Below are 144,179 nucleotides of genomic sequence, written 5' to 3' on the forward strand. Positions count from 1 at the left end.
GAGAACATATCCAGAGGAAGACTAGGATAATGAGGAGTCACTCGGTGGAACGTGTTGTTTTGCCGATTCTCATTCTTTAGGGAACAACACTTCATTTTTCCTTAGGGAATCATCTCTCCCATCCCCACTCTTAGCCCATGCTGGGCCTTAAAATCAGCCAGAGCAATAGGCATATAATCCAGGCATGTCCCGTCACAGTTTTATCCTCTGGGCAAAAGCGACTGATTAGTTTTGAGGCTCATGATCACCAAATCAGGTCAGGACTTCAGTTGGAACTATTAGGAAAATGTGCACTTTCTGTTTGGCTTGCTGCATTGACGGGACGTAAGTCTGGGGTTACTAGAGGACAGTGTGGCCATGAAGCCAGTGGAGAAAATATCACAGATGGAGAGAGACAGGTTCCTGATGTCATTAATGAGAACCTTAGTCCAATCGTTCCTGAAGCCAACATGAACTTTTCAGTTATTTGAATTTACAAATGTTCTTTACCTAGTTTAACTTCAGTTTCTGCCATTTGCCGCCATAAGATTTCTACCTAATTCAACCTTAAAACATGTCTTATGAGATACGAGTAAAGGAACTGTTAATTTTGAAATTGAAATGGCACATGGACATCATGACTGCTCTCCTTAAACTCTCAAAAACCATTTCATTGACATCAAGAACAAGGTAAAGATGCTCTGCACACGAGCATTATTTTTCATTTTGGGGGAGGTTTTATAAAATACAATAAGACAAGAAAAATAAATGATTGCTGAACTATTGTAAAAGAAGAGAAAATTTTTTTATCTTTGCTGATACGATTATAAATATAGAAAGTCTAAGAGTCTACACACAAAAACCATTTTAGCAGCAGTTAGCTCAGGGCTAATCTTCCTCAAAAAAAACAAAAACATTTTAATTTGATAAGTGGCTGGATGTAATATAAATACACAAAAATCAATACATTTCTGAATTGAGCACTCAGAAATAAAAATGGGAAAAACATATTCATAAACATGATAAAAGCTAGGAAATATTTAGAAATGCATTAAACACAAAGATATGGGAATTAAATGAAGAAATCTATAAAATTGTATTTAAGAATATGAATGTAGATACAGTAAGTGGGAAGATAAATGTCCATGGATGGCATGACAACGTATTAAAATATCAACTATTTGAAAATTATCATATTAATTCAATATGATTTCAATTTGGGTACCAAACTTTTGTCAATTTTATAAAATGATGGTAATTTTCATTTGGAGAACTAATTTCCCCAAATAACCAAAAATACAATAAAGAAGAATAGTGAGGAATGACATGCCTTGAAGGTATTACAACATATAATGAAATTATCATAATAAAAAGAATGCAGTATTAACATAAATAAATAAATAGATGGGGGGGTGAACCTTGAGATAAATTGCATTATAGATGACAATTGTAAATAATGAAAAATGCCAGTAACCAAAGCATACTTTTATTTAACAAATAGTGTTGGCACAACTGCCTTTTATCTGGGAAAAAAATGAAATCTGTTACTTTATGCTGTATATTAAATTTTAGATAGATTAAAAATCTAAATGTAAAGAAAAAATAATATAGTTAAATCCTATGTTATAATTTTAAATGATATGCATCTCTCTAGATATTTAAACCACACAAAACAGCTCTAAAATTCTCTCCTCGTACTTTCTCTTGTCCTCAGTCTTATCCCAGCCCTCTGGTAGAAGAGGACGGGTATAAAGCAATCAGTCACACAACAAATTAAGGATTCTCCTGAGAACCTAGGAAGGTATCAGGGTAGAATGTTACCACCACCAATGTCTGCAGAGAATTGCTATAAACAACAATTAGAAAGCATTTTCATCCCAAATCTTATCTGGTCTCGGATCACATTTCTTTTTTGGTTCTCAGCAAGGAAAGAATTTCCTGTATCATTATTTTTACTGATTATCTCCTGCTCCATCTTATCTACAAATATACCATTTTTTATAAGGAGGAAGAACAAATCAACTAAAGCAACTACTCTTCTTACTAAGGTGACACACCATTGCTGTTCCAATACATACTCCTGGGAGAGTCTGGGAAAAATGGAGGTGGAAGCATCAGAAGAGAGTAAGAAAACTCACACTTATTGTTCACCTACTGCATGCAAAATATTTTTGACATCTCATCCAAACCACAAGCAGAGTAAGTATGTCATTCTTCCTGTCTCATAAATAAGGAGACTAAGGCTCAGCAAGGTAAAATAATTTGCTCAAGGTCATTGTGATAACTTTCTTGATGAAGCTTCCTGACTGTTCTCTCCTTTCAGGACTCTTGATTTCTCTTTGAGAAACTATCTACCCACATTCTGAGTCCTTGTGCATCCAGGGATGCGCACATGGCTGAGGCAGAGCCAATCACTGTGTTTCCCTCCCTGGACACAGAGATTGGTTCAGAGATAGGCACAAGACCCAGCAAATGCTACCTTTGAACTCTGCATATACATAGACTGATAAATTCCTCTATTTACTTAAACCACTTTACATTGGGCTGCTGTCCCTGGTATGGAAAATGTCTTGATTAACCGAGTCACCATAGAGCTAAGAAATGATAAAGCCAAGATATAAACGTCTTTCTTCTTGACTCCAAAGGTCATGATCTTTCTACAAGGCCCTGTTTCCTGGTAAAACACTCTTAGCTGGAGGAAAATAGTATAATTCACTCAAGAATCTGCTGTGATACCTGACACGTCCTCAGCCTGCTGTGAACTCTACACTCTCTTTGATTAGTGAAGAACATTCTGGGAAATTTAATGTAAATGAGATTTCAATTGTCCTGAAAAAAGACAGTGAAGTCCAGTTCCCAAGGATTTGGCTTTATTCAACAGGTGCATGGTCCTGAAGCAAAAGAACATGTTAACATGGAAAGAACAATGGGCTCTGAGTCAAAAGAAAAGAAAGAGAATTCTGCTTCCACCATTCAGCTATGCAATTTGAGTCAAGAGGGTGTACTTTTCTGAACTTTAATTTTTTCTCTTCCTCCTGGCAGAGCTTTTGTGAGACGAAAATAAGATCTTGGCTATTAAAGTACTTTTATTTATTTTTTTAATTGCAAAGGGCTCTAATGTAATATTGTTAAATGTTGCTGGGGTATCTGGGTACAGCTTAGAGTTCCAGTGCCATTATTACAACAGATAATCACCAAGTATTTAGACCCAGCCTTAAAAACAAATAACATATTTAAAGAAACGAATATTGGTTAAAAAATAAATAAGTAGGATCAACTTAATTGCATTTACTAATAGAAGAAATTCGCTCAAAGGCAGTCTTAGAAAGATAAAAATGGTGACTAGAAAATAAACACTGTATATCATGTTCTCTTTACAATATCGTACGAAATGGTAAGCTATGTAGATAACATAAGATAAAATGGGTAAATAGAATAAGTTATAATAAGATTGAAAAAATAAATCTAAAAGATTAAAAATACCAAACAAGACTACATAGAACAGAAAGAAAAATATGATAAGGTAATAATAGGAAAAAGTAAGATATCATACAGCTAACGGAGTTGAATAACGTACTAAGAGGAGCAGAAGGACTCAAAGCCAGGCAGCTCACTGGATCTGCTGGCGGTTACCGCGTGGACGGTGTGTGACAGGTACTGGGGGTTTTATGTCCCGTATCCCATCTATCCTACCAATAGCACTGCAAACCCAGGATCAACATTCCTATTTCACAAAGAGGGAAGGTGAGGCCCGGAGTGACTAAAAGATGTGCCTGAGGTGTCACAGTGCGTGGAAGTGCAGCTTCGACGGGAACGCCGGTGTTGGGGTTTCTAGAGCAGACTGGCTTCCTTCCACGCGACCCCTGAAACAGCTGGGGCTCCCCCTCAGAGTTTCCCCAGGGCTGGTGTTTGTCATGGGTGTCACTGGGATTTCAAGAGAGGACTGATATCCTTAGGGCATGAGGTAGTCTCGCAAGAGCCAGGGATCCACCACCCATCCTTTCAGTTACAGCCCCATTTCCCCCCACCGGAACCATGTCTTGGACACGCGCAGCCCCTGTGCAGCTGGCGTGGAGTGCCCAGGCCCGGCCTCAGCCAATCAGCTTATCGCATTCCCTTCACAACAGCGAGTGTTCCAGGGAGAGCAGACGGCTGAAGCCGGCCAATCAGAGCCAGGGGTCTCAGATGGCAGGGCTTCCATTTGAGCTTAGGTTGTCACTCGCATCCCACCCCATCCTGCGTATATGGTCGGGACTTCAACCGACAATATGAAGAATCACAACGGTGAGAGCCATCCACCCCACAAGGGGGAGCACCTGCCTGGGAATGGGCCACATAGGGTGCAAGATGCAGCCAGGCAGTGGAGAAAGAACCACCGTTCTGCTGGCACTGCTTTACCCTCAGTCACGCCAACGCGAAGGCAAAATGCTCCCCGCACCTTACAAGCGCTTGAGCTGGCGAGCCCGGGGATTCCTTCCTCACAGCCTAACATTTACAGAGACATCCCCTTGAAGCCTTAAATCGCTGTGTGAGAAACCATGAAGGAAGCCAAGAACAATTCTCACGCTTCAAAGCCCTAAGATGCTGACTCTCTGGGACCATGGATGTCACTGTCAGACCACCAAGGCACGAACTAGGAGCCGCTGGCATATCTCAGACTACTTGGATGCTTGCTTTGAGGACTAGATATTTTAATTATGTGGCTAAGAAGAACACGGGTTCCCTTTTGTGTTGGGTTTCACTAGAAAGCGTCAGATAAACCTGGATTCAGACATTAGCTTTGTCACATACTAGAGACACGAGCCTTGGGAAGTTAGTGGTTCTGCCCTACTGCTGTGTCTTGGTACATAATATTCCCTCTACCTGGCACACGCTTCCACCCCTCTTCCACCTCCCCTGTTTGCCTGGCTGAGCCCTGGTCATCATCCAGATCTCAGCTTACACATCACTTCCTCCAGGAAGCCCTCCTTAACTTCTCACCCTAAGGTCTAAATGAAGTTTGCCTTTTCCAGGTTCCCAGAGAACCTCCATTTTCTTCTTGTCCCAGCACTTGTTTCAGTATTATAATCATCAAAAATAATCATAAATATCTAGTTCCCCCACCGGAATAGAAGCTTCCTGAGGGCAGGGAGTGTACTATAGGATTCACGATCTAAGCCCCGTCGTGAACTAGCAGGGTGCAAAAGTTTTACTGAATGAGCAAGTATCTCAGTCTTTCCATTTCCTCCTCTGTGTAATGGACATCACTGTAGCCAGCCTCACAGGACTGCTTGGAGATTTAATTCAGTATGTAGATAGCCCAGCACACACCTGGCACACAGTAGGTGCTGAATAAATGTTAATTCCCTTCTACTTCGTTTACCCTTTCCAAGAAATGTGCGTGTTAAGGACTCATTCTTTGCTCATCAATAACTTGATCTCCCTGAGTGCCATTAATAAAACTAATAAAATCCTCACTATTTCCTCAAAAGACCAAGGCAACTCAGGGGTTGTCAATCTCAGCTTGACAGTAATTCCTGGGTCACACTCACCGTGGAAAGCTCTTTTTCTCTCAGTAGCTGTCAACATGGAATAAAGTGATTAAAAGTGTTAAAAATCATATATAATCAATGGCGCCAATATAAAACTTAATGCCCCTAATATTTCCTCAGAGTTGCTACCTTTTCATTAATTGAAGCAAGAAATGTTCCACTTAGTTAAAATAGCTACTTAGTATCCTGCTCATAAACACATCTGCAGCCCAAGTTCACTGGTTCAGTGGGTTTAAATTAGTTGGTATCAATGTTATTGATGATACGAGGATTCAGAGCGCATGCTGAGGTTGTGAGGAGGGTGATGCTCTGGGCTTCCATATTCTCCGCAGGCACAGACTTGGGGCTCTGCTGGGGTGTGCTGGCGAGCTGACCGCAGGGTCTTATAACAAAAGCTACAAGGACCACCACCACAGGCCACCTGATGGAGACCCTGGCATCACAGTGGATCCTTTGCTGCAATGAATGGACACTGATCCTGCTGTGTGCCTGAGGGAGAACAACACTGTTATTGAACATCTATCTTATATACGAGGCAAGGCAGAGCCCAGTGGTTAAAGGCACTGACTCCAGAGTCAGGCAGCTTTGGGTTTCAATCTGGCTCTGCCACTCCCTACACATCCTTGGGCACAGCACTTAATCTCGCTGAGCTGCTGTCTTTATCTGCAAAATGGAGATAGTAACAGCACCTGAGTCCTGAGGTTATTGTGAGGATGAAGTCCACCTGTCACTTAGCACAGCGCCAGGCACATGCCAAAGGTTAGATATTCTCCTTTTCCTAATACATGTGTGATGTCATTTCATCTTCACACTGGTCCTATTAGATACGCATTATTATCCCACTAGAAGGTTCACTGGATTAAGAGCCAAAACATCTGGGTTCAAAAGTTTTTTAGACTGGCCAAATCCAGACCACTGACACCACCAAATGCAAGTGAGGATGAGGAGCAGCAGGAACTCTTGTTCATTGCTGGTGGGAATGCAAAATGGTCCAGCCACTGTGGAAGACAGTTTGGCGGCTGCTCACAAAACTAAGCATACTCTTACCAAGGACCCACCAAGTGTGCTCCTTGGTATTTACGCAAAGGAGCTGAAAACTTATGTCCACACAAAAACCCACACGTGGATGTTTACAGTGGCTTTATTCATAACTGCTGAAACCTGCAGGCAATCAAGATGTCGTTCCACAGGTGAATGGATAAATAAGCTGTGGGACATCCAGACAATGGAATATTATTCTGTGCTGAAAAGAAATGAGGTATTAAGTCATGAAAAGACATGGAGGAAGCTTAAATGCATATTACTAAGTGAAAGGAGCCAATCTGAAAAGGCTACATACTGTATAATTCCAACTATATGACATTCTGGAAAAGGGAACACTACTGAAACAGTAATAAGATGCGTGTTCCACAGGGTTGGGGGACCGGGAGAGAAACAGGCAGAGTATAGAGATTTTTTAGAGCAGTGAAACTATTCTGTATGATACTACGATGGTGGGTATATGTCTTTAGAAATGTGTCCAAACAAATTTATGTTGTACACAGAATGTACGACACCAAGAGTGAACACTAATGTATACTCTGGACTTCTGATGATTAAAAAACAAACCTGTCCCAGAGATAAAGTAGCTGTGTCACCTTAGCTCATGCATTCAATCTCTCCCAAAGTCACGTTCTTATCCATAAAATGGGAATAAATAACCCAGGTGAGGTCACTATGAGTTTAACTGAGGTCATGCCTTAGAAAGGGTAAGGGGACCAACAGGTCACTGTTAGACCCAAAATAAAAGGCACCCACAGTTCCATGGGGCCTCAGCTTGGGGAGGGCACCTGTTTCAGGAGGCACAGCCTGGGGCTGGGAGACCTGGAGGCAGGCACAGAGCCAGCGCTGATGGGAGGAAGCTGGAGTTGTTTACATTCCTAATTACAGGAACCAAGGCTTCAGCACAGCGAGGTGTCATTCCAACAGACAAGGTTGATAGGATGTGAACGGGCCTAGCTGCCACCACTCTGCTCGCGGATGACAGGCGTGGAGACGAAGTCAGATGAATTAGCCTGCAGCCTGGCCGTGCTGGTCAACTTCAGCTGTTTGGAGGCACAGATTAAAATTCAGTCTTGCAAATTCTATGTTTCTCCCAAAACCTCCTCGTGGTTGCCTTAGGTCTGTTCCCCAGAAAGGGGCCGCCAGGGGGAGCAGTGTGCAAGTCAGACATTTGGCCAGTGGCCTCAAATGCGGTCCCCTTTCCCCCTCCAATGGTGAAGTTCAGGAAGGAGGAATGTACTAAGAGCACCAGCTTCAGAGTCCAAACCTGCCTCGTGCAAGGTGTGTGAACTGCCGCCAATCATTTAACCATTTTGGAATTCAATTTCCTCATCTGTAATATGGGAATAGTCCTTTTAGGGTTGCTGTGAGGATAAAGCACTTACAGGCACATAGGAATCTAGCTCAATAAATATTAGTGAAAATTATTAGCAGTATTGCTTTAATGGGCTACCGGGGCAAGTTCTGAGTCCAGGCATCCATCAATTTGTAGTCCGCGCCATACCAGCCGGCAGCCGCTTTAACTAGACCGATTAACAACCTGTTTCTGATCAATGATTTATGGCTTATGTTTCCCTGTTAATGAAATGTAATTGCCAAGCCCGAGATGTAACGCGGCGGCAAAACAAACCAGCATCTGAAAATTACATCCCGGGTCCCATAAGTAAAGCGGCAGCAACATGCCGGAATGCCTTATGATCAGAGGGAGCGTCACCAGGCCTGGCCTTCGAGGCGCTTGTTCTGTTTGAAGGTGGAAGAGGTACTCCTTGCCAGTGTATTCTTCTCCGTAAAAATTAACGCTGTAACAGGACGCCAAATGGCTTCAGCTAATGTGCTTTTGAATGAGGACTAAATTTTATTCATAAGCATCAGTGTCAGGACTAAAATAACATTTTTATGGACACTGCAAGCATAAACAGCAGTGCTGACTGAAACAGGACTGCCGCTGAATTGACTTCTTTCGCTCCACGTGGCTGCTCAGACAGCAGGGGACTGGGAACCAGAGACCCTGGCTGTGGGTCTCTCTTCTGGTCTCTCCTGTTTTGTGACATTGGGGGCAAATTGACTAAAAACGAAAATGAAAACAAAGCACTCCCCCTAACCTTCAGCCTCATCGTCTGTAAAGTGGGGTAATAATACAACTGACCTCCCAGAGATATTGTGAATATTAAGCTCATTTATTCATTCATCCATAATGCCAGTTTCCAGGCTTGGTTCTGGGCACACGGAAGTAATCAAAACAGAAACAAGTGCTTGTGTGGAACTTACATCCCAGTGGGAGAAGACAGACACTAGGAAATGAATAATTACGTTGGATGCCACGTTAGGGAGAGGTAACTGTTACTGAGAAAAATTAACTGAAAGAAGGAGACTGGGGATGCTAACGGGCGGTGGAGGATGCAGGCAATTTTCAATAGAGTGGTCAAGAAGGTCATACTGAGAAGGTGACATTTAAACAACCTGGTGGGTCTACATACATCAGGACTTGAGCACAGAGCCAGACTCACACAGTAAATATCCAATAGATGGTAGGTATTGCCGTTCCCAGGAGAATGGTATGAAAATACATATATGAGAGAGCTTTCAAAACGGCAGAGCTGTATAATCCAGATCAGTGGGTTAATGTGTCTGAATGACTGAGTAGACTTCTGACACCCCATCCTGCAATCAAGAGCGACCCTAAGATGGATGCCGTGGGCAGGAAAAGCTGTGTTTGACCCCAGGAAGGCCGGAGGGTCCTGGGTCATGTGTTGAACAACAGGCGGCCTCCTACCTCCTACAGCGTCCACATGTGGTGGGCGCTCAGCTGTTGGCCCAGAGACTGAACGAGGCCAAGGGGTGTGGAGAGACAAGGAGGGGCCTTGGGTTCCCCAAGAGCTACCTGAATTCCTAAGGGCTTTTATGGATGGAGGAGGTTGCTACCGTGTCATTTTAGCCCTTGAATTTCTAGAGATTCCTAGAGTTAAACATCCTGGATTGTGATTTCCCCTGTTGGAATCAGAAGACCAACATTCAAATCTGGGCTTTGAATCTTCTTAACTGTGTGATATTGAAAGATGTCACTTATCCTAAAACGTGCATGGTGAGAGTAGCTCATGAGTCACAAAACCAGTACAGGGTAGAAGTGGGACCTAAAGGCAAGTGTTTCTGACTAAAAACCCCACATTGACATGGATTTGAGATGGTGGGAGCACAGCTCTGTTAGGACAAGGTAAGACTCCACACGATTCAGCCCTGCCTTAGCTATCTAACTGTCTTTCCCCCCAACAAAGAGCTTTCTGATAAGAGGAGGGCCATGTCTCTGGATTCAGAGCACATTACACGTGTTACTTACCTTCATCTGAAAGGGGGGAGTCAAACTAACCTCATGTCACTGAGGGAAATAAAAATAATATGTTTATCGAATATTAATGTGACAGACACAATGCTAAGCACTCTCTGGGCATCATTGGCTTTAATTCATTTTTTTTTTTTTTTGAGGAAGATTAGCCCTGAGCTAACTGCTTCCAATCCTCCTCTTTTTTGCTGAGGAAGCCTGGCCCTGAGCTAATATCCTTGCCCAGCTTCCTCAACTTTATACATGGGACGCCTACCACAGCATGGCTTGCCAAGCTGTGCCATGTCCGCACCTGCCATCCGAACTGGCGAAGCCCGGGCCACCGAGAAGCAGAAGGTGCGCACTTAACCACTGTGCCACTGGGCCGGCCCCCACTGGCTTTAATTCTTACAGCGAGGTGGTACTATTATTCCCATTTTTCAGAACAGGAGACTGAGCCCTGCAACGTGAAGATTTTGCCCAACATCGCACAGCCTGAAAAGGACGATGAAACTCAAGCATCCACCTCCAGAGACTGTGTGATGACTCTCGACTATCCATAGACCTTCGAGGAGCTCGATCACTTGTGGGCACACAGCAGGGACCTAATCAAGAGACACTAGCCCTAACCTTTCTCTGAGGGCAAACCCTCTCCTCAGTGCCCCTGCACACTGATCCTCTTCCCACAGCTAGGTCTTTGCGAAGAAGGGGCTCCCTGCCTGAAATACCTTTCCTGTTTCTCTCCTCACCACAATACCCTCCATGTTTATCAAGGCCAAAGGGAAGATCTACTTCCTCCAGGAAGCCCACAGGGATCACAACAGGACAAATGGGTTAATCTGAAACTCCAAATATTCTATCTGTACTGAAAGTATGTTTTTTGTTTTATTGCCTGCCTATGCCATTAATCACTCCTTCTGGAAGTAACCTCCAATTTTCTTTTGAGGGAGCCAGCACATCCAAATTATCAGTCCAGGTGACTTATCTGAAGCTCAACTCCAACCCCAGGCTCCAAGAATGAGATACCACCCAACCTGGGCCAACTACCGTACCTCAGGATGTTTGTTAAACCTATGTTGGGAAATAGACACAATTTTTATTCTGGGGTGGACAAGCTGGTAGGGTGTAGACCCTGGAGATGCCTGTGCCCATCTTTTCCCTTACCGAGGAGAGACTGGTTAAGAATCAAGAATAAAACAAAAGGAGATATATACCCAATGGCATTATTTGAACTCCTTGATCCAGCCATATCTGAATCAGTTAAGTGTTCCAATACATGTATTCTTTTCTCCTGAAGCCATTTTGAGTTGAGTTTCTACCACTTGCAACTAAAAGACTCTTAATGCACACACATTCTTCAACATTTTAGCCCTGCAGACTCACCCTTTCGTAATTTTCTATTACAAAGAATGTATTCTATTACCCCAGAGATCTTATAGGCTCCTTAAGGACAGCAGCAGATTCCTTTTCTAAGGGACCAAGAACTTATAAGAGAGTTCAGGGTACTTTGTGCCTGATCACGTTAATTAAAATAACCTGTTTAGCACCTATGGCACTATGCACAGAGATGGGGATATAAAGTCAGGTTCTAATACTGATTCTACACTTTACTAACTGGGTGACCTTGGCAAAGTCCTTTCAGCCATCTAAGTCTCAGTGTCCTCATATAAACTGGAGAAAATGATAATGTCCAGGACTTTGGGTGTAAAAGTGAAGTGATCAGACTCATTTCTTGAGAAAGGCAAGCAGTTTCTCCCTCTCCCTTCCCTTTTCCTTGGTCCCCAAGTCTGTCTGTATCCACACAGGAAAATGTACCTACTGTTCCAGGCAAGTGAACGAGTGGGAATGAATCTGCCAGCAGACATGTCAGCTCTGCTTGGAAACACAATGGAGGCCTGCTGGACTGGCTCACGTCGCACAAGAGGAAAAGCACCATCACCCCCTCCCACAAGGGGTCCTGCGAGAGTTCAAGGGCATGATGCTTAGGGAACCCCTCTGGAAACTGCCAATCACTATATGGATGTGCCTCAGAGAATCAGGGAATTAAAGGGAATAAGCTTTCTGTAGGTCGGCAAGGGGCTACGGATCCTTCTCAAAGGTCAAAGGAACCCAAGTACACACTCTTCTTCACTGGCCCAGTAAAGTGCCATAAAATGCCAAAAAGTTCATGGGGTGCATTCTAAGTGTTGGAAACGACACTAAACATTTAATACATGTTTCTAACCATCACAATTTATTCAAAAGACATGCACTGAGTCCTGGCTAGATGCGCCTCACCGGGGGGAGGAGGCTAAAGAAATGGCCCCAGGAAGCTCAGACTAGAGCAGGAGGCTGTACACAACTGCACCAAGAGAGGCCGTCCGGGGTCCTGAGTGACGCCCCAGGTAGCAGACGCCATCAGTCCCTGTCCACACTCCGGGACACACTAGCCGTACCAGTGGCTGAAGGGAGGTGGTATACAAATAGCCAAGCTCCCTCGCCGCTTGGGTGGGATCACCTTGAAGATCAAGTTCTCCATTGGCTCCCAGAGCTCCCAGTGGGATGATGAACCCACGGCGGCAACCTACCCATTATTAGATGCCCTCCCCGGCCGCGCGCCCCTATCGCTGTCTCCTGGAAACACTTTCTGAATATACTCTCTGCACTTAAGTTGTTGTCTCAGGGTCAGCCACTGGGACAACACGAAGTAAGACATCCGGTGAGGTAAGAATCACCCTGCCTGCTTCATAGATGAGGGAACTGAGGCTCAAGGTCACACGCACGCTTCCCCCACTCTCTCTAGTTGCATGCTGGGGTTCACATGGAGCTTCATGCACACTCGGCAAACCCCGGGGGCAGCTCTGACGGGAGGATCTTTCCTGGCATTCTCCACCATCGACTCCAGTGTTGGCACACTGCCCATGTCGCTACCACAGATGAAACCAAGTAGCAGCAAGGGGTGAATAATACACTTGCCTCATCTTTATTAATATGTATTGAGGTCCATTGAGTGCCAAGTGCTGACCCACGCCGTGCAATAAATATTAACTCAGGACAATGACACGGATCATTACCTCCGAAATGAAGGCGGATATTATCCCCAGATCCCATAGCTCGGAGGAAGCAACTCAAGGGGGTTATAAGAACACAGTTTAAAAAGAAAGAGAGCCGGAAAGCCAGAGTCTTCCCAAGTGTCTTCAGTGTCTTCCCAGGCTCTCCCAGGGCATATCACCAGCCTTGTCCTTCCTCTGCAGTCCCAGCCGCACCCGACTTCTGGGTCATTCTTGAGCGGCCTCGTTTCCACCAACAGTGAGCCTTTGGAACTAGCTTGCTGCTATGGCAGGCAGCCTCTAAGAGCCCCAGTCATCCACGCCTCCTGGTGCTCATGCCCTCATGCCGCGTGGAATCCCCTGGCCTTGGGTGTAGACTCCACCCTCTGACTCATTTCTGGCAGAACACGGCAGACGTGATGAGATGTCACCTCTGAGATGAGGATGTGAAACTCTCACTTCCCTCTTGCTGGCACTGTGGCTCTTTCACTCATTCACTCTAAGGAAAGCCACACTGAGAGCTGCCCTGGGGAGGTGTTCCTGTGGCCAGGAACTGAGGGCAACCCTCCAGCCAACAACCAGCGAAGAACTGAGGCTCTCGGCCCAACAGCCTGCGTGGAACGGAATCCCACCAACAACCATGGCAGTGAGCTTGAAAGTGGCCCCTCCCCATCTCGAGCCTGAGATGACCACAGCCCCAGCTGGACCCAGAACGCAGCCTGCAGACTCTGAGATGGAGGACTCGGGTAAGTTGTGCCTGGATTTCTGACCCAGAGAAACTGTGAGCTAATTCATACACGCTGTTTTAAGAAATTTTAGGATAATTATTACATAGCAACAGATAACTAATATAGATGCTTCTCATAATCTTCAGTGTCATCCCACCTGACATGGCCAGGCGAACAGTGCCACATCTAATGCTGTTACCAGTTCTACTTCTCCCAGTTTCACTTCCATTAACACTACAATGCCTGGTGCCCAGGAAGTGCTCAAGAAGTACTGGATGCCACCTGTCTTAGTCTGTTTGGGCTGCTCTAACAACATAGCACAGACTGGCTGGCTCATAGCCAACACAAGTTTATTTCACAGAGTCCTGGAGGCTGGAAGTCCAGGATCAGGGTGTCACCATGCTCAAGTGAGGGCTCTCTTCCAGACTGCAGACTTCTTGTTGTGTCCTCACGGGGCAGAGGGGTGAGGAGTCCTCTCAGGCTTCTTCCTAGGGGCATGAATCCCATTCATGAGGGCTCCACCCCCATGACTTCATCACATCCCAAAGGCCCCACCTCTTAATACCATCACCTTAGGGCTTATGGTTTCAACATATGAATTTTCAGGAGACACAAACATTCAGACCTTGGCCCTACCATCATCAACACCATCATTATCATCAACATCATCATCATCACCGTTGTTACTTAACAATCATTACTGTGAAGAAGCTTCTGTGTATTACGGGTAACAAGCCCTTTACCTACATTATCATATTTAAACCTCACATCTGATCTTTTCAAGATGCAAATCTGACCCCCGACTCCGATGCCCCCATGTTGGCTAAAACATCTTTTTGATTTTCCAGTTGTCTTATGATGTACATCGAAATCCCTGACTCGTTCTAGGCATCCTTCCACTCTCCCTGTGTCAGGCCGCTGGCTTGAGTTCCTCCAAAGCCCCTTGCTTCCTCCTGCCTCAGGCTCCCTACACCTGCTGCCCTGTGTGCAGTGCCCCCTCCCTCCCTGTGCCTCCTGTCTCATGAATTCCACCTCTGAGGTCTCTGCTCCAGCTCTCAGCTCCGCGTGGCTTCAGCTGACGCCTGCCCACCCCAGGTTAAAAGGCCTGTGACAGACTCTCACAAGCCCTATACATCTCTTTACAGCATCTTTCCCAGAGCTGATTTTCTTTATTTGTTGATTCTTTGATGAATTTCTATCTCCCTCCCTGGACCCTGAACCCCATGAGGGTGGAAACTATAGGTGCCTTCTTCCTTGAACACTGTAAATGCCTTGTTGGTGTGCCATTTTTCTCCAGCCCTTTCAATAGGGCTGCACAAAGTAGGCACTCAATAGGTACTGAATGAATGAGGCAACCATATTTTAAAAATGAGGAAGCTCAGAGAGCTTAAGTAACTTACTCCAGATCACAATGCTGATAAATGGCAAAGCCAGACTTGGACTCAAGCAGTGGAAGAGTTAGGATCTTTATGTAACCCTTGCACATAAAAGCACTGCATTCCTCAGGCCTAAAATGTCCCTTTTCTTGATAAACTGGAAGCCACAGAAAGGAGTCTTCCTGGACTCACCTTAAACACCTGATTCTTGAAATGTCCCAAACTGCAGAATGTAAGTATCTATTTGCCCTGAGCTTACTTACCCTTGGGTCATCTTTTCTGTGAACTCAGAATGGTTAACTTCTCCAGACTTTAGACTATCTTTTCTGGAAACTGACAACAATGACCTAATCTTAGTAGCACTACCGTCCCTGTTTCCCACCCTCCCTCCTCATGAACACATAACATCTCTGATAACTGCCAGGAGTCTAGTGTGATGTGAAATCAGGCTTTCTCCCCTGCTACAGTGGGGAGAAAGGTTTCTCTTCTCTCACTGTTTTCTGTCAATCTCACTCTAGCACAGTGGTTCTCAAAATGTGGTACCGGACTAGCAACACCTGTGTTACCTGGGAACGTGTTAGAAATGCAAGTCCTTGGGCCCCATTCCATGCACTGCATTGGAAACTCAGCAGGATGGACCCAGCCATCTGTGTTTTAACAAGCTCTCTAGGTGATTCTGGTACATGCTGGAGTTTGAGAACCACTGACTGACAGCCAGACTGTGTGATTCACCCTATACACTTTGCCTCCCCAAGAAAAGCTTTTCAACAGAAAGTGAGTGAAGTTGGAGCTTCGAGAAAGAAATGAGGCATTAGGCTTAGGATTTGTGGCTCACTCTCAGAGCAGAGAATAAAACCAAGATGATGGGTAAAATTTATGAAAACGACATGAAGGAATGAAAACGGAGAACTATGCCTTAGCAAATGGAGCTTCTAAGAGGAAAGGAAGAAACAAATGGACACCTAAAGAATAGCCAGAGAGTACGAGGAGAAACAGAAGAGTTGTGTCTTATTATGGAAGCTCCGGGAGAAATGAACTTGAAGTAGGAGGACCCGCTTCCTCCCCAGGCTCCACTTCCACCATGACCAATTTGGCGATCTCAGGCCAACAGCTTCGTGTCTCTGGAACATTTTCCACGCTCCGCCATTTCCCTGAAATCACTCTCTGCAGAACTACAAGCATGCATCTCAACACTGGACCTCCAGTCTTGGTACATCTCCCATTCTCCTTGAACTTCCTATCTCCCCCAACCACTGCTACTCTAGCTTCTTTGAGACTCTTCCTTCACATTGTCCCAGGTCACCTGTACTGAGTGACTCTTAAGTGCCGGGCACTTAAGTAGGTATTTTCACGTGTGTCATCTCATCGAATTCCCACAGCTACCATGCCATGTAAGCACGAGATATTCATTTTGTAAACAAGCAGACTGAAGCAGAGAACATTCAAGTGACTGCCCAGTTTTGTAGAACTGGTCATTGGTGGCCCAGGAACGTAAACCCAGTAGCCTAATTTGAGCCAACACTCCTCACCGCTACATTCCACCTCCACAGTATGAAGCCTACACTGCGCTAAGACCCTCTACCCCGAGATTAAGAGTCTCCCCCTCAATTGATGAGGCTGGGAGTTCAGTTAGCAGAATTTACCTGGTACACCTTGCCACCTTGGCCCAAAGCTGAACTGCTGTTCCAGTTCTCTATGAAACATGCTGTGTGTCTCACTAGGATCCTGAGTCACTGTAGGCTGAAGATAACAGAAGCCATGCCACCCCCAGGCCCCCATGTCATCCTTTAATGAACCTCCAGCCCTGAAAGCACCATCTGTGTGAGTCTGTTCCTCCGGATTTCCAGAAACCTGACTCACAGGCTGGTGAATCCTGTGTGTTACACAGTATGTACGTCCCACTTTCATTCATTCAGTCAACACGCTTTGACGGAGCCCTGACTACATATATACCAGACTCTGCTGCGGACTGGGCAGTCAGAGCTGACTAAGAGTCTCTGCTCTCCAGGGACTGTGGCATCCACCACGAATTATAACACACACAGGTGACTGTGGCCAGAAAAACAGTAAAAGGTTGTTTAGAGAGCTCATAAAAGGGAGTGATTACCTGAGGGAGCAGAGGAAGGCTGCTGAAGGAGGCAGAAAAGGAGAGAGGAGGATTCAAGGCACAGGATGTGCATTATGAACACACGTGCACTGCGTGCAAACTGCCGGTTGAGCCTCGCCCTGCAGGTCTGACATGCTTCATCCCATTCATTTTGCACAAAATCCTGGGATGGAGGTCCTGTTATCATCCTCTTTCTACAGCTGAGATGAAGCCAACGGTCACGTAAAGCAGGGAGAGCAGTCCCACCTCTTTCTGAAACCTGGACATGCTTAGGGAAGGGTGGAAAGGTTGGTGAGGCTGGAGCACAGGGGGCTATGGTGGAAAGAGAGCCTAAAGAAGGAAGCTGGGCTGATGGTGAAAGGACTGCAACAGCAGCCTCATCGTCCTGTCCTTCCCTCTCCCTTCCTCTGCGCATTTTTCTTCTAGCACTTACCATCACGCAACGCAGTACATATTTCATCGTTTACTGGTATCATTGACCTCCCTCCACTTGAATGGAGCTCCGTGAGGGCAGGGTTCTTGCCTGTTTCCTTCACTCTTGTATCCTCAGTGCCTAGAACAGTGCCTGCTACCCAGCTGGTGCTCAATAAATATTTGTGGAATAAAGAAGAGATGGTTGCAGACTAACAACTAGGACTTTCAGGTGGACACAGGTTTCTAAATGGAGACTGAAAGCTTTAAACAGAAGGGCCATGATCGATTTTATTTTAATAAGAGAGCTGTGGCTGGGGAGGCATTTGCCTCCAGAAAGTAAAGCCAGACACCTGTTTGTGACAAGGGAATGGTGGCTGAGGCAACAGAGTCAAGGTGACCCCATGCAGGCTGCCAGATGTTCCTCCAAATCAAGGCCTTATCAGCACACATGGTCTGACTTTTTTCTGGGGGTTTTGGAAGGCAGAGGGATGGCTATTTGTCAAAGAACACCAGGAAATTGGGAACCCAGCTGGGTGAGTGAAGAGCACAGAACACAATGAAAGTGGGTTACCCTCAGTTCATCTCCCCTAACATCCTCCTCCAGCCTCAGCTGTGTCCTGGGCCAAGCAGGATGGTCCTTATTCTTCTAGCAAAGCTTTCCAGAAGGTGGGGTGTGTAGGCACAAACGAGGGCCACTGGGGAGACGGATGGAAACCCCGTGCATGTGTGTGGAAATATACAAACACATGCTGGTGTGCACTCATGTACATTCTTCTAAATTCCCAGGGGAACATGACTGCAGCTGTTGATGAGGTGATGATACCAAGGGTCATTTGTTGAGCACTAACTGTGTGCCACGGCCAGGCTGAGCACGTTCCATTTATGAGACAGGCGTCATTATCATTATCCCCATTTTGTTAATAAGGGATTGAGGCTCCAAGACCGGGCACTTACTACATGGAGAACCAAGACTGGGAGCTGAGCTGTCCTGCACAGACTGCCTCCCCGTGGGGGCTTGGCCCCTTCATTTCAGTCTTTAATGAAAAGCCTCACTGTCACCTGTAGGATGAGGTGGCAGAGGAAGCCTGTGGACTCTGTGCCCTCCATACAGCAACTCTGGACAGACCACAGGTGAAAGCCCTCTGCTGCATGGGCCCCTGCTCTGGCATTTACCAGGCTCCCTCTGTGGGCCTGGGGTGTGCTCATGGAACAGAGCTTCTCTGCCCTGTCATCTGCGAACAATCGCCACCACAGTGCCACCCTTAACACTCCACTACAGGGGCTGGCAAACTACAGTCCACAGGCCAAATCCAGCCACTTCCTGTCTGTGTCAATAAAGTTTTATTGGAACACAGCCAGACCGATTCATTTCTGTATCATCCATGGCTGCTTACAGGCTACAATAGCAGAGCTGAGTAATTGCTATGAGACTGTATGGCCAGCAAAGCCTAAGATAGTTACTATTTGGCCCTTTACAGACGAATTTGCCAATCTGTAATCTACTGGATAGTCCTTAGGCTGGTTGAAGACAAGGAACCAATATTTTTGAGTACCTACTTTTTGCTATGTCTTTAAAAACTCCTAAGAGAGTTTTTATTTCTTTTACCCAAAGCAAAAGTAACAATCCTATTCTGATAAAATTCCATGTTGAAAATTCAAATTAAAAAAACTGATATTGTGTATATATATACATATATGAGTGTGCGTTTATATGAAATTACTTATCATGTGAATTTTCACCATCCGGAGATAAACATTGTTAACATTTTGTTGGACACCATTCCAGACACACATAGACACATGTATATGTGTGTATAGATTTACATGTATGTGTGTATATATATTTTTTAAATAAATAAGATCATGCTATACATGCTCTTTGTTAACCTGCTTTTTGCATCGAACAATATATTACAGAACTCTTTCCATGTGAATGAATATAGATATAAATAGGCTAAATGAAAACAGAAGAAAGAAGCAAGATAGAAGCAAAATTCAATAAACTTTTCTTTTCATAGAAGAATGATAGTGCCATTAATCTCATATATTCATTTAGCAAGTATTTATTGAGTGGTTCCTACATGCCAGGCTGGGAACACAATGGAGAGAAATACACCTTGAGCCTCTGTCCACTTGTCTTATAGTCCAATGTGGGATACAGACATTTATCCCAATAATCCCATAATTACATCAGTTGCATGATGAAGATGCATAGCGTGCTATGTATGATTAATAATCTAGCCTGAGGAAGCGATCTAAGCTCAAGTGTGAAGTATGGGGAGGTGAATTGAGTATGTGTTTTTTTTTATTTTACTGCTCTGACATCCTGGGGCCTTGCTGATGCTGGAAGGGACTGCCCCTCCAGGGGTCAGCTAATTCCTAGAGTTAGCAAATGACTCACCCTGGAGCACATCTTTCATATGCAAACCAACATGGGCCCCCCCAGCCCCCCACTACCTCTTACATGCCCAGCCACTATCCCTCTGCCCTAATGACTCGAAAGCCAGGTACCAGACAACCAGGGACAGTCCTGCCGAAAGGATTCAAACTAGCCAATCCCAAACTTGCTAAGCTTGCCTACCCCGCCTGCCTCATTCCTTCCTCCCTGTGCAATCCACAAGAAAGGCTCTCACCCACATTTTCCCCTCGCTCCTTCTGCTTCCTGACCCACACTGATGTTGCTCTGTGTGGCCCTCCGCGGTGTGCCCTGCCTCCTGTTTCTAGGGATCTGTGAGGATAAAAACTTCTTCCTTCATGACAGTCATTTCTATGTCTGTGGGTCTTACCAAACCTGATTAAAATAAATCCCGGGTACATTTTAAAGCAGCAGGGGTCTGTCAGGTGGGTATGCGCAAAAATGGGGAGCTATCGTGGGATGGCAGATGGTTCAGGGATGCCTGAAACTTGGTGGTTGGTTCTGACCATTCCACTGAACTTCTGTTGCCAGGATCCACAGGAGATGGTCACCATGCTGGGTACAAAGAGCATCCAGCAGTGGCTGGCTTCGTGGAACCACTGTTTAATACACTGTGATAAATGGTGTAGTCAGGAAGTACGCGGTGTTCATAGTGCAAAAAGAGGGGGACTTGATCCTGCCTCACAGGAGAAAAAGAGTATCAGAGAAAGTCTCCCAGACAAAATGACACCCACATGGAGTTCCAAAAGGTACAGAAAAGTTACCCAGGAGAAGCAGGAAAAGGTGAGGACGGGTGTGTCCCAGGACAAGAGCAGACAGCATGACGTGTTAGGGAATTAGTGGGCAAAGTGCACAGGCGGAGTGACATGGATGAAGCTGGAGAGGACACAGGGCCTGGAACATCACACCTGTGGTTTAGACTTCATCCTGGAGACAACCTAGAGCCACTGAAGTCTTAGGCAAGGAGCAACAAGTCTGATTTTTGTTTTAGAAACACCTGCTGTGTGGAGAACGGATCAGAGAAGGGCAAGACAGCAGAGAGGAAGACCAGGAAGGAGGCAGGTGGGATGGTCCAAGGGAGAGTTAATGGCGCCTGAAGTGGCAGCAATGGAAACGGAATGGAGGAAGCAGATTCAAGAGAGTGGCTGGAGAGAGGATGAGGGTCAAGGACGACATGGGGTTATGATCTGCACCTCTGGAAGGTGGTACCACCGTCCACCGAGGAACGAGCCACAGAAGAGAGGAAGCCAGTCGCAGGTGAGGAGAGGGGAAGTGCCAAGTTCAGTTTCAGAGTCTTACAGGACATCCAAAAAGACATACCCCACGGAAAGCTGCAAGCAGGATCCAGAGCTTAAGAAAGACGGCAAGTCGGAGACCTCATTTAGACACAGTTGTACACTCTCTTCATCACTATCATTTGGTACATATGTCTCCAGGTCCTGAAGTATCTCATTCAAAACTTCTTCCGGGCTTTGTCTGAGCCTTGCTGTGGTTTTTTCTGCCTTTTTTCTACATTTTCTGTTTCTAATCCTGAGGAAGTCAGTCATGCAAGACATAATGAGAATGCTGAGACTTGCCTGTGTTGATCTGAATTTTGGCACAAGATTCATAAAGAGAATAGTGACTTTTATGCTCAGATGAGGAAACTGAGGTTTCGCCAGGTCAGAACCACCCACTGGACCAAGAAAAGACATGAGATGTGAGCTATATATATGTGTGTGTATATAATATACAGATCTTCTTTGACTTATAATGGAGTTAACATTTTGACAAACCCATCATAAGTTGAAAATATCATAAGTTCAAAATGCATTTAATACATCTAACCTACCGAACACCATAGCTTAGCCTAGCCTGCCTTGAATGTGCTCAGAACACTTACATTAGCCTATGGTTGGGCAAAATCATCTAACACAAAGACTGTTTTATAATAAAGTCTTGAATATCTCCTGCAATTTGTTGTGAGTATCTCAGTCTTCGCCCCGGGATCACATGCATCATACTGTCTACAGCTAGCTTGGGAAAAGATCAAATTTCAAAATTCCAAGTATGGTTTCAACTGAATATGTGTCATTTTTGCACCATTGTAAAGTTGATCAACTGTAAGTTGAACCATTGTAAGTCAGGGGACCATCTGTATATATATTTATTTATTATAAGGAATTGGCTCACATGGCTACGGAGGCTGAGAGCCCTAAGACCTGCAGTCTGAAGACCTGCGACCCAGGAGAGCTGATAGTGTAAGTTCAATGCAAGTCCAAAGGCAAGACAGGACCAGCATCCCAGCTGGAAGACTGACAGGCAGAGAGGGAAAATTCTCTCTCCCTCTGCCATTTGTTCTATTCCTGCCTTCAATGGACTGGATGAGGCCCACCCACAATTAGGGAGGGCAATCTTCTTTCCTGACTTTATCAATCAATATGTTAATCTCATCCTGAAACTCCCCCACAGACACACCCACAATAATGTTTAGCCAAATATCTAGGCACCCCATGATCCAGTCAAGTTGACATGTAAACTTAACCATCACTGAGGGGAACTACGGCCCCAGGCCAAATCTAGTGGCCATCTAGTATTTCTCAACACTCAACACAAAATTGCCTTTACGTATCTCCTAGGTAATTGGTTGCTGCCTGTCTGTCCTTTCCAACCAGGCTGTGAGGTCCAGTACGTCAAACACCCTGTCAGTCTTGCTCACCAAGTGTCCAGGCCACCGAACACGCACCGACCAGAGGAAAGGAAGGACTTGTCCCAAAGTCAACTCTCCAGACTTTCTGTGCAAGGAGGGAACGAACGGAGCACCCTCCAGCCTCACGCTTTCTTTTCCAGACTTTCAAGTGTGGGGCACATACCTGTGCTCACAACGCTCCCCGGACAGCCCCCACTGCACCCCTAACAGGTAGACTCCTGCACAGTCAAGGGCTTTGGAAAGCACTGGCCTCTGCACACAAATATTACGTGGCCCTCGACAGGCCACTTCCCCTGATCCGGCCTGAGCTTCAGGCCCACAACAGGCTTCGTGAAAACCCCAACGGAACGTAGCCTCGAAAAGAGGGAGACCCGCACTCCTCAGAACGCCTCGAGACCAGTGTCCTTATCGACTTCGCGTCTGTCCTGCCAAGAAGCCAAGACCACGGGTGGCGCTTCAGCGCCCGACTCCCGGGCACCGCATGCCCAGGCTGGCCCCGTGGCCAGCACACACCGCCCGTCCCACGAACGCCTGAAGCGCACGAAGAGTCCCCCTCGCTCCCGGCGCCGCACAGCTGTCCCGCGACCTGACGGGCACCTCTCGGCGCACAAGCCTGTTCCTCAGGTACACGCTCGCCTCCCACCAGCCCCCAGGCCCACGCCCCCCAGGTACCTCTCTCAGACGGAATCCTCTTCGCAGGCGCCCTGGTCGTCCGTGTCCGGCGAGCAGGAAGAGCGGGAGCTGAAGGAGGGCCTCCTCAGGCTAGCGGCCGTGGCTGTGGAGGGCCCGGGCTGCTGTGCCCAGCGGGGACACGGAGCGGCGTCCACGGACGCCGGGGGAACGGACGAGCCCGGCCCGGGAGAGAGCAGCACAGCGCGGCCGGACTCCGCCGGGCTCGGCTCTGGGCAGGCAGGCGCGGCTCGCCGACGCCTCCCACGCCTCCCAGGACGGCGGCCCAACAGCCGCGCGCTCCTCTCCTCTCCTCGCGCGCGCGCGCGCGCGCCGCCGCCCAGACGCTGCCCGGCCGTTGCCCCGCCCCCCCCGCTCCGGCGGTAGACTGCGGACAGCGACGGGGACACCCTCCTGGGAGAACTCCTGCGGCCCCGCCCACACGCTTCGGACCTTCGCGCAGCGGGAAGGTGCGCTGACAGGGACGCAGGGTCCCCGCTATGCTCGCTCTCGGGGGAACTGCAGCCTCCTCCCTCGGCTTTCACTTGAATGTCAGACCCGAAACCATGCAACGTCTACAAGAAAACATAGGCAGTGTGCTCTTTGACATCAGTCTTAGCAGCCTATTTTCAAGTACCACGTCTGACTGGGCAATGGAAACAAAATGCAAAATGAACAAATGGGACTACATCAAAGTCCAAGAAAATCCTCTGCAGCGCCAAGGAGACCATCCACAAAACCAAAACACAACCTAACAACTGGGAGAAGATTCTGGCAAACCGTATATCGGATAAGGGGTTAATATCCAAAACACAGAAAGAACTCATACATCTCAACAGCAAAAAGAATCAACAACCCAGTTAAAAAGGCGGGCAAAAGATCTGAGCAGTGATTTCTCCAAAGAAGGTATCCGGATGGCCAACAGGCATATGGAAAGGGACTCAACATCATTAGCGATCAGAGAAATGCAAATCACAACTACAGGGAGATGTCACCTTCCTCTGGTCAGAATGGCTCTAATTGACAAGACAAGAGACAAGGGTCGGAGAGGATGTGCAGAGAAGGGAACTCTCCTGCACTGCCGGTGGGAGGGCAGACTGGTGCAGCCACTATGGAAAGCAGGATGGAGTATCCTCAGAAAACTAAGAATACATCTACCATATGTAGGATCCAGCTAGCCCACTGCTGGCTATTCATCCAAAGAACTTGAGAACACCAATGCAGAAAGACACATGCACCCCTAGGTTCACTGCAGCATTATTCACAACAGCCAAAACTTGGAAGCAACCGAGGTGCCCATCAAGGGAAGAATGGATAAAGAAGACGTGGTATGTATACACAATGGAATGCCACTCGGCCCTAAGAAATGATGAGATCCGGCCATTTGTGACAACGTGGATGGACCTTGAGGGTATTATGTGAAGTGAAATACATGAGAGGGAGAAAGTCAAACACCGTGTGATCTCACTCATAAGGAGAAGATTAAAAACAACGACAAACGCACACAGAGCAAAGGAGATTGGATTGGTGGTTACCATAGGGGGAGGGGGGAGGGGAGAGAGCCAAAGGGGTGATGAGGCTCACATGTGAGGTGACGGACTATCATTAGTTTTCGGGTGGTGAACACGATGTAATCTACACAGAATTCAAAATATATTACAACGTACATCTGAAAGCTATATCATCTTAGGATCGACTGTTACTGCAATAAAATAAAATAAAATAAAATAAAATAAAATAAAATGAAATAAAATTAAAAATTGTAGGAGCCTCAAGAGGCTAACAGGCTTTTGAAAAGTTATTCCAGGGATTTTCATGGCTTAGCTCAGGGCGGCAGACACCAGCCTGAGACACAGCTGTGACACAGACAGTAACTTCAACTAAACTATATTCCAACTGGAGGGAAATCAAAACTACTGTCATCATAATTGATTGAAGGCTTCACTTTGTGCCAGATCCTGTGCCGACTGCCTTGCACCAACTGTCTCATTTCATCCTCACATCCAAAAGGTAGGTTACCGTTATTCTCCCCATTGTCAAGGTGAGGAGGCGGAAGCAGAAAGATGGCAATCTGCCTGGAATTCACAGAAGGATTCTCTAGGTAATGACCTGACTTTTGGACAAGATTGCAAGGATTAACACATTACAGTGGAGATGCAGATCCCAGTATCACAGAACGTGAAACACACCGAGTCCTGCCAAATGGATTAAAACACTAACTATGGATCCTCACAATCTCTTGGCCTGTTTTCTCAGATGAGGGAAAACCCAGCGTGAAAAACCGTTGAGGAGATGTCTGCAGAGGAGGACTACGTCTGGTCTTTAAAGCCGGGAACTATCCCAGTAGATTCTGAGTCAGTGGGTCCAGAGTAGGCCTTGAGCGTCTCTGTTCTTTTCCAAAGCCCCACAGGCTACACTTCCGTGCCCTTGGAGTTGGGAAGTACAGTCATGCCCTACATCGGGACGTTTCAGTCAACAACGGGGGTCCCATCAGATTAGTCCCATATGGCCTAGGTGTGTAGGAGGCCCTGCCATCCAGGTTGAGGAACTCTGTGGTGTTTGCACAGTCTCGAGATTGCCTGACCATGACACACTCCTCAGAACTTATCCCCACCGTTAAGCAAAGCATGACTATACTGCCTTGGATTCTCCGCGGTCCCAGACCCTGCACTGTTTAGATGACTGCACACGCAGAGGGCACCTCGTCTGAGGCAGAGAGCAGCTGGAATCACAAAAGCTCTCGACAGAGAGTCAAGGAAAGGCGTGCTCTGCTTACACGACTCTCTACTTTTCCCTGGGTCTGAACCCTTTCATAGCTAATCTGCTTTTTTTAACCGAGCAGCTTTGCCAAAAAAAAAAAAAAAAAAAAATGTTACCAACAAACACTAAACAAACCAATATAAAGAATACATATTAAATAAGCCTAACCCTACTATACTACTGGCTTTTATTTCCCTGGGATAATTTGGACAGCATTAGGTGGTTTTACTAAGAGCAGCCTCGTCGAGGGAGATTATTTCTAATTCCACAGTGCTGCAGATGCGGTCAGTAGCAACTGCAAGCTGCAAAGGAAACAAAACAAAGTTGGGTGTAATCCATTCAAGTTCACACGTTTCACCAGGGACAGCCTCCAAGCCTTTCATACTTAGGTATGCATTTACCCATTTCTTTAATCAACCACTACTAACGCCTACTAAAGGCCAGACACTGCTCTAAGTACTCTACGGATATGAAATATCCTCTCACCTTTACACTCACCTATGGAGTGTGTATGATAACCATCCCCGTTTTACAGATCAGGAAACTGACACACAGAATGGCACAGTAACTTGCCCAAGTTCACACAGCCCGTAGGTGGCAGAGCCAGGACCCATTTGACAGAGTCTGGCTCCAGAGGCCACGTTCTGAATCACCACGCTTAGTCTCCAAAAACCTAGAGAAAGCGCCAGCCTCAATGGAAAAGTTTTGTCTTCCCCACCCTACAGTCCCTACGCGGCGGCCCCAGTCTCCAGGGCATTCTTTCAGCTCCTCTGACAGGCCATCCTCCTCCCTTGCCCTGTCCCAACACTCTCCCGCACAAGTCCTCCTTGTCTTTTAGGCCTCTGCTCTCAGCTTCAACATCACTGCCTAAGTCACAAAGTCTAACAGTAAAATGCCGTATTTCTCAACACTCAACACGAAAGTGCCTTTACGTATCTCCTAGGTAATTGGTTGCTGCCTGTCTGTCCTTTCCAACCAGGCTGTGAGGTCCAGTACGTCAAACACCCTGTCAGTCTTGCTCACCAAGTGTCCAGGCCACCGAACACGCACCGACCAGAGGAAAGGAAGGACTTGTCCCAAAGTCAACTCTCCAGACTTTCTGTGCAAGGAGGGAACGAACGGAGCACCCTCCAGCCTCACGCTTTCTTTTCCAGACTTTCAAGTGTGGGGCACATACCTGTGCTCACAACGCTCCCCGGACAGCCCCCACTGCACCCCTAACAGGTAGACTTCTGCACAGTCAAGGGCTTTGGAAAGCACTGGCCTCTGCACACAAATATTACGTGGCCCTCGACAGGCCACTTCCCCTGAACCGGCCTGAGCTTCAGGCCCACAACAGGCTTCGTGAAAACCCCAACGGAACGTAGCCTCGAAAAGAGGGAGACCCGCACTCCTCAGAACGCCTCGAGACCAGCGTCCTTATCGACTTCGCGTCTGTCCTTCCAAGAAGCCGAGACCACGGGTGGCGCTTCAGCGCCCGACTCCCGGGCACCGCACGCCCAGGCTGGCCCCGTGCCCGGCACACACCGCCCGTTCCACGAACGCCTCAAGCGCACGAAGAGACCCCCCTCGCTCCCCGCGCCGCACAGCTGTCCCGCGACCTGACGGGCACCTCTCGGCGCACAAGCCTATTCCTCGGGGACACGCTCGCCTCCCACCAGCCCCCAGGCCCACGCCCCCCAGGTACCTCTCTCAGGTGGAATCCTCTTCGCAGGCGCCCTGGTCCTCCGTGTCCGGCGAGCAGGAAGAGCGGGAGCTGAAGGACGGCCTCCTCAGGCTAGCGGCCGTGGCTGTGGAGGGCCCGGGCTGCTGTGCCCAGCGGGGACGCGGAGCGGCGTCCACGGACGCCGGGGGAACGGACGAGCCCGGCCCGGGAGAGAGCAGCACAGCGCGGCCGGACTCCGCCGGGCTCGGCTCTGGGCAGGCAGGCGCGGCTCGCCGACGCCTCCCACGCCTCCCAGGACGGCGGCCCAGCAGCCGCGCGCTCCTCTCCTCTCCTCTCCTCGCGCGCGCGCGCGCCGCCGCCCAGAGGCTGCCCGGCCGTCGCCCCGCCCCCCCCCTCCGGCGGTGGACTGCGGACAGCGACGGGGACACCCTCCTGGGAGAACTCCTGCGGCCCCGCCCACACGCTTCGGACCTTCGCGCAGCGGGAAGGTGCGCTGACAGGGACGCAGGGTCCCCGCTACGCTCGCTCTCGGGGAACTGCAGCCTCCTCCCTCGGCTTTCACTTGAATGTCAGACCCGAAACCATGCAACGTCTACAAGCAAACATAGGCAGTGTGCTCTTTGACATCAGTCTTAGCAGCCTATTTTCAAGTACCACGTCTGACTGGGCAAGGGAAACAAAATACAAAATGAACAAACGGGACTACATCAAAGTCAAAAAACATCCTCTGCACCGCAAAGGAAACCATCCACAAAACCAAAACACAACCTAACAACTGGGAGAAGATTCTTGCAAACCGTATATCGGATAAGGGGTTAATATCCAAAACACAGAAAGAACTCATACATCTCAACAGCAAAAAAAATCAACAACCCAATTGAAAAGGCGGGCAAAAGATCTGAGCAGTGATTTCTCCAAAGAAGGTATACGGATGGCCAACAGGCATATGGAAAGGGACTCAACATCCTTAGCGATCAGAGAAATGCAAATCACAACTACAAGGAGATGTCACCTTACTCTGGTCAGAATGGCTCTAATTAACAAGACAAGAGACAAGTGTCGGAGAGGATGTGCAGAGAAGGGAACTCTCCTGCACTGCTGGTGGGAGGGCAGACTGGTGCAGCCACTATGGAAAGCAGGATGGAGTATCCTCAGAAAACTAAGAACACATCTACCATATGTATGATCCAGCTAGCCCACTGCTGGCTATTCATCCAAAGAACTTGAAAACACCAATGCAGAAAGACACATGCACCCCTGGGTTCACTGCAGCATTATTCACAACAGCCAAAACTTGGAAGCAACCTAGGTGCCCATCAAGGGAAGAATGGATAAAGAAGATGTGGTATGTATACACAATGGAATGCCACTCGGCCCTAAGAAATGATGAGATCCGCCCATTTGTGACAACTTCGATGGACCTTGAGGGTATTATGTGAAGTGAAATAAATCAGAGGGACAAAGTCAAACACCGTGTGATCTCACTCATAAGGAGAAGATAAAAACAACGACAAACGCGCACAGAGCAAAGGAGATTGCATTGGTGGTTACCATAGGGGGAGGGGGGAGGGGAGAGAGCCAAAGGGGCGATGAGGCTCACATGTGAGGTGACGGACTATCATTAGTTTTCGGGTGGTGAACACGATGTAATCTACACAGAATTCAAAATATATTACAACGTACATCTGAAAGCTATATCATCTTAGGATCCACTGTTACTGCAATAAAATAAAATAAAATAAAATAAAATAAAAAAGTGTAGGAGCCTCAAGAGGCTAACAGGCTTTTGAAAAGTTATTCCAGGGAATTTTATGGCTTAGCTCAGGGCGGCAGACACCAGCCTGAGACACAGCTGTGACACAGCCACTAACTTCAACTCAACTATATTCCGACTGGAGGGAAATCAAAACTACTGTCATCATAATTGATTGAAGGCTGCACTTTGTGCCAGATCCTGTGCCGACTGCTTTGCACCAACTGTCTCATTTAATCCTCACATCCAAAAGGTAGGTTACCGTTATTCTCCCCATTGTCAAGGTGAGGAGGCGGAAGCAGAAAGATGGCAATCTGCCTGGAATTCACAGAAGGATTCTCTAGGTAATGACATGACTTTTGGACAAGATTTCAAGGTTTAACACATTACAGTGCAGATGCAGATCCCAGTATCACAGAACGTGAAAAACACTGAGTCCCGCCAAATGTATTAAAACACTAACTATGGAGCCTCACAATCTCTTGGCCTGTTTTCTCAGATGAGGGAAAGCCCAGCGTGAAAAACCGTTGATGGCATGTCTGCAGAGGCGGACTACGTCTGGTCTTTAAAGCCGGGAACTATCCCAGTAGATTCTGAGTCAGTGGGTCCAGAGTAGGCCTTGAGCGTCTCTGTTCTTTTCCAAAGCCCCACAGGCTACACTTCCGTGCCCTTGGAGTTGGGAAGTACAGTCATGCCCTACATCGGGACGTTTCAGTCAACAACGGGGGTCCCATCAGATTAGTCCCACATGGCCTAGGTGTGTAGGAGGCTCTGCCATCCAGGTTTAGGAACTCCGTGGTGTCGGCACAGTCTCGAGATTGCCTGACCATGACACACTCCTCAGAACTTATCCCCACCGTTAAGCAAAGCATGACTATACTGCCTTGGATTCTCCACGGTCCCAGACCCTGCACTGTTTAGATGACTGCACACGCAGAGGGCACCTCGTCTGAGGCAGAGAGCAGCTGGAATCACAAAAGCTCTCGACAGAGAGTCAAGGAAAGGCGTGCTCTGCTTACACGACTCTCTACTTTTCCCTGGGTCTGAACCCTTTCATAGCAAATCTGCTTTTTTTAACCGAGCAGCTTTGCCAAAAAAAAAAAAAAAAAAAAAAAAAAGGTTACCAACAAACACTAAACAAACCAATATAAAGAATACATATTAAATAAGCCTAACCCTACTATACTACTGGCTTTTATTTCCCTGGGATAATTTGGACAGCATTAGGTGGTTTTACTAAGAGCAGCCTCGTCGAGGGAGATTATTTCTAATTCCACAGTGCTGCAGATGCGGTCAGTAGCAACTGCAAGCTGCAAAGGAAACAAAACAAAGTTGGGTGTAATCCATTCAAGTTCACACGTTTCACCAGGGACAGCCTCCAAGCCTTTCATACTTAGGTATGCATTTACCCATTTCTTTAATCAACCACTACTAACGCCTACTAAAGGCCAGACACTGCTCTAAGTACTCTACGGATATGAAATATCCTCTCACCTTTACACTCACCTATGGAGTGTGTATGATAACCATCCCCGTTTTACAGATCAGGAAACTGACACACAGAATGGCACAGTAACTTGCCCAAGTTCACACAGCCCGTAGGTGGCAGAGCCAGGACCCATTTGACAGAGTCTGGCTCCAGAGGCCACGTTCTGAATCACCACGCTTAGTCTCCAAAAACCTAGAGAAAGCGCCAGCCTCAATGGAAAAGTTTTGTCTTCCCCACCCTACAGTCCCTACGCGGCGGCCCCAGTCTCCAGGGCATTCTTTCAGCTCCTCTGACAGGCCATCCTCCTCCCTTGCCCTGTCCCAACACTCTCCCGCACAAGTCCTCCTTGTCTTTTAGGCCTCTGCTCTCAGCTTCAACATCACTGCCTAAGTCACAAAGTCTAACAGTAAAATGCCGTATTTCTCAACACTCAACACGAAAGTGCCTTTACGTATCTCCTAGGTAATTGGTTGCTGCCTGTCTGTCCTTTCCAACCAGGCTGTGAGGTCCAGTACGTCAAACACCCTGTCAGTCTTGCTCACCAAGTGTCCAGGCCACCGAACACGCACCGACCAGAGGAAAGGAAGGACTTGTCCCAAAGTCAACTCTCCAGACTTTCTGTGCAAGGAGGGAACGAACGGAGCACCCTCCAGCCTCACGCTTTCTTTTCCAGACTTTCAAGTGTGGGGCACATACCTGTGCTCACAACGCTCCCCGGACAGCCCCCACTGCACCCCTAACAGGTAGACTTCTGCACAGTCAAGGGCTTTGGAAAGCACTGGCCTCTGCACACAAATATTACGTGGCCCTCGACAGGCCACTTCCCCTGAACCGGCCTGAGCTTCAGGCCCACAACAGGCTTCGTGAAAACCCCAACGGAACGTAGCCTCGAAAAGAGGGAGACCCGCACTCCTCAGAACGCCTCGAGACCAGCGTCCTTATCGACTTCGCGTCTGTCCTTCCAAGAAGCCGAGACCACGGGTGGCGCTTCAGCGCCCGACTCCCGGGCACCGCACGCCCAGGCTGGCCCCGTGCCCGGCACACACCGCCCGTTCCACGAACGCCTCAAGCGCACGAAGAGACCCCCCTCGCTCCCCGCGCCGCACAGCTGTCCCGCGACCTGACGGGCACCTCTTGGCGCACAAGCCTATTCCTCGGGGACACGCTCGCCTCCCACCAGCCCCCAGGCCCACGCCCCCCAGGTACCTCTCTCAGATGGAATCCTCTTCGCAGGCGCCCTGGTCCTCCGTGTCCGGCGAGCAGGAAGAGCGGGAGCTGAAGGACGGCCTCCTCAGGCTAGCGGCCGTGGCTGTGGAGGGCCCGGGCTGCTGTGCCCAGCGGGGACGCGGAGCGGCGTCCACGGACGCCGGGGGAACGGACGAGCCCGGCCCGGGAGAGAGCAGCACAGCGCGGCCGGACTCCGCCGGGCTCGGCTCTGGGCAGGCAGGCGCGGCTCGCCGACGCCTCCCACGCCTCCCAGGACGGCGGCCCAGCAGCCGCGCGCTCCTCTCCTCTCCTCTCCTCGCGCGCGCGCGCGCCGCCGCCCAGAGGCTGCCCGGCCGTTGCCCCGCCCCCCCCCCTCCGGCGGTGGACTGCGGACAGCGACGGGGACACCCTCCTGGGAGAACTCCTGCGGCCCCGCCCACACGCTTCGGACCTTCGCGCAGCGGGAAGGTGCGCTGACAGGGACGCAGGGTCCCCGCTACGCTCGCTCTCGGGGAACTGCAGCCTCCTCCCTCGGCTTTCACTTGAATGTCAGACCCGAAACCATGCAACGTCTACAAGCAAACATAGGCAGTGTGCTCTTTGACATCAGTCTTAGCAGCCTATTTTCAAGTACCACGTCTGACTGGGCAAGGGAAGCAAAATACAAAATGAACAAACGGGACTACATCAAAGTCAAAAAACATCCTCTGCACCGCAAAGGAAACCATCCACAAAACCAAAACACAACCTAACAACTGGGAGAAGATTCTTGCAAACCGTATATCGGATAAGGGGTTAATATCCAAAACACAGAAAGAACTCATACATCTCAACAGCAAAAAAAATCAACAACCCAATTGAAAAGGCGGGCAAAAGATCTGAGCAGTGATTTCTCCAAAGAAGGTATACGGATGGCCAACAGGCATATGGAAAGGGACTCAACATCCTTAGCGATCAGAGAAATGCAAATCACAACTACAAGGAGATGTCACCTTACTCTGGTCAGAATGGCTCTAATTAACAAGACAAGAGACAAGTGTCGGAGAGGATGTGCAGAGAAGGGAACTCTCCTGCACTGCTGGTGGGAGGGCAGACTGGTGCAGCCACTATGGAAAGCAGGATGGAGTATCCTCAGAAAACTAAGAACACATCTACCATATGTATGATCCAGCTAGCCCACTGCTGGCTATTCATCCAAAGAACTTGAAAACACCAATGCAGAAAGACACATGCACCCCTGGGTTCACTGCAGCATTATTCACAACAGCCAAAACTTGGAAGCAACCTAGGTGCCCATCAAGGGAAGAATGGATAAAGAAGATGTGGTATGTATACACAATGGAATGCCACTCGGCCCTAAGAAATGATGAGATCCGCCCATTTGTGACAACTTCGATGGACCTTGAGGGTATTATGTGAAGTGAAATAAATCAGAGGGACAAAGTCAAACACCGTGTGATCTCACTCATAAGGAGAAGATAAAAACAACGACAAACGCGCACAGAGCAAAGGAGATTGCATTGGTGGTTACCATAGGGGGAGGGGGGAGGGGAGAGAGCCAAAGGGGCGATGAGGCTCACATGTGAGGTGACGGACTATCATTAGTTTTCGGGTGGTGAACACGATGTAATCTACACAGAATTCAAAATATATTACAACGTACATCTGAAAGCTATATCATCTTAGGATCCACTGTTACTGCAATAAAATAAAATAAAATAAAATAAAATAAAAAAGTGTAGGAGCCTCAAGAGGCTAACAGGCTTTTGAAAAGTTATTCCAGGGAATTTTATGGCTTAGCTCAGGGCGGCAGACACCAGCCTGAGACACAGCTGTGACACAGCCACTAACTTCAACTCAACTATATTCCGACTGGAGGGAAATCAAAACTACTGTCATCATAATTGATTGAAGGCTGCACTTTGTGCCAGATCCTGTGCCGACTGCTTTGCACCAACTGTCTCATTTAATCCTCACATCCAAAAGGTAGGTTACCGTTATTCTCCCCATTGTCAAGGTGAGGAGGCGGAAGCAGAAAGATGGCAATCTGCCTGGAATTCACAGAAGGATTCTCTAGGTAATGACATGACTTTTGGACAAGATTTCAAGGTTTAACACATTACAGTGCAGATGCAGATCCCAGTATCACAGAACGTGAAAAACACTGAGTCCCGCCAAATGCATTAAAACACTAACTATGGAGCCTCACAATCTCTTGGCCTGTTTTCTCAGATGAGGGAAAGCCCAGCGTGAAAAACCGTTGATGGCATGTCTGCAGAGGCGGACTACGTCTGGTCTTTAAAGCCGGGAACTATCCCAGTAGATTCTGAGTCAGTGGGTCCAGAGTAGGCCTTGAGCGTCTCTGTTCTTTTCCAAAGCCCCACAGGCTACACTTCCGTGCCCTTGGAGTTGGGAAGTACAGTCATGCCCTACATCGGGACGTTTCAGTCAACAACGGGGGTCCCATCAGATTAGTCCCACATGGCCTAGGTGTGTAGGAGGCTCTGCCATCCAGGTTTAGGAACTCCGTGGTGTCGGCACAGTCTCGAGATTGCCTGACCATGACACACTCCTCAGAACTTATCCCCACCGTTAAGCAAAGCATGACTATACTGCCTTGGATTCTCCACGGTCCCAGACCCTGCACTGTTTAGATGACTGCACACGCAGAGGGCACCTCGTCTGAGGCAGAGAGCAGCTGGAATCACAAAAGCTCTCGACAGAGAGTCAAGGAAAGGCGTGCTCTGCTTACACGACTCTCTACTTTTCCCTGGGTCTGAACCCTTTCATAGCAAATCTGCTTTTTTTAACCGAGCAGCTTTGCCAAAAAAAAAAAAAAGGTTACCAACAAACACTAAACAAACCAATATAAAGAATACATATTAAATAAGCCTAACCCTACTATACTACTGGCTTTTATTTCCCTGGGATAATTTGGACAGCATTAGGTGGTGTTACTAAGAGCAGCCTCGTCGAGGGAGATTATTTCTAATTCCACAGTGCTGCAGATGCGGTCAGTAGCAACTGCAAGCTGCAAAGGAAACAAAACAAAGTTGGGTGTAATCCATTCAAGTTCACACGTTTCACCAGGGACAGCCTCCAAGCCTTTCATACTTAGGTATGCATTTACCCATTTCTTTAATCAACCACTACTAACGCCTACTAAAGGCCAGACACTGCTCTAAGTACTCTACGGATATGAAATATCCTCTCACCTTTACACTCACCTATGGAGTGTGTATGATAACCATCCCCGTTTTACAGATCAGGAAACTGACACACAGAATGGCACAGTAACTTGCCCAAGTTCACACAGCCCGTAGGTGGCAGAGCCAGGACCCATTTGACAGAGTCTGGCTCCAGAGGCCACGTTCTGAATCACCACGCTTAGTCTCCAAAAACCTAGAGAAAGCGCCAGCCTCAATGGAAAAGTTTTGTCTTCCCCACCCTACAGTCCCTACGCGGCGGCCCCAGTCTCCAGGGCATTCTTTCAGCTCCTCTGACAGGCCATCCTCCTCCCTTGCCCTGTCCCAACACTCTCCCGCACAAGTCCTCCTTGTCTTTTAGGCCTCTGCTCTCAGCTTCAACATCACTGCCTAAGTCACAAAGTCTAACAGTAAAATGCCGTATTTCTCAACACTCAACACGAAAGTGCCTTTACGTATCTCCTAGGTAATTGGTTGCTGCCTGTCTGTCCTTTCCAACCAGGCTGTGAGGTCCAGTACGTCAAACACCCTGTCAGTCTTGCTCACCAAGTGTCCAGGCCACCGAACACGCACCGACCAGAGGAAAGGAAGGACTTGTCCCAAAGTCAACTCTCCAGACTTTCTGTGCAAGGAGGGAACGAACGGAGCACCCTCCAGCCTCACGCTTTCTTTTCCAGACTTTCAAGTGTGGGGCACATACCTGTGCTCACAACGCTCCCCGGACAGCCCCCACTGCACCCCTAACAGGTAGACTTCTGCACAGTCAAGGGCTTTGGAAAGCACTGGCCTCTGCACACAAATATTACGTGGCCCTCGACAGGCCACTTCCCCTGAACCGGCCTGAGCTTCAGGCCCACAACAGGCTTCGTGAAAACCCCAACGGAACGTAGCCTCGAAAAGAGGGAGACCCGCACTCCTCAGAACGCCTCGAGACCAGCGTCCTTATCGACTTCGCGTCTGTCCTTCCAAGAAGCCGAGACCACGGGTGGCGCTTCAGCGCCCGACTCCCGGGCACCGCACGCCCAGGCTGGCCCCGTGCCCGGCACACACCGCCCGTTCCACGAACGCCTCAAGCGCACGAAGAGACCCCCCTCGCTCCCCGTGCCGCACAGCTGTCCCGCGACCTGACGGGCACCTCTCGGCGCACAAGCCTATTCCTCGGGGACACGCTCGCCTCCCACCAGCCCCCAGGCCCACGCCCCCCAGGTACCTCTCTCAGGTGGAATCCTCTTCGCAGGCGCCCTGGTCCTCCGTGTCCGGCGAGCAGGAAGAGCGGGAGCTGAAGGACGGCCTCCTCAGGCTAGCGGCCGTGGCTGTGGAGGGCCCGGGCTGCTGTGCCCAGCGGGGACGCGGAGCGGCGTCCACGGACGCCGGGGGAACGGACGAGCCCGGCCCGGGAGAGAGCAGCACAGCGCGGCCGGACTCCGCCGGGCTCGGCTCTGGGCAGGCAGGCGCGGCTCGCCGACGCCTCCCACGCCTCCCAGGACGGCGGCCCAGCAGCCGCGCGCTCCTCTCCTCTCCTCTCCTCGCGCGCGCGCGCCGCCGCCCAGACGCTGCCCGGCCGTTGCCCCGCCCCCCCCCCTCCGGCGGTGGACTGCGGACAGCGACGGGGACACCCTCCTGGGAGAACTCCTGCGGCCCCGCCCACACGCTTCGGACCTTCGCGCAGCGGGAAGGTGCGCTGACAGGGACGCAGGGTCCCCGCTACGCTCGCTCTCGGGGAACTGCAGCCTCCTCCCTCGGCTTTCACTTGAATGTCAGACCCGAAACCATGCAACGTCTACAAGCAAACATAGGCAGTGTGCTCTTTGACATCAGTCTTAGCAGCCTATTTTCAAGTACCACGTCTGACTGGGCAAGGGAAACAAAATACAAAATGAACAAACGGGACTACATCAAAGTCAAAAAACATCCTCTGCACCGCAAAGGAAACCATCCACAAAACCAAAACACAACCTAACAACTGGGAGAAGATTCTTGCAAACCGTATATCGGATAAGGGGTTAATATCCAAAACACAGAAAGAACTCATACATCTCAACAGCAAAAAAAATCAACAACCCAATTGAAAAGGCGGGCAAAAGATCTGAGCAGTGATTTCTCCAAAGAAGGTATACGGATGGCCAACAGGCATATGGAAAGGGACTCAACATCCTTAGCGATCAGAGAAATGCAAATCACAACTACAAGGAGATGTCACCTTACTCTGGTCAGAATGGCTCTAATTAACAAGACAAGAGACAAGTGTCGGAGAGGATGTGCAGAGAAGGGAACTCTCCTGCACTGCTGGTGGGAGGGCAGACTGGTGCAGCCACTATGGAAAGCAGGATGGAGTATCCTCAGAAAACTAAGAACACATCTACCATATGTATGATCCAGCTAGCCCACTGCTGGCTATTCATCCAAAGAACTTGAAAACACCAATGCAGAAAGACACATGCACCCCTGGGTTCACTGCAGCATTATTCACAACAGCCAAAACTTGGAAGCAACCTAGGTGCCCATCAAGGGAAGAATGGATAAAGAAGATGTGGTATGTATACACAATGGAATGCCACTCGGCCCTAAGAAATGATGAGATCCGCCCATTTGTGACAACTTCGATGGACCTTGAGGGTATTATGTGAAGTGAAATAAATCAGAGGGACAAAGTCAAACACCGTGTGATCTCACTCATAAGGAGAAGATAAAAACAACGACAAACGCGCACAGAGCAAAGGAGATTGCATTGGTGGTTACCATAGGGGGAGGGGGGAGGGGAGAGAGCCAAAGGGGCGATGAGGCTCACATGTGAGGTGACGGACTATCATTAGTTTTCGGGTGGTGAACACGATGTAATCTACACAGAATTCAAAATATATTACAACGTACATCTGAAAGCTATATCATCTTAGGATCCACTGTTACTGCAATAAAATAAAATAAAATAAAATAAAATAAAAAAGTGTAGGAGCCTCAAGAGGCTAACAGGCTTTTGAAAAGTTATTCCAGGGAATTTTATGGCTTAGCTCAGGGCGGCAGACACCAGCCTGAGACACAGCTGTGACACAGCCACTAACTTCAACTCAACTATATTCCGACTGGAGGGAAATCAAAACTACTGTCATCATAATTGATTGAAGGCTGCACTTTGTGCCAGATCCTGTGCCGACTGCTTTGCACCAACTGTCTCATTTAATCCTCACATCCAAAAGGTAGGTTACCGTTATTCTCCCCATTGTCAAGGTGAGGAGGCGGAAGCAGAAAGATGGCAATCTGCCTGGAATTCACAGAAGGATTCTCTAGGTAATGACATGACTTTTGGACAAGATTTCAAGGTTTAACACATTACAGTGCAGATGCAGATCCCAGTATCACAGAACGTGAAAAACACTGAGTCCCGCCAAATGCATTAAAACACTAACTATGGAGCCTCACAATCTCTTGGCCTGTTTTCTCAGATGAGGGAAAGCCCAGCGTGAAAAACCGTTGATGGCATGTCTGCAGAGGCGGACTACGTCTGGTCTTTAAAGCCGGGAACTATCCCAGTAGATTCTGAGTCAGTGGGTCCAGAGTAGGCCTTGAGCGTCTCTGTTCTTTTCCAAAGCCCCACAGGCTACACTTCCGTGCCCTTGGAGTTGGGAAGTACAGTCATGCCCTACATCGGGACGTTTCAGTCAACAACGGGGGTCCCATCAGATTAGTCCCACATGGCCTAGGTGTGTAGGAGGCTCTGCCATCCAGGTTTAGGAACTCCGTGGTGTCGGCACAGTCTCGAGATTGCCTGACCATGACACACTCCTCAGAACTTATCCCCACCGTTAAGCAAAGCATGACTATACTGCCTTGGATTCTCCACGGTCCCAGACCCTGCACTGTTTAGATGACTGCACACGCAGAGGGCACCTCGTCTGAGGCAGAGAGCAGCTGGAATCACAAAAGCTCTCGACAGAGAGTCAAGGAAAGGCGTGCTCTGCTTACACGACTCTCTACTTTTCCCTGGGTCTGAACCCTTTCATAGCTAATCTGCTTTTTTTAACCGAGCAGCTTTGCCAAAAAAAAAAAAAAAAAGGTTACCAACAAACACTAAACAAACCAATATAAAGAATACATATTAAATAAGCCTAACCCTACTATACTACTGGCTTTTATTTCCCTGGGATAATTTGGACAGCATTAGGTGGTTTTACTAAGAGCAGCCACGTCGAGGGAGATTATTTCTAATTCCACAGTGCTGCAGATGCGGTCAGTAGCAACTGCAAGCTGCAAAGGAAACAAAACAAAGTTGGGTGTAATCCATTCAAGTTCACACGTTTCACCAGGGACAGCCTCCAAGCCTTTCATACTTAGGTATGCATTTACCCATTTCTTTAATCAACCACTACTAACGCCTACTAAAGGCCAGACACTGCTCTAAGTACTCTACGGATATGAAATATCCTCTCACCTTTACACTCACCTATGGAGTGTGTATGATAACCATCCCCGTTTTACAGATCAGGAAACTGACACACAGAATGGCACAGTAACTTGCCCAAGTTCACACAGCCCGTAGGTGGCAGAGCCAGGACCCATTTGACAGAGTCTGGCTCCAGAGGCCACGTTCTGAATCACCACGCTTAGTCTCCAAAAACCTAGAGAAAGCGCCAGCCTCAATGGAAAAGTTTTGTCTTCCCCACCCTACAGTCCCTACGCGGCGGCCCCAGTCTCCAGGGCATTCTTTCAGCTCCTCTGACAGGCCATCCTCCTCCCTTGCCCTGTCCCAACACTCTCCCGCACAAGTCCTCCTTGTCTTTTAGGCCTCTGCTCTCAGCTTCAACATCACTGCCTAAGTCACAAAGTCTAACAGTAAAATGCCGTATTTCTCAACACTCAACACGAAAGTGCCTTTACGTATCTCCTAGGTAATTGGTTGCTGCCTGTCTGTCCTTTCCAACCAGGCTGTGAGGTCCAGTACGTCAAACACCCTGTCAGTCTTGCTCACCAAGTGTCCAGGCCACCGAACACGCACCGACCAGAGGAAAGGAAGGACTTGTCCCAAAGTCAACTCTCCAGACTTTCTGTGCAAGGAGGGAACGAACGGAGCACCCTCCAGCCTCACGCTTTCTTTTCCAGACTTTCAAGTGTGGGGCACATACCTGTGCTCACAACGCTCCCCGGACAGCCCCCACTGCACCCCTAACAGGTAGACTTCTGCACAGTCAAGGGCTTTGGAAAGCACTGGCCTCTGCACACAAATATTACGTGGCCCTCGACAGGCCACTTCCCCTGAACCGGCCTGAGCTTCAGGCCCACAACAGGCTTCGTGAAAACCCCAACGGAACGTAGCCTCGAAAAGAGGGAGACCCGCACTCCTCAGAACGCCTCGAGACCAGCGTCCTTATCGACTTCGCGTCTGTCCTTCCAAGAAGCCGAGACCACGGGTGGCGCTTCAGCGCCCGACTCCCGGGCACCGCACGCCCAGGCTGGCCCCGTGCCCGGCACACACCGCCCGTTCCACGAACGCCTCAAGCGCACGAAGAGACCCCCCTCGCTCCCCGTGCCGCACAGCTGTCCCGCGACCTGACGGGCACCTCTCGGCGCACAAGCCTATTCCTCGGGGACACGCTCGCCTCCCACCAGCCCCCAGGCCCACGCCCCCCAGGTACCTCTCTCAGGTGGAATCCTCTTCGCAGGCGCCCTGGTCCTCCGTGTCCGGCGAGCAGGAAGAGCGGGAGCTGAAGGACGGCCTCCTCAGGCTAGCGGCCGTGGCTGTGGAGGGCCCGGGCTGCTGTGCCCAGCGGGGACGCGGAGCGGCGTCCACGGACGCCGGGGGAACGGACGAGCCCGGCCCGGGAGAGAGCAGCACAGCGCGGCCGGACTCCGCCGGGCTCGGCTCTGGGCAGGCAGGCGCGGCTCGCCGACGCCTCCCACGCCTCCCAGGACGGCGGCCCAGCAGCCGCGCGCTCCTCTCCTCTCCTCTCCTCGCGCGCGCGCGCGCCGCCGCCCAGACGCTGCCCGGCCGTTGCCCCGCCCCCCCCCCTCCGGCGGTGGACTGCGGACAGCGACGGGGACACCCTCCTGGGAGAACTCCTGCGGCCCCGCCCACACGCTTCGGACCTTCGCGCAGCGGGAAGGTGCGCTGACAGGGACGCAGGGTCCCCGCTACGCTCGCTCTCGGGGAACTGCAGCCTCCTCCCTCGGCTTTCACTTGAATGTCAGACCCGAAACCATGCAACGTCTACAAGCAAACATAGGCAGTGTGCTCTTTGACATCAGTCTTAGCAGCCTATTTTCAAGTACCACGTCTGACTGGGCAAGGGAAACAAAATACAAAATGAACAAACGGGACTACATCAAAGTCAAAAAACATCCTCTGCACCGCAAAGGAAACCATCCACAAAACCAAAACACAACCTAACAACTGGGAGAAGATTCTTGCAAACCGTATATCGGATAAGGGGTTAATATCCAAAACACAGAAAGAACTCATACATCTCAACAGCAAAAAAAATCAACAACCCAATTGAAAAGGCGGGCAAAAGATCTGAGCAGTGATTTCTCCAAAGAAGGTATACGGATGGCCAACAGGCATATGGAAAGGGACTCAACATCCTTAGCGATCAGAGAAATGCAAATCACAACTACAAGGAGATGTCACCTTACTCTGGTCAGAATGGCTCTAATTAACAAGACAAGAGACAAGTGTCGGAGAGGATGTGCAGAGAAGGGAACTCTCCTGCACTGCTGGTGGGAGGGCAGACTGGTGCAGCCACTATGGAAAGCAGTCTGGAGTATCCTCAGAAAACTAAGAACACATCTACCATATGTATGATCCAGCTAGCCCACTGCTGGCTATTCATCCAAAGAACTTGAAAACACCAATGCAGAAAGACACATGCACCCCTGGGTTCACTGCAGCATTATTCACAACAGCCAAAACTTGGAAGCAACCTAGGTGCCCATCAAGGGAAGAATGGATAAAGAAGATGTGGTATGTATACACAATGGAATGCCACTCGGCCCTAAGAAATGATGAGATCCGCCCATTTGTGACAACTTCGATGGACCTTGAGGGTATTATGTGAAGTGAAATAAATCAGAGGGACAAAGTCAAACACCGTGTGATCTCACTCATAAGGAGAAGATAAAAACAACGACAAACGCGCACAGAGCAAAGGAGATTGCATTGGTGGTTACCATAGGGGGAGGGGGGAGGGGAGAGAGCCAAAGGGGCGATGAGGCTCACATGTGAGGTGACGGACTATCATTAGTTTTCGGGTGGTGAACACGATGTAATCTACACAGAATTCAAAATATATTACAACGTACATCTGAAAGCTATATCATCTTAGGATCCACTGTTACTGCAATAAAATAAAATAAAATAAAATAAAATAAAAAAGTGTAGGAGCCTCAAGAGGCTAACAGGCTTTTGAAAAGTTATTCCAGGGAATTTTATGGCTTAGCTCAGGGCGGCAGACACCAGCCTGAGACACAGCTGTGACACAGCCACTAACTTCAACTCAACTATATTCCGACTGGAGGGAAATCAAAACTACTGTCATCATAATTGATTGAAGGCTGCACTTTGTGCCAGATCCTGTGCCGACTGCTTTGCACCAACTGTCTCATTTAATCCTCACATCCAAAAGGTAGGTTACCGTTATTCTCCCCATTGTCAAGGTGAGGAGGCGGAAGCAGAAAGATGGCAATCTGCCTGGAATTCACAGAAGGATTCTCTAGGTAATGACATGACTTTTGGACAAGATTTCAAGGTTTAACACATTACAGTGCAGATGCAGATCCCAGTATCACAGAACGTGAAAAACACTGAGTCCCGCCAAATGTATTAAAACACTAACTATGGAGCCTCACAATCTCTTGGCCTGTTTTCTCAGATGAGGGAAAGCCCAGCGTGAAAAACCGTTGATGGCATGTCTGCAGAGGCGGACTACGTCTGGTCTTTAAAGCCGGGAACTATCCCAGTAGATTCTGAGTCAGTGGGTCCAGAGTAGGCCTTGAGCGTCCCTGTTCTTTTCCAAAGCCCCACAGGCTACACTTCCGTGCCCTTGGAGTTGGGAAGTACAGTCATGCCCTACATCGGGACGTTTCAGTCAACAACGGGGGTCCCATCAGATTAGTCCCACATGGCCTAGGTGTGTAGGAGGCTCTGCCATCCAGGTTTAGGAACTCCGTGGTGTCGGCACAGTCTCGAGATTGCCTGACCATGACACACTCCTCAGAACTTATCCCCACCGTTAAGCAAAGCATGACTATACTGCCTTGGATTCTCCACGGTCCCAGACCCTGCACTGTTTAGATGACTGCACACGCAGAGGGCACCTCGTCTGAGGCAGAGAGCAGCTGGAATCACAAAAGCTCTCGACAGAGAGTCAAGGAAAGGCGTGCTCTGCTTACACGACTCTCTACTTTTCCCTGGGTCTGAACCCTTTCATAGCTAATCTGCTTTTTTTAACCGAGCAGCTTTGCCAAAAAAAAAAAAAAAAAAAAAAAAAGGTTACCAACAAACACTAAACAAACCAATATAAAGAATACATATTAAATAAGCCTAACCCTACTATACTACTGGCTTTTATTTCCCTGGGATAATTTGGACAGCATTAGGTGGTTTTACTAAGAGCAGCCTCGTCGAGGGAGATTATTTCTAATTCCACAGTGCTGCAGATGCGGTCAGTAGCAACTGCAAGCTGCAAAGGAAACAAAACAAAGTTGGGTGTAATCCATTCAAGTTCACACGTTTCACCAGGGACAGCCTCCAAGCCTTTCATACTTAGGTATGCATTTACCCATTTCTTTAATCAACCACTACTAACGCCTACTAAAGGCCAGACACTGCTCTAAGTACTCTACGGATATGAAATATCCTCTCACCTTTACACTCACCTATGGAGTGTGTATGATAACCATCCCCGTTTTACAGATCAGGAAACTGACACACAGAATGGCACAGTAACTTGCCCAAGTTCACACAGCCCGTAGGTGGCAGAGCCAGGACCCATTTGACAGAGTCTGGCTCCAGAGGCCACGTTCTGAATCACCACGCTTAGTCTCCAAAAACCTAGAGAAAGCGCCAGCCTCAATGGAAAAGTTTTGTCTTCCCCACCCTACAGTCCCTACGCGGCGGCCCCAGTCTCCAGGGCATTCTTTCAGCTCCTCTGACAGGCCATCCTCCTCCCTTGCCCTGTCCCAACACTCTCCCGCACAAGTCCTCCTTGTCTTTTAGGCCTCTGCTCTCAGCTTCAACATCACTGCCTAAGTCACAAAGTCTAACAGTAAAATGCCGTATTTCTCAACACTCAACACGAAAGTGCCTTTACGTATCTCCTAGGTAATTGGTTGCTGCCTGTCTGTCCTTTCCAACCAGGCTGTGAGGTCCAGTACGTCAAACACCCTGTCAGTCTTGCTCACCAAGTGTCCAGGCCACCGAACACGCACCGACCAGAGGAAAGGAAGGACTTGTCCCAAAGTCAACTCTCCAGACTTTCTGTGCAAGGAGGGAACGAACGGAGCACCCTCCAGCCTCACGCTTTCTTTTCCAGACTTTCAAGTGTGGGGCACATACCTGTGCTCACAACGCTCCCCGGACAGCCCCCACTGCACCCCTAACAGGTAGACTTCTGCACAGTCAAGGGCTTTGGAAAGCACTGGCCTCTGCACACAAATATTACGTGGCCCTCGACAGGCCACTTCCCCTGAACCGGCCTGAGCTTCAGGCCCACAACAGGCTTCGTGAAAACCCCAACGGAACGTAGCCTCGAAAAGAGGGAGACCCGCACTCCTCAGAACGCCTCGAGACCAGCGTCCTTATCGACTTCGCGTCTGTCCTTCCAAGAAACCGAGACCACGGGTGGCGCTTCAGCGCCCGACTCCCGGGCACCGCACGCCCAGGCTGGCCCCGTGCCCGGCACACACCGCCCGTTCCACGAACGCCTCAAGCGCACGAAGAGACCCCCCTCGCTCCCCGCGCCGCACAGCTGTCCCGCGACCTGACGGGCACCTCTCGGCGCACAAGCCTATTCCTCGGGGACACGCTCGCCTCCCACCAGCCCCCAGGCCCACGCCCCCCAGGTACCTCTCTCAGATGGAATCCTCTTCGCAGGCGCCCTGGTCCTCCGTGTCCGGCGAGCAGGAAGAGCGGGAGCTGAAGGACGGCCTCCTCAGGCTAGCGGCCGTGGCTGTGGAGGGCCCGGGCTGCTGTGCCCAGCGGGGACGCGGAGCGGCGTCCACGGACGCCGGGGGAACGGACGAGCCCGGCCCGGGAGAGAGCAGCACAGCGCGGCCGGACTCCGCCGGGCTCGGCTCTGGGCAGGCAGGCGCGGCTCGCCGACGCCTCCCACGCCTCCCAGGACGGCGGCCCAGCAGCCGCGCGCTCCTCTCCTCTCCTCTCCTCGCGCGCGCGCGCGCCGCCGCCCAGACGCTGCCCGGCCGTTGCCCCGCCCCCCCCCCTCCGGCGGTGGACTGCGGACAGCGACGGGGACACCCTCCTGGGAGAACTCCTGCGGCCCCGCCCACACGCTTCGGACCTTCGCGCAGCGGGAAGGTGCGCTGACAGGGACGCAGGGTCCCCGCTACGCTCGCTCTCGGGGAACTGCAGCCTCCTCCCTCGGCTTTCACTTGAATGTCAGACCCGAAACCATGCAACGTCTACAAGCAAACATAGGCAGTGTGCTCTTTGACATCAGTCTTAGCAGCCTATTTTCAAGTACCACGTCTGACTGGGCAAGGGAAACAAAATACAAAATGAACAAACGGGACTACATCAAAGTCAAAAAACATCCTCTGCACCGCAAAGGAAACCATCCACAAAACCAAAACACAACCTAACAACTGGGAGAAGATTCTTGCAAACCGTATATCGGATAAGGGGTTAATATCCAAAACACAGAAAGAACTCATACATCTCAACAGCAAAAAAAATCAACAACCCAATTGAAAAGGCGGGCAAAAGATCTGAGCAGTGATTTCTCCAAAGAAGGTATACGGATGGCCAACAGGCATATGGAAAGGGACTCAACATCCTTAGCGATCAGAGAAATGCAAATCACAACTACAAGGAGATGTCACCTTACTCTGGTCAGAATGGCTCTAATTAACAAGACAAGAGACAAGTGTCGGAGAGGATGTGCAGAGAAGGGAACTCTCCTGCACTGCTGGTGGGAGGGCAGACTGGTGCAGCCACTATGGAAAGCAGGATGGAGTATCCTCAGAAAACTAAGAACACATCTACCATATGTATGATCCAGCTAGCCCACTGCTGGCTATTCATCCAAAGAACTTGAAAACACCAATGCAGAAAGACACATGCACCCCTGGGTTCACTGCAGCATTATTCACAACAGCCAAAACTTGGAAGCAACCTAGGTGCCCATCAAGGGAAGAATGGATAAAGAAGATGTGGTATGTATACACAATGGAATGCCACTCGGCCCTAAGAAATGATGAGATCCGCCCATTTGTGACAACTTCGATGGACCTTGAGGGTATTATGTGAAGTGAAATAAATCAGAGGGACAAAGTCAAACACCGTGTGATCTCACTCATAAGGAGAAGATAAAAACAACGACAAACGCGCACAGAGCAAAGGAGATTGCATTGGTGGTTACCATAGGGGGAGGGGGGAGGGGAGAGAGCCAAAGGGGCGATGAGGCTCACATGTGAGGTGACGGACTATCATTAGTTTTCGGGTGGTGAACACGATGTAATCTACACAGAATTCAAAATATATTACAACGTACATCTGAAAGCTATATCATCTTAGGATCCACTGTTACTGCAATAAAATAAAATAAAATAAAATAAAATAAAAAAGTGTAGGAGCCTCAAGAGGCTAACAGGCTTTTGAAAAGTTATTCCAGGGAATTTTATGGCTTAGCTCAGGGCGGCAGACACCAGCCTGAGACACAGCTGTGACACAGCCACTAACTTCAACTCAACTATATTCCGACTGGAGGGAAATCAAAACTACTGTCATCATAATTGATTGAAGGCTGCACTTTGTGCCAGATCCTGTGCCGACTGCTTTGCACCAACTGTCTCATTTAATCCTCACATCCAAAAGGTAGGTTACCGTTATTCTCCCCATTGTCAAGGTGAGGAGGCGGAAGCAGAAAGATGGCAATCTGCCTGGAATTCACAGAAGGATTCTCTAGGTAATGACATGACTTTTGGACAAGATTTCAAGGTTTAACACATTACAGTGCAGATGCAGATCCCAGTATCACAGAACGTGAAAAACACTGAGTCCCGCCAAATGCATTAAAACACTAACTATGGAGCCTCACAATCTCTTGGCCTGTTTTCTCAGATGAGGGAAAGCCCAGCGTGAAAAACCGTTGATGGCATGTCTGCAGAGGCGGACTACGTCTGGTCTTTAAAGCCGGGAACTATCCCAGTAGATTCTGAGTCAGTGGGTCCAGAGTAGGCCTTGAGCGTCTCTGTTCTTTTCCAAAGCCCCACAGGCTACACTTCCGTGCCCTTGGAGTTGGGAAGTACAGTCATGCCCTACATCGGGACGTTTCAGTCAACAACGGGGGTCCCATCAGATTAGTCCCACATGGCCTAGGTGTGTAGGAGGCTCTGCCATCCAGGTTTAGGAACTCCGTGGTGTCGGCACAGTCTCGAGATTGCCTGACCATGACACACTCCTCAGAACTTATCCCCACCGTTAAGCAAAGCATGACTATACTGCCTTGGATTCTCCACGGTCCCAGACCCTGCACTGTTTAGATGACTGCACACGCAGAGGGCACCTCGTCTGAGGCAGAGAGCAGCTGGAATCACAAAAGCTCTCGACAGAGAGTCAAGGAAAGGCGTGCTCTGCTTACACGACTCTCTACTTTTCCCTGGGTCTGAACCCTTTCATAGCTAATCTGCTTTTTTTAACCGAGCAGCTTTGCCAAAAAAAAAAAAAAAAAGGTTACCAACAAACACTAAACAAACCAATATAAAGAATACATATTAAATAAGCCTAACCCTACTATACTACTGGCTTTTATTTCCCTGGGATAATTTGGACAGCATTAGGTGGTTTTACTAAGAGCAGCCACGTCGAGGGAGATTATTTCTAATTCCACAGTGCTGCAGATGCGGTCAGTAGCAACTGCAAGCTGCAAAGGAAACAAAACAAAGTTGGGTGTAATCCATTCAAGTTCACACGTTTCACCAGGGACAGCCTCCAAGCCTTTCATACTTAGGTATGCATTTACCCATTTCTTTAATCAACCACTACTAACGCCTACTAAAGGCCAGACACTGCTCTAAGTACTCTACGGATATGAAATATCCTCTCACCTTTACACTCACCTATGGAGTGTGTATGATAACCATCCCCGTTTTACAGATCAGGAAACTGACACACAGAATGGCACAGTAACTTGCCCAAGTTCACACAGCCCGTAGGTGGCAGAGCCAGGACCCATTTGACAGAGTCTGGCTCCAGAGGCCACGTTCTGAATCACCACGCTTAGTCTCCAAAAACCTAGAGAAAGCGCCAGCCTCAATGGAAAAGTTTTGTCTTCCCCACCCTACAGTCCCTACGCGGCGGCCCCAGTCTCCAGGGCATTCTTTCAGCTCCTCTGACAGGCCATCCTCCTCCCTTGCCCTGTCCCAACACTCTCCCGCACAAGTCCTCCTTGTCTTTTAGGCCTCTGCTCTCAGCTTCAACATCACTGCCTAAGTCACAAAGTCTAACAGTAAAATGCCGTATTTCTCAACACTCAACACGAAAGTGCCTTTACGTATCTCCTAGGTAATTGGTTGCTGCCTGTCTGTCCTTTCCAACCAGGCTGTGAGGTCCAGTACGTCAAACACCCTGTCAGTCTTGCTCACCAAGTGTCCAGGCCACCGAACACGCACCGACCAGAGGAAAGGAAGGACTTGTCCCAAAGTCAACTCTCCAGACTTTCTGTGCAAGGAGGGAACGAACGGAGCACCCTCCAGCCTCACGCTTTCTTTTCCAGACTTTCAAGTGTGGGGCACATACCTGTGCTCACAACGCTCCCCGGACAGCCCCCACTGCACCCCTAACAGGTAGACTTCTGCACAGTCAAGGGCTTTGGAAAGCACTGGCCTCTGCACACAAATATTACGTGGCCCTCGACAGGCCACTTCCCCTGAACCGGCCTGAGCTTCAGGCCCACAACAGGCTTCGTGAAAACCCCAACGGAACGTAGCCTCGAAAAGAGGGAGACCCGCACTCCTCAGAACGCCTCGAGACCAGCGTCCTTATCGACTTCGCGTCTGTCCTTCCAAGAAGCCGAGACCACGGGTGGCGCTTCAGCGCCCGACTCCCGGGCACCGCACGCCCAGGCTGGCCCCGTGCCCGGCACACACCGCCCGTTCCACGAACGCCTCAAGCGCACGAAGAGACCCCCCTCGCTCCCCGCGCCGCACAGCTGTCCCGCGACCTGACGGGCACCTCTTGGCGCACAAGCCTATTCCTCGGGGACACGCTCGCCTCCCACCAGCCCCCAGGCCCACGCCCCCCAGGTACCTCTCTCAGGTGGAATCCTCTTCGCAGGCGCCCTGGTCCTCCGTGTCCGGCGAGCAGGAAGAGCGGGAGCTGAAGGACGGCCTCCTCAGGCTAGCGGCCGTGGCTGTGGAGGGCCCGGGCTGCTGTGCCCAGCGGGGACGCGGAGCGGCGTCCACGGACGCCGGGGGAACGGACGAGCCCGGCCCGGGAGAGAGCAGCACAGCGCGGCCGGACTCCGCCGGGCTCGGCTCTGGGCAGGCAGGCGCGGCTCGCCGACGCCTCCCACGCCTCCCAGGACGGCGGCCCAGCAGCCGCGCGCTCCTCTCCTCTCCTCTCCTCGCGCGCGCGCGCGCCGCCGCCCAGACGCTGCCCGGCCGTTGCCCCGCCCCCCCCCCTCCGGCGGTGGACTGCGGACAGCGACGGGGACACCCTCCTGGGAGAACTCCTGCGGCCCCGCCCACACGCTTCGGACCTTCGCGCAGCGGGAAGGTGCGCTGACAGGGACGCAGGGTCCCCGCTACGCTCGCTCTCGGGGAACTGCAGCCTCCTCCCTCGGCTTTCACTTGAATGTCAGACCCGAAACCATGCAACGTCTACAAGCAAACATAGGCAGTGTGCTCTTTGACATCAGTCTTAGCAGCCTATTTTCAAGTACCACGTCTGACTGGGCAAGGGAAACAAAATACAAAATGAACAAACGGGACTACATCAAAGTCAAAAAACATCCTCTGCACCGCAAAGGAAACCATCCACAAAACCAAAACACAACCTAACAACTGGGAGAAGATTCTTGCAAACCGTATATCGGATAAGGGGTTAATATCCAAAACACAGAAAGAACTCATACATCTCAACAGCAAAAAAAATCAACAACCCAATTGAAAAGGCGGGCAAAAGATCTGAGCAGTGATTTCTCCAAAGAAGGTATACGGATGGCCAACAGGCATATGGAAAGGGACTCAACATCCTTAGCGATCAGAGAAATGCAAATCACAACTACAAGGAGATGTCACCTTACTCTGGTCAGAATGGCTCTAATTAACAAGACAAGAGACAAGTGTCGGAGAGGATGTGCAGAGAAGGGAACTCTCCTGCACTGCTGGTGGGAGGGCAGACTGGTGCAGCCACTATGGAAAGCAGGATGGAGTATCCTCAGAAAACTAAGAACACATCTACCATATGTATGATCCAGCTAGCCCACTGCTGGCTATTCATCCAAAGAACTTGAAAACACCAATGCAGAAAGACACATGCACCCCTGGGTTCACTGCAGCATTATTCACAACAGCCAAAACTTGGAAGCAACCTAGGTGCCCATCAAGGGAAGAATGGATAAAGAAGATGTGGTATGTATACACAATGGAATGCCACTCGGCCCTAAGAAATGATGAGATCCGCCCATTTGTGACAACTTCGATGGACCTTGAGGGTATTATGTGAAGTGAAATAAATCAGAGGGACAAAGTCAAACACCGTGTGATCTCACTCATAAGGAGAAGATAAAAACAACGACAAACGCGCACAGAGCAAAGGAGATTGCATTGGTGGTTACCATAGGGGGAGGGGGGAGGGGAGAGAGCCAAAGGGGCGATGAGGCTCACATGTGAGGTGACGGACTATCATTAGTTTTCGGGTGGTGAACACGATGTAATCTACACAGAATTCAAAATATATTACAACGTACATCTGAAAGCTATATCATCTTAGGATCCACTGTTACTGCAATAAAATAAAATAAAATAAAATAAAATAAAAAAGTGTAGGAGCCTCAAGAGGCTAACAGGCTTTTGAAAAGTTATTCCAGGGAATTTTATGGCTTAGCTCAGGGCGGCAGACACCAGCCTGAGACACAGCTGTGACACAGCCACTAACTTCAACTCAACTATATTCCGACTGGAGGGAAATCAAAACTACTGTCATCATAATTGATTGAAGGCTGCACTTTGTGCCAGATCCTGTGCCGACTGCTTTGCACCAACTGTCTCATTTAATCCTCACATCCAAAAGGTAGGTTACCGTTATTCTCCCCATTGTCAAGGTGAGGAGGCGGAAGCAGAAAGATGGCAATCTGCCTGGAATTCACAGAAGGATTCTCTAGGTAATGACATGACTTTTGGACAAGATTTCAAGGTTTAACACATTACAGTGCAGATGCAGATCCCAGTATCACAGAACGTGAAAAACACTGAGTCCCGCCAAATGTATTAAAACACTAACTATGGAGCCTCACAATCTCTTGGCCTGTTTTCTCAGATGAGGGAAAGCCCAGCGTGAAAAACCGTTGATGGCATGTCTGCAGAGGCGGACTACGTCTGGTCTTTAAAGCCGGGAACTATCCCAGTAGATTCTGAGTCAGTGGGTCCAGAGTAGGCCTTGAGCGTCCCTGTTCTTTTCCAAAGCCCCACAGGCTACACTTCCGTGCCCTTGGAGTTGGGAAGTACAGTCATGCCCTACATCGGGACGTTTCAGTCAACAACGGGGGTCCCATCAGATTAGTCCCACATGGCCTAGGTGTGTAGGAGGCTCTGCCATCCAGGTTTAGGAACTCCGTGGTGTCGGCACAGTCTCGAGATTGCCTGACCATGACACACTCCTCAGAACTTATCCCCACCGTTAAGCAAAGCATGACTATACTGCCTTGGATTCTCCACGGTCCCAGACCCTGCACTGTTTAGATGACTGCACACGCAGAGGGCACCTCGTCTGAGGCAGAGAGCAGCTGGAATCACAAAAGCTCTCGACAGAGAGTCAAGGAAAGGCGTGCTCTGCTTACACGACTCTCTACTTTTCCCTGGGTCTGAACCCTTTCATAGCTAATCTGCTTTTTTTAACCGAGCAGCTTTGCCAAAAAAAAAAAAAAAAAAAAAAAGGTTACCAACAAACACTAAACAAACCAATATAAAGAATACATATTAAATAAGCCTAACCCTACTATACTACTGGCTTTTATTTCCCTGGGATAATTTGGACAGCATTAGGTGGTTTTACTAAGAGCAGCCTCGTCGAGGGAGATTATTTCTAATTCCACAGTGCTGCAGATGCGGTCAGTAGCAACTGCAAGCTGCAAAGGAAACAAAACAAAGTTGGGTGTAATCCATTCAAGTTCACACGTTTCACCAGGGACAGCCTCCAAGCCTTTCATACTTAGGTATGCATTTACCCATTTCTTTAATCAACCACTACTAACGCCTACTAAAGGCCAGACACTGCTCTAAGTACTCTACGGATATGAAATATCCTCTCACCTTTACACTCACCTATGGAGTGTGTATGATAACCATCCCCGTTTTACAGATCAGGAAACTGACACACAGAATGGCACAGTAACTTGCCCAAGTTCACACAGCCCGTAGGTGGCAGAGCCAGGACCCATTTGACAGAGTCTGGCTCCAGAGGCCACGTTCTGAATCACCACGCTTAGTCTCCAAAAACCTAGAGAAAGCGCCAGCCTCAATGGAAAAGTTTTGTCTTCCCCACCCTACAGTCCCTACGCGGCGGCCCCAGTCTCCAGGGCATTCTTTCAGCTCCTCTGACAGGCCATCCTCCTCCCTTGCCCTGTCCCAACACTCTCCCGCACAAGTCCTCCTTGTCTTTTAGGCCTCTGCTCTCAGCTTCAACATCACTGCCTAAGTCACAAAGTCTAACAGTAAAATGCCGTATTTCTCAACACTCAACACGAAAGTGCCTTTACGTATCTCCTAGGTAATTGGTTGCTGCCTGTCTGTCCTTTCCAACCAGGCTGTGAGGTCCAGTACGTCAAACACCCTGTCAGTCTTGCTCACCAAGTGTCCAGGCCACCGAACACGCACCGACCAGAGGAAAGGAAGGACTTGTCCCAAAGTCAACTCTCCAGACTTTCTGTGCAAGGAGGGAACGAACGGAGCACCCTCCAGCCTCACGCTTTCTTTTCCAGACTTTCAAGTGTGGGGCACATACCTGTGCTCACAACGCTCCCCGGACAGCCCCCACTGCACCCCTAACAGGTAGACTTCTGCACAGTCAAGGGCTTTGGAAAGCACTGGCCTCTGCACACAAATATTACGTGGCCCTCGACAGGCCACTTCCCCTGAACCGGCCTGAGCTTCAGGCCCACAACAGGCTTCGTGAAAACCCCAACGGAACGTAGCCTCGAAAAGAGGGAGACCCGCACTCCTCAGAACGCCTCGAGACCAGCGTCCTTATCGACTTCGCGTCTGTCCTTCCAAGAAACCGAGACCACGGGTGGCGCTTCAGCGCCCGACTCCCGGGCACCGCACGCCCAGGCTGGCCCCGTGCCCGGCACACACCGCCCGTTCCACGAACGCCTCAAGCGCACGAAGAGACCCCCCTCGCTCCCCGCGCCGCACAGCTGTCCCGCGACCTGACGGGCACCTCTTGGCGCACAAGCCTATTCCTCGGGGACACGCTCGCCTCCCACCAGCCCCCAGGCCCACGCCCCCCAGGTACCTCTCTCAGATGGAATCCTCTTCGCAGGCGCCCTGGTCCTCCGTGTCCGGCGAGCAGGAAGAGCGGGAGCTGAAGGACGGCCTCCTCAGGCTAGCGGCCGTGGCTGTGGAGGGCCCGGGCTGCTGTGCCCAGCGGGGACGCGGAGCGGCGTCCACGGACGCCGGGGGAACGGACGAGCCCGGCCCGGGAGAGAGCAGCACAGCGCGGCCGGACTCCGCCGGGCTCGGCTCTGGGCAGGCAGGCGCGGCTCGCCGACGCCTCCCACGCCTCCCAGGACGGCGGCCCAGCAGCCGCGCGCTCCTCTCCTCTCCTCTCCTCGCGCGCGCGCGCGCCGCCGCCCAGACGCTGCCCGGCCGTTGCCCCGCCCCCCCCCCTCCGGCGGTGGACTGCGGACAGCGACGGGGACACCCTCCTGGGAGAACTCCTGCGGCCCCGCCCACACGCTTCGGACCTTCGCGCAGCGGGAAGGTGCGCTGACAGGGACGCAGGGTCCCCGCTACGCTCGCTCTCGGGGAACTGCAGCCTCCTCCCTCGGCTTTCACTTGAATGTCAGACCCGAAACCATGCAACGTCTACAAGCAAACATAGGCAGTGTGCTCTTTGACATCAGTCTTAGCAGCCTATTTTCAAGTACCACGTCTGACTGGGCAAGGGAAACAAAATACAAAATGAACAAACGGGACTACATCAAAGTCAAAAAACATCCTCTGCACCGCAAAGGAAACCATCCACAAAACCAAAACACAACCTAACAACTGGGAGAAGATTCTTGCAAACCGTATATCGGATAAGGGGTTAATATCCAAAACACAGAAAGAACTCATACATCTCAACAGCAAAAAAAATCAACAACCCAATTGAAAAGGCGGGCAAAAGATCTGAGCAGTGATTTCTCCAAAGAAGGTATACGGATGGCCAACAGGCATATGGAAAGGGACTCAACATCCTTAGCGATCAGAGAAATGCAAATCACAACTACAAGGAGATGTCACCTTACTCTGGTCAGAATGGCTCTAATTAACAAGACAAGAGACAAGTGTCGGAGAGGATGTGCAGAGAAGGGAACTCTCCTGCACTGCTGGTGGGAGGGCAGACTGGTGCAGCCACTATGGAAAGCAGGATGGAGTATCCTCAGAAAACTAAGAACACATCTACCATATGTATGATCCAGCTAGCCCACTGCTGGCTATTCATCCAAAGAACTTGAAAACACCAATGCAGAAAGACACATGCACCCCTGGGTTCACTGCAGCATTATTCACAACAGCCAAAACTTGGAAGCAACCTAGGTGCCCATCAAGGGAAGAATGGATAAAGAAGATGTGGTATGTATACACAATGGAATGCCACTCGGCCCTAAGAAATGATGAGATCCGCCCATTTGTGACAACTTCGATGGACCTTGAGGGTATTATGTGAAGTGAAATAAATCAGAGGGACAAAGTCAAACACCGTGTGATCTCACTCATAAGGAGAAGATAAAAACAACGACAAACGCGCACAGAGCAAAGGAGATTGCATTGGTGGTTACCATAGGGGGAGGGGGGAGGGGAGAGAGCCAAAGGGGCGATGAGGCTCACATGTGAGGTGACGGACTATCATTAGTTTTCGGGTGGTGAACACGATGTAATCTACACAGAATTCAAAATATATTACAACGTACATCTGAAAGCTATATCATCTTAGGATCCACTGTTACTGCAATAAAATAAAATAAAATAAAATAAAAAAGTGTAGGAGCCTCAAGAGGCTAACAGGCTTTTGAAAAGTTATTCCAGGGAATTTTATGGCTTAGCTCAGGGCGGCAGACACCAGCCTGAGACACAGCTGTGACACAGCCACTAACTTCAACTCAACTATATTCCGACTGGAGGGAAATCAAAACTACTGTCATCATAATTGATTGAAGGCTGCACTTTGTGCCAGATCCTGTGCCGACTGCTTTGCACCAACTGTCTCATTTAATCCTCACATCCAAAAGGTAGGTTACCGTTATTCTCCCCATTGTCAAGGTGAGGAGGCGGAAGCAGAAAGATGGCAATCTGCCTGGAATTCACAGAAGGATTCTCTAGGTAATGACATGACTTTTGGACAAGATTTCAAGGTTTAACACATTACAGTGCAGATGCAGATCCCAGTATCACAGAACGTGAAAAACACTGAGTCCCGCCAAATGTATTAAAACACTAACTATGGAGCCTCACAATCTCTTGGCCTGTTTTCTCAGATGAGGGAAAGCCCAGCGTGAAAAACCGTTGATGAGATGTCTGCAGAGGCGGACTACGTCTGGTCTTTAAAGCCGGGAACTATCCCAGTAGATTCTGAGTCAGTGGGTCCAGAGTAGGCCTTGAGCGTCTCTGTTCTTTTCCAAAGCCCCACAGGCTACACTTCCGTGCCCTTGGAGTTGGGAAGTACAGTCATGCCCTACATCGGGACGTTTCAGTCAACAACGGGGGTCCCATCAGATTAGTCCCACATGGCCTAGGTGTGTAGGAGGCTCTGCCATCCAGGTTTAGGAACTCCGTGGTGTCGGCACAGTCTCGAGATTGCCTGACCATGACACACTCCTCAGAACTTATCCCCACCGTTAAGCAAAGCATGACTATACTGCCTTGGATTCTCCACGGTCCCAGACCCTGCACTGTTTAGATGACTGCACACGCAGAGGGCACCTCGTCTGAGGCAGAGAGCAGCTGGAATCACAAAAGCTCTCGACAGAGAGTCAAGGAAAGGCGTGCTCTGCTTACACGACTCTCTACTTTTCCCTGGGTCTGAACCCTTTCATAGCTAATCTGCTTTTTTTAACCGAGCAGCTTTGCCAAAAAAAAAAAAAAAAAAAAAAAGGTTACCAACAAACACTAAACAAACCAATATAAAGAATACATATTAAATAAGCCTAACCCTACTATACTACTGGCTTTTATTTCCCTGGGATAATTTGGACAGCATTAGGTGGTTTTACTAAGAGCAGCCTCGTCGAGGGAGATTATTTCTAATTCCACAGTGCTGCAGATGCGGTCAGTAGCAACTGCAAGCTGCAAAGGAAACAAAACAAAGTTGGGTGTAATCCATTCAAGTTCACACGTTTCACCAGGGACAGCCTCCAAGCCTTTCATACTTAGGTATGCATTTACCCATTTCTTTAATCAACCACTACTAACGCCTACTAAAGGCCAGACACTGCTCTAAGTACTCTACGGATATGAAATATCCTCTCACCTTTACACTCACCTATGGAGTGTGTATGATAACCATCCCCGTTTTACAGATCAGGAAACTGACACACAGAATGGCACAGTAACTTGCCCAAGTTCACACAGCCCGTAGGTGGCAGAGCCAGGACCCATTTGACAGAGTCTGGCTCCAGAGGCCACGTTCTGAATCACCACGCTTAGTCTCCAAAAACCTAGAGAAAGCGCCAGCCTCAATGGAAAAGTTTTGTCTTCCCCACCCTACAGTCCCTACGCGGCGGCCCCAGTCTCCAGGGCATTCTTTCAGCTCCTCTGACAGGCCATCCTCCTCCCTTGCCCTGTCCCAACACTCTCCCGCACAAGTCCTCCTTGTCTTTTAGGCCTCTGCTCTCAGCTTCAACATCACTGCCTAAGTCACAAAGTCTAACAGTAAAATGCCGTATTTCTCAACACTCAACACGAAAGTGCCTTTACGTATCTCCTAGGTAATTGGTTGCTGCCTGTCTGTCCTTTCCAACCAGGCTGTGAGGTCCAGTACGTCAAACACCCTGTCAGTCTTGCTCACCAAGTGTCCAGGCCACCGAACACGCACCGACCAGAGGAAAGGAAGGACTTGTCCCAAAGTCAACTCTCCAGACTTTCTGTGCAAGGAGGGAACGAACGGAGCACCCTCCAGCCTCACGCTTTCTTTTCCAGACTTTCAAGTGTGGGGCACATACCTGTGCTCACAACGCTCCCCGGACAGCCCCCACTGCACCCCTAACAGGTAGACTTCTGCACAGTCAAGGGCTTTGGAAAGCACTGGCCTCTGCACACAAATATTACGTGGCCCTCGACAGGCCACTTCCCCTGAACCGGCCTGAGCTTCAGGCCCACAACAGGCTTCGTGAAAACCCCAACGGAACGTAGCCTCGAAAAGAGGGAGACCCGCACTCCTCAGAACGCCTCGAGACCAGCGTCCTTATCGACTTCGCGTCTGTCCTTCCAAGAAACCGAGACCACGGGTGGCGCTTCAGCGCCCGACTCCCGGGCACCGCACGCCCAGGCTGGCCCCGTGCCCGGCACACACCGCCCGTTCCACGAACGCCTCAAGCGCACGAAGAGACCCCCCTCGCTCCCCGCGCCGCACAGCTGTCCCGCGACCTGACGGGCACCTCTCGGCGCACAAGCCTATTCCTCAGGGACACGCTCGCCTCCCACCAGCCCCCAGGCCCACGCCCCCCAGGTACCTCTCTCAGGTGGAATCCTCTTCGCAGGCGCCCTGGTCCTCCGTGTCCGGCGAGCAGGAAGAGCGGGAGCTGAAGGACGGCCTCCTCAGGCTAGCGGCCGTGGCTGTGGAGGGCCCGGGCTGCTGTGCCCAGCGGGGACGCGGAGCGGCGTCCACGGACGCCGGGGGAACGGACGAGCCCGGCCCGGGAGAGAGCAGCACAGCGCGGCCGGACTCCGCCGGGCTCGGCTCTGGGCAGGCAGGCGCGGCTCGCCGACGCCTCCCACGCCTCCCAGGACGGCGGCCCAGCAGCCGCGCGCTCCTCTCCTCTCCTCTCCTCGCGCGCGCGCGCCGCCGCCCAGACGCTGCCCGGCCGTTGCCCCGCCCCCCCCCTCCGGCGGTGGACTGCGGACAGCGACGGGGACACCCTCCTGGGAGAACTCCTGCGGCCCCGCCCACACGCTTCGGACCTTCGCGCAGCGGGAAGGTGCGCTGACAGGGACGCAGGGTCCCCGCTACGCTCGCTCTCGGGGAACTGCAGCCTCCTCCCTCGGCTTTCACTTGAATGTCAGACCCGAAACCATGCAACGTCTACAAGCAAACATAGGCAGTGTGCTCTTTGACATCAGTCTTAGCAGCCTATTTTCAAGTACCACGTCTGACTGGGCAAGGGAAACAAAATACAAAATGAACAAACGGGACTACATCAAAGTCAAAAAACATCCTCTGCACCGCAAAGGAAACCATCCACAAAACCAAAACACAACCTAACAACTGGGAGAAGATTCTTGCAAACCGTATATCGGATAAGGGGTTAATATCCAAAACACAGAAAGAACTCATACATCTCAACAGCAAAAAAAATCAACAACCCAATTGAAAAGGCGGGCAAAAGATCTGAGCAGTGATTTCTCCAAAGAAGGTATACGGATGGCCAACAGGCATATGGAAAGGGACTCAACATCCTTAGCGATCAGAGAAATGCAAATCACAACTACAAGGAGATGTCACCTTACTCTGGTCAGAATGGCTCTAATTAACAAGACAAGAGACAAGTGTCGGAGAGGATGTGCAGAGAAGGGAACTCTCCTGCACTGCTGGTGGGAGGGCAGACTGGTGCAGCCACTATGGAAAGCAGGATGGAGTATCCTCAGAAAACTAAGAACACATCTACCATATGTATGATCCAGCTAGCCCACTGCTGGCTATTCATCCAAAGAACTTGAAAACACCAATGCAGAAAGACACATGCACCCCTGGGTTCACTGCAGCATTATTCACAACAGCCAAAACTTGGAAGCAACCTAGGTGCCCATCAAGGGAAGAATGGATAAAGAAGATGTGGTATGTATACACAATGGAATGCCACTCGGCCCTAAGAAATGATGAGATCCGCCCATTTGTGACAACTTCGATGGACCTTGAGGGTATTATGTGAAGTGAAATAAATCAGAGGGACAAAGTCAAACACCGTGTGATCTCACTCATAAGGAGAAGATAAAAACAACGACAAACGCGCACAGAGCAAAGGAGATTGCATTGGTGGTTACCATAGGGGGAGGGGGGAGGGGAGAGAGCCAAAGGGGCGATGAGGCTCACATGTGAGGTGACGGACTATCATTAGTTTTCGGGTGGTGAACACGATGTAATCTACACAGAATTCAAAATATATTACAACGTACATCTGAAAGCTATATCATCTTAGGATCCACTGTTACTGCAATAAAATAAAATAAAATAAAATAAAATAAAATGAAATAAAATTAAAAATTGTAGGAGCCTCAAGAGGCTAACAGGCTTTTGAAAAGTTATTCCAGGGAATTTTATGGCTTAGCTCAGGGCGGCAGACACCAGCCTGAGACACAGCTGTGACACAGCCACTAACTTCAACTCAACTATATTCCGACTGGAGGGAAATCAAAACTACTGTCATCATAATTGATTGAAGGCTGCACTTTGTGCCAGATCCTGTGCCGACTGCTTTGCACCAACTGTCTCATTTAATCCTCACATCCAAAAGGTAGGTTACCGTTATTCTCCCCATTGTCAAGGTGAGGAGGCGGAAGCAGAAAGATGGCAATCTGCCTGGAATTCACAGAAGGATTCTCTAGGTAATGACATGACTTTTGGACAAGATTTCAAGGTTTAACACATTACAGTGCAGATGCAGATCCCAGTATCACAGAACGTGAAAAACACTGAGTCCCGCCAAATGTATTAAAACACTAACTATGGAGCCTCACAATCTCTTGGCCTGTTTTCTCAGATGAGGGAAAGCCCAGCGTGAAAAACCGTTGATGGCATGTCTGCAGAGGCGGACTACGTCTGGTCTTTAAAGCCGGGAACTATCCCAGTAGATTCTGAGTCAGTGGGTCCAGAGTAGGCCTTGAGCGTCTCTGTTCTTTTCCAAAGCCCCACAGGCTACACTTCCGTGCCCTTGGAGTTGGGAAGTACAGTCATGCCCTACATCGGGACGTTTCAGTCAACAACGGGGGTCCCATCAGATTAGTCCCACATGGCCTAGGTGTGTAGGAGGCTCTGCCATCCAGGTTTAGGAACTCCGTGGTGTCGGCACAGTCTCGAGATTGCCTGACCATGACACACTCCTCAGAACTTATCCCCACCGTTAAGCAAAGCATGACTATACTGCCTTGGATTCTCCACGGTCCCAGACCCTGCACTGTTTAGATGACTGCACACGCAGAGGGCACCTCGTCTGAGGCAGAGAGCAGCTGGAATCACAAAAGCTCTCGACAGAGAGTCAAGGAAAGGCGTGCTCTGCTTACACGACTCTCTACTTTTCCCTGGGTCTGAACCCTTTCATAGCTAATCTGCTTTTTTTAACCGAGCAGCTTTGCCAAAAAAAAAAAAAAGGTTACCAACAAACACTAAACAAACCAATATAAAGAATACATATTAAATAAGCCTAACCCTACTATACTACTGGCTTTTATTTCCCTGGGATAATTTGGACAGCATTAGGTGGTGTTACTAAGAGCAGCCTCGTCGAGGGAGATTATTTCTAATTCCACAGTGCTGCAGATGCGGTCAGTAGCAACTGCAAGCTGCAAAGGAAACAAAACAAAGTTGGGTGTAATCCATTCAAGTTCACACGTTTCACCAGGGACAGCCTCCAAGCCTTTCATACTTAGGTATGCATTTACCCATTTCTTTAATCAACCACTACTAACGCCTACTAAAGGCCAGACACTGCTCTAAGTACTCTACGGATATGAAATATCCTCTCACCTTTACACTCACCTATGGAGTGTGTATGATAACCATCCCCGTTTTACAGATCAGGAAACTGACACACAGAATGGCACAGTAACTTGCCCAAGTTCACACAGCCCGTAGGTGGCAGAGCCAGGACCCATTTGACAGAGTCTGGCTCCAGAGGCCACGTTCTGAATCACCACGCTTAGTCTCCAAAAACCTAGAGAAAGCGCCAGCCTCAATGGAAAAGTTTTGTCTTCCCCACCCTACAGTCCCTACGCGGCGGCCCCAGTCTCCAGGGCATTCTTTCAGCTCCTCTGACAGGCCATCCTCCTCCCTTGCCCTGTCCCAACACTCTCCCGCACAAGTCCTCCTTGTCTTTTAGGCCTCTGCTCTCAGCTTCAACATCACTGCCTAAGTCACAAAGTCTAACAGTAAAATGCCGTATTTCTCAACACTCAACACGAAAGTGCCTTTACGTATCTCCTAGGTAATTGGTTGCTGCCTGTCTGTCCTTTCCAACCAGGCTGTGAGGTCCAGTACGTCAAACACCCTGTCAGTCTTGCTCACCAAGTGTCCAGGCCACCGAACACGCACCGACCAGAGGAAAGGAAGGACTTGTCCCAAAGTCAACTCTCCAGACTTTCTGTGCAAGGAGGGAACGAACGGAGCACCCTCCAGCCTCACGCTTTCTTTTCCAGACTTTCAAGTGTGGGGCACATACCTGTGCTCACAACGCTCCCCGGACAGCCCCCACTGCACCCCTAACAGGTAGACTTCTGCACAGTCAAGGGCTTTGGAAAGCACTGGCCTCTGCACACAAATATTACGTGGCCCTCGACAGGCCACTTCCCCTGAACCGGCCTGAGCTTCAGGCCCACAACAGGCTTCGTGAAAACCCCAACGGAACGTAGCCTCGAAAAGAGGGAGACCCGCACTCCTCAGAACGCCTCGAGACCAGCGTCCTTATCGACTTCGCGTCTGTCCTTCCAAGAAGCCGAGACCACGGGTGGCGCTTCAGCGCCCGACTCCCAGGCACCGCACGCCCAGGCTGGCCCCGTGCCCGGCACACACCGCCCGTTCCACGAACGCCTCAAGCGCACGAAGAGACCCCCCTCGCTCCCCGCGCCGCACAGCTGTCCCGCGACCTGACGGGCACCTCTCGGGGCACAAGCCTATTCCTCGGGGACACGCTCGCCTCCCACCAGCCCCCAGGCCCACGCCCCCCAGGTACCTCTCTCAGGTGGAATCCTCTTCGCAGGCGCCCTGGTCCTCCGTGTCCGGCGAGCAGGAAGAGCGGGAGCTGAAGGACGGCCTCCTCAGGCTAGCGGCCGTGGCTGTGGAGGGCCCGGGCTGCTGTGCCCAGCGGGGACGCGGAGCGGCGTCCACGGACGCCGGGGGAACGGACGAGCCCGGCCCGGGAGAGAGCAGCACAGCGCGGCCGGACTCCGCCGGGCTCGGCTCTGGGCAGGCAGGCGCGGCTCGCCGACGCCTCCCACGCCTCCCAGGACGGCGGCCCAGCAGCCGCGCGCTCCTCTCCTCTCCTCTCCTCGCGCGCGCGCGCGCCGCCGCCCAGACGCTGCCCGGCCGTTGCCCCGCCCCCCCCCCCTCCGGCGGTGGACTGCGGACAGCGACGGGGACACCCTCCTGGGAGAACTCCTGCGGCCCCGCCCACACGCTTCGGACCTTCGCGCAGCGGGAAGGTGCGCTGACAGGGACGCAGGGTCCCCGCTACGCTCGCTCTCGGGGAACTGCAGCCTCCTCCCTCGGCTTTCACTTGAATGTCAGACCCGAAACCATGCAACGTCTACAAGCAAACATAGGCAGTGTGCTCTTTGACATCAGTCTTAGCAGCCTATTTTCAAGTACCACGTCTGACTGGGCAAGGGAAACAAAATACAAAATGAACAAACGGGACTACATCAAAGTCAAAAAACATCCTCTGCACCGCAAAGGAAACCATCCACAAAACCAAAACACAACCTAACAACTGGGAGAAGATTCTTGCAAACCGTATATCGGATAAGGGGTTAATATCCAAAACACAGAAAGAACTCATACATCTCAACAGCAAAAAAAATCAACAACCCAATTGAAAAGGCGGGCAAAAGATCTGAGCAGTGATTTCTCCAAAGAAGGTATACGGATGGCCAACAGGCATATGGAAAGGGACTCAACATCCTTAGCGATCAGAGAAATGCAAATCACAACTACAAGGAGATGTCACCTTACTCTGGTCAGAATGGCTCTAATTAACAAGACAAGAGACAAGTGTCGGAGAGGATGTGCAGAGAAGGGAACTCTCCTGCACTGCTGGTGGGAGGGCAGACTGGTGCAGCCACTATGGAAAGCAGGATGGAGTATCCTCAGAAAACTAAGAACACATCTACCATATGTATGATCCAGCTAGCCCACTGCTGGCTATTCATCCAAAGAACTTGAAAACACCAATGCAGAAAGACACATGCACCCCTGGGTTCACTGCAGCATTATTCACAACAGCCAAAACTTGGAAGCAACCTAGGTGCCCATCAAGGGAAGAATGGATAAAGAAGATGTGGTATGTATACACAATGGAATGCCACTCGGCCCTAAGAAATGATGAGATCCGCCCATTTGTGACAACTTCGATGGACCTTGAGGGTATTATGTGAAGTGAAATAAATCAGAGGGACAAAGTCAAACACCGTGTGATCTCACTCATAAGGAGAAGATAAAAACAACGACAAACGCGCACAGAGCAAAGGAGATTGCATTGGTGGTTACCATAGGGGGAGGGGGGAGGGGAGAGAGCCAAAGGGGCGATGAGGCTCACATGTGAGGTGACGGACTATCATTAGTTTTCGGGTGGTGAACACGATGTAATCTACACAGAATTCAAAATATATTACAACGTACATCTGAAAGCTATATCATCTTAGGATCCACTGTTACTGCAATAAAATAAAATAAAATAAAATAAAATAAAAAAGTGTAGGAGCCTCAAGAGGCTAACAGGCTTTTGAAAAGTTATTCCAGGGAATTTTATGGCTTAGCTCAGGGCGGCAGACACCAGCCTGAGACACAGCTGTGACACAGCCACTAACTTCAACTCAACTATATTCCGACTGGAGGGAAATCAAAACTACTGTCATCATAATTGATTGAAGGCTGCACTTTGTGCCAGATCCTGTGCCGACTGCTTTGCACCAACTGTCTCATTTAATCCTCACATCCAAAAGGTAGGTTACCGTTATTCTCCCCATTGTCAAGGTGAGGAGGCGGAAGCAGAAAGATGGCAATCTGCCTGGAATTCACAGAAGGATTCTCTAGGTAATGACATGACTTTTGGACAAGATTTCAAGGTTTAACACATTACAGTGCAGATGCAGATCCCAGTATCACAGAACGTGAAAAACACTGAGTCCCGCCAAATGTATTAAAACACTAACTATGGAGCCTCACAATCTCTTGGCCTGTTTTCTCAGATGAGGGAAAGCCCAGCGTGAAAAACCGTTGATGGCATGTCTGCAGAGGCGGACTACGTCTGGTCTTTAAAGCCGGGAACTATCCCAGTAGATTCTGAGTCAGTGGGTCCAGAGTAGGCCTTGAGCGTCTCTGTTCTTTTCCAAAGCCCCACAGGCTACACTTCCGTGCCCTTGGAGTTGGGAAGTACAGTCATGCCCTACATCGGGACGTTTCAGTCAACAACGGGGGTCCCATCAGATTAGTCCCACATGGCCTAGGTGTGTAGGAGGCTCTGCCATCCAGGTTTAGGAACTCCGTGGTGTCGGCACAGTCTCGAGATTGCCTGACCATGACACACTCCTCAGAACTTATCCCCACCGTTAAGCAAAGCATGACTATACTGCCTTGGATTCTCCACGGTCCCAGACCCTGCACTGTTTAGATGACTGCACACGCAGAGGGCACCTCGTCTGAGGCAGAGAGCAGCTGGAATCACAAAAGCTCTCGACAGAGAGTCAAGGAAAGGCGTGCTCTGCTTACACGACTCTCTACTTTTCCCTGGGTCTGAACCCTTTCATAGCTAATCTGCTTTTTTTAACCGAGCAGCTTTGCCAAAAAAAAAAAAAAGGTTACCAACAAACACTAAACAAACCAATATAAAGAATACATATTAAATAAGCCTAACCCTACTATACTACTGGCTTTTATTTCCCTGGGATAATTTGGACAGCATTAGGTGGTGTTACTAAGAGCAGCCTCGTCGAGGGAGATTATTTCTAATTCCACAGTGCTGCAGATGCGGTCAGTAGCAACTGCAAGCTGCAAAGGAAACAAAACAAAGTTGGGTGTAATCCATTCAAGTTCACACGTTTCACCAGGGACAGCCTCCAAGCCTTTCATACTTAGGTATGCATTTACCCATTTCTTTAATCAACCACTACTAACGCCTACTAAAGGCCAGACACTGCTCTAAGTACTCTACGGATATGAAATATCCTCTCACCTTTACACTCACCTATGGAGTGTGTATGATAACCATCCCCGTTTTACAGATCAGGAAACTGACACACAGAATGGCACAGTAACTTGCCCAAGTTCACACAGCCCGTAGGTGGCAGAGCCAGGACCCATTTGACAGAGTCTGGCTCCAGAGGCCACGTTCTGAATCACCACGCTTAGTCTCCAAAAACCTAGAGAAAGCGCCAGCCTCAATGGAAAAGTTTTGTCTTCCCCACCCTACAGTCCCTACGCGGCGGCCCCAGTCTCCAGGGCATTCTTTCAGCTCCTCTGACAGGCCATCCTCCTCCCTTGCCCTGTCCCAACACTCTCCCGCACAAGTCCTCCTTGTCTTTTAGGCCTCTGCTCTCAGCTTCAACATCACTGCCTAAGTCACAAAGTCTAACAGTAAAATGCCGTATTTCTCAACACTCAACACGAAAGTGCCTTTACGTATCTCCTAGGTAATTGGTTGCTGCCTGTCTGTCCTTTCCAACCAGGCTGTGAGGTCCAGTACGTCAAACACCCTGTCAGTCTTGCTCACCAAGTGTCCAGGCCACCGAACACGCACCGACCAGAGGAAAGGAAGGACTTGTCCCAAAGTCAACTCTCCAGACTTTCTGTGCAAGGAGGGAACGAACGGAGCACCCTCCAGCCTCACGCTTTCTTTTCCAGACTTTCAAGTGTGGGGCACATACCTGTGCTCACAACGCTCCCCGGACAGCCCCCACTGCACCCCTAACAGGTAGACTTCTGCACAGTCAAGGGCTTTGGAAAGCACTGGCCTCTGCACACAAATATTACGTGGCCCTCGACAGGCCACTTCCCCTGAACCGGCCTGAGCTTCAGGCCCACAACAGGCTTCGTGAAAACCCCAACGGAACGTAGCCTCGAAAAGAGGGAGACCCGCACTCCTCAGAACGCCTCGAGACCAGCGTCCTTATCGACTTCGCGTCTGTCCTTCCAAGAAGCCGAGACCACGGGTGGCGCTTCAGCGCCCGACTCCCGGGCACCGCACGCCCAGGCTGGCCCCGTGCCCGGCACACACCGCCCGTTCCACGAACGCCTCAAGCGCACGAAGAGACCCCCCTCGCTCCCCGCGCCGCACAGCTGTCCCGCGACCTGACGGGCACCTCTCGGCGCACAAGCCTATTCCTCGGGGACACGCTCGCCTCCCACCAGCCCCCAGGCCCACGCCCCCCAGGTACCTCTCTCAGATGGAATCCTCTTCGCAGGCGCCCTGGTCCTCCGTGTCCGGCGAGCAGGAAGAGCGGGAGCTGAAGGACGGCCTCCTCAGGCTAGCGGCCGTGGCTGTGGAGGGCCCGGGCTGCTGTGCCCAGCGGGGACGCGGAGCGGCGTCCACGGACGCCGGGGGAACGGACGAGCCCGGCCCGGGAGAGAGCAGCACAGCGCGGCCGGACTCCGCCGGGCTCGGCTCTGGGCAGGCAGGCGCGGCTCGCCGACGCCTCCCACGCCTCCCAGGACGGCGGCCCAGCAGCCGCGCGCTCCTCTCCTCTCCTCTCCTCGCGCGCGCGCGCGCCGCCGCCCAGACGCTGCCCGGCCGTTGCCCCGCCCCCCCCCCTCCGGCGGTGGACTGCGGACAGCGACGGGGACACCCTCCTGGGAGAACTCCTGCGGCCCCGCCCACACGCTTCGGACCTTCGCGCAGCGGGAAGGTGCGCTGACAGGGACGCAGGGTCCCCGCTACGCTCGCTCTCGGGGAACTGCAGCCTCCTCCCTCGGCTTTCACTTGAATGTCAGACCCGAAACCATGCAACGTCTACAAGCAAACATAGGCAGTGTGCTCTTTGACATCAGTCTTAGCAGCCTATTTTCAAGTACCACGTCTGACTGGGCAAGGGAAACAAAATACAAAATGAACAAACGGGACTACATCAAAGTCAAAAAACATCCTCTGCACCGCAAAGGAAACCATCCACAAAACCAAAACACAACCTAACAACTGGGAGAAGATTCTTGCAAACCGTATATCGGATAAGGGGTTAATATCCAAAACACAGAAAGAACTCATACATCTCAACAGCAAAAAAAATCAACAACCCAATTGAAAAGGCGGGCAAAAGATCTGAGCAGTGATTTCTCCAAAGAAGGTATACGGATGGCCAACAGGCATATGGAAAGGGACTCAACATCCTTAGCGATCAGAGAAATGCAAATCACAACTACAAGGAGATGTCACCTTACTCTGGTCAGAATGGCTCTAATTAACAAGACAAGAGACAAGTGTCGGAGAGGATGTGCAGAGAAGGGAACTCTCCTGCACTGCTGGTGGGAGGGCAGACTGGTGCAGCCACTATGGAAAGCAGGATGGAGTATCCTCAGAAAACTAAGAACACATCTACCATATGTATGATCCAGCTAGCCCACTGCTGGCTATTCATCCAAAGAACTTGAAAACACCAATGCAGAAAGACACATGCACCCCTAGGTTCACTGCAGCATTATTCACAACAGCCAAAACTTGGAAGCAACCTAGGTGCCCATCAAGGGAAGAATGGATAAAGAAGATGTGGTATGTATACACAATGGAATGCCACTCGGCCCTAAGAAATGATGAGATCCGCCCATTTGTGACAACTTCGATGGACCTTGAGGGTATTATGTGAAGTGAAATAAATCAGAGGGACAAAGTCAAACACCGTGTGATCTCACTCATAAGGAGAAGATAAAAACAACGACAAACGCGCACAGAGCAAAGGAGATTGCATTGGTGGTTACCATAGGGGGAGGGGGGAGGGGAGAGAGCCAAAGGGGCGATGAGGCTCACATGTGAGGTGACGGACTATCATTAGTTTTCGGGTGGTGAACACGATGTAATCTACACAGAATTCAAAATATATTACAACGTACATCTGAAAGCTATATCATCTTAGGATCCACTGTTACTGCAATAAAATAAAATAAAATAAAATAAAAAAGTGTAGGAGCCTCAAGAGGCTAACAGGCTTTTGAAAAGTTATTCCAGGGAATTTTATGGCTTAGCTCAGGGCGGCAGACACCAGCCTGAGACACAGCTGTGACACAGCCACTAACTTCAACTCAACTATATTCCGACTGGAGGGAAATCAAAACTACTGTCATCATAATTGATTGAAGGCTGCACTTTGTGCCAGATCCTGTGCCGACTGCTTTGCACCAACTGTCTCATTTAATCCTCACATCCAAAAGGTAGGTTACCGTTATTCTCCCCATTGTCAAGGTGAGGAGGCGGAAGCAGAAAGATGGCAATCTGCCTGGAATTCACAGAAGGATTCTCTAGGTAATGACATGACTTTTGGACAAGATTTCAAGGTTTAACACATTACAGTGCAGATGCAGATCCCAGTATCACAGAACGTGAAAAACACTGAGTCCCGCCAAATGTATTAAAACACTAACTATGGAGCCTCACAATCTCTTGGCCTGTTTTCTCAGATGAGGGAAAGCCCAGCGTGAAAAACCGTTGATGGCATGTCTGCAGAGGCGGACTACGTCTGGTCTTTAAAGCCGGGAACTATCCCAGTAGATTCTGAGTCAGTGGGTCCAGAGTAGGCCTTGAGCGTCTCTGTTCTTTTCCAAAGCCCCACAGGCTACACTTCCGTGCCCTTGGAGTTGGGAAGTACAGTCATGCCCTACATCGGGACGTTTCAGTCAACAACGGGGGTCCCATCAGATTAGTCCCACATGGCCTAGGTGTGTAGGAGGCTCTGCCATCCAGGTTTAGGAACTCCGTGGTGTCGGCACAGTCTCGAGATTGCCTGACCATGACACACTCCTCAGAACTTATCCCCACCGTTAAGCAAAGCATGACTATACTGCCTTGGATTCTCCACGGTCCCAGACCCTGCACTGTTTAGATGACTGCACACGCAGAGGGCACCTCGTCTGAGGCAGAGAGCAGCTGGAATCACAAAAGCTCTCGACAGAGAGTCAAGGAAAGGCGTGCTCTGCTTACACGACTCTCTACTTTTCCCTGGGTCTGAACCCTTTCATAGCTAATCTGCTTTTTTTAACCGAGCAGCTTTGCCAAAAAAAAAAAAAAAAAAAAAAAAAGGTTACCAACAAACACTAAACAAACCAATATAAAGAATACATATTAAATAAGCCTAACCCTACTATACTACTGGCTTTTATTTCCCTGGGATAATTTGGACAGCATTAGGTGGTTTTACTAAGAGCAGCCTCGTCGAGGGAGATTATTTCTAATTCCACAGTGCTGCAGATGCGGTCAGTAGCAACTGCAAGCTGCAAAGGAAACAAAACAAAGTTGGGTGTAATCCATTCAAGTTCACACGTTTCACCAGGGACAGCCTCCAAGCCTTTCATACTTAGGTATGCATTTACCCATTTCTTTAATCAACCACTACTAACGCCTACTAAAGGCCAGACACTGCTCTAAGTACTCTACGGATATGAAATATCCTCTCACCTTTACACTCACCTATGGAGTGTGTATGATAACCATCCCCGTTTTACAGATCAGGAAACTGACACACAGAATGGCACAGTAACTTGCCCAAGTTCACACAGCCCGTAGGTGGCAGAGCCAGGACCCATTTGACAGAGTCTGGCTCCAGAGGCCACGTTCTGAATCACCACGCTTAGTCTCCAAAAACCTAGAGAAAGCGCCAGCCTCAATGGAAAAGTTTTGTCTTCCCCACCCTACAGTCCCTACGCGGCGGCCCCAGTCTCCAGGGCATTCTTTCAGCTCCTCTGACAGGCCATCCTCCTCCCTTGCCCTGTCCCAACACTCTCCCGCACAAGTCCTCCTTGTCTTTTAGGCCTCTGCTCTCAGCTTCAACATCACTGCCTAAGTCGCAAAGTCTAACAGTAAAATGCCGTATTTCTCAACACTCAACACGAAAGTGCCTTTACGTATCTCCTAGGTAATTGGTTGCTGCCTGTCTGTCCTTTCCAACCAGGCTGTGAGGTCCAGTACGTCAAACACCCTGTCAGTCTTGCTCACCAAGTGTCCAGGCCACCGAACACGCACCGACCAGAGGAAAGGAAGGACTTGTCCCAAAGTCAACTCTCCAGACTTTCTGTGCAAGGAGGGAACGAACGGAGCACCCTCCAGCCTCACGCTTTCTTTTCCAGACTTTCAAGTGTGGGGCACATACCTGTGCTCACAACGCTCCCCGGACAGCCCCCACTGCACCCCTAACAGGTAGACTTCTGCACAGTCAAGGGCTTTGGAAAGCACTGGCCTCTGCACACAAATATTACGTGGCCCTCGACAGGCCACTTCCCCTGAACCGGCCTGAGCTTCAGGCCCACAACAGGCTTCGTGAAAACCCCAACGGAACGTAGCCTCGAAAAGAGGGAGACCCGCACTCCTCAGAACGCCTCGAGACCAGCGTCCTTATCGACTTCGCGTCTGTCCTTCCAAGAAGCCGAGACCACGGGTGGCGCTTCAGCGCCCGACTCCCGGGCACCGCACGCCCAGGCTGGCCCCGTGCCCGGCACACACCGCCCGTTCCACGAACGCCTCAAGCGCACGAAGAGACCCCCCTCGCTCCCCGCGCCGCACAGCTGTCCCGCGACCTGACGGGCACCTCTCGGCGCACAAGCCTATTCCTCGGGGACACGCTCGCCTCCCACCAGCCCCCAGGCCCACGCCCCCCAGGTACCTCTCTCAGATGGAATCCTCTTCACAGGCGCCCTGGTCCTCCGTGTCCGGCGAGCAGGAAGAGCGGGAGCTGAAGGACGGCCTCCTCAGGCTAGCGGCCGTGGCTGTGGAGGGCCCGGGCTGCTGTGCCCAGCGGGGACGCGGAGCGGCGTCCACGGACGCCGGGGGAACGGACGAGCCCGGCCCGGGAGAGAGCAGCACAGCGCGGCCGGACTCCGCCGGGCTCGGCTCTGGGCAGGCAGGCGCGGCTCGCCGACGCCTCCCACGCCTCCCAGGACGGCGGCCCAGCAGCCGCGCGCTCCTCTCCTCTCCTCTCCTCGCGCGCGCGCGCGCCGCCGCCCAGACGCTGCCCGGCCGTTGCCCCGCCCCCCCCCCCTCCGGCGGTGGACTGCGGACAGCGACGGGGACACCCTCCTGGGAGAACTCCTGCGGCCCCGCCCACACGCTTCGGACCTTCGCGCAGCGGGAAGGTGCGCTGACAGGGACGCAGGGTCCCCGCTACGCTCGCTCTCGGGGAACTGCAGCCTCCTCCCTCGGCTTTCACTTGAATGTCAGACCCGAAACCATGCAACGTCTACAAGCAAACATAGGCAGTGTGCTCTTTGACATCAGTCTTAGCAGCCTATTTTCAAGTACCACGTCTGACTGGGCAAGGGAAACAAAATACAAAATGAACAAACGGGACTACATCAAAGTCAAAAAACATCCTCTGCACCGCAAAGGAAACCATCCACAAAACCAAAACACAACCTAACAACTGGGAGAAGATTCTTGCAAACCGTATATCGGATAAGGGGTTAATATCCAAAACACAGAAAGAACTCATACATCTCAACAGCAAAAAAAATCAACAACCCAATTGAAAAGGCGGGCAAAAGATCTGAGCAGTGATTTCTCCAAAGAAGGTATACGGATGGCCAACAGGCATATGGAAAGGGACTCAACATCCTTAGCGATCAGAGAAATGCAAATCACAACTACAAGGAGATGTCACCTTACTCTGGTCAGAATGGCTCTAATTAACAAGACAAGAGACAAGTGTCGGAGAGGATGTGCAGAGAAGGGAACTCTCCTGCACTGCTGGTGGGAGGGCAGACTGGTGCAGCCACTATGGAAAGCAGGATGGAGTATCCTCAGAAAACTAAGAACACATCTACCATATGTATGATCCAGCTAGCCCACTGCTGGCTATTCATCCAAAGAACTTGAAAACACCAATGCAGAAAGACACATGCACCCCTGGGTTCACTGCAGCATTATTCACAACAGCCAAAACTTGGAAGCAACCTAGGTGCCCATCAAGGGAAGAATGGATAAAGAAGATGTGGTATGTATACACAATGGAATGCCACTCGGCCCTAAGAAATGATGAGATCCGCCCATTTGTGACAACTTCGATGGACCTTGAGGGTATTATGTGAAGTGAAATAAATCAGAGGGACAAAGTCAAACACCGTGTGATCTCACTCATAAGGAGAAGATAAAAACAACGACAAACGCGCACAGAGCAAAGGAGATTGCATTGGTGGTTACCATAGGGGGAGGGGGGAGGGGAGAGAGCCAAAGGGGCGATGAGGCTCACATGTGAGGTGACGGACTATCATTAGTTTTCGGGTGGTGAACACGATGTAATCTACACAGAATTCAAAATATATTACAACGTACATCTGAAAGCTATATCATCTTAGGATCCACTGTTACTGCAATAAAATAAAATAAAATAAAATAAAATAAAAAAGTGTAGGAGCCTCAAGAGGCTAACAGGCTTTTGAAAAGTTATTCCAGGGAATTTTATGGCTTAGCTCAGGGCGGCAGACACCAGCCTGAGACACAGCTGTGACACAGCCACTAACTTCAACTCAACTATATTCCGACTGGAGGGAAATCAAAACTACTGTCATCATAATTGATTGAAGGCTGCACTTTGTGCCAGATCCTGTGCCGACTGCTTTGCACCAACTGTCTCATTTAATCCTCACATCCAAAAGGTAGGTTACCGTTATTCTCCCCATTGTCAAGGTGAGGAGGCGGAAGCAGAAAGATGGCAATCTGCCTGGAATTCACAGAAGGATTCTCTAGGTAATGACATGACTTTTGGACAAGATTTCAAGGTTTAACACATTACAGTGCAGATGCAGATCCCAGTATCACAGAACGTGAAAAACACTGAGTCCCGCCAAATGTATTAAAACACTAACTATGGAGCCTCACAATCTCTTGGCCTGTTTTCTCAGATGAGGGAAAGCCCAGCGTGAAAAACCGTTGATGGCATGTCTGCAGAGGCGGACTACGTCTGGTCTTTAAAGCCGGGAACTATCCCAGTAGATTCTGAGTCAGTGGGTCCAGAGTAGGCCTTGAGCGTCTCTGTTCTTTTCCAAAGCCCCACAGGCTACACTTCCGTGCCCTTGGAGTTGGGAAGTACAGTCATGCCCTACATCGGGACGTTTCAGTCAACAACGGGGGTCCCATCAGATTAGTCCCACATGGCCTAGGTGTGTAGGAGGCTCTGCCATCCAGGTTTAGGAACTCCGTGGTGTCGGCACAGTCTCGAGATTGCCTGACCATGACACACTCCTCAGAACTTATCCCCACCGTTAAGCAAAGCATGACTATACTGCCTTGGATTCTCCACGGTCCCAGACCCTGCACTGTTTAGATGACTGCACACGCAGAGGGCACCTCGTCTGAGGCAGAGAGCAGCTGGAATCACAAAAGCTCTCGACAGAGAGTCAAGGAAAGGCGTGCTCTGCTTACACGACTCTCTACTTTTCCCTGGGTCTGAACCCTTTCATAGCTAATCCGCTTTTTTTAACCGAGCAGCTTTGCCAAAAAAAAAAAAAAAAAAAGGTTACCAACAAACACTAAACAAACCAATATAAAGAATACATATTAAATAAGCCTAACCCTACTATACTACTGGCTTTTATTTCCCTGGGATAATTTGGACAGCATTAGGTGGTTTTACTAAGAGCAGCCTCGTCGAGGGAGATTATTTCTAATTCCACAGTGCTGCAGATGCGGTCAGTAGCAACTGCAAGCTGCAAAGGAAACAAAACAAAGTTGGGTGTAATCCATTCAAGTTCACACGTTTCACCAGGGACAGCCTCCAAGCCTTTCATACTTAGGTATGCATTTACCCATTTCTTTAATCAACCACTACTAACGCCTACTAAAGGCCAGACACTGCTCTAAGTACTCTACGGATATGAAATATCCTCTCACCTTTACACTCACCTATGGAGTGTGTATGATAACCATCCCCGTTTTACAGATCAGGAAACTGACACACAGAATGGCACAGTAACTTGCCCAAGTTCACACAGCCCGTAGGTGGCAGAGCCAGGACCCATTTGACAGAGTCTGGCTCCAGAGGCCACGTTCTGAATCACCACGCTTAGTCTCCAAAAACCTAGAGAAAGCGCCAGCCTCAATGGAAAAGTTTTGTCTTCCCCACCCTACAGTCCCTACGCGGCGGCCCCAGTCTCCAGGGCATTCTTTCAGCTCCTCTGACAGGCCATCCTCCTCCCTTGCCCTGTCCCAACACTCTCCCGCACAAGTCCTCCTTGTCTTTTAGGCCTCTGCTCTCAGCTTCAACATCACTGCCTAAGTCGCAAAGTCTAACAGTAAAATGCCGTATTTCTCAACACTCAACACGAAAGTGCCTTTACGTATCTCCTAGGTAATTGGTTGCTGCCTGTCTGTCCTTTCCAACCAGGCTGTGAGGTCCAGTACGTCAAACACCCTGTCAGTCTTGCTCACCAAGTGTCCAGGCCACCGAACACGCACCGACCAGAGGAAAGGAAGGACTTGTCCCAAAGTCAACTCTCCAGACTTTCTGTGCAAGGAGGGAACGAACGGAGCACCCTCCAGCCTCACGCTTTCTTTTCCAGACTTTCAAGTGTGGGGCACATACCTGTGCTCACAACGCTCCCCGGACAGCCCCCACTGCACCCCTAACAGGTAGACTTCTGCACAGTCAAGGGCTTTGGAAAGCACTGGCCTCTGCACACAAATATTACGTGGCCCTCGACAGGCCACTTCCCCTGAACCGGCCTGAGCTTCAGGCCCACAACAGGCTTCGTGAAAACCCCAACGGAACGTAGCCTCGAAAAGAGGGAGACCCGCACTCCTCAGAACGCCTCGAGACCAGCGTCCTTATCGACTTCGCGTCTGTCCTTCCAAGAAGCCGAGACCACGGGTGGCGCTTCAGCGCCCGACTCCCGGGCACCGCACGCCCAGGCTGGCCCCGTGCCCGGCACACACCGCCCGTTCCACGAACGCCTCAAGCGCACGAAGAGACCCCCCTCGCTCCCCGCGCCGCACAGCTGTCCCGCGACCTGACGGGCACCTCTCGGCGCACAAGCCTATTCCTCGGGGACACGCTCGCCTCCCACCAGCCCCCAGGCCCACGCCCCCCAGGTACCTCTCTCAGGTGGAATCCTCTTCGCAGGCGCCCTGGTCCTCCGTGTCCGGCGAGCAGGAAGAGCGGGAGCTGAAGGACGGCCTCCTCAGGCTAGCGGCCGTGGCTGTGGAGGGCCCGGGCTGCTGTGCCCAGCGGGGACGCGGAGCGGCGTCCACGGACGCCGGGGGAACGGACGAGCCCGGCCCGGGAGAGAGCAGCACAGCGCGGCCGGACTCCGCCGGGCTCGGCTCTGGGCAGGCAGGCGCGGCTCGCCGACGCCTCCCACGCCTCCCAGGACGGCGGCCCAGCAGCCGCGCGCTCCTCTCCTCTCCTCTCCTCGCGCGCGCGCGCCGCCGCCCAGACGCTGCCCGGCCGTTGCCCCGCCCCCCCCCCTCCGGCGGTGGACTGCGGACAGCGACGGGGACACCCTCCTGGGAGAACTCCTGCGGCCCCGCCCACACGCTTCGGACCTTCGCGCAGCGGGAAGGTGCGCTGACAGGGACGCAGGGTCCCCGCTACGCTCGCTCTCGGGGAACTGCAGCCTCCTCCCTCGGCTTTCACTTGAATGTCACACCCGAAACCATGCAACGTCTACAAGCAAACATAGGCAGTGTGCTCTTTGACATCAGTCTTAGCAGCCTATTTTCAAGTACCACGTCTGACTGGGCAAGGGAAACAAAATACAAAATGAACAAACGGGACTACATCAAAGTCAAAAAACATCCTCTGCACCGCAAAGGAAACCATCCACAAAACCAAAACACAACCTAACAACTGGGAGAAGATTCTTGCAAACCGTATATCGGATAAGGGGTTAATATCCAAAACACAGAAAGAACTCATACATCTCAACAGCAAAAAAAATCAACAACCCAATTGAAAAGGCGGGCAAAAGATCTGAGCAGTGATTTCTCCAAAGAAGGTATACGGATGGCCAACAGGCATATGGAAAGGGACTCAACATCCTTAGCGATCAGAGAAATGCAAATCACAACTACAAGGAGATGTCACCTTACTCTGGTCAGAATGGCTCTAATTAACAAGACAAGAGACAAGTGTCGGAGAGGATGTGCAGAGAAGGGAACTCTCCTGCACTGCTGGTGGGAGGGCAGACTGGTGCAGCCACTATGGAAAGCAGGATGGAGTATCCTCAGAAAACTAAGAACACATCTACCATATGTATGATCCAGCTAGCCCACTGCTGGCTATTCATCCAAAGAACTTGAAAACACCAATGCAGAAAGACACATGCACCCCTGGGTTCACTGCAGCATTATTCACAACAGCCAAAACTTGGAAGCAACCTAGGTGCCCATCAAGGGAAGAATGGATAAAGAAGATGTGGTATGTATACACAATGGAATGCCACTCGGCCCTAAGAAATGATGAGATCCGCCCATTTGTGACAACTTCGATGGACCTTGAGGGTATTATGTGAAGTGAAATAAATCAGAGGGACAAAGTCAAACACCGTGTGATCTCACTCATAAGGAGAAGATAAAAACAACGACAAACGCGCACAGAGCAAAGGAGATTGCATTGGTGGTTACCATAGGGGGAGGGGGGAGGGGAGAGAGCCAAAGGGGCGATGAGGCTCACATGTGAGGTGACGGACTATCATTAGTTTTCGGGTGGTGAACACGATGTAATCTACACAGAATTCAAAATATATTACAACGTACATCTGAAAGCTATATCATCTTAGGATCCACTGTTACTGCAATAAAATAAAATAAAATAAAATAAAATAAAAAAGTGTAGGAGCCTCAAGAGGCTAACAGGCTTTTGAAAAGTTATTCCAGGGAATTTTATGGCTTAGCTCAGGGCGGCAGACACCAGCCTGAGACACAGCTGTGACACAGCCACTAACTTCAACTCAACTATATTCCGACTGGAGGGAAATCAAAACTACTGTCATCATAATTGATTGAAGGCTGCACTTTGTGCCAGATCCTGTGCCGACTGCTTTGCACCAACTGTCTCATTTAATCCTCACATCCAAAAGGTAGGTTACCGTTATTCTCCCCATTGTCAAGGTGAGGAGGCGGAAGCAGAAAGATGGCAATCTGCCTGGAATTCACAGAAGGATTCTCTAGGTAATGACATGACTTTTGGACAAGATTTCAAGGTTTAACACATTACAGTGCAGATGCAGATCCCAGTATCACAGAACGTGAAAAACACTGAGTCCCGCCAAATGTATTAAAACACTAACTATGGAGCCTCACAATCTCTTGGCCTGTTTTCTCAGATGAGGGAAAGCCCAGCGTGAAAAACCGTTGATGGCATGTCTGCAGAGGCGGACTACGTCTGGTCTTTAAAGCCGGGAACTATCCCAGTAGATTCTGAGTCAGTGGGTCCAGAGTAGGCCTTGAGCGTCTCTGTTCTTTTCCAAAGCCCCACAGGCTACACTTCCGTGCCCTTGGAGTTGGGAAGTACAGTCATGCCCTACATCGGGACGTTTCAGTCAACAACGGGGGTCCCATCAGATTAGTCCCACATGGCCTAGGTGTGTAGGAGGCTCTGCCATCCAGGTTTAGGAACTCCGTGGTGTCGGCACAGTCTCGAGATTGCCTGACCATGACACACTCCTCAGAACTTATCCCCACCGTTAAGCAAAGCATGACTATACTGCCTTGGATTCTCCACGGTCCCAGACCCTGCACTGTTTAGATGACTGCACACGCAGAGGGCACCTCGTCTGAGGCAGAGAGCAGCTGGAATCACAAAAGCTCTCGACAGAGAGTCAAGGAAAGGCGTGCTCTGCTTACACGACTCTCTACTTTTCCCTGGGTCTGAACCCTTTCATAGCTAATCCGCTTTTTTTAACCGAGCAGCTTTGCCAAAAAAAAAAAAAAAAAAGGTTACCAACAAACACTAAACAAACCAATATAAAGAATACATATTAAATAAGCCTAACCCTACTATACTACTGGCTTTTATTTCCCTGGGATAATTTGGACAGCATTAGGTGGTTTTACTAAGAGCAGCCTCGTCGAGGGAGATTATTTCTAATTCCACAGTGCTGCAGATGCGGTCAGTAGCAACTGCAAGCTGCAAAGGAAACAAAACAAAGTTGGGTGTAATCCATTCAAGTTCACACGTTTCACCAGGGACAGCCTCCAAGCCTTTCATACTTAGGTATGCATTTACCCATTTCTTTAATCAACCACTACTAACGCCTACTAAAGGCCAGACACTGCTCTAAGTACTCTACGGATATGAAATATCCTCTCACCTTTACACTCACCTATGGAGTGTGTATGATAACCATCCCCGTTTTACAGATCAGGAAACTGACACACAGAATGGCACAGTAACTTGCCCAAGTTCACACAGCCCGTAGGTGGCAGAGCCAGGACCCATTTGACAGAGTCTGGCTCCAGAGGCCACGTTCTGAATCACCACGCTTAGTCTCCAAAAACCTAGAGAAAGCGCCAGCCTCAATGGAAAAGTTTTGTCTTCCCCACCCTACAGTCCCTACGCGGCGGCCCCAGTCTCCAGGGCATTCTTTCAGCTCCTCTGACAGGCCATCCTCCTCCCTTGCCCTGTCCCAACACTCTCCCGCACAAGTCCTCCTTGTCTTTTAGGCCTCTGCTCTCAGCTTCAACATCACTGCCTAAGTCGCAAAGTCTAACAGTAAAATGCCGTATTTCTCAACACTCAACACGAAAGTGCCTTTACGTATCTCCTAGGTAATTGGTTGCTGCCTGTCTGTCCTTTCCAACCAGGCTGTGAGGTCCAGTACGTCAAACACCCTGTCAGTCTTGCTCACCAAGTGTCCAGGCCACCGAACACGCACCGACCAGAGGAAAGGAAGGACTTGTCCCAAAGTCAACTCTCCAGACTTTCTGTGCAAGGAGGGAACGAACGGAGCACCCTCCAGCCTCACGCTTTCTTTTCCAGACTTTCAAGTGTGGGGCACATACCTGTGCTCACAACGCTCCCCGGACAGCCCCCACTGCACCCCTAACAGGTAGACTTCTGCACAGTCAAGGGCTTTGGAAAGCACTGGCCTCTGCACACAAATATTACGTGGCCCTCGACAGGCCACTTCCCCTGAACCGGCCTGAGCTTCAGGCCCACAACAGGCTTCGTGAAAACCCCAACGGAACGTAGCCTCGAAAAGAGGGAGACCCGCACTCCTCAGAACGCCTCGAGACCAGCGTCCTTATCGACTTCGCGTCTGTCCTTCCAAGAAGCCGAGACCACGGGTGGCGCTTCAGCGCCCGACTCCCGGGCACCGCACGCCCAGGCTGGCCCCGTGCCCGGCACACACCGCCCGTTCCACGAACGCCTCAAGCGCACGAAGAGACCCCCCTCGCTCCCCGCGCCGCACAGCTGTCCCGCGACCTGACGGGCACCTCTCGGCGCACAAGCCTATTCCTCGGGGACACGCTCGCCTCCCACCAGCCCCCAGGCCCACGCCCCCCAGGTACCTCTCTCAGGTGGAATCCTCTTCGCAGGCGCCCTGGTCCTCCGTGTCCGGCGAGCAGGAAGAGCGGGAGCTGAAGGACGGCCTCCTCAGGCTAGCGGCCGTGGCTGTGGAGGGCCCGGGCTGCTGTGCCCAGCGGGGACGCGGAGCGGCGTCCACGGACGCCGGGGGAACGGACGAGCCCGGCCCGGGAGAGAGCAGCACAGCGCGGCCGGACTCCGCCGGGCTCGGCTCTGGGCAGGCAGGCGCGGCTCGCCGACGCCTCCCACGCCTCCCAGGACGGCGGCCCAGCAGCCGCGCGCTCCTCTCCTCTCCTCTCCTCGCGCGCGCGCGCCGCCGCCCAGACGCTGCCCGGCCGTTGCCCCGCCACCCCCCCTCCGGCGGTGGACTGCGGACAGCGACGGGGACACCCTCCTGGGAGAACTCCTGCGGCCCCGCCCACACGCTTCGGACCTTCGCGCAGCGGGAAGGTGCGCTGACAGGGACGCAGGGTCCCCGCTACGCTCGCTCTCGGGGAACTGCAGCCTCCTCCCTCGGCTTTCACTTGAATGTCACACCCGAAACCATGCAACGTCTACAAGCAAACATAGGCAGTGTGCTCTTTGACATCAGTCTTAGCAGCCTATTTTCAAGTACCACGTCTGACTGGGCAAGGGAAACAAAATACAAAATGAACAAACGGGACTACATCAAAGTCAAAAAACATCCTCTGCACCGCAAAGGAAACCATCCACAAAACCAAAACACAACCTAACAACTGGGAGAAGATTCTTGCAAACCGTATATCGGATAAGGGGTTAATATCCAAAACACAGAAAGAACTCATACATCTCAACAGCAAAAAAAATCAACAACCCAATTGAAAAGGCGGGCAAAAGATCTGAGCAGTGATTTCTCCAAAGAAGGTATACGGATGGCCAACAGGCATATGGAAAGGGACTCAACATCCTTAGCGATCAGAGAAATGCAAATCACAACTACAAGGAGATGTCACCTTACTCTGGTCAGAATGGCTCTAATTAACAAGACAAGAGACAAGTGTCGGAGAGGATGTGCAGAGAAGGGAACTCTCCTGCACTGCTGGTGGGAGGGCAGACTGGTGCAGCCACTATGGAAAGCAGGATGGAGTATCCTCAGAAAACTAAGAACACATCTACCATATGTATGATCCAGCTAGCCCACTGCTGGCTATTCATCCAAAGAACTTGAAAACACCAATGCAGAAAGACACATGCACCCCTGGGTTCACTGCAGCATTATTCACAACAGCCAAAACTTGGAAGCAACCTAGGTGCCCATCAAGGGAAGAATGGATAAAGAAGATGTGGTATGTATACACAATGGAATGCCACTCGGCCCTAAGAAATGATGAGATCCGCCCATTTGTGACAACTTCGATGGACCTTGAGGGTATTATGTGAAGTGAAATAAATCAGAGGGACAAAGTCAAACACCGTGTGATCTCACTCATAAGGAGAAGATAAAAACAACGACAAACGCGCACAGAGCAAAGGAGATTGCATTGGTGGTTACCATAGGGGGAGGGGGGAGGGGAGAGAGCCAAAGGGGCGATGAGGCTCACATGTGAGGTGACGGACTATCATTAGTTTTCGGGTGGTGAACACGATGTAATCTACACAGAATTCAAAATATATTACAACGTACATCTGAAAGCTATATCATCTTAGGATCCACTGTTACTGCAATAAAATAAAATAAAATAAAATAAAATAAAAAAGTGTAGGAGCCTCAAGAGGCTAACAGGCTTTTGAAAAGTTATTCCAGGGAATTTTATGGCTTAGCTCAGGGCGGCAGACACCAGCCTGAGACACAGCTGTGACACAGCCACTAACTTCAACTCAACTATATTCCGACTGGAGGGAAATCAAAACTACTGTCATCATAATTGATTGAAGGCTGCACTTTGTGCCAGATCCTGTGCCGACTGCTTTGCACCAACTGTCTCATTTAATCCTCACATCCAAAAGGTAGGTTACCGTTATTCTCCCCATTGTCAAGGTGAGGAGGCGGAAGCAGAAAGATGGCAATCTGCCTGGAATTCACAGAAGGATTCTCTAGGTAATGACATGACTTTTGGACAAGATTTCAAGGTTTAACACATTACAGTGCAGATGCAGATCCCAGTATCACAGAACGTGAAAAACACTGAGTCCCGCCAAATGTATTAAAACACTAACTATGGAGCCTCACAATCTCTTGGCCTGTTTTCTCAGATGAGGGAAAGCCCAGCGTGAAAAACCGTTGATGGCATGTCTGCAGAGGCGGACTACGTCTGGTCTTTAAAGCCGGGAACTATCCCAGTAGATTCTGAGTCAGTGGGTCCAGAGTAGGCCTTGAGCGTCTCTGTTCTTTTCCAAAGCCCCACAGGCTACACTTCCGTGCCCTTGGAGTTGGGAAGTACAGTCATGCCCTACATCGGGACGTTTCAGTCAACAACGGGGGTCCCATCAGATTAGTCCCACATGGCCTAGGTGTGTAGGAGGCTCTGCCATCCAGGTTTAGGAACTCCGTGGTGTCGGCACAGTCTCGAGATTGCCTGACCATGACACACTCCTCAGAACTTATCCCCACCGTTAAGCAAAGCATGACTATACTGCCTTGGATTCTCCACGGTCCCAGACCCTGCACTGTTTAGATGACTGCACACGCAGAGGGCACCTCGTCTGAGGCAGAGAGCAGCTGGAATCACAAAAGCTCTCGACAGAGAGTCAAGGAAAGGCGTGCTCTGCTTACACGACTCTCTACTTTTCCCTGGGTCTGAACCCTTTCATAGCTAATCCGCTTTTTTTAACCGAGCAGCTTTGCCAAAAAAAAAAAAAAAAAAGGTTACCAACAAACACTAAACAAACCAATATAAAGAATACATATTAAATAAGCCTAACCCTACTATACTACTGGCTTTTATTTCCCTGGGATAATTTGGACAGCATTAGGTGGTTTTACTAAGAGCAGCCTCGTCGAGGGAGATTATTTCTAATTCCACAGTGCTGCAGATGCGGTCAGTAGCAACTGCAAGCTGCAAAGGAAACAAAACAAAGTTGGGTGTAATCCATTCAAGTTCACACGTTTCACCAGGGACAGCCTCCAAGCCTTTCATACTTAGGTATGCATTTACCCATTTCTTTAATCAACCACTACTAACGCCTACTAAAGGCCAGACACTGCTCTAAGTACTCTACGGATATGAAATATCCTCTCACCTTTACACTCACCTATGGAGTGTGTATGATAACCATCCCCGTTTTACAGATCAGGAAACTGACACACAGAATGGCACAGTAACTTGCCCAAGTTCACACAGCCCGTAGGTGGCAGAGCCAGGACCCATTTGACAGAGTCTGGCTCCAGAGGCCACGTTCTGAATCACCACGCTTAGTCTCCAAAAACCTAGAGAAAGCGCCAGCCTCAATGGAAAAGTTTTGTCTTCCCCACCCTACAGTCCCTACGCGGCGGCCCCAGTCTCCAGGGCATTCTTTCAGCTCCTCTGACAGGCCATCCTCCTCCCTTGCCCTGTCCCAACACTCTCCCGCACAAGTCCTCCTTGTCTTTTAGGCCTCTGCTCTCAGCTTCAACATCACTGCCTAAGTCGCAAAGTCTAACAGTAAAATGCCGTATTTCTCAACACTCAACACGAAAGTGCCTTTACGTATCTCCTAGGTAATTGGTTGCTGCCTGTCTGTCCTTTCCAACCAGGCTGTGAGGTCCAGTACGTCAAACACCCTGTCAGTCTTGCTCACCAAGTGTCCAGGCCACCGAACACGCACCGACCAGAGGAAAGGAAGGACTTGTCCCAAAGTCAACTCTCCAGACTTTCTGTGCAAGGAGGGAACGAACGGAGCACCCTCCAGCCTCACGCTTTCTTTTCCAGACTTTCAAGTGTGGGGCACATACCTGTGCTCACAACGCTCCCCGGACAGCCCCCACTGCACCCCTAACAGGTAGACTTCTGCACAGTCAAGGGCTTTGGAAAGCACTGGCCTCTGCACACAAATATTACGTGGCCCTCGACAGGCCACTTCCCCTGAACCGGCCTGAGCTTCAGGCCCACAACAGGCTTCGTGAAAACCCCAACGGAACGTAGCCTCGAAAAGAGGGAGACCCGCACTCCTCAGAACGCCTCGAGACCAGCGTCCTTATCGACTTCGCGTCTGTCCTTCCAAGAAGCCGAGACCACGGGTGGCGCTTCAGCGCCCGACTCCCGGGCACCGCACGCCCAGGCTGGCCCCGTGCCCGGCACACACCGCCCGTTCCACGAACGCCTCAAGCGCACGAAGAGACCCCCCTCGCTCCCCGCGCCGCACAGCTGTCCCGCGACCTGACGGGCACCTCTCGGCGCACAAGCCTATTCCTCGGGGACACGCTCGCCTCCCACCAGCCCCCAGGCCCACGCCCCCCAGGTACCTCTCTCAGGTGGAATCCTCTTCGCAGGCGCCCTGGTCCTCCGTGTCCGGCGAGCAGGAAGAGCGGGAGCTGAAGGACGGCCTCCTCAGGCTAGCGGCCGTGGCTGTGGAGGGCCCGGGCTGCTGTGCCCAGCGGGGACGCGGAGCGGCGTCCACGGACGCCGGGGGAACGGACGAGCCCGGCCCGGGAGAGAGCAGCACAGCGCGGCCGGACTCCGCCGGGCTCGGCTCTGGGCAGGCAGGCGCGGCTCGCCGACGCCTCCCACGCCTCCCAGGACGGCGGCCCAGCAGCCGCGCGCTCCTCTCCTCTCCTCTCCTCGCGCGCGCGCGCCGCCGCCCAGACGCTGCCCGGCCGTTGCCCCGCCCCCCCCCCTCCGGCGGTGGACTGCGGACAGCGACGGGGACACCCTCCTGGGAGAACTCCTGCGGCCCCGCCCACACGCTTCGGACCTTCGCGCAGCGGGAAGGTGCGCTGACAGGGACGCAGGGTCCCCGCTACGCTCGCTCTCGGGGAACTGCAGCCTCCTCCCTCGGCTTTCACTTGAATGTCACACCCGAAACCATGCAACGTCTACAAGCAAACATAGGCAGTGTGCTCTTTGACATCAGTCTTAGCAGCCTATTTTCAAGTACCACGTCTGACTGGGCAAGGGAAACAAAATACAAAATGAACAAACGGGACTACATCAAAGTCAAAAAACATCCTCTGCACCGCAAAGGAAACCATCCACAAAACCAAAACACAACCTAACAACTGGGAGAAGATTCTTGCAAACCGTATATCGGATAAGGGGTTAATATCCAAAACACAGAAAGAACTCATACATCTCAACAGCAAAAAAAATCAACAACCCAATTGAAAAGGCGGGCAAAAGATCTGAGCAGTGATTTCTCCAAAGAAGGTATACGGATGGCCAACAGGCATATGGAAAGGGACTCAACATCCTTAGCGATCAGAGAAATGCAAATCACAACTACAAGGAGATGTCACCTTACTCTGGTCAGAATGGCTCTAATTAACAAGACAAGAGACAAGTGTCGGAGAGGATGTGCAGAGAAGGGAACTCTCCTGCACTGCTGGTGGGAGGGCAGACTGGTGCAGCCACTATGGAAAGCAGGATGGAGTATCCTCAGAAAACTAAGAACACATCTACCATATGTATGATCCAGCTAGCCCACTGCTGGCTATTCATCCAAAGAACTTGAAAACACCAATGCAGAAAGACACATGCACCCCTGGGTTCACTGCAGCATTATTCACAACAGCCAAAACTTGGAAGCAACCTAGGTGCCCATCAAGGGAAGAATGGATAAAGAAGATGTGGTATGTATACACAATGGAATGCCACTCGGCCCTAAGAAATGATGAGATCCGCCCATTTGTGACAACTTCGATGGACCTTGAGGGTATTATGTGAAGTGAAATAAATCAGAGGGACAAAGTCAAACACCGTGTGATCTCACTCATAAGGAGAAGATAAAAACAACGACAAACGCGCACAGAGCAAAGGAGATTGCATTGGTGGTTACCATAGGGGGAGGGGGGAGGGGAGAGAGCCAAAGGGGCGATGAGGCTCACATGTGAGGTGACGGACTATCATTAGTTTTCGGGTGGTGAACACGATGTAATCTACACAGAATTCAAAATATATTACAACGTACATCTGAAAGCTATATCATCTTAGGATCCACTGTTACTGCAATAAAATAAAATAAAATAAAATAAAATAAAAAAGTGTAGGAGCCTCAAGAGGCTAACAGGCTTTTGAAAAGTTATTCCAGGGAATTTTATGGCTTAGCTCAGGGCGGCAGACACCAGCCTGAGACACAGCTGTGACACAGCCACTAACTTCAACTCAACTATATTCCGACTGGAGGGAAATCAAAACTACTGTCATCATAATTGATTGAAGGCTGCACTTTGTGCCAGATCCTGTGCCGACTGCTTTGCACCAACTGTCTCATTTAATCCTCACATCCAAAAGGTAGGTTACCGTTATTCTCCCCATTGTCAAGGTGAGGAGGCGGAAGCAGAAAGATGGCAATCTGCCTGGAATTCACAGAAGGATTCTCTAGGTAATGACATGACTTTTGGACAAGATTTCAAGGTTTAACACATTACAGTGCAGATGCAGATCCCAGTATCACAGAACGTGAAAAACACTGAGTCCCGCCAAATGTATTAAAACACTAACTATGGAGCCTCACAATCTCTTGGCCTGTTTTCTCAGATGAGGGAAAGCCCAGCGTGAAAAACCGTTGATGGCATGTCTGCAGAGGCGGACTACGTCTGGTCTTTAAAGCCGGGAACTATCCCAGTAGATTCTGAGTCAGTGGGTCCAGAGTAGGCCTTGAGCGTCTCTGTTCTTTTCCAAAGCCCCACAGGCTACACTTCCGTGCCCTTGGAGTTGGGAAGTACAGTCATGCCCTACATCGGGACGTTTCAGTCAACAACGGGGGTCCCATCAGATTAGTCCCACATGGCCTAGGTGTGTAGGAGGCTCTGCCATCCAGGTTTAGGAACTCCGTGGTGTCGGCACAGTCTCGAGATTGCCTGACCATGACACACTCCTCAGAACTTATCCCCACCGTTAAGCAAAGCATGACTATACTGCCTTGGATTCTCCACGGTCCCAGACCCTGCACTGTTTAGATGACTGCACACGCAGAGGGCACCTCGTCTGAGGCAGAGAGCAGCTGGAATCACAAAAGCTCTCGACAGAGAGTCAAGGAAAGGCGTGCTCTGCTTACACGACTCTCTACTTTTCCCTGGGTCTGAACCCTTTCATAGCTAATCCGCTTTTTTTAACCGAGCAGCTTTGCCAAAAAAAAAAAAAAAAAAGGTTACCAACAAACACTAAACAAACCAATATAAAGAATACATATTAAATAAGCCTAACCCTACTATACTACTGGCTTTTATTTCCCTGGGATAATTTGGACAGCATTAGGTGGTTTTACTAAGAGCAGCCTCGTCGAGGGAGATTATTTCTAATTCCACAGTGCTGCAGATGCGGTCAGTAGCAACTGCAAGCTGCAAAGGAAACAAAACAAAGTTGGGTGTAATCCATTCAAGTTCACACGTTTCACCAGGGACAGCCTCCAAGCCTTTCATACTTAGGTATGCATTTACCCATTTCTTTAATCAACCACTACTAACGCCTACTAAAGGCCAGACACTGCTCTAAGTACTCTACGGATATGAAATATCCTCTCACCTTTACACTCACCTATGGAGTGTGTATGATAACCATCCCCGTTTTACAGATCAGGAAACTGACACACAGAATGGCACAGTAACTTGCCCAAGTTCACACAGCCCGTAGGTGGCAGAGCCAGGACCCATTTGACAGAGTCTGGCTCCAGAGGCCACGTTCTGAATCACCACGCTTAGTCTCCAAAAACCTAGAGAAAGCGCCAGCCTCAATGGAAAAGTTTTGTCTTCCCCACCCTACAGTCCCTACGCGGCGGCCCCAGTCTCCAGGGCATTCTTTCAGCTCCTCTGACAGGCCATCCTCCTCCCTTGCCCTGTCCCAACACTCTCCCGCACAAGTCCTCCTTGTCTTTTAGGCCTCTGCTCTCAGCTTCAACATCACTGCCTAAGTCGCAAAGTCTAACAGTAAAATGCCGTATTTCTCAACACTCAACACGAAAGTGCCTTTACGTATCTCCTAGGTAATTGGTTGCTGCCTGTCTGTCCTTTCCAACCAGGCTGTGAGGTCCAGTACGTCAAACACCCTGTCAGTCTTGCTCACCAAGTGTCCAGGCCACCGAACACGCACCGACCAGAGGAAAGGAAGGACTTGTCCCAAAGTCAACTCTCCAGACTTTCTGTGCAAGGAGGGAACGAACGGAGCACCCTCCAGCCTCACGCTTTCTTTTCCAGACTTTCAAGTGTGGGGCACATACCTGTGCTCACAACGCTCCCCGGACAGCCCCCACTGCACCCCTAACAGGTAGACTTCTGCACAGTCAAGGGCTTTGGAAAGCACTGGCCTCTGCACACAAATATTACGTGGCCCTCGACAGGCCACTTCCCCTGAACCGGCCTGAGCTTCAGGCCCACAACAGGCTTCGTGAAAACCCCAACGGAACGTAGCCTCGAAAAGAGGGAGACCCGCACTCCTCAGAACGCCTCGAGACCAGCGTCCTTATCGACTTCGCGTCTGTCCTTCCAAGAAGCCGAGACCACGGGTGGCGCTTCAGCGCCCGACTCCCGGGCACCGCACGCCCAGGCTGGCCCCGTGCCCGGCACACACCGCCCGTTCCACGAACGCCTCAAGCGCACGAAGAGACCCCCCTCGCTCCCCGCGCCGCACAGCTGTCCCGCGACCTGACGGGCACCTCTCGGCGCACAAGCCTATTCCTCGGGGACACGCTCGCCTCCCACCAGCCCCCAGGCCCACGCCCCCCAGGTACCTCTCTCAGGTGGAATCCTCTTCGCAGGCGCCCTGGTCCTCCGTGTCCGGCGAGCAGGAAGAGCGGGAGCTGAAGGACGGCCTCCTCAGGCTAGCGGCCGTGGCTGTGGAGGGCCCGGGCTGCTGTGCCCAGCGGGGACGCGGAGCGGCGTCCACGGACGCCGGGGGAACGGACGAGCCCGGCCCGGGAGAGAGCAGCACAGCGCGGCCGGACTCCGCCGGGCTCGGCTCTGGGCAGGCAGGCGCGGCTCGCCGACGCCTCCCACGCCTCCCAGGACGGCGGCCCAGCAGCCGCGCGCTCCTCTCCTCTCCTCTCCTCGCGCGCGCGCGCCGCCGCCCAGACGCTGCCCGGCCGTTGCCCCGCCCCCCCCCCCCTCCGGCGGTGGACTGCGGACAGCGACGGGGACACCCTCCTGGGAGAACTCCTGCGGCCCCGCCCACACGCTTCGGACCTTCGCGCAGCGGGAAGGTGCGCTGACAGGGACGCAGGGTCCCCGCTACGCTCGCTCTCGGGGAACTGCAGCCTCCTCCCTCGGCTTTCACTTGAATGTCAGACCCGAAACCATGCAACGTCTACAAGCAAACATAGGCAGTGTGCTCTTTGACATCAGTCTTAGCAGCCTATTTTCAAGTACCACGTCTGACTGGGCAAGGGAAACAAAATACAAAATGAACAAACGGGACTACATCAAAGTCAAAAAACATCCTCTGCACCGCAAAGGAAACCATCCACAAAACCAAAACACAACCTAACAACTGGGAGAAGATTCTTGCAAACCGTATATCGGATAAGGGGTTAATATCCAAAACACAGAAAGAACTCATACATCTCAACAGCAAAAAAAATCAACAACCCAATTGAAAAGGCGGGCAAAAGATCTGAGCAGTGATTTCTCCAAAGAAGGTATACGGATGGCCAACAGGCATATGGAAAGGGACTCAACATCCTTAGCGATCAGAGAAATGCAAATCACAACTACAAGGAGATGTCACCTTACTCTGGTCAGAATGGCTCTAATTAACAAGACAAGAGACAAGTGTCGGAGAGGATGTGCAGAGAAGGGAACTCTCCTGCACTGCTGGTGGGAGGGCAGACTGGTGCAGCCACTATGGAAAGCAGGATGGAGTATCCTCAGAAAACTAAGAACACATCTACCATATGTATGATCCAGCTAGCCCACTGCTGGCTATTCATCCAAAGAACTTGAAAACACCAATGCAGAAAGACACATGCACCCCTGGGTTCACTGCAGCATTATTCACAACAGCCAAAACTTGGAAGCAACCTAGGTGCCCATCAAGGGAAGAATGGATAAAGAAGATGTGGTATGTATACACAATGGAATGCCACTCGGCCCTAAGAAATGATGAGATCCGCCCATTTGTGACAACTTCGATGGACCTTGAGGGTATTATGTGAAGTGAAATAAATCAGAGGGACAAAGTCAAACACCGTGTGATCTCACTCATAAGGAGAAGATAAAAACAACGACAAACGCGCACAGAGCAAAGGAGATTGCATTGGTGGTTACCATAGGGGGAGGGGGGAGGGGAGAGAGCCAAAGGGGCGATGAGGCTCACATGTGAGGTGACGGACTATCATTAGTTTTCGGGTGGTGAACACGATGTAATCTACACAGAATTCAAAATATATTACAACGTACATCTGAAAGCTATATCATCTTAGGATCCACTGTTACTGCAATAAAATAAAATAAAATAAAATAAAATAAAAAAGTGTAGGAGCCTCAAGAGGCTAACAGGCTTTTGAAAAGTTATTCCAGGGAATTTTATGGCTTAGCTCAGGGCGGCAGACACCAGCCTGAGACACAGCTGTGACACAGCCACTAACTTCAACTCAACTATATTCCGACTGGAGGGAAATCAAAACTACTGTCATCATAATTGATTGAAGGCTGCACTTTGTGCCAGATCCTGTGCCGACTGCTTTGCACCAACTGTCTCATTTAATCCTCACATCCAAAAGGTAGGTTACCGTTATTCTCCCCATTGTCAAGGTGAGGAGGCGGAAGCAGAAAGATGGCAATCTGCCTGGAATTCACAGAAGGATTCTCTAGGTAATGACATGACTTTTGGACAAGATTTCAAGGTTTAACACATTACAGTGCAGATGCAGATCCCAGTATCACAGAACGTGAAAAACACTGAGTCCCGCCAAATGTATTAAAACACTAACTATGGAGCCTCACAATCTCTTGGCCTGTTTTCTCAGATGAGGGAAAGCCCAGCGTGAAAAACCGTTGATGGCATGTCTGCAGAGGCGGACTACGTCTGGTCTTTAAAGCCGGGAACTATCCCAGTAGATTCTGAGTCAGTGGGTCCAGAGTAGGCCTTGAGCGTCTCTGTTCTTTTCCAAAGCCCCACAGGCTACACTTCCGTGCCCTTGGAGTTGGGAAGTACAGTCATGCCCTACATCGGGACGTTTCAGTCAACAACGGGGGTCCCATCAGATTAGTCCCACATGGCCTAGGTGTGTAGGAGGCTCTGCCATCCAGGTTTAGGAACTCCGTGGTGTCGGCACAGTCTCGAGATTGCCTGACCATGACACACTCCTCAGAACTTATCCCCACCGTTAAGCAAAGCATGACTATACTGCCTTGGATTCTCCACGGTCCCAGACCCTGCACTGTTTAGATGACTGCACACGCAGAGGGCACCTCGTCTGAGGCAGAGAGCAGCTGGAATCACAAAAGCTCTCGACAGAGAGTCAAGGAAAGGCGTGCTCTGCTTACACGACTCTCTACTTTTCCCTGGGTCTGAACCCTTTCATAGCTAATCCGCTTTTTTTAACCGAGCAGCTTTGCCAAAAAAAAAAAAAAAAAAGGTTACCAACAAACACTAAACAAACCAATATAAAGAATACATATTAAATAAGCCTAACCCTACTATACTACTGGCTTTTATTTCCCTGGGATAATTTGGACAGCATTAGGTGGTTTTACTAAGAGCAGCCTCGTCGAGGGAGATTATTTCTAATTCCACAGTGCTGCAGATGCGGTCAGTAGCAACTGCAAGCTGCAAAGGAAACAAAACAAAGTTGGGTGTAATCCATTCAAGTTCACACGTTTCACCAGGGACAGCCTCCAAGCCTTTCATACTTAGGTATGCATTTACCCATTTCTTTAATCAACCACTACTAACGCCTACTAAAGGCCAGACACTGCTCTAAGTACTCTACGGATATGAAATATCCTCTCACCTTTACACTCACCTATGGAGTGTGTATGATAACCATCCCCGTTTTACAGATCAGGAAACTGACACACAGAATGGCACAGTAACTTGCCCAAGTTCACACAGCCCGTAGGTGGCAGAGCCAGGACCCATTTGACAGAGTCTGGCTCCAGAGGCCACGTTCTGAATCACCACGCTTAGTCTCCAAAAACCTAGAGAAAGCGCCAGCCTCAATGGAAAAGTTTTGTCTTCCCCACCCTACAGTCCCTACGCGGCGGCCCCAGTCTCCAGGGCATTCTTTCAGCTCCTCTGACAGGCCATCCTCCTCCCTTGCCCTGTCCCAACACTCTCCCGCACAAGTCCTCCTTGTCTTTTAGGCCTCTGCTCTCAGCTTCAACATCACTGCCTAAGTCGCAAAGTCTAACAGTAAAATGCCGTATTTCTCAACACTCAACACGAAAGTGCCTTTACGTATCTCCTAGGTAATTGGTTGCTGCCTGTCTGTCCTTTCCAACCAGGCTGTGAGGTCCAGTACGTCAAACACCCTGTCAGTCTTGCTCACCAAGTGTCCAGGCCACCGAACACGCACCGACCAGAGGAAAGGAAGGACTTGTCCCAAAGTCAACTCTCCAGACTTTCTGTGCAAGGAGGGAACGAACGGAGCACCCTCCAGCCTCACGCTTTCTTTTCCAGACTTTCAAGTGTGGGGCACATACCTGTGCTCACAACGCTCCCCGGACAGCCCCCACTGCACCCCTAACAGGTAGACTTCTGCACAGTCAAGGGCTTTGGAAAGCACTGGCCTCTGCACACAAATATTACGTGGCCCTCGACAGGCCACTTCCCCTGAACCGGCCTGAGCTTCAGGCCCACAACAGGCTTCGTGAAAACCCCAACGGAACGTAGCCTCGAAAAGAGGGAGACCCGCACTCCTCAGAACGCCTCGAGACCAGCGTCCTTATCGACTTCGCGTCTGTCCTTCCAAGAAGCCGAGACCACGGGTGGCGCTTCAGCGCCCGACTCCCGGGCACCGCACGCCCAGGCTGGCCCCGTGCCCGGCACACACCGCCCGTTCCACGAACGCCTCAAGCGCACGAAGAGACCCCCCTCGCTCCCCGCGCCGCACAGCTGTCCCGCGACCTGACGGGCACCTCTCGGCGCACAAGCCTATTCCTCGGGGACACGCTCGCCTCCCACCAGCCCCCAGGCCCACGCCCCCCAGGTACCTCTCTCAGGTGGAATCCTCTTCGCAGGCGCCCTGGTCCTCCGTGTCCGGCGAGCAGGAAGAGCGGGAGCTGAAGGACGGCCTCCTCAGGCTAGCGGCCGTGGCTGTGGAGGGCCCGGGCTGCTGTGCCCAGCGGGGACGCGGAGCGGCGTCCACGGACGCCGGGGGAACGGACGAGCCCGGCCCGGGAGAGAGCAGCACAGCGCGGCCGGACTCCGCCGGGCTCGGCTCTGGGCAGGCAGGCGCGGCTCGCCGACGCCTCCCACGCCTCCCAGGACGGCGGCCCAGCAGCCGCGCGCTCCTCTCCTCTCCTCTCCTCGCGCGCGCGCGCCGCCGCCCAGACGCTGCCCGGCCGTTGCCCCGCCCCCCCCCCCTCCGGCGGTGGACTGCGGACAGCGACGGGGACACCCTCCTGGGAGAACTCCTGCGGCCCCGCCCACACGCTTCGGACCTTCGCGCAGCGGGAAGGTGCGCTGACAGGGACGCAGGGTCCCCGCTACGCTCGCTCTCGGGGAACTGCAGCCTCCTCCCTCGGCTTTCACTTGAATGTCACACCCGAAACCATGCAACGTCTACAAGCAAACATAGGCAGTGTGCTCTTTGACATCAGTCTTAGCAGCCTATTTTCAAGTACCACGTCTGACTGGGCAAGGGAAACAAAATACAAAATGAACAAACGGGACTACATCAAAGTCAAAAAACATCCTCTGCACCGCAAAGGAAACCATCCACAAAACCAAAACACAACCTAACAACTGGGAGAAGATTCTTGCAAACCGTATATCGGATAAGGGGTTAATATCCAAAACACAGAAAGAACTCATACATCTCAACAGCAAAAAAAATCAACAACCCAATTGAAAAGGCGGGCAAAAGATCTGAGCAGTGATTTCTCCAAAGAAGGTATACGGATGGCCAACAGGCATATGGAAAGGGACTCAACATCCTTAGCGATCAGAGAAATGCAAATCACAACTACAAGGAGATGTCACCTTACTCTGGTCAGAATGGCTCTAATTAACAAGACAAGAGACAAGTGTCGGAGAGGATGTGCAGAGAAGGGAACTCTCCTGCACTGCTGGTGGGAGGGCAGACTGGTGCAGCCACTATGGAAAGCAGTATGGAGTATCCTCAGAAAACTAAGAACACATCTACCATATGTATGATCCAGCTAGCCCACTGCTGGCTATTCATCCAAAGAACTTGAAAACACCAATGCAGAAAGACACATGCACCCCTGGGTTCACTGCAGCATTATTCACAACAGCCAAAACTTGGAAGCAACCTAGGTGCCCATCAAGGGAAGAATGGATAAAGAAGATGTGGTATGTATACACAATGGAATGCCACTCGGCCCTAAGAAATGATGAGATCCGCCCATTTGTGACAACTTCGATGGACCTTGAGGGTATTATGTGAAGTGAAATAAATCAGAGGGACAAAGTCAAACACCGTGTGATCTCACTCATAAGGAGAAGATAAAAACAACGACAAACGCGCACAGAGCAAAGGAGATTGCATTGGTGGTTACCATAGGGGGAGGGGGGAGGGGAGAGAGCCAAAGGGGCGATGAGGCTCACATGTGAGGTGACGGACTATCATTAGTTTTCGGGTGGTGAACACGATGTAATCTACACAGAATTCAAAATATATTACAACGTACATCTGAAAGCTATATCATCTTAGGATCCACTGTTACTGCAATAAAACAAAATAAAATAAAATAAAATAAAATAAAATAAAATAAAATAAAATAAAAAAGTGTAGGAGCCTCAAGAGGCTAACAGGCTTTTGAAAAGTTATTCCAGGGAATTTTATGGCTTAGCTCAGGGCGGCAGACACCAGCCTGAGACACAGCTGTGACACAGCCACTAACTTCAACTCAACTATATTCCGACTGGAGGGAAATCAAAACTACTGTCATCATAATTGATTGAAGGCTGCACTTTGTGCCAGATCCTGTGCCGACTGCTTTGCACCAACTGTCTCATTTAATCCTCACATCCAAAAGGTAGGTTACCGTTATTCTCCCCATTGTCAAGGTGAGGAGGCGGAAGCAGAAAGATGGCAATCTGCCTGGAATTCACAGAAGGATTCTCTAGGTAATGACATGACTTTTGGACAAGATTTCAAGGTTTAACACATTACAGTGCAGATGCAGATCCCAGTATCACAGAACGTGAAAAACACTGAGTCCCGCCAAATGTATTAAAACACTAACTATGGAGCCTCACAATCTCTTGGCCTGTTTTCTCAGATGAGGGAAAGCCCAGCGTGAAAAACCGTTGATGAGATGTCTGCAGAGGCGGACTACGTCTGGTCTTTAAAGCCGGGAACTATCCCAGTAGATTCTGAGTCAGTGGGTCCAGAGTAGGCCTTGAGCGTCTCTGTTCTTTTCCAAAGCCCCACAGGCTACACTTCCGTGCCCTTGGAGTTGGGAAGTACAGTCATGCCCTACATCGGGACGTTTCAGTCAACAACGGGGGTCCCATCAGATTAGTCCCACATGGCCTAGGTGTGTAGGAGGCTCTGCCATCCAGGTTTAGGAACTCCGTGGTGTCGGCACAGTCTCGAGATTGCCTGACCATGACACACTCCTCAGAACTTATCCCCACCGTTAAGCAAAGCATGACTATACTGCCTTGGATTCTCCACGGTCCCAGACCCTGCACTGTTTAGATGACTGCACACGCAGAGGGCACCTCGTCTGAGGCAGAGAGCAGCTGGAATCACAAAAGCTCTCGACAGAGAGTCAAGGAAAGGCGTGCTCTGCTTACACGACTCTCTACTTTTCCCTGGGTCTGAACCCTTTCATAGCTAATCCGCTTTTTTTAACCGAGCAGCTTTGCCAAAAAAAAAAAAAAGGTTACCAACAAACACTAAACAAACCAATATAAAGAATACATATTAAATAAGCCTAACCCTACTATACTACTGGCTTTTATTTCCCTGGGATAATTTGGACAGCATTAGGTGGTTTTACTAAGAGCAGCCTCGTCGAGGGAGATTATTTCTAATTCCACAGTGCTGCAGATGCGGTCAGTAGCAACTGCAAGCTGCAAAGGAAACAAAACAAAGTTGGGTGTAATCCATTCAAGTTCACACGTTTCACCAGGGACAGCCTCCAAGCCTTTCATACTTAGGTATGCATTTACCCATTTCTTTAATCAACCACTACTAACGCCTACTAAAGGCCAGACACTGCTCTAAGTACTCTACGGATATGAAATATCCTCTCACCTTTACACTCACCTATGGAGTGTGTATGATAACCATCCCCGTTTTACAGATCAGGAAACTGACACACAGAATGGCACAGTAACTTGCCCAAGTTCACACAGCCCGTAGGTGGCAGAGCCAGGACCCATTTGACAGAGTCTGGCTCCAGAGGCCACGTTCTGAATCACCACGCTTAGTCTCCAAAAACCTAGAGAAAGCGCCAGCCTCAATGGAAAAGTTTTGTCTTCCCCACCCTACAGTCCCTACGCGGCGGCCCCAGTCTCCAGGGCATTCTTTCAGCTCCTCTGACAGGCCATCCTCCTCCCTTGCCCTGTCCCAACACTCTCCCGCACAAGTCCTCCTTGTCTTTTAGGCCTCTGCTCTCAGCTTCAACATCACTGCCTAAGTCACAAAGTCTAACAGTAAAATGCCGTATTTCTCAACACTCAACACGAAAGTGCCTTTACGTATCTCCTAGGTAATTGGTTGCTGCCTGTCTGTCCTTTCCAACCAGGCTGTGAGGTCCAGTACGTCAAACACCCTGTCAGTCTTGCTCACCAAGTGTCCAGGCCACCGAACACGCACCGACCAGAGGAAAGGAAGGACTTGTCCCAAAGTCAACTCTCCAGACTTTCTGTGCAAGGAGGGAACGAACGGAGCACCCTCCAGCCTCACGCTTTCTTTTCCAGACTTTCAAGTGTGGGGCACATACCTGTGCTCACAACGCTCCCCGGACAGCCCCCACTGCACCCCTAACAGGTAGACTTCTGCACAGTCAAGGGCTTTGGAAAGCACTGGCCTCTGCACACAAATATTACGTGGCCCTCGACAGGCCACTTCCCCTGAACCGGCCTGAGCTTCAGGCCCACAACAGGCTTCGTGAAAACCCCAACGGAACGTAGCCTCGAAAAGAGGGAGACCCGCACTCCTCAGAACGCCTCGAGACCAGCGTCCTTATCGACTTCGCGTCTGTCCTTCCAAGAAGCCGAGACCACGGGTGGCGCTTCAGCGCCCGACTCCCGGGCACCGCACGCCCAGGCTGGCCCCGTGCCCGGCACACACCGCCCGTTCCACGAACGCCTCAAGCGCACGAAGAGACCCCCCTCGCTCCCCGCGCCGCACAGCTGTCCCGCGACCTGACGGGCACCTCTCGGCGCACAAGCCTATTCCTCGGGGACACGCTCGCCTCCCACCAGCCCCCAGGCCCACGCCCCCCAGGTACCTCTCTCAGGTGGAATCCTCTTCGCAGGCGCCCTGGTCCTCCGTGTCCGGCGAGCAGGAAGAGCGGGAGCTGAAGGACGGCCTCCTCAGGCTAGCGGCCGTGGCTGTGGAGGGCCCGGGCTGCTGTGCCCAGCGGGGACGCGGAGCGGCGTCCACGGACGCCGGGGGAACGGACGAGCCCGGCCCGGGAGAGAGCAGCACAGCGCGGCCGGACTCCGCCGGGCTCGGCTCTGGGCAGGCAGGCGCGGCTCGCCGACGCCTCCCACGCCTCCCAGGACGGCGGCCCAGCAGCCGCGCGCTCCTCTCCTCTCCTCTCCTCGCGCGCGCGCGCCGCCGCCCAGACGCTGCCCGGCCGTTGCCCCGCCCCCCCCCCCTCCGGCGGTGGACTGCGGACAGCGACGGGGACACCCTCCTGGGAGAACTCCTGCGGCCCCGCCCACACGCTTCGGACCTTCGCGCAGCGGGAAGGTGCGCTGACAGGGACGCAGGGTCCCCGCTACGCTCGCTCTCGGGGAACTGCAGCCTCCTCCCTCGGCTTTCACTTGAATGTCAGACCCGAAACCATGCAACGTCTACAAGCAAACATAGGCAGTGTGCTCTTTGACATCAGTCTTAGCAGCCTATTTTCAAGTACCACGTCTGACTGGGCAAGGGAAACAAAATACAAAATGAACAAACGGGACTACATCAAAGTCAAAAAACATCCTCTGCACCGCAAAGGAAACCATCCACAAAACCAAAACACAACCTAACAACTGGGAGAAGATTCTTGCAAACCGTATATCGGATAAGGGGTTAATATCCAAAACACAGAAAGAACTCATACATCTCAACAGCAAAAAAAATCAACAACCCAATTGAAAAGGCGGGCAAAAGATCTGAGCAGTGATTTCTCCAAAGAAGGTATACGGATGGCCAACAGGCATATGGAAAGGGACTCAACATCCTTAGCGATCAGAGAAATGCAAATCACAACTACAAGGAGATGTCACCTTACTCTGGTCAGAATGGCTCTAATTAACAAGACAAGAGACAAGTGTCGGAGAGGATGTGCAGAGAAGGGAACTCTCCTGCACTGCTGGTGGGAGGGCAGACTGGTGCAGCCACTATGGAAAGCAGTATGGAGTATCCTCAGAAAACTAAGAACACATCTACCATATGTATGATCCAGCTAGCCCACTGCTGGCTATTCATCCAAAGAACTTGAAAACACCAATGCAGAAAGACACATGCACCCCTGGGTTCACTGCAGCATTATTCACAACAGCCAAAACTTGGAAGCAACCTAGGTGCCCATCAAGGGAAGAATGGATAAAGAAGATGTGGTATGTATACACAATGGAATGCCACTCGGCCCTAAGAAATGATGAGATCCGCCCATTTGTGACAACTTCGATGGACCTTGAGGGTATTATGTGAAGTGAAATAAATCAGAGGGACAAAGTCAAACACCGTGTGATCTCACTCATAAGGAGAAGATAAAAACAACGACAAACGCGCACAGAGCAAAGGAGATTGCATTGGTGGTTACCATAGGGGGAGGGGGGAGGGGAGAGAGCCAAAGGGGCGATGAGGCTCACATGTGAGGTGACGGACTATCATTAGTTTTCGGGTGGTGAACACGATGTAATCTACACAGAATTCAAAATATATTACAACGTACATCTGAAAGCTATATCATCTTAGGATCCACTGTTACTGCAATAAAACAAAATAAAATAAAATAAAATAAAATAAAATAAAATAAAATAAAATAAAAAAGTGTAGGAGCCTCAAGAGGCTAACAGGCTTTTGAAAAGTTATTCCAGGGAATTTTATGGCTTAGCTCAGGGCGGCAGACACCAGCCTGAGACACAGCTGTGACACAGCCACTAACTTCAACTCAACTATATTCCGACTGGAGGGAAATCAAAACTACTGTCATCATAATTGATTGAAGGCTGCACTTTGTGCCAGATCCTGTGCCGACTGCTTTGCACCAACTGTCTCATTTAATCCTCACATCCAAAAGGTAGGTTACCGTTATTCTCCCCATTGTCAAGGTGAGGAGGCGGAAGCAGAAAGATGGCAATCTGCCTGGAATTCACAGAAGGATTCTCTAGGTAATGACATGACTTTTGGACAAGATTTCAAGGTTTAACACATTACAGTGCAGATGCAGATCCCAGTATCACAGAACGTGAAAAACACTGAGTCCCGCCAAATGTATTAAAACACTAACTATGGAGCCTCACAATCTCTTGGCCTGTTTTCTCAGATGAGGGAAAGCCCAGCGTGAAAAACCGTTGATGAGATGTCTGCAGAGGCGGACTACGTCTGGTCTTTAAAGCCGGGAACTATCCCAGTAGATTCTGAGTCAGTGGGTCCAGAGTAGGCCTTGAGCGTCTCTGTTCTTTTCCAAAGCCCCACAGGCTACACTTCCGTGCCCTTGGAGTTGGGAAGTACAGTCATGCCCTACATCGGGACGTTTCAGTCAACAACGGGGGTCCCATCAGATTAGTCCCACATGGCCTAGGTGTGTAGGAGGCTCTGCCATCCAGGTTTAGGAACTCCGTGGTGTCGGCACAGTCTCGAGATTGCCTGACCATGACACACTCCTCAGAACTTATCCCCACCGTTAAGCAAAGCATGACTATACTGCCTTGGATTCTCCACGGTCCCAGACCCTGCACTGTTTAGATGACTGCACACGCAGAGGGCACCTCGTCTGAGGCAGAGAGCAGCTGGAATCACAAAAGCTCTCGACAGAGAGTCAAGGAAAGGCGTGCTCTGCTTACACGACTCTCTACTTTTCCCTGGGTCTGAACCCTTTCATAGCTAATCTGCTTTTTTTAACCGAGCAGCTTTGCCAAAAAAAAAAAAAAAAAAAGGTTACCAACAAACACTAAACAAACCAATATAAAGAATACATATTAAATAAGCCTAACCCTACTATACTACTGGCTTTTATTTCCCTGGGATAATTTGGACAGCATTAGGTGGTTTTACTAAGAGCAGCCTCGTCGAGGGAGATTATTTCTAATTCCACAGTGCTGCAGATGCGGTCAGTAGCAACTGCAAGCTGCAAAGGAAACAAAACAAAGTTGGGTGTAATCCATTCAAGTTCACACGTTTCACCAGGGACAGCCTCCAAGCCTTTCATACTTAGGTATGCATTTACCCATTTCTTTAATCAACCACTACTAACGCCTACTAAAGGCCAGACACTGCTCTAAGTACTCTACGGATATGAAATATCCTCTCACCTTTACACTCACCTATGGAGTGTGTATGATAACCATCCCCGTTTTACAGATCAGGAAACTGACACACAGAATGGCACAGTAACTTGCCCAAGTTCACACAGCCCGTAGGTGGCAGAGCCAGGACCCATTTGACAGAGTCTGGCTCCAGAGGCCACGTTCTGAATCACCACGCTTAGTCTCCAAAAACCTAGAGAAAGCGCCAGCCTCAATGGAAAAGTTTTGTCTTCCCCACCCTACAGTCCCTACGCGGCGGCCCCAGTCTCCAGGGCATTCTTTCAGCTCCTCTGACAGGCCATCCTCCTCCCTTGCCCTGTCCCAACACTCTCCCGCACAAGTCCTCCTTGTCTTTTAGGCCTCTGCTCTCAGCTTCAACATCACTGCCTAAGTCACAAAGTCTAACAGTAAAATGCCGTATTTCTCAACACTCAACACGAAAGTGCCTTTACGTATCTCCTAGGTAATTGGTTGCTGCCTGTCTGTCCTTTCCAACCAGGCTGTGAGGTCCAGTACGTCAAACACCCTGTCAGTCTTGCTCACCAAGTGTCCAGGCCACCGAACACGCACCGACCAGAGGAAAGGAAGGACTTGTCCCAAAGTCAACTCTCCAGACTTTCTGTGCAAGGAGGGAACGAACGGAGCACCCTCCAGCCTCACGCTTTCTTTTCCAGACTTTCAAGTGTGGGGCACATACCTGTGCTCACAACGCTCCCCGGACAGCCCCCACTGCACCCCTAACAGGTAGACTTCTGCACAGTCAAGGGCTTTGGAAAGCACTGGCCTCTGCACACAAATATTACGTGGCCCTCGACAGGCCACTTCCCCTGAACCGGCCTGAGCTTCAGGCCCACAACAGGCTTCGTGAAAACCCCAACGGAACGTAGCCTCGAAAAGAGGGAGACCCGCACTCCTCAGAACGCCTCGAGACCAGCGTCCTTATCGACTTCGCGTCTGTCCTTCCAAGAAGCCGAGACCACGGGTGGCGCTTCAGCGCCCGACTCCCGGGCACCGCACGCCCAGGCTGGCCCCGTGCCCGGCACACACCACCCGTTCCACGAACGCCTCAAGCGCACGAAGAGACCCCCCTCGCTCCCCGCGCCGCACAGCTGTCCCGCGACCTGACGGGCACCTCTCGGCGCACAAGCCTATTCCTCGGGGACACGCTCGCCTCCCACCAGCCCCCAGGCCCACGCCCCCCAGGTACCTCTCTCAGGTGGAATCCTCTTCGCAGGCGCCCTGGTCCTCCGTGTCCGGCGAGCAGGAAGAGCGGGAGCTGAAGGACGGCCTCCTCAGGCTAGCGGCCGTGGCTGTGGAGGGCCCGGGCTGCTGTGCCCAGCGGGGACGCGGAGCGGCGTCCACGGACGCCGGGGGAACGGACGAGCCCGGCCCGGGAGAGAGCAGCACAGCGCGGCCGGACTCCGCCGGGCTCGGCTCTGGGCAGGCAGGCGCGGCTCGCCGACGCCTCCCACGCCTCCCAGGACGGCGGCCCAGCAGCCGCGCGCTCCTCTCCTCTCCTCTCCTCGCGCGCGCGCGCCGCCGCCCAGACGCTGCCCGGCCGTTGCCCCGCCCCCCCCCCCTCCGGCGGTGGACTGCAGACAGCGACGGGGACACCCTCCTGGGAGAACTCCTGCGGCCCCGCCCACACGCTTCGGACCTTCGCGCAGCGGGAAGGTGCGCTGACAGGGACGCAGGGTCCCCGCTACGCTCGCTCTCGGGGAACTGCAGCCTCCTCCCTCGGCTTTCACTTGAATGTCAGACCCGAAACCATGCAACGTCTACAAGCAAACATAGGCAGTGTGCTCTTTGACATCAGTCTTAGCAGCCTATTTTCAAGTACCACGTCTGACTGGGCAAGGGAAACAAAATACAAAATGAACAAACGGGACTACATCAAAGTCAAAAAACATCCTCTGCACCGCAAAGGAAACCATCCACAAAACCAAAACACAACCTAACAACTGGGAGAAGATTCTTGCAAACCGTATATCGGATAAGGGGTTAATATCCAAAACACAGAAAGAACTCATACATCTCAACAGCAAAAAAAATCAACAACCCAATTGAAAAGGCGGGCAAAAGATCTGAGCAGTGATTTCTCCAAAGAAGGTATACGGATGGCCAACAGGCATATGGAAAGGGACTCAACATCCTTAGCGATCAGAGAAATGCAAATCACAACTACAAGGAGATGTCACCTTACTCTGGTCAGAATGGCTCTAATTAACAAGACAAGAGACAAGTGTCGGAGAGGATGTGCAGAGAAGGGAACTCTCCTGCACTGCTGGTGGGAGGGCAGACTGGTGCAGCCACTATGGAAAGCAGTATGGAGTATCCTCAGAAAACTAAGAACACATCTACCATATGTATGATCCAGCTAGCCCACTGCTGGCTATTCATCCAAAGAACTTGAAAACACCAATGCAGAAAGACACATGCACCCCTGGGTTCACTGCAGCATTATTCACAACAGCCAAAACTTGGAAGCAACCTAGGTGCCCATCAAGGGAAGAATGGATAAAGAAGATGTGGTATGTATACACAATGGAATGCCACTCGGCCCTAAGAAATGATGAGATCCGCCCATTTGTGACAACTTCGATGGACCTTGAGGGTATTATGTGAAGTGAAATAAATCAGAGGGACAAAGTCAAACACCGTGTGATCTCACTCATAAGGAGAAGATAAAAACAACGACAAACGCGCACAGAGCAAAGGAGATTGCATTGGTGGTTACCATAGGGGGAGGGGGGAGGGGAGAGAGCCAAAGGGGCGATGAGGCTCACATGTGAGGTGACGGACTATCATTAGTTTTCGGGTGGTGAACACGATGTAATCTACACAGAATTCAAAATATATTACAACGTACATCTGAAAGCTATATCATCTTAGGATCCACTGTTACTGCAATAAAACAAAATAAAATAAAATAAAATAAAATAAAATAAAATAAAATAAAATAAAAAAGTGTAGGAGCCTCAAGAGGCTAACAGGCTTTTGAAAAGTTATTCCAGGGAATTTTATGGCTTAGCTCAGGGCGGCAGACACCAGCCTGAGACACAGCTGTGACACAGCCACTAACTTCAACTCAACTATATTCCGACTGGAGGGAAATCAAAACTACTGTCATCATAATTGATTGAAGGCTGCACTTTGTGCCAGATCCTGTGCCGACTGCTTTGCACCAACTGTCTCATTTAATCCTCACATCCAAAAGGTAGGTTACCGTTATTCTCCCCATTGTCAAGGTGAGGAGGCGGAAGCAGAAAGATGGCAATCTGCCTGGAATTCACAGAAGGATTCTCTAGGTAATGACATGACTTTTGGACAAGATTTCAAGGTTTAACACATTACAGTGCAGATGCAGATCCCAGTATCACAGAACGTGAAAAACACTGAGTCCCGCCAAATGTATTAAAACACTAACTATGGAGCCTCACAATCTCTTGGCCTGTTTTCTCAGATGAGGGAAAGCCCAGCGTGAAAAACCGTTGATGAGATGTCTGCAGAGGCGGACTACGTCTGGTCTTTAAAGCCGGGAACTATCCCAGTAGATTCTGAGTCAGTGGGTCCAGAGTAGGCCTTGAGCGTCTCTGTTCTTTTCCAAAGCCCCACAGGCTACACTTCCGTGCCCTTGGAGTTGGGAAGTACAGTCATGCCCTACATCGGGACGTTTCAGTCAACAACGGGGGTCCCATCAGATTAGTCCCACATGGCCTAGGTGTGTAGGAGGCTCTGCCATCCAGGTTTAGGAACTCCGTGGTGTCGGCACAGTCTCGAGATTGCCTGACCATGACACACTCCTCAGAACTTATCCCCACCGTTAAGCAAAGCATGACTATACTGCCTTGGATTCTCCACGGTCCCAGACCCTGCACTGTTTAGATGACTGCACACGCAGAGGGCACCTCGTCTGAGGCAGAGAGCAGCTGGAATCACAAAAGCTCTCGACAGAGAGTCAAGGAAAGGCGTGCTCTGCTTACACGACTCTCTACTTTTCCCTGGGTCTGAACCCTTTCATAGCTAATCTGCTTTTTTTAACCGAGCAGCTTTGCCAAAAAAAAAAAAAAAAAAAAAAAAAGGTTACCAACAAACACTAAACAAACCAATATAAAGAATACATATTAAATAAGCCTAACCCTACTATACTACTGGCTTTTATTTCCCTGGGATAATTTGGACAGCATTAGGTGGTTTTACTAAGAGCAGCCTCGTCGAGGGAGATTATTTCTAATTCCACAGTGCTGCAGATGCGGTCAGTAGCAACTGCAAGCTGCAAAGGAAACAAAACAAAGTTGGGTGTAATCCATTCAAGTTCACACGTTTCACCAGGGACAGCCTCCAAGCCTTTCATACTTAGGTATGCATTTACCCATTTCTTTAATCAACCACTACTAACGCCTACTAAAGGCCAGACACTGCTCTAAGTACTCTACGGATATGAAATATCCTCTCACCTTTACACTCACCTATGGAGTGTGTATGATAACCATCCCCGTTTTACAGATCAGGAAACTGACACACAGAATGGCACAGTAACTTGCCCAAGTTCACACAGCCCGTAGGTGGCAGAGCCAGGACCCATTTGACAGAGTCTGGCTCCAGAGGCCACGTTCTGAATCACCACGCTTAGTCTCCAAAAACCTAGAGAAAGCGCCAGCCTCAATGGAAAAGTTTTGTCTTCCCCACCCTACAGTCCCTACGCGGCGGCCCCAGTCTCCAGGGCATTCTTTCAGCTCCTCTGACAGGCCATCCTCCTCCCTTGCCCTGTCCCAACACTCTCCCGCACAAGTCCTCCTTGTCTTTTAGGCCTCTGCTCTCAGCTTCAACATCACTGCCTAAGTCACAAAGTCTAACAGTAAAATGCCGTATTTCTCAACACTCAACATGAAAGTGCCTTTACGTATCTCCTAGGTAATTGGTTGCTGCCTGTCTGTCCTTTCCAACCAGGCTGTGAGGTCCAGTACGTCAAACACCCTGTCAGTCTTGCTCACCAAGTGTCCAGGCCACCGAACACGCACCGACCAGAGGAAAGGAAGGACTTGTCCCAAAGTCAACTCTCCAGACTTTCTGTGCAAGGAGGGAACGAACGGAGCACCCTCCAGCCTCACGCTTTCTTTTCCAGACTTTCAAGTGTGGGGCACATACCTGTGCTCACAACGCTCCCCGGACAGCCCCCACTGCACCCCTAACAGGTAGACTTCTGCACAGTCAAGGGCTTTGGAAAGCACTGGCCTCTGCACACAAATATTACGTGGCCCTCGACAGGCCACTTCCCCTGAACCGGCCTGAGCTTCAGGCCCACAACAGGCTTCGTGAAAACCCCAACGGAACGTAGCCTCGAAAAGAGGGAGACCCGCACTCCTCAGAACGCCTCGAGACCAGTGTCCTTATCGACTTCGCGTCTGTCCTTCCAAGAAGCCGAGACCACGGGTGGCGCTTCAGCGCCCGACTCCCGGGCACCGCACGCCCAGGCTGGCCCCGTGCCCGGCACACACCGCCCGTTCCACGAACGCCTCAAGCGCACGAAGAGACCCCCCTCGCTCCCCGCGCCGCACAGCTGTCCCGCGACCTGACGGGCACCTCTCGGCGCACAAGCCTATTCCTCGGGGACACGCTCGCCTCCCACCAGCCCCCAGGCCCACGCCCCCCAGGTACCTCTCTCAGATGGAATCCTCTTCGCAGGCGCCCTGGTCCTCCGTGTCCGGCGAGCAGGAAGAGCGGGAGCTGAAGGACGGCCTCCTCAGGCTAGCGGCCGTGGCTGTGGAGGGCCCGGGCTGCTGTGCCCAGCGGGGACGCGGAGCGGCGTCCACGGACGCCGGGGGAACGGACGAGCCCGGCCCGGGAGAGAGCAGCACAGCGCGGCCGGACTCCGCCGGGCTCGGCTCTGGGCAGGCAGGCGCGGCTCGCCGACGCCTCCCACGCCTCCCAGGACGGCGGCCCAGCAGCCGCGCGCTCCTCTCCTCTCCTCTCCTCGCGCGCGCGCGCCGCCGCCCAGACGCTGCCCGGCCGTTGCCCCGCCCCCCCCCCCTCCGGCGGTGGACTGCGGACAGCGACGGGGACACCCTCCTGGGAGAACTCCTGCGGCCCCGCCCACACGCTTCGGACCTTCGCGCAGCGGGAAGGTGCGCTGACAGGGACGCAGGGTCCCCGCTACGCTCGCTCTCGGGGAACTGCAGCCTCCTCCCTCGGCTTTCACTTGAATGTCAGACCCGAAACCATGCAACGTCTACAAGCAAACATAGGCAGTGTGCTCTTTGACATCAGTCTTAGCAGCCTATTTTCAAGTACCACGTCTGACTGGGCAAGGGAAACAAAATACAAAATGAACAAACGGGACTACATCAAAGTCAAAAAACATCCTCTGCACCGCAAAGGAAACCATCCACAAAACCAAAACACAACCTAACAACTGAGAGAAGATTCTTGCAAACCGTATATCGGATAAGGGGTTAATATCCAAAACACAGAAAGAACTCATACATCTCAACAGCAAAAAAAATCAACAACCCAATTGAAAAGGCGGGCAAAAGATCTGAGCAGTGATTTCTCCAAAGAAGGTATACGGATGGCCAACAGGCATATGGAAAGGGGCTCAACATCCTTAGCGATCAGAGAAATGCAAATCACAACTACAAGGAGATGTCACCTTACTCTGGTCAGAATGGCTCTAATTAACAAGACAAGAGACAAGTGTCGGAGAGGATGTGCAGAGAAGGGAACTCTCCTGCACTGCTGGTGGGAGGGCAGACTGGTGCAGCCACTATGGAAAGCAGTATGGAGTATCCTCAGAAAACTAAGAACACATCTACCATATGTATGATCCAGCTAGCCCACTGCTGCCTATTCATCCAAAGAACTTGAAAACACCAATGCAGAAAGACACATGCACCCCTAGGTTCACTGCAGCATTATTCACAACAGCCAAAACTTGGAAGCAACCTAGGTGCCCATCAAGGGAAGAATGGATAAAGAAGATGTGGTATGTATACACAATGGAATGCCACTCAGCCCTAAGAAATGATGAGATCCGCCCATTTGTGACAACTTCGATGGACCTTGAGGGTATTATGTGAAGTGAAATAAATCAGAGGGACAAAGTCAAACACCGTGTGATCTCACTCATAAGGAGAAGATAAAAACAACGACAAACGCGCACAGAGCAAAGGAGATTGCATTGGTGGTTACCATAGGGGGAGGGGGGAGGGGAGAGAGCCAAAGGGGCGATGAGGCTCACATGTGAGGTGACGGACTATCATTAGTTTTCGGGTGGTGAACACGATGTAATCTACACAGAATTCAAAATATATTACAACGTACATCTGAAAGCTATATCATCTTAGGATCCACTGTTACTGCAATAAAATAAAATAAAATAAAATAAAATAAAAAAGTGTAGGAGCCTCAAGAGGCTAACAGGCTTTTGAAAAGTTATTCCAGGGAATTTTATGGCTTAGCTCAGGGCGGCAGACACCAGCCTGAGACACAGCTGTGACACAGCCACTAACTTCAACTCAACTATATTCCGACTGGAGGGAAATCAAAACTACTGTCATCATAATTGATTGAAGGCTGCACTTTGTGCCAGATCCTGTGCCGACTGCTTTGCACCAACTGTCTCATTTAATCCTCACATCCAAAAGGTAGGTTACCGTTATTCTCCCCATTGTCAAGGTGAGGAGGCGGAAGCAGAAAGATGGCAATCTGCCTGGAATTCACAGAAGGATTCTCTAGGTAATGACATGACTTTTGGACAAGATTTCAAGGTTTAACACATTACAGTGCAGATGCAGATCCCAGTATCACAGAACGTGAAAAACACTGAGTCCCGCCAAATGTATTAAAACACTAACTATGGAGCCTCACAATCTCTTGGCCTGTTTTCTCAGATGAGGGAAAGCCCAGCGTGAAAAACCGTTGATGGCATGTCTGCAGAGGCGGACTACGTCTGGTCTTTAAAGCCGGGAACTATCCCAGTAGATTCTGAGTCAGTGGGTCCAGAGTAGGCCTTGAGCGTCTCTGTTCTTTTCCAAAGCCCCACAGGCTACACTTCCGTGCCCTTGGAGTTGGGAAGTACAGTCATGCCCTACATCGGGACGTTTCAGTCAACAACGGGGGTCCCATCAGATTAGTCCCACATGGCCTAGGTGTGTAGGAGGCTCTGCCATCCAGGTTTAGGAACTCCGTGGTGTCGGCACAGTCTCGAGATTGCCTGACCATGACACACTCCTCAGAACTTATCCCCACCGTTAAGCAAAGCATGACTATACTGCCTTGGATTCTCCACGGTCCCAGACCCTGCACTGTTTAGATGACTGCACACGCAGAGGGCACCTCGTCTGAGGCAGAGAGCAGCTGGAATCACAAAAGCTCTCGACAGAGAGTCAAGGAAAGGCGTGCTCTGCTTACACGACTCTCTACTTTTCCCTGGGTCTGAACCCTTTCATAGCTAATCTGCTTTTTTTAACCGAGCAGCTTTGCCAAAAAAAAAAAAAAAAAAAAAAAAAGGTTACCAACAAACACTAAACAAACCAATATAAAGAATACATATTAAATAAGCCTAACCCTACTATACTACTGGCTTTTATTTCCCTGGGATAATTTGGACAGCATTAGGTGGTTTTACTAAGAGCAGCCTCGTCGAGGGAGATTATTTCTAATTCCACAGTGCTGCAGATGCGGTCAGTAGCAACTGCAAGCTGCAAAGGAAACAAAACAAAGTTGGGTGTAATCCATTCAAGTTCACACGTTTCACCAGGGACAGCCTCCAAGCCTTTCATACTTAGGTATGCATTTACCCATTTCTTTAATCAACCACTACTAACGCCTACTAAAGGCCAGACACTGCTCTAAGTACTCTACGGATATGAAATATCCTCTCACCTTTACACTCACCTATGGAGTGTGTATGATAACCATCCCCGTTTTACAGATCAGGAAACTGACACACAGAATGGCACAGTAACTTGCCCAAGTTCACACAGCCCGTAGGTGGCAGAGCCAGGACCCATTTGACAGAGTCTGGCTCCAGAGGCCACGTTCTGAATCACCACGCTTAGTCTCCAAAAACCTAGAGAAAGCGCCAGCCTCAATGGAAAAGTTTTGTCTTCCCCACCCTACAGTCCCTACGCGGCGGCCCCAGTCTCCAGGGCATTCTTTCAGCTCCTCTGACAGGCCATCCTCCTCCCTTGCCCTGTCCCAACACTCTCCCGCACAAGTCCTCCTTGTCTTTTAGGCCTCTGCTCTCAGCTTCAACATCACTGCCTAAGTCACAAAGTCTAACAGTAAAATGCCGTATTTCTCAACACTCAACACGAAAGTGCCTTTACGTATCTCCTAGGTAATTGGTTGCTGCCTGTCTGTCCTTTCCAACCAGGCTGTGAGGTCCAGTACGTCAAACACCCTGTCAGTCTTGCTCACCAAGTGTCCAGGCCACCGAACACGCACCGACCAGAGGAAAGGAAGGACTTGTCCCAAAGTCAACTCTCCAGACTTTCTGTGCAAGGAGGGAACGAACGGAGCACCCTCCAGCCTCACGCTTTCTTTTCCAGACTTTCAAGTGTGGGGCACATACCTGTGCTCACAACGCTCCCCGGACAGCCCCCACTGCACCCCTAACAGGTAGACTTCTGCACAGTCAAGGGCTTTGGAAAGCACTGGCCTCTGCACACAAATATTACGTGGCCCTCGACAGGCCACTTCCCCTGAACCGGCCTGAGCTTCAGGCCCACAACAGGCTTCGTGAAAACCCCAACGGAACGTAGCCTCGAAAAGAGGGAGACCCGCACTCCTCAGAACGCCTCGAGACCAGCGTCCTTATCGACTTCGCGTCTGTCCTTCCAAGAAACCGAGACCACGGGTGGCGCTTCAGCGCCCGACTCCCGGGCACCGCACGCCCAGGCTGGCCCCGTGCCCGGCACACACCGCCCGTTCCACGAACGCCTCAAGCGCACGAAGAGACCCCCCTCGCTCCCCGCGCCGCACAGCTGTCCCGCGACCTGACGGGCACCTCTCGGCGCACAAGCCTATTCCTCAGGGACACGCTCGCCTCCCACCAGCCCCCAGGCCCACGCCCCCCAGGTACCTCTCTCAGGTGGAATCCTCTTCGCAGGCGCCCTGGTCCTCCGTGTCCGGCGAGCAGGAAGAGCGGGAGCTGAAGGACGGCCTCCTCAGGCTAGCGGCCGTGGCTGTGGAGGGCCCGGGCTGCTGTGCCCAGCGGGGACGCGGAGCGGCGTCCACGGACGCCGGGGGAACGGACGAGCCCGGCCCGGGAGAGAGCAGCACAGCGCGGCCGGACTCCGCCGGGCTCGGCTCTGGGCAGGCAGGCGCGGCTCGCCGACGCCTCCCACGCCTCCCAGGACGGCGGCCCAGCAGCCGCGCGCTCCTCTCCTCTCCTCTCCTCGCGCGCGCGCGCCGCCGCCCAGACGCTGCCCGGCCGTTGCCCCGCCCCCCCCCTCCGGTGGTGGACTGCGGACAGCGACGGGGACACCCTCCTGGGAGAACTCCTGCGGCCCCGCCCACACGCTTCGGACCTTCGCGCAGCGGGAAGGTGCGCTGACAGGGACGCAGGGTCCCCGCTACGCTCGCTCTCGGGGAACTGCAGCCTCCTCCCTCGGCTTTCACTTGAATGTCAGACCCGAAACCATGCAACGTCTACAAGCAAACATAGGCAGTGTGCTCTTTGACATCAGTCTTAGCAGCCTATTTTCAAGTACCACGTCTGACTGGGCAAGGGAAACAAAATACAAAATGAACAAACGGGACTACATCAAAGTCAAAAAACATCCTCTGCACCGCAAAGGAAACCATCCACAAAACCAAAACACAACCTAACAACTGGGAGAAGATTCTTGCAAACCGTATATCGGATAAGGGGTTAATATCCAAAACACAGAAAGAACTCATACATCTCAACAGCAAAAAAAATCAACAACCCAATTGAAAAGGCGGGCAAAAGATCTGAGCAGTGATTTCTCCAAAGAAGGTATACGGATGGCCAACAGGCATATGGAAAGGGACTCAACATCCTTAGCGATCAGAGAAATGCAAATCACAACTACAAGGAGATGTCACCTTACTCTGGTCAGAATGGCTCTAATTAACAAGACAAGAGACAAGTGTCGGAGAGGATGTGCAGAGAAGGGAACTCTCCTGCACTGCTGGTGGGAGGGCAGACTGGTGCAGCCACTATGGAAAGCAGGATGGAGTATCCTCAGAAAACTAAGAACACATCTACCATATGTATGATCCAGCTAGCCCACTGCTGGCTATTCATCCAAAGAACTTGAAAACACCAATGCAGAAAGACACATGCACCCCTGGGTTCACTGCAGCATTATTCACAACAGCCAAAACTTGGAAGCAACCTAGGTGCCCATCAAGGGAAGAATGGATAAAGAAGATGTGGTATGTATACACAATGGAATGCCACTCGGCCCTAAGAAATGATGAGATCCGCCCATTTGTGACAACTTCGATGGACCTTGAGGGTATTATGTGAAGTGAAATAAATCAGAGGGACAAAGTCAAACACCGTGTGATCTCACTCATAAGGAGAAGATAAAAACAACGACAAACGCGCACAGAGCAAAGGAGATTGCATTGGTGGTTACCATAGGGGGAGGGGGGAGGGGAGAGAGCCAAAGGGGCGATGAGGCTCACATGTGAGGTGACGGACTATCATTAGTTTTCGGGTGGTGAACACGATGTAATCTACACAGAATTCAAAATATATTACAACGTACATCTGAAAGCTATATCATCTTAGGATCCACTGTTACTGCAATAAAATAAAATAAAATAAAATAAAATAAAATGAAATAAAATTAAAAATTGTAGGAGCCTCAAGAGGCTAACAGGCTTTTGAAAAGTTATTCCAGGGAATTTTATGGCTTAGCTCAGGGCGGCAGACACCAGCCTGAGACACAGCTGTGACACAGCCACTAACTTCAACTCAACTATATTCCGACTGGAGGGAAATCAAAACTACTGTCATCATAATTGATTGAAGGCTGCACTTTGTGCCAGATCCTGTGCCGACTGCTTTGCACCAACTGTCTCATTTAATCCTCACATCCAAAAGGTAGGTTACCGTTATTCTCCCCATTGTCAAGGTGAGGAGGCGGAAGCAGAAAGATGGCAATCTGCCTGGAATTCACAGAAGGATTCTCTAGGTAATGACATGACTTTTGGACAAGATTTCAAGGTTTAACACATTACAGTGCAGATGCAGATCCCAGTATCACAGAACGTGAAAAACACTGAGTCCCGCCAAATGTATTAAAACACTAACTATGGAGCCTCACAATCTCTTGGCCTGTTTTCTCAGATGAGGGAAAGCCCAGCGTGAAAAACCGTTGATGGCATGTCTGCAGAGGCGGACTACGTCTGGTCTTTAAAGCCGGGAACTATCCCAGTAGATTCTGAGTCAGTGGGTCCAGAGTAGGCCTTGAGCGTCTCTGTTCTTTTCCAAAGCCCCACAGGCTACACTTCCGTGCCCTTGGAGTTGGGAAGTACAGTCATGCCCTACATCGGGACGTTTCAGTCAACAACGGGGGTCCCATCAGATTAGTCCCACATGGCCTAGGTGTGTAGGAGGCTCTGCCATCCAGGTTTAGGAACTCCGTGGTGTCGGCACAGTCTCGAGATTGCCTGACCATGACACACTCCTCAGAACTTATCCCCACCGTTAAGCAAAGCATGACTATACTGCCTTGGATTCTCCACGGTCCCAGACCCTGCACTGTTTAGATGACTGCACACGCAGAGGGCACCTCGTCTGAGGCAGAGAGCAGCTGGAATCACAAAAGCTCTCGACAGAGAGTCAAGGAAAGGCGTGCTCTGCTTACACGACTCTCTACTTTTCCCTGGGTCTGAACCCTTTCATAGCTAATCCGCTTTTTTTCACCGAGCAGCTTTGCCAAAAAAAAAAAAAAAAAAAAAAAAAAAAAAAAGGTTACCAACAAACACTAAACAAACCAATATAAAGAATACATATTAAATAAGCCTAACCCTACTATACTACTGGCTTTTATTTCCCTGGGATAATTTGGACAGCATTAGGTGGTTTTACTAAGAGCAGCCTCGTCGAGGGAGATTATTTCTAATTCCACAGTGCTGCAGATGCGGTCAGTAGCAACTGCAAGCTGCAAAGGAAACAAAACAAAGTTGGGTGTAATCCATTCAAGTTCACACGTTTCACCAGGGACAGCCTCCAAGCCTTTCATACTTAGGTATGCATTTACCCATTTCTTTAATCAACCACTACTAACGCCTACTAAAGGCCAGACACTGCTCTAAGTACTCTACGGATATGAAATATCCTCTCACCTTTACACTCACCTATGGAGTGTGTATGATAACCATCCCCGTTTTACAGATCAGGAAACTGACACACAGAATGGCACAGTAACTTGCCCAAGTTCACACAGCCCGTAGGTGGCAGAGCCAGGACCCATTTGACAGAGTCTGGCTCCAGAGGCCACGTTCTGAATCACCACGCTTAGTCTCCAAAAACCTAGAGAAAGCGCCAGCCTCAATGGAAAAGTTTTGTCTTCCCCACCCTACAGTCCCTACGCGGCGGCCCCAGTCTCCAGGGCATTCTTTCAGCTCCTCTGACAGGCCATCCTCCTCCCTTGCCCTGTCCCAACACTCTCCCGCACAAGTCCTCCTTGTCTTTTAGGCCTCTGCTCTCAGCTTCAACATCACTGCCTAAGTCACAAAGTCTAACAGTAAAATGCCGTATTTCTCAACACTCAACACGAAAGTGCCTTTACGTATCTCCTAGGTAATTGGTTGCTGCCTGTCTGTCCTTTCCAACCAGGCTGTGAGGTCCAGTACGTCAAACACCCTGTCAGTCTTGCTCACCAAGTGTCCAGGCCACCGAACACGCACCGACCAGAGGAAAGGAAGGACTTGTCCCAAAGTCAACTCTCCAGACTTTCTGTGCAAGGAGGGAACGAACGGAGCACCCTCCAGCCTCACGCTTTCTTTTCCAGACTTTCAAGTGTGGGGCACATACCTGTGCTCACAACGCTCCCCGGACAGCCCCCACTGCACCCCTAACAGGTAGACTTCTGCACAGTCAAGGGCTTTGGAAAGCACTGGCCTCTGCACACAAATATTACGTGGCCCTCGACAGGCCACTTCCCCTGAACCGGCCTGAGCTTCAGGCCCACAACAGGCTTCGTGAAAACCCCAACGGAACGTAGCCTCGAAAAGAGGGAGACCCGCACTCCTCAGAACGCCTCGAGACCAGCGTCCTTATCGACTTCGCGTCTGTCCTTCCAAGAAGCCGAGACCACGGGTGGCGCTTCAGCGCCCGACTCCCGGGCACCGCACGCCCAGGCTGGCCCCGTGCCCGGCACACACCGCCCGTTCCACGAACGCCTCAAGCGCACGAAGAGACCCCCCTCGCTCCCCGCGCCGCACAGCTGTCCCGCGACCTGACGGGCACCTCTCGGCGCACAAGCCTATTCCTCGGGGACACGCTCGCCTCCCACCAGCCCCCAGGCCCACGCCCCCCAGGTACCTCTCTCAGGTGGAATCCTCTTCGCAGGCGCCCTGGTCCTCCGTGTCCGGCGAGCAGGAAGAGCGGGAGCTGAAGGACGGCCTCCTCAGGCTAGCGGCCGTGGCTGTGGAGGGCCCGGGCTGCTGTGCCCAGCGGGGACGCGGAGCGGCGTCCACGGACGCCGGGGGAACGGACGAGCCCGGCCCGGGAGAGAGCAGCACAGCGCGGCCGGACTCCGCCGGGCTCGGCTCTGGGCAGGCAGGCGCGGCTCGCCGACGCCTCCCACGCCTCCCAGGACGGCGGCCCAGCAGCCGCGCGCTCCTCTCCTCTCCTCTCCTCGCGCGCGCGCGCCGCCGCCCAGACGCTGCCCGGCCGTTGCCCCGCCCCCCCCCCCTCCGGCGGTGGACTGCGGACAGCGACGGGGACACCCTCCTGGGAGAACTCCTGCGGCCCCGCCCACACGCTTCGGACCTTCGCGCAGCGGGAAGGTGCGCTGACAGGGACGCAGGGTCCCCGCTACGCTCGCTCTCGGGGAACTGCAGCCTCCTCCCTCGGCTTTCACTTGAATGTCAGACCCGAAACCATGCAACGTCTACAAGCAAACATAGGCAGTGTGCTCTTTGACATCAGTCTTAGCAGCCTATTTTCAAGTACCACGTCTGACTGGGCAAGGGAAACAAAATACAAAATGAACAAACGGGACTACATCAAAGTCAAAAAACATCCTCTGCACCGCAAAGGAAACCATCCACAAAACCAAAACACAACCTAACAACTGGGAGAAGATTCTTGCAAACCGTATATCGGATAAGGGGTTAATATCCAAAACACAGAAAGAACTCATACATCTCAACAGCAAAAAAAATCAACAACCCAATTGAAAAGGCGGGCAAAAGATCTGAGCAGTGATTTCTCCAAAGAAGGTATACGGATGGCCAACAGGCATATGGAAAGGGACTCAACATCCTTAGCGATCAGAGAAATGCAAATCACAACTACAAGGAGATGTCACCTTACTCTGGTCAGAATGGCTCTAATTAACAAGACAAGAGACAAGTGTCGGAGAGGATGTGCAGAGAAGGGAACTCTCCTGCACTGCTGGTGGGAGGGCAGACTGGTGCAGCCACTATGGAAAGCAGTATGGAGTATCCTCAGAAAACTAAGAACACATCTACCATATGTATGATCCAGCTAGCCCACTGCTGGCTATTCATCCAAAGAACTTGAAAACACCAATGCAGAAAGACACATGCACCCCTGGGTTCACTGCAGCATTATTCACAACAGCCAAAACTTGGAAGCAACCTAGGTGCCCATCAAGGGAAGAATGGATAAAGAAGATGTGGTATGTATACACAATGGAATGCCACTCGGCCCTAAGAAATGATGAGATCCGCCCATTTGTGACAACTTCGATGGACCTTGAGGGTATTATGTGAAGTGAAATAAATCAGAGGGACAAAGTCAAACACCGTGTGATCTCACTCATAAGGAGAAGATAAAAACAACGACAAACGCGCACAGAGCAAAGGAGATTGCATTGGTGGTTACCATAGGGGGAGGGGGGAGGGGAGAGAGCCAAAGGGGCGATGAGGCTCACATGTGAGGTGACGGACTATCATTAGTTTTCGGGTGGTGAACACGATGTAATCTACACAGAATTCAAAATATATTACAACGTACATCTGAAAGCTATATCATCTTAGGATCCACTGTTACTGCAATAAAACAAAATAAAATAAAATAAAATAAAATAAAATAAAATAAAATAAAATAAAAAAGTGTAGGAGCCTCAAGAGGCTAACAGGCTTTTGAAAAGTTATTCCAGGGAATTTTATGGCTTAGCTCAGGGCGGCAGACACCAGCCTGAGACACAGCTGTGACACAGCCACTAACTTCAACTCAACTATATTCCGACTGGAGGGAAATCAAAACTACTGTCATCATAATTGATTGAAGGCTGCACTTTGTGCCAGATCCTGTGCCGACTGCTTTGCACCAACTGTCTCATTTAATCCTCACATCCAAAAGGTAGGTTACCGTTATTCTCCCCATTGTCAAGGTGAGGAGGCGGAAGCAGAAAGATGGCAATCTGCCTGGAATTCACAGAAGGATTCTCTAGGTAATGACATGACTTTTGGACAAGATTTCAAGGTTTAACACATTACAGTGCAGATGCAGATCCCAGTATCACAGAACGTGAAAAACACTGAGTCCCGCCAAATGTATTAAAACACTAACTATGGAGCCTCACAATCTCTTGGCCTGTTTTCTCAGATGAGGGAAAGCCCAGCGTGAAAAACCGTTGATGGCATGTCTGCAGAGGCGGACTACGTCTGGTCTTTAAAGCCGGGAACTATCCCAGTAGATTCTGAGTCAGTGGGTCCAGAGTAGGCCTTGAGCGTCTCTGTTCTTTTCCAAAGCCCCACAGGCTACACTTCCGTGCCCTTGGAGTTGGGAAGTACAGTCATGCCCTACATCGGGACGTTTCAGTCAACAACGGGGGTCCCATCAGATTAGTCCCACATGGCCTAGGTGTGTAGGAGGCTCTGCCATCCAGGTTTAGGAACTCCGTGGTGTCGGCACAGTCTCGAGATTGCCTGACCATGACACACTCCTCAGAACTTATCCCCACCGTTAAGCAAAGCATGACTATACTGCCTTGGATTCTCCACGGTCCCAGACCCTGCACTGTTTAGATGACTGCACACGCAGAGGGCACCTCGTCTGAGGCAGAGAGCAGCTGGAATCACAAAAGCTCTCGACAGAGAGTCAAGGAAAGGCGTGCTCTGCTTACACGACTCTCTACTTTTCCCTGGGTCTGAACCCTTTCATAGCTAATCTGCTTTTTTTAACCGAGCAGCTTTGCCAAAAAAAAAAAAAAAAAAAAAAAAAGGTTACCAACAAACACTAAACAAACCAATATAAAGAATACATATTAAATAAGCCTAACCCTACTATACTACTGGCTTTTATTTCCCTGGGATAATTTGGACAGCATTAGGTGGTTTTACTAAGAGCAGCCTCGTCGAGGGAGATTATTTCTAATTCCACAGTGCTGCAGATGCGGTCAGTAGCAACTGCAAGCTGCAAAGGAAACAAAACAAAGTTGGGTGTAATCCATTCAAGTTCACACGTTTCACCAGGGACAGCCTCCAAGCCTTTCATACTTAGGTATGCATTTACCCATTTCTTTAATCAACCACTACTAACGCCTACTAAAGGCCAGACACTGCTCTAAGTACTCTACGGATATGAAATATCCTCTCACCTTTACACTCACCTATGGAGTGTGTATGATAACCATCCCCGTTTTACAGATCAGGAAACTGACACACAGAATGGCACAGTAACTTGCCCAAGTTCACACAGCCCGTAGGTGGCAGAGCCAGGACCCATTTGACAGAGTCTGGCTCCAGAGGCCACGTTCTGAATCACCACGCTTAGTCTCCAAAAACCTAGAGAAAGCGCCAGCCTCAATGGAAAAGTTTTGTCTTCCCCACCCTACAGTCCCTACGCGGCGGCCCCAGTCTCCAGGGCATTCTTTCAGCTCCTCTGACAGGCCATCCTCCTCCCTTGCCCTGTCCCAACACTCTCCCGCACAAGTCCTCCTTGTCTTTTAGGCCTCTGCTCTCAGCTTCAACATCACTGCCTAAGTCACAAAGTCTAACAGTAAAATGCCGTATTTCTCAACACTCAACACGAAAGTGCCTTTACGTATCTCCTAGGTAATTGGTTGCTGCCTGTCTGTCCTTTCCAACCAGGCTGTGAGGTCCAGTACGTCAAACACCCTGTCAGTCTTGCTCACCAAGTGTCCAGGCCACCGAACACGCACCGACCAGAGGAAAGGAAGGACTTGTCCCAAAGTCAACTCTCCAGACTTTCTGTGCAAGGAGGGAACGAACGGAGCACCCTCCAGCCTCACGCTTTCTTTTCCAGACTTTCAAGTGTGGGGCACATACCTGTGCTCACAACGCTCCCCGGACAGCCCCCACTGCACCCCTAACAGGTAGACTTCTGCACAGTCAAGGGCTTTGGAAAGCACTGGCCTCTGCACACAAATATTACGTGGCCCTCGACAGGCCACTTCCCCTGAACCGGCCTGAGCTTCAGGCCCACAACAGGCTTCGTGAAAACCCCAACGGAACGTAGCCTCGAAAAGAGGGAGACCCGCACTCCTCAGAACGCCTCGAGACCAGTGTCCTTATCGACTTCGCGTCTGTCCTTCCAAGAAGCCGAGACCACGGGTGGCGCTTCAGCGCCCGACTCCCGGGCACCGCACGCCCAGGCTGGCCCCGTGCCCGGCACACACCGCCCGTTCCACGAACGCCTCAAGCGCACGAAGAGACCCCCCTCGCTCCCCGCGCCGCACAGCTGTCCCGCGACCTGACGGGCACCTCTCGGCGCACAAGCCTATTCCTCGGGGACACGCTCGCCTCCCACCAGCCCCCAGGCCCACGCCCCCCAGGTACCTCTCTCAGATGGAATCCTCTTCGCAGGCGCCCTGGTCCTCCGTGTCCGGCGAGCAGGAAGAGCGGGAGCTGAAGGACGGCCTCCTCAGGCTAGCGGCCGTGGCTGTGGAGGGCCCGGGCTGCTGTGCCCAGCGGGGACGCGGAGCGGCGTCCACGGACGCCGGGGGAACGGACGAGCCCGGCCCGGGAGAGAGCAGCACAGCGCGGCCGGACTCCGCCGGGCTCGGCTCTGGGCAGGCAGGCGCGGCTCGCCGACGCCTCCCACGCCTCCCAGGACGGCGGCCCAGCAGCCGCGCGCTCCTCTCCTCTCCTCTCCTCGCGCGCGCGCGCCGCCGCCCAGACGCTGCCCGGCCGTTGCCCCGCCCCCCCCCCCTCCGGCGGTGGACTGCGGACAGCGACGGGGACACCCTCCTGGGAGAACTCCTGCGGCCCCGCCCACACGCTTCGGACCTTCGCGCAGCGGGAAGGTGCGCTGACAGGGACGCAGGGTCCCCGCTACGCTCGCTCTCGGGGAACTGCAGCCTCCTCCCTCGGCTTTCACTTGAATGTCAGACCCGAAACCATGCAACGTCTACAAGCAAACATAGGCAGTGTGCTCTTTGACATCAGTCTTAGCAGCCTATTTTCAAGTACCACGTCTGACTGGGCAAGGGAAACAAAATACAAAATGAACAAACGGGACTACATCAAAGTCAAAAAACATCCTCTGCACCGCAAAGGAAACCATCCACAAAACCAAAACACAACCTAACAACTGAGAGAAGATTCTTGCAAACCGTATATCGGATAAGGGGTTAATATCCAAAACACAGAAAGAACTCATACATCTCAACAGCAAAAAAAATCAACAACCCAATTGAAAAGGCGGGCAAAAGATCTGAGCAGTGATTTCTCCAAAGAAGGTATACGGATGGCCAACAGGCATATGGAAAGGGGCTCAACATCCTTAGCGATCAGAGAAATGCAAATCACAACTACAAGGAGATGTCACCTTACTCTGGTCAGAATGGCTCTAATTAACAAGACAAGAGACAAGTGTCGGAGAGGATGTGCAGAGAAGGGAACTCTCCTGCACTGCTGGTGGGAGGGCAGACTGGTGCAGCCACTATGGAAAGCAGTATGGAGTATCCTCAGAAAACTAAGAACACATCTACCATATGTATGATCCAGCTAGCCCACTGCTGCCTATTCATCCAAAGAACTTGAAAACACCAATGCAGAAAGACACATGCACCCCTAGGTTCACTGCAGCATTATTCACAACAGCCAAAACTTGGAAGCAACCTAGGTGCCCATCAAGGGAAGAATGGATAAAGAAGATGTGGTATGTATACACAATGGAATGCCACTCGGCCCTAAGAAATGATGAGATCCGCCCATTTGTGACAACTTCGATGGACCTTGAGGGTATTATGTGAAGTGAAATAAATCAGAGGGACAAAGTCAAACACCGTGTGATCTCACTCATAAGGAGAAGATAAAAACAACGACAAACGCGCACAGAGCAAAGGAGATTGCATTGGTGGTTACCATAGGGGGAGGGGGGAGGGGAGAGAGCCAAAGGGGCGATGAGGCTCACATGTGAGGTGACGGACTATCATTAGTTTTCGGGTGGTGAACACGATGTAATCTACACAGAATTCAAAATATATTACAACGTACATCTGAAAGCTATATCATCTTAGGATCCACTGTTACTGCAATAAAATAAAATAAAATAAAATAAAATAAAAAAGTGTAGGAGCCTCAAGAGGCTAACAGGCTTTTGAAAAGTTATTCCAGGGAATTTTATGGCTTAGCTCAGGGCGGCAGACACCAGCCTGAGACACAGCTGTGACACAGCCACTAACTTCAACTCAACTATATTCCGACTGGAGGGAAATCAAAACTACTGTCATCATAATTGATTGAAGGCTGCACTTTGTGCCAGATCCTGTGCCGACTGCTTTGCACCAACTGTCTCATTTAATCCTCACATCCAAAAGGTAGGTTACCGTTATTCTCCCCATTGTCAAGGTGAGGAGGCGGAAGCAGAAAGATGGCAATCTGCCTGGAATTCACAGAAGGATTCTCTAGGTAATGACATGACTTTTGGACAAGATTTCAAGGTTTAACACATTACAGTGCAGATGCAGATCCCAGTATCACAGAACGTGAAAAACACTGAGTCCCGCCAAATGTATTAAAACACTAACTATGGAGCCTCACAATCTCTTGGCCTGTTTTCTCAGATGAGGGAAAGCCCAGCGTGAAAAACCGTTGATGGCATGTCTGCAGAGGCAGACTACGTCTGGTCTTTAAAGCCGGGAACTATCCCAGTAGATTCTGAGTCAGTGGGTCCAGAGTAGGCCTTGAGCGTCTCTGTTCTTTTCCAAAGCCCCACAGGCTACACTTCCGTGCCCTTGGAGTTGGGAAGTACAGTCATGCCCTACATCGGGACGTTTCAGTCAACAACGGGGGTCCCATCAGATTAGTCCCACATGGCCTAGGTGTGTAGGAGGCTCTGCCATCCAGGTTTAGGAACTCCGTGGTGTCGGCACAGTCTCGAGATTGCCTGACCATGACACACTCCTCAGAACTTATCCCCACCGTTAAGCAAAGCATGACTATACTGCCTTGGATTCTCCACGGTCCCAGACCCTGCACTGTTTAGATGACTGCACACGCAGAGGGCACCTCGTCTGAGGCAGAGAGCAGCTGGAATCACAAAAGCTCTCGACAGAGAGTCAAGGAAAGGCGTGCTCTGCTTACACGACTCTCTACTTTTCCCTGGGTCTGAACCCTTTCATAGCTAATCTGCTTTTTTTAACCGAGCAGCTTTGCCAAAAAAAAAAAAAAAAAAAAAAAAAAAGGTTACCAACAAACACTAAACAAACCAATATAAAGAATACATATTAAATAAGCCTAACCCTACTATACTACTGGCTTTTATTTCCCTGGGATAATTTGGACAGCATTAGGTGGTTTTACTAAGAGCAGCCTCGTCGAGGGAGATTATTTCTAATTCCACAGTGCTGCAGATGCGGTCAGTAGCAACTGCAAGCTGCAAAGGAAACAAAACAAAGTTGGGTGTAATCCATTCAAGTTCACACGTTTCACCAGGGACAGCCTCCAAGCCTTTCATACTTAGGTATGCATTTACCCATTTCTTTAATCAACCACTACTAACGCCTACTAAAGGCCAGACACTGCTCTAAGTACTCTACGGATATGAAATATCCTCTCACCTTTACACTCACCTATGGAGTGTGTATGATAACCATCCCCGTTTTACAGATCAGGAAACTGACACACAGAATGGCACAGTAACTTGCCCAAGTTCACACAGCCCGTAGGTGGCAGAGCCAGGACCCATTTGACAGAGTCTGGCTCCAGAGGCCACGTTCTGAATCACCACGCTTAGTCTCCAAAAACCTAGAGAAAGCGCCAGCCTCAATGGAAAAGTTTTGTCTTCCCCACCCTACAGTCCCTACGCGGCGGCCCCAGTCTCCAGGGCATTCTTTCAGCTCCTCTGACAGGCCATCCTCCTCCCTTGCCCTGTCCCAACACTCTCCCGCACAAGTCCTCCTTGTCTTTTAGGCCTCTGCTCTCAGCTTCAACATCACTGCCTAAGTCACAAAGTCTAACAGTAAAATGCCGTATTTCTCAACACTCAACACGAAAGTGCCTTTACGTATCTCCTAGGTAATTGGTTGCTGCCTGTCTGTCCTTTCCAACCAGGCTGTGAGGTCCAGTACGTCAAACACCCTGTCAGTCTTGCTCACCAAGTGTCCAGGCCACCGAACACGCACCGACCAGAGGAAAGGAAGGACTTGTCCCAAAGTCAACTCTCCAGACTTTCTGTGCAAGGAGGGAACGAACGGAGCACCCTCCAGCCTCACGCTTTCTTTTCCAGACTTTCAAGTGTGGGGCACATACCTGTGCTCACAACGCTCCCCGGACAGCCCCCACTGCACCCCTAACAGGTAGACTTCTGCACAGTCAAGGGCTTTGGAAAGCACTGGCCTCTGCACACAAATATTACGTGGCCCTCGACAGGCCACTTCCCCTGAACCGGCCTGAGCTTCAGGCCCACAACAGGCTTCGTGAAAACCCCAACGGAACGTAGCCTCGAAAAGAGGGAGACCCGCACTCCTCAGAACGCCTCGAGACCAGCGTCCTTATCGACTTCGCGTCTGTCCTTCCAAGAAGCCGAGACCACGGGTGGCGCTTCAGCGCCCGACTCCCGGGCACCGCACGCCCAGGCTGGCCCCGTGCCCGGCACACACCACCCGTTCCACGAACGCCTCAAGCGCACGAAGAGACCCCCCTCGCTCCCCGCGCCGCACAGCTGTCCCGCGACCTGACGGGCACCTCTCGGCGCACAAGCCTATTCCTCGGGGACACGCTCGCCTCCCACCAGCCCCCAGGCCCACGCCCCCCAGGTACCTCTCTCAGGTGGAATCCTCTTCGCAGGCGCCCTGGTCCTCCGTGTCCGGCGAGCAGGAAGAGCGGGAGCTGAAGGACGGCCTCCTCAGGCTAGCGGCCGTGGCTGTGGAGGGCCCGGGCTGCTGTGCCCAGCGGGGACGCGGAGCGGCGTCCACGGACGCCGGGGGAACGGACGAGCCCGGCCCGGGAGAGAGCAGCACAGCGCGGCCGGACTCCGCCGGGCTCGGCTCTGGGCAGGCAGGCGCGGCTCGCCGACGCCTCCCACGCCTCCCAGGACGGCGGCCCAGCAGCCGCGCGCTCCTCTCCTCTCCTCTCCTCGCGCGCGCGCGCCGCCGCCCAGACGCTGCCCGGCCGTTGCCCCGCCCCCCCCCCCTCCGGCGGTGGACTGCGGACAGCGACGGGGACACCCTCCTGGGAGAACTCCTGCGGCCCCGCCCACACGCTTCGGACCTTCGCGCAGCGGGAAGGTGCGCTGACAGGGACGCAGGGTCCCCGCTACGCTCGCTCTCGGGGAACTGCAGCCTCCTCCCTCGGCTTTCACTTGAATGTCAGACCCGAAACCATGCAACGTCTACAAGCAAACATAGGCAGTGTGCTCTTTGACATCAGTCTTAGCAGCCTATTTTCAAGTACCACGTCTGACTGGGCAAGGGAAACAAAATACAAAATGAACAAACGGGACTACATCAAAGTCAAAAAACATCCTCTGCACCGCAAAGGAAACCATCCACAAAACCAAAACACAACCTAACAACTGAGAGAAGATTCTTGCAAACCGTATATCGGATAAGGGGTTAATATCCAAAACACAGAAAGAACTCATACATCTCAACAGCAAAAAAAATCAACAACCCAATTGAAAAGGCGGGCAAAAGATCTGAGCAGTGATTTCTCCAAAGAAGGTATACGGATGGCCAACAGGCATATGGAAAGGGGCTCAACATCCTTAGCGATCAGAGAAATGCAAATCACAACTACAAGGAGATGTCACCTTACTCTGGTCAGAATGGCTCTAATTAACAAGACAAGAGACAAGTGTCGGAGAGGATGTGCAGAGAAGGGAACTCTCCTGCACTGCTGGTGGGAGGGCAGACTGGTGCAGCCACTATGGAAAGCAGTATGGAGTATCCTCAGAAAACTAAGAACACATCTACCATATGTATGATCCAGCTAGCCCACTGCTGCCTATTCATCCAAAGAACTTGAAAACACCAATGCAGAAAGACACATGCACCCCTAGGTTCACTGCAGCATTATTCACAACAGCCAAAACTTGGAAGCAACCTAGGTGCCCATCAAGGGAAGAATGGATAAAGAAGATGTGGTATGTATACACAATGGAATGCCACTCGGCCCTAAGAAATGATGAGATCCGCCCATTTGTGACAACTTCGATGGACCTTGAGGGTATTATGTGAAGTGAAATAAATCAGAGGGACAAAGTCAAACACCGTGTGATCTCACTCATAAGGAGAAGATAAAAACAACGACAAACGCGCACAGAGCAAAGGAGATTGCATTGGTGGTTACCATAGGGGGAGGGGGGAGGGGAGAGAGCCAAAGGGGCGATGAGGCTCACATGTGAGGTGACGGACTATCATTAGTTTTCGGGTGGTGAACACGATGTAATCTACACAGAATTCAAAATATATTACAACGTACATCTGAAAGCTATATCATCTTAGGATCCACTGTTACTGCAATAAAATAAAATAAAATAAAATAAAATAAAAAAGTGTAGGAGCCTCAAGAGGCTAACAGGCTTTTGAAAAGTTATTCCAGGGAATTTTATGGCTTAGCTCAGGGCGGCAGACACCAGCCTGAGACACAGCTGTGACACAGCCACTAACTTCAACTCAACTATATTCCGACTGGAGGGAAATCAAAACTACTGTCATCATAATTGATTGAAGGCTGCACTTTGTGCCAGATCCTGTGCCGACTGCTTTGCACCAACTGTCTCATTTAATCCTCACATCCAAAAGGTAGGTTACCGTTATTCTCCCCATTGTCAAGGTGAGGAGGCGGAAGCAGAAAGATGGCAATCTGCCTGGAATTCACAGAAGGATTCTCTAGGTAATGACATGACTTTTGGACAAGATTTCAAGGTTTAACACATTACAGTGCAGATGCAGATCCCAGTATCACAGAACGTGAAAAACACTGAGTCCCGCCAAATGTATTAAAACACTAACTATGGAGCCTCACAATCTCTTGGCCTGTTTTCTCAGATGAGGGAAAGCCCAGCGTGAAAAACCGTTGATGGCATGTCTGCAGAGGCAGACTACGTCTGGTCTTTAAAGCCGGGAACTATCCCAGTAGATTCTGAGTCAGTGGGTCCAGAGTAGGCCTTGAGCGTCTCTGTTCTTTTCCAAAGCCCCACAGGCTACACTTCCGTGCCCTTGGAGTTGGGAAGTACAGTCATGCCCTACATCGGGACGTTTCAGTCAACAACGGGGGTCCCATCAGATTAGTCCCACATGGCCTAGGTGTGTAGGAGGCTCTGCCATCCAGGTTTAGGAACTCCGTGGTGTCGGCACAGTCTCGAGATTGCCTGACCATGACACACTCCTCAGAACTTATCCCCACCGTTAAGCAAAGCATGACTATACTGCCTTGGATTCTCCACGGTCCCAGACCCTGCACTGTTTAGATGACTGCACACGCAGAGGGCACCTCGTCTGAGGCAGAGAGCAGCTGGAATCACAAAAGCTCTCGACAGAGAGTCAAGGAAAGGCGTGCTCTGCTTACACGACTCTCTACTTTTCCCTGGGTCTGAACCCTTTCATAGCTAATCTGCTTTTTTTAACCGAGCAGCTTTGCCAAAAAAAAAAAAAAAAAAAAAAAAAAAAGGTTACCAACAAACACTAAACAAACCAATATAAAGAATACATATTAAATAAGCCTAACCCTACTATACTACTGGCTTTTATTTCCCTGGGATAATTTGGACAGCATTAGGTGGTTTTACTAAGAGCAGCCTCGTCGAGGGAGATTATTTCTAATTCCACAGTGCTGCAGATGCGGTCAGTAGCAACTGCAAGCTGCAAAGGAAACAAAACAAAGTTGGGTGTAATCCATTCAAGTTCACACGTTTCACCAGGGACAGCCTCCAAGCCTTTCATACTTAGGTATGCATTTACCCATTTCTTTAATCAACCACTACTAACGCCTACTAAAGGCCAGACACTGCTCTAAGTACTCTACGGATATGAAATATCCTCTCACCTTTACACTCACCTATGGAGTGTGTATGATAACCATCCCCGTTTTACAGATCAGGAAACTGACACACAGAATGGCACAGTAACTTGCCCAAGTTCACACAGCCCGTAGGTGGCAGAGCCAGGACCCATTTGACAGAGTCTGGCTCCAGAGGCCACGTTCTGAATCACCACGCTTAGTCTCCAAAAACCTAGAGAAAGCGCCAGCCTCAATGGAAAAGTTTTGTCTTCCCCACCCTACAGTCCCTACGCGGCGGCCCCAGTCTCCAGGGCATTCTTTCAGCTCCTCTGACAGGCCATCCTCCTCCCTTGCCCTGTCCCAACACTCTCCCGCACAAGTCCTCCTTGTCTTTTAGGCCTCTGCTCTCAGCTTCAACATCACTGCCTAAGTCACAAAGTCTAACAGTAAAATGCCGTATTTCTCAACACTCAACACGAAAGTGCCTTTACGTATCTCCTAGGTAATTGGTTGCTGCCTGTCTGTCCTTTCCAACCAGGCTGTGAGGTCCAGTACGTCAAACACCCTGTCAGTCTTGCTCACCAAGTGTCCAGGCCACCGAACACGCACCGACCAGAGGAAAGGAAGGACTTGTCCCAAAGTCAACTCTCCAGACTTTCTGTGCAAGGAGGGAACGAACGGAGCACCCTCCAGCCTCACGCTTTCTTTTCCAGACTTTCAAGTGTGGGGCACATACCTGTGCTCACAACGCTCCCCGGACAGCCCCCACTGCACCCCTAACAGGTAGACTTCTGCACAGTCAAGGGCTTTGGAAAGCACTGGCCTCTGCACACAAATATTACGTGGCCCTCGACAGGCCACTTCCCCTGAACCGGCCTGAGCTTCAGGCCCACAACAGGCTTCGTGAAAACCCCAACGGAACGTAGCCTCGAAAAGAGGGAGACCCGCACTCCTCAGAACGCCTCGAGACCAGCGTCCTTATCGACTTCGCGTCTGTCCTTCCAAGAAGCCGAGACCACGGGTGGCGCTTCAGCGCCCGACTCCCGGGCACCGCACGCCCAGGCTGGCCCCGTGCCCGGCACACACCACCCGTTCCACGAACGCCTCAAGCGCACGAAGAGACCCCCCTCGCTCCCCGCGCCGCACAGCTGTCCCGCGACCTGACGGGCACCTCTCGGCGCACAAGCCTATTCCTCGGGGACACGCTCGCCTCCCACCAGCCCCCAGGCCCACGCCCCCCAGGTACCTCTCTCAGATGGAATCCTCTTCGCAGGCGCCCTGGTCCTCCGTGTCCGGCGAGCAGGAAGAGCGGGAGCTGAAGGACGGCCTCCTCAGGCTAGCGGCCGTGGCTGTGGAGGGCCCGGGCTGCTGTGCCCAGCGGGGACGCGGAGCGGCGTCCACGGACGCCGGGGGAACGGACGAGCCCGGCCCGGGAGAGAGCAGCACAGCGCGGCCGGACTCCGCCGGGCTCGGCTCTGGGCAGGCAGGCGCGGCTCGCCGACGCCTCCCACGCCTCCCAGGACGGCGGCCCAGCAGCCGCGCGCTCCTCTCCTCTCCTCTCCTCGCGCGCGCGCGCCGCCGCCCAGACGCTGCCCGGCCGTTGCCCCGCCCCCCCCCCCTCCGGCGGTGGACTGCGGACAGCGACGGGGACACCCTCCTGGGAGAACTCCTGCGGCCCCGCCCACACGCTTCGGACCTTCGCGCAGCGGGAAGGTGCGCTGACAGGGACGCAGGGTCCCCGCTACGCTCGCTCTCGGGGAACTGCAGCCTCCTCCCTCGGCTTTCACTTGAATGTCAGACCCGAAACCATGCAACGTCTACAAGCAAACATAGGCAGTGTGCTCTTTGACATCAGTCTTAGCAGCCTATTTTCAAGTACCACGTCTGACTGGGCAAGGGAAACAAAATACAAAATGAACAAACGGGACTACATCAAAGTCAAAAAACATCCTCTGCACCGCAAAGGAAACCATCCACAAAACCAAAACACAACCTAACAACTGAGAGAAGATTCTTGCAAACCGTATATCGGATAAGGGGTTAATATCCAAAACACAGAAAGAACTCATACATCTCAACAGCAAAAAAAATCAACAACCCAATTGAAAAGGCGGGCAAAAGATCTGAGCAGTGATTTCTCCAAAGAAGGTATACGGATGGCCAACAGGCATATGGAAAGGGGCTCAACATCCTTAGCGATCAGAGAAATGCAAATCACAACTACAAGGAGATGTCACCTTACTCTGGTCAGAATGGCTCTAATTAACAAGACAAGAGACAAGTGTCGGAGAGGATGTGCAGAGAAGGGAACTCTCCTGCACTGCTGGTGGGAGGGCAGACTGGTGCAGCCACTATGGAAAGCAGTATGGAGTATCCTCAGAAAACTAAGAACACATCTACCATATGTATGATCCAGCTAGCCCACTGCTGCCTATTCATCCAAAGAACTTGAAAACACCAATGCAGAAAGACACATGCACCCCTAGGTTCACTGCAGCATTATTCACAACAGCCAAAACTTGGAAGCAACCTAGGTGCCCATCAAGGGAAGAATGGATAAAGAAGATGTGGTATGTATACACAATGGAATGCCACTCGGCCCTAAGAAATGATGAGATCCGCCCATTTGTGACAACTTCGATGGACCTTGAGGGTATTATGTGAAGTGAAATAAATCAGAGGGACAAAGTCAAACACCGTGTGATCTCACTCATAAGGAGAAGATAAAAACAACGACAAACGCGCACAGAGCAAAGGAGATTGCATTGGTGGTTACCATAGGGGGAGGGGGGAGGGGAGAGAGCCAAAGGGGCGATGAGGCTCACATGTGAGGTGACGGACTATCATTAGTTTTCGGGTGGTGAACACGATGTAATCTACACAGAATTCAAAATATATTACAACGTACATCTGAAAGCTATATCATCTTAGGATCCACTGTTACTGCAATAAAATAAAATAAAATAAAATAAAATAAAAAAGTGTAGGAGCCTCAAGAGGCTAACAGGCTTTTGAAAAGTTATTCCAGGGAATTTTATGGCTTAGCTCAGGGCGGCAGACACCAGCCTGAGACACAGCTGTGACACAGCCACTAACTTCAACTCAACTATATTCCGACTGGAGGGAAATCAAAACTACTGTCATCATAATTGATTGAAGGCTGCACTTTGTGCCAGATCCTGTGCCGACTGCTTTGCACCAACTGTCTCATTTAATCCTCACATCCAAAAGGTAGGTTACCGTTATTCTCCCCATTGTCAAGGTGAGGAGGCGGAAGCAGAAAGATGGCAATCTGCCTGGAATTCACAGAAGGATTCTCTAGGTAATGACATGACTTTTGGACAAGATTTCAAGGTTTAACACATTACAGTGCAGATGCAGATCCCAGTATCACAGAACGTGAAAAACACTGAGTCCCGCCAAATGTATTAAAACACTAACTATGGAGCCTCACAATCTCTTGGCCTGTTTTCTCAGATGAGGGAAAGCCCAGCGTGAAAAACCGTTGATGGCATGTCTGCAGAGGCGGACTACGTCTGGTCTTTAAAGCCGGGAACTATCCCAGTAGATTCTGAGTCAGTGGGTCCAGAGTAGGCCTTGAGCGTCTCTGTTCTTTTCCAAAGCCCCACAGGCTACACTTCCGTGCCCTTGGAGTTGGGAAGTACAGTCATGCCCTACATCGGGACGTTTCAGTCAACAACGGGGGTCCCATCAGATTAGTCCCACATGGCCTAGGTGTGTAGGAGGCTCTGCCATCCAGGTTTAGGAACTCCGTGGTGTCGGCACAGTCTCGAGATTGCCTGACCATGACACACTCCTCAGAACTTATCCCCACCGTTAAGCAAAGCATGACTATACTGCCTTGGATTCTCCACGGTCCCAGACCCTGCACTGTTTAGATGACTGCACACGCAGAGGGCACCTCGTCTGAGGCAGAGAGCAGCTGGAATCACAAAAGCTCTCGACAGAGAGTCAAGGAAAGGCGTGCTCTGCTTACACGACTCTCTACTTTTCCCTGGGTCTGAACCCTTTCATAGCTAATCTGCTTTTTTTAACCGAGCAGCTTTGCCAAAAAAAAAAAAAAAAAAAAAAAAAAAAGGTTACCAACAAACACTAAACAAACCAATATAAAGAATACATATTAAATAAGCCTAACCCTACTATACTACTGGCTTTTATTTCCCTGGGATAATTTGGACAGCATTAGGTGGTTTTACTAAGAGCAGCCTCGTCGAGGGAGATTATTTCTAATTCCACAGTGCTGCAGATGCGGTCAGTAGCAACTGCAAGCTGCAAAGGAAACAAAACAAAGTTGGGTGTAATCCATTCAAGTTCACACGTTTCACCAGGGACAGCCTCCAAGCCTTTCATACTTAGGTATGCATTTACCCATTTCTTTAATCAACCACTACTAACGCCTACTAAAGGCCAGACACTGCTCTAAGTACTCTACGGATATGAAATATCCTCTCACCTTTACACTCACCTATGGAGTGTGTATGATAACCATCCCCGTTTTACAGATCAGGAAACTGACACACAGAATGGCACAGTAACTTGCCCAAGTTCACACAGCCCGTAGGTGGCAGAGCCAGGACCCATTTGACAGAGTCTGGCTCCAGAGGCCACGTTCTGAATCACCACGCTTAGTCTCCAAAAACCTAGAGAAAGCGCCAGCCTCAATGGAAAAGTTTTGTCTTCCCCACCCTACAGTCCCTACGCGGCGGCCCCAGTCTCCAGGGCATTCTTTCAGCTCCTCTGACAGGCCATCCTCCTCCCTTGCCCTGTCCCAACACTCTCCCGCACAAGTCCTCCTTGTCTTTTAGGCCTCTGCTCTCAGCTTCAACATCACTGCCTAAGTCACAAAGTCTAACAGTAAAATGCCGTATTTCTCAACACTCAACACGAAAGTGCCTTTACGTATCTCCTAGGTAATTGGTTGCTGCCTGTCTGTCCTTTCCAACCAGGCTGTGAGGTCCAGTACGTCAAACACCCTGTCAGTCTTGCTCACCAAGTGTCCAGGCCACCGAACACGCACCGACCAGAGGAAAGGAAGGACTTGTCCCAAAGTCAACTCTCCAGACTTTCTGTGCAAGGAGGGAACGAACGGAGCACCCTCCAGCCTCACGCTTTCTTTTCCAGACTTTCAAGTGTGGGGCACATACCTGTGCTCACAACGCTCCCCGGACAGCCCCCACTGCACCCCTAACAGGTAGACTTCTGCACAGTCAAGGGCTTTGGAAAGCACTGGCCTCTGCACACAAATATTACGTGGCCCTCGACAGGCCACTTCCCCTGAACCGGCCTGAGCTTCAGGCCCACAACAGGCTTCGTGAAAACCCCAACGGAACGTAGCCTCGAAAAGAGGGAGACCCGCACTCCTCAGAACGCCTCGAGACCAGCGTCCTTATCGACTTCGCGTCTGTCCTTCCAAGAAGCCGAGACCACGGGTGGCGCTTCAGCGCCCGACTCCCGGGCACCGCACGCCCAGGCTGGCCCCGTGCCCGGCACACACCGCCCGTTCCACGAACGCCTCAAGCGCACGAAGAGACCCCCCTCGCTCCCCGCGCCGCACAGCTGTCCCGCGACCTGACGGGCACCTCTCGGCGCACAAGCCTATTCCTCGGGGACACGCTCGCCTCCCACCAGCCCCCAGGCCCACGCCCCCCAGGTACCTCTCTCAGATGGAATCCTCTTCGCAGGCGCCCTGGTCCTCCGTGTCCGGCGAGCAGGAAGAGCGGGAGCTGAAGGACGGCCTCCTCAGGCTAGCGGCCGTGGCTGTGGAGGGCCCGGGCTGCTGTGCCCAGCGGGGACGCGGAGCGGCGTCCACGGACGCCGGGGGAACGGACGAGCCCGGCCCGGGAGAGAGCAGCACAGCGCGGCCGGACTCCGCCGGGCTCGGCTCTGGGCAGGCAGGCGCGGCTCGCCGACGCCTCCCACGCCTCCCAGGACGGCGGCCCAGCAGCCGCGCGCTCCTCTCCTCTCCTCTCCTCGCGCGCGCGCGCCGCCGCCCAGACGCTGCCCGGCCGTTGCCCCGCCCCCCCCCCCTCCGGCGGTGGACTGCGGACAGCGACGGGGACACCCTCCTGGGAGAACTCCTGCGGCCCCGCCCACACGCTTCGGACCTTCGCGCAGCGGGAAGGTGCGCTGACAGGGACGCAGGGTCCCCGCTACGCTCGCTCTCGGGGAACTGCAGCCTCCTCCCTCGGCTTTCACTTGAATGTCAGACCCGAAACCATGCAACGTCTACAAGCAAACATAGGCAGTGTGCTCTTTGACATCAGTCTTAGCAGCCTATTTTCAAGTACCACGTCTGACTGGGCAAGGGAAACAAAATACAAAATGAACAAACGGGACTACATCAAAGTCAAAAAACATCCTCTGCACCGCAAAGGAAACCATCCACAAAACCAAAACACAACCTAACAACTGAGAGAAGATTCTTGCAAACCGTATATCGGATAAGGGGTTAATATCCAAAACACAGAAAGAACTCATACATCTCAACAGCAAAAAAAATCAACAACCCAATTGAAAAGGCGGGCAAAAGATCTGAGCAGTGATTTCTCCAAAGAAGGTATACGGATGGCCAACAGGCATATGGAAAGGGGCTCAACATCCTTAGCGATCAGAGAAATGCAAATCACAACTACAAGGAGATGTCACCTTACTCTGGTCAGAATGGCTCTAATTAACAAGACAAGAGACAAGTGTCGGAGAGGATGTGCAGAGAAGGGAACTCTCCTGCACTGCTGGTGGGAGGGCAGACTGGTGCAGCCACTATGGAAAGCAGTATGGAGTATCCTCAGAAAACTAAGAACACATCTACCATATGTATGATCCAGCTAGCCCACTGCTGCCTATTCATCCAAAGAACTTGAAAACACCAATGCAGAAAGACACATGCACCCCTAGGTTCACTGCAGCATTATTCACAACAGCCAAAACTTGGAAGCAACCTAGGTGCCCATCAAGGGAAGAATGGATAAAGAAGATGTGGTATGTATACACAATGGAATGCCACTCGGCCCTAAGAAATGATGAGATCCGCCCATTTGTGACAACTTCGATGGACCTTGAGGGTATTATGTGAAGTGAAATAAATCAGAGGGACAAAGTCAAACACCGTGTGATCTCACTCATAAGGAGAAGATAAAAACAACGACAAACGCGCACAGAGCAAAGGAGATTGCATTGGTGGTTACCATAGGGGGAGGGGGGAGGGGAGAGAGCCAAAGGGGCGATGAGGCTCACATGTGAGGTGACGGACTATCATTAGTTTTCGGGTGGTGAACACGATGTAATCTACACAGAATTCAAAATATATTACAACGTACATCTGAAAGCTATATCATCTTAGGATCCACTGTTACTGCAATAAAATAAAATAAAATAAAATAAAATAAAAAAGTGTAGGAGCCTCAAGAGGCTAACAGGCTTTTGAAAAGTTATTCCAGGGAATTTTATGGCTTAGCTCAGGGCGGCAGACACCAGCCTGAGACACAGCTGTGACACAGCCACTAACTTCAACTCAACTATATTCCGACTGGAGGGAAATCAAAACTACTGTCATCATAATTGATTGAAGGCTGCACTTTGTGCCAGATCCTGTGCCGACTGCTTTGCACCAACTGTCTCATTTAATCCTCACATCCAAAAGGTAGGTTACCGTTATTCTCCCCATTGTCAAGGTGAGGAGGCGGAAGCAGAAAGATGGCAATCTGCCTGGAATTCACAGAAGGATTCTCTAGGTAATGACATGACTTTTGGACAAGATTTCAAGGTTTAACACATTACAGTGCAGATGCAGATCCCAGTATCACAGAACGTGAAAAACACTGAGTCCCGCCAAATGTATTAAAACACTAACTATGGAGCCTCACAATCTCTTGGCCTGTTTTCTCAGATGAGGGAAAGCCCAGCGTGAAAAACCGTTGATGGCATGTCTGCAGAGGCGGACTACGTCTGGTCTTTAAAGCCGGGAACTATCCCAGTAGATTCTGAGTCAGTGGGTCCAGAGTAGGCCTTGAGCGTCTCTGTTCTTTTCCAAAGCCCCACAGGCTACACTTCCGTGCCCTTGGAGTTGGGAAGTACAGTCATGCCCTACATCGGGACGTTTCAGTCAACAACGGGGGTCCCATCAGATTAGTCCCACATGGCCTAGGTGTGTAGGAGGCTCTGCCATCCAGGTTTAGGAACTCCGTGGTGTCGGCACAGTCTCGAGATTGCCTGACCATGACACACTCCTCAGAACTTATCCCCACCGTTAAGCAAAGCATGACTATACTGCCTTGGATTCTCCACGGTCCCAGACCCTGCACTGTTTAGATGACTGCACACGCAGAGGGCACCTCGTCTGAGGCAGAGAGCAGCTGGAATCACAAAAGCTCTCGACAGAGAGTCAAGGAAAGGCGTGCTCTGCTTACACGACTCTCTACTTTTCCCTGGGTCTGAACCCTTTCATAGCTAATCTGCTTTTTTTAACCGAGCAGCTTTGCCAAAAAAAAAAAAAAAAAAAAAAAAGGTTACCAACAAACACTAAACAAACCAATATAAAGAATACATATTAAATAAGCCTAACCCTACTATACTACTGGCTTTTATTTCCCTGGGATAATTTGGACAGCATTAGGTGGTTTTACTAAGAGCAGCCTCGTCGAGGGAGATTATTTCTAATTCCACAGTGCTGCAGATGCGGTCAGTAGCAACTGCAAGCTGCAAAGGAAACAAAACAAAGTTGGGTGTAATCCATTCAAGTTCACACGTTTCACCAGGGACAGCCTCCAAGCCTTTCATACTTAGGTATGCATTTACCCATTTCTTTAATCAACCACTACTAACGCCTACTAAAGGCCAGACACTGCTCTAAGTACTCTACGGATATGAAATATCCTCTCACCTTTACACTCACCTATGGAGTGTGTATGATAACCATCCCCGTTTTACAGATCAGGAAACTGACACACAGAATGGCACAGTAACTTGCCCAAGTTCACACAGCCCGTAGGTGGCAGAGCCAGGACCCATTTGACAGAGTCTGGCTCCAGAGGCCACGTTCTGAATCACCACGCTTAGTCTCCAAAAACCTAGAGAAAGCGCCAGCCTCAATGGAAAAGTTTTGTCTTCCCCACCCTACAGTCCCTACGCGGCGGCCCCAGTCTCCAGGGCATTCTTTCAGCTCCTCTGACAGGCCATCCTCCTCCCTTGCCCTGTCCCAACACTCTCCCGCACAAGTCCTCCTTGTCTTTTAGGCCTCTGCTCTCAGCTTCAACATCACTGCCTAAGTCACAAAGTCTAACAGTAAAATGCCGTATTTCTCAACACTCAACACGAAAGTGCCTTTACGTATCTCCTAGGTAATTGGTTGCTGCCTGTCTGTCCTTTCCAACCAGGCTGTGAGGTCCAGTACGTCAAACACCCTGTCAGTCTTGCTCACCAAGTGTCCAGGCCACCGAACACGCACCGACCAGAGGAAAGGAAGGACTTGTCCCAAAGTCAACTCTCCAGACTTTCTGTGCAAGGAGGGAACGAACGGAGCACCCTCCAGCCTCACGCTTTCTTTTCCAGACTTTCAAGTGTGGGGCACATACCTGTGCTCACAACGCTCCCCGGACAGCCCCCACTGCACCCCTAACAGGTAGACTTCTGCACAGTCAAGGGCTTTGGAAAGCACTGGCCTCTGCACACAAATATTACGTGGCCCTCGACAGGCCACTGCCCCTGAACCGGCCTGAGCTTCAGGCCCACAACAGGCTTCGTGAAAACCCCAACGGAACGTAGCCTCGAAAAGAGGGAGACCCGCACTCCTCAGAACGCCTCGAGACCAGCGTCCTTATCGACTTCGCGTCTGTCCTTCCAAGAAGCCGAGACCACGGGTGGCGCTTCAGCGCCCGACTCCCGGGCACCGCACGCCCAGGCTGGCCCCGTGCCCGGCACACACCACCCGTTCCACGAACGCCTCAAGCGCACGAAGAGACCCCCCTCGCTCCCCGCGCTGCACAGCTGTCCCGCGACCTCACGGGCATCTCTCGGCGCACAAGCCTATTCCTCGGGGACACGCTCGCCTCCCACCAGCCCCCAGGCCCACGCCCCCCAGGTACCTCTCTCAGATGGAATCCTCTTCGCAGGCGCCCTGGTCCTCCGTGTCCGGCGAGCAGGAAGAGCGGGAGCTGAAGGACGGCCTCCTCAGGCTAGCGGCCGTGGCTGTGGAGGGCCCGGGCTGCTGTGCCCAGCGGGGACGCGGAGCGGCGTCCACGGACGCCGGGGGAACGGACGAGCCCGGCCCGGGAGAGAGCAGCACAGCGCGGCCGGACTCCGCCGGGCTCGGCTCTGGGCAGGCAGGCGCGGCTCGCCGACGCCTCCCACGCCTCCCAGGACGGCGGCCCAGCAGCCGCGCGCTCCTCTCCTCTCCTCTCCTCGCGCGCGCGCGCCGCCGCCCAGACGCTGCCCGGCCGTTGCCCCGCCCCCCCCCTCCGGCGGTGGACTGCGGACAGCGACGGGGACACCCTCCTGGGAGAACTCCTGCGGCCCCGCCCACACGCTTCGGACCTTCGCGCAGCGGGAAGGTGCGCTGACAGGGACGCAGGGTCCCCGCTACGCTCGCTCTCGGGGAACTGCAGCCTCCTCCCTCGGCTTTCACTTGAATGTCAGACCCGAAACCATGCAACGTCTACAAGCAAACATAGGCAGTGTGCTCTTTGACATCAGTCTTAGCAGCCTATTTTCAAGTACCACGTCTGACTGGGCAAGGGAAACAAAATACAAAATGAACAAACGGGACTACATCAAAGTCAAAAAACATCCTCTGCACCGCAAAGGAAACCATCCACAAAACCAAAACACAACCTAACAACTGGGAGAAGATTCTTGCAAACCGTATATCGGATAAGGGGTTAATATCCAAAACACAGAAAGAACTCATACATCTCAACAGCAAAAAAAATCAACAACCCAATTGAAAAGGCGGGCAAAAGATCTGAGCAGTGATTTCTCCAAAGAAGGTATACGGATGGCCAACAGGCATATGGAAAGGGACTCAACATCCTTAGCGATCAGAGAAATGCAAATCACAACTACAAGGAGATGTCACCTTACTCTGGTCAGAATGGCTCTAATTAACAAGACAAGAGACAAGTGTCGGAGAGGATGTGCAGAGAAGGGAACTCTCCTGCACTGCTGGTGGGAGGGCAGACTGGTGCAGCCACTATGGAAAGCAGTATGGAGTATCCTCAGAAAACTAAGAACACATCTACCATATGTATGATCCAGCTAGCCCACTGCTGCCTATTCATCCAAAGAACTTGAAAACACCAATGCAGAAAGACACATGCACCCCTGGGTTCACTGCAGCATTATTCACAACAGCCAAAACTTGGAAGCAACCTAGGTGCCCATCAAGGGAAGAATGGATAAAGAAGATGTGGTATGTATACACAATGGAATGCCACTCGGCCCTAAGAAATGATGAGATCCGCCCATTTGTGACAACTTCGATGGACCTTGAGGGTATTATGTGAAGTGAAATAAATCAGAGGGACAAAGTCAAACACCGTGTGATCTCACTCATAAGGAGAAGATAAAAACAACGACAAACGCGCACAGAGCAAAGGAGATTGCATTGGTGGTTACCATAGGGGGAGGGGGGAGGGGAGAGAGCCAAAGGGGCGATGAGGCTCACATGTGAGGTGACGGACTATCATTAGTTTTCGGGTGGTGAACACGATGTAATCTACACAGAATTCAAAATATATTACAACGTACATCTGAAAGCTATATCATCTTAGGATCCACTGTTACTGCAATAAAACAAAATAAAATAAAATAAAATAAAATAAAATAAAATAAAATAAAATAAAAAAGTGTAGGAGCCTCAAGAGGCTAACAGGCTTTTGAAAAGTTATTCCAGGGAATTTTATGGCTTAGCTCAGGGCGGCAGACACCAGCCTGAGACACAGCTGTGACACAGCCACTAACTTCAACTCAACTATATTCCGACTGGAGGGAAATCAAAACTACTGTCATCATAATTGATTGAAGGCTGCACTTTGTGCCAGATCCTGTGCCGACTGCTTTGCACCAACTGTCTCATTTAATCCTCACATCCAAAAGGTAGGTTACCGTTATTCTCCCCATTGTCAAGGTGAGGAGGTGGAAGCAGAAAGATGGCAATCTGCCTGGAATTCACAGAAGGATTCTCTAGGTAATGACATGACTTTTGGACAAGATTTCAAGGTTTAACACATTACAGTGCAGATGCAGATCCCAGTATCACAGAACGTGAAAAACACTGAGTCCCGCCAAATGTATTAAAACACTAACTATGGAGCCTCACAATCTCTTGGCCTGTTTTCTCAGATGAGGGAAAGCCCAGCGTGAAAAACCGTTGATGAGATGTCTGCAGAGGTGGACTACGTCTGGTCTTTAAAGCCGGGAACTATCCCAGTAGATTCTGAGTCAGTGGGTCCAGAGTAGGCCTTGAGCGTCTCTGTTCTTTTCCAAAGCCCCACAGGCTACACTTCCGTGCCCTTGGAGTTGGGAAGTACAGTCATGCCCTACATCGGGACGTTTCAGTCAACAACGGGGGTCCCATCAGATTAGTCCCACATGGCCTAGGTGTGTAGGAGGCTCTGCCATCCAGGTTTAGGAACTCCGTGGTGTCGGCACAGTCTCGAGATTGCCTGACCATGACACACTCCTCAGAACTTATCCCCACCGTTAAGCAAAGCATGACTATACTGCCTTGGATTCTCCACGGTCCCAGACCCTGCACTGTTTAGATGACTGCACACGCAGAGGGCACCTCGTCTGAGGCAGAGAGCAGCTGGAATCACAAAAGCTCTCGACAGAGAGTCAAGGAAAGGCGTGCTCTGCTTACACGACTCTCTACTTTTCCCTGGGTCTGAACCCTTTCATAGCTAATCCGCTTTTTTTCACCGAGCAGCTTTGCCAAAAAAAAAAAAAAAAAAAAAGGTTACCAACAAACACTAAACAAACCAATATAAAGAATACATATTAAATAAGCCTAACCCTACTATACTACTGGCTTTTATTTCCCTGGGATAATTTGGACAGCATTAGGTGGTTTTACTAAGAGCAGCCTCGTCGAGGGAGATTATTTCTAATTCCACAGTGCTGCAGATGCGGTCAGTAGCAACTGCAAGCTGCAAAGGAAACAAAACAAAGTTGGGTGTAATCCATTCAAGTTCACACGTTTCACCAGGGACAGCCTCCAAGCCTTTCATACTTAGGTATGCATTTACCCATTTCTTTAATCAACCACTACTAACGCCTACTAAAGGCCAGACACTGCTCTAAGTACTCTACGGATATGAAATATCCTCTCACCTTTACACTCACCTATGGAGTGTGTATGATAACCATCCCCGTTTTACAGATCAGGAAACTGACACACAGAATGGCACAGTAACTTGCCCAAGTTCACACAGCCCGTAGGTGGCAGAGCCAGGACCCATTTGACAGAGTCTGGCTCCAGAGGCCACGTTCTGAATCACCACGCTTAGTCTCCAAAAACCTAGAGAAAGCGCCAGCCTCAATGGAAAAGTTTTGTCTTCCCCACCCTACAGTCCCTACGCGGCGGCCCCAGTCTCCAGGGCATTCTTTCAGCTCCTCTGACAGGCCATCCTCCTCCCTTGCCCTGTCCCAACACTCTCCCGCACAAGTCCTCCTTGTCTTTTAGGCCTCTGCTCTCAGCTTCAACATCACTGCCTAAGTCACAAAGTCTAACAGTAAAATGCCGTATTTCTCAACACTCAACACGAAAGTGCCTTTACGTATCTCCTAGGTAATTGGTTGCTGCCTGTCTGTCCTTTCCAACCAGGCTGTGAGGTCCAGTACGTCAAACACCCTGTCAGTCTTGCTCACCAAGTGTCCAGGCCACCGAACACGCACCGACCAGAGGAAAGGAAGGACTTGTCCCAAAGTCAACTCTCCAGACTTTCTGTGCAAGGAGGGAACGAACGGAGCACCCTCCAGCCTCACGCTTTCTTTTCCAGACTTTCAAGTGTGGGGCACATACCTGTGCTCACAACGCTCCCCGGACAGCCCCCACTGCACCCCTAACAGGTAGACTTCTGCACAGTCAAGGGCTTTGGAAAGCACTGGCCTCTGCACACAAATATTACGTGGCCCTCGACAGGCCACTTCCCCTGAACCGGCCTGAGCTTCAGGCCCACAACAGGCTTCGTGAAAACCCCAACGGAACGTAGCCTCGAAAAGAGGGAGACCCGCACTCCTCAGAACGCCTCGAGACCAGCGTCCTTATCGACTTCGCGTCTGTCCTTCCAAGAAGCCGAGACCACGGGTGGCGCTTCAGCGCCCGACTCCCGGGCACCGCACGCCCAGGCTGGCCCCGTGCCCGGCACACACCGCCCGTTCCACGAACGCCTCAAGCGCACGAAGAGACCCCCCTCGCTCCCCGCGCCGCACAGCTGTCCCGCGACCTCACGGGCACCTCTCGGCGCACAAGCCTATTCCTCGGGGACACGCTCGCCTCCCACCAGCCCCCAGGCCCACGCCCCCCAGGTACCTCTCTCAGGTGGAATCCTCTTCGCAGGCGCCCTGGTCCTCCGTGTCCGGCGAGCAGGAAGAGCGGGAGCTGAAGGACGGCCTCCTCAGGCTAGCGGCCGTGGCTGTGGAGGGCCCGGGCTGCTGTGCCCAGCGGGGACGCGGAGCGGCGTCCACGGACGCCGGGGGAACGGACGAGCCCGGCCCGGGAGAGAGCAGCACAGCGCGGCCGGACTCCGCCGGGCTCGGCTCTGGGCAGGCAGGCGCGGCTCGCCGACGCCTCCCACGCCTCCCAGGACGGCGGCCCAGCAGCCGCGCGCTCCTCTCCTCTCCTCTCCTCGCGCGCGCGCGCCGCCGCCCAGACGCTGCCCGGCCGTTGCCCCGCCCCCCCCCCTCCGGCGGTGGACTGCGGACAGCGACGGGGACACCCTCCTGGGAGAACTCCTGCGGCCCCGCCCACACGCTTCGGACCTTCGCGCAGCGGGAAGGTGCGCTGACAGGGACGCAGGGTCCCCGCTACGCTCGCTCTCGGGGAACTGCAGCCTCCTCCCTCGGCTTTCACTTGAATGTCAGACCCGAAACCATGCAACGTCTACAAGCAAACATAGGCAGTGTGATCTTTGACATCAGTCTTAGCAGCCTATTTTCAAGTACCACGTCTGACTGGGCAAGGGAAACAAAATACAAAATGAACAAACGGGACTACATCAAAGTCAAAAAACATCCTCTGCACCGCAAAGGAAACCATCCACAAAACCAAAACACAACCTAACAACTGGGAGAAGATTCTTGCAAACCGTATATCGGATAAGGGGTTAATATCCAAAACACAGAAAGAACTCATACATCTCAACAGCAAAAAAAATCAACAACCCAATTGAAAAGGCGGGCAAAAGATCTGAGCAGTGATTTCTCCAAAGAAGGTATACGGATGGCCAACAGGCATATGGAAAGGGACTCAACATCCTTAGCGATCAGAGAAATGCAAATCACAACTACAAGGAGATGTCACCTTACTCTGGTCAGAATGGCTCTAATTAACAAGACAAGAGACAAGTGTCGGAGAGGATGTGCAGAGAAGGGAACTCTCCTGCACTGCTGGTGGGAGGGCAGACTGGTGCAGCCACTATGGAAAGCAGTATGGAGTATCCTCAGAAAACTAAGAACACATCTACCATATGTATGATCCAGCTAGCCCACTGCTGCCTATTCATCCAAAGAACTTGAAAACACCAATGCAGAAAGACACATGCACCCCTGGGTTCACTGCAGCATTATTCACAACAGCCAAAACTTGGAAGCAACCTAGGTGCCCATCAAGGGAAGAATG

Source organism: Equus caballus, chromosome 15, assembly GCF_041296265.1.
Source record: "Equus caballus isolate H_3958 breed thoroughbred chromosome 15, TB-T2T, whole genome shotgun sequence".
In the NCBI taxonomy this organism is placed as follows: domain Eukaryota; kingdom Metazoa; phylum Chordata; class Mammalia; order Perissodactyla; family Equidae; genus Equus; species Equus caballus.